Source organism: Aethalodelphis obliquidens, unplaced genomic scaffold, assembly GCF_003676395.1.
Source record: "Aethalodelphis obliquidens isolate GAN/ISIS:26980383/991018 unplaced genomic scaffold, ASM367639v1 scaffold62, whole genome shotgun sequence".
NCBI classification, from domain to species: Eukaryota; Metazoa; Chordata; class Mammalia; order Artiodactyla; family Delphinidae; genus Aethalodelphis; species Aethalodelphis obliquidens.
Genome location: NW_020838006.1, coordinates 6,730,510 through 6,874,688, shown reverse-complemented (window position 1 = coordinate 6,874,688; position 144,179 = coordinate 6,730,510).

The following is a 144,179-nucleotide window of genomic DNA, read 5'->3' as shown; positions in this document are numbered from 1 at the left end:
TAGAGACTGAGACCAAGTTAGAAACCTTCCAGCTTTCTTATCTTTCTCCTACACTCCCGACATCCCCAAATCTCACCTCTCCATGCTCATGTAATACCCAAATTATTTCCTGGAAAATTGCATAGCACCTGACTCATTGACAACAGAGTTTCCTTTCAGTAAGTTCTGATCTCATTTCTCTTTTCTTTCAAATTCTTTAGAGTTTCCATTGTTAACAAGAGCATGAAAAAAATCTCCGCCTTACATATATGTCTGGTCATTTGAAATTACTCCTTTTCCCCACTGTTCTACCTAACCTAGAATGGGTTCTTCTCTAAGCCCAGAACCTGCCATATACATTCTGCCCTCTTTCTTGTTGTATTAGTTTTCTATTTCTGCATCACGAATAACCAGGAATGGACTGGCCTAAAGCATCATTCACTGATTAGTTGACAATCCTGTAGTCAGAAGTCCAGGCAGCTCAGCCAGGCCAGGAACTCTGTTTAGAGTCTCAAGGGCAAATCCAGGTATTGGCAGGGCTGCACTCCCTTCAGGTGACTCTGGGCAAGAATCCACTTCCAAGTTTATTCAGGTGGTTGGCAGAATTCAATTTCTTGTTGTTGTAAGACTGAGATCCTTGGCCACCTCCATCTTCTATATGCCTACTTCTTCCGCTACATCTCTGTGACACCAGCCAGGAAAAAGCTCTCTGCTTTTAAGTTCTCATACGATTAGGTAATTCATGTTAATGCAGGATAATGGCCATATTTTAAAACACATAACCTTAGTTACATCTGTAAGGATACCTTTGCAATGTAACATAATGTATTCACAGGTTCTAGGGACTAGGGCATGAACATCTTTGCGGTGAGGGTGGGGTTTATTCTGCCATCAACACTCATGCAGTTAGATCTATGTGGCTGGCTCTTCCTCCTTTCTTGAACTACAGAACTTCTTTTCCCAAATCATGACAAATTTGAAGCCGTTTCAGATTTCTCAGGCAAGTATTTCTTCTTCCATTTCCAGTAAATGCTTCTTGTATAGAGAAAATAGTGCATTTAAGTTTTTCTAAGCCTTTATTTTCTTAAGTTCAAAAAAATGGATATGTTTGGTTAGGACCACATTTATCACTTTCTATCTACAGTTATACCGTAAAAATGGTCTTCCTCTATGATTTTAATTTATTCTCTTCCAAAATTTCCTCGTTTCCTGGTAATTTATTTGCTTTAGTGTGTGTGTGTGTGTGTGTGTGTGTGTGTATAATATTTGCTTTAGTATATATATTGAATTTTTAAGATAAGTCTATGAGATAAGTATCATTATTTCCATTTTACAGATGTGAAAATTGGTGGCTCAGAGAGGTTATGTGACTTGCTAAGGTCAAATAGCAAGTGATAAGTGAATCTCAAAGAAGAAGATACATCTGAGGTTACAGCTTATTCCATACACCGTCTTAACAAATTTTTCTTGCAGAGTATAAATCCTAACTGCAATTTCTGAATAAACAGTAACAATTTATTTACCTGAAACAATGTGACAATATTGAAAAATCAAAGAAGACATCATGAAAATCCTTTTTACTGAATGTATAAGACATGGAAGCAAAAATCAATGTCAGTTATAATTTGTAACAATTTCTTTAAAGAAGATTTAAAACTTTAGGTTTAAGATGGAGGATAGAGCACATATATATTCACCTCTAGTTCATATACAGATTCAAATGAAATCAAAGTTTGGAGCTTTCAAAAGGAATAAACCCACAGTGGGAAAGGGAACTGAATTCAGGAATAGGTGAGACAGTTCAAGAAAATTCTGGACTATAGACAGGGAATGGAATGGGAGAATGTTGACTGATGGAATAATGTAAGTATGAGGAAGCTGAAAAAAGAAGTCTTCTTCTAAAAGAAGTCCAAGAGAGTCTCTGGACCCATCATGGGATGTAGGACAGAGAGTGGGAGTGAGAAATAGGCTGGAAGATTATTTAATCAAAAGTGAATACGTAGAACAATATACCTCTCCTCCATTTGCACAGAGCGCAGGCAGCATAGTTTTTAACTCCCAAATAAAAAAAGAAGTCCCTTCTAAGTCCCCTTCGAGTCATGCTAAAACATCCTGCGTGTTTACTGGTAACCCTGCATTTATCCTTTTAATTCAGCCAGACTCTTGGTCTTCCTCTTGCACTCCTATTGCTGGAATCTGACAGAAACTCAGTTTCCAAAGGAGAAATGTGGTTTGCAAATTCTTAGCCTTTGCATCACAAAGCAGAGTACAGAAGGGTGGGTTCGAAGTTGAGAAAAAAATAGCTTTATAACCAGCACTTCTCCATGGGATGCATTCTCCTCTTCCACCTTGGTGCAGGATAGGACTCTACCATAATTAATTAGAATATCCCAAACCATGCATTATGACCTAATAACTTCAAATATTGATTCTAACTGAAAATGCCCTGGGGCCCTCTTTCACCCAGGATGGCTCTCCTTTGTACAGCTCCCAAAGTCCAGTATCACTATGCTTCTTTGGGTACAGGTTTTGGCCTAGTGCCTGCACAACTTCAGGGCAAGACTTCAACTAGGTCTCCCTCCCCTACTAAAGATGCCTCATCAGAGCTCTGCTGTCCTGCCTGGGAATAAACTTACTGCATACGACATGGCACATCCAAACAGCACTTTGCTGGACAGAGGGCATAAAAACCTATATTAAACATTCTGAAAAGCTGCACTGTTTAACAAGAAACAAATATGTTTCATTACATTCAGACAGATCCGTCATCATTCAATCAAAATTCTTTCCTTCCCTACTGCAAAGAGGGATCATTTCCTAAGTTTTCTGAAAGGCAATACTTGCCTTTATAAAAAGTATTTCCTTATAGGGTTTTTCTCTTTCCCCTCTTACTCATATTCAAGGACTTTTAGTTATAAAACTAGGAAACAAAGCTGAACAGAATAATGTAAAGAAGAGAAAACAAAAGAATACTGACAGATAATGAAAATTACTCATTTGTTAGAAGGGATCATTAAACACTTTCACTTCTGTTGGCTACAAAGAACCAAGGACTTACTCTTTTATCACATGGCTATTGTGGGCCTTGGGTATTTCTTTTTGGAGCCCATCCATCATTCCAACTGGCATAGGGCATGTATTATGGTCCATTCATTTCATTTTTAATGTGTTTTCCTTTTTAAAATTAGAAAATGGACCAAATAAAGCTGTGGCACAATGTTCTACATAAAGTACTGTCTTTTTAATTACATTAAGAAATTTCTTCCCAATCACATTAAAAAATGATTCAGTCAGCATCTTTTCCCTGGGAAATTTTTTCCCCCCAGCATCACTTTTTAATTCAGTTTAGATCAATGATCAGTTGTGTGTGTGTGTCTATATACACACACACACACACACACACACACAAAAGGATAACTAATAAAGCATTCCTCATAAGCCCAAATCATCCATTTTGTTATAGTGTTATCTTATTATTTATTAATCATTTTAAAAATAATTGTTTGTGGCCTTTATGATTGACTCTATTTGACAAGCACTAAAAGAATCATAGACTTTTTAAAACCTTGAGTTATGTAAGACCCCTCTCACCAACTGTCAATACTCTATTATTTTATTCTATGGATGAATAATATAGACCCTGCAAATATGGGTAACTTGTCCAAATTCAGGTAATAATAGTCCTGGGATAAAACCTCCAGTTTCCATAATTAGAGCCAGTGTTCTTTACAAGTATGCTACACTAAACCATACATTTCTCTCAGGCCACATCAGACAGCATCATAGACTAGTTCATACTGCTCTAGGATAATGTCCCTTCACTCTCAATTTATCAACCTAATGCGTATTTGGCGATGCAGACAATATCTGAATACCTAAAGCAATGTAAGGGATGAAAGAGAATGAATAATTGAAAGCCATGTATTTTGATATTCTGCTTTTGGCAGTTGTTCAAACATCTTCTCAAACAAAACTTGGTTCAGAGTTTCAAATGTATCTCACACCAAACTAGACTATGGTCACAAAATAATAAAAAAGGAAAGCAAACATTTATTGAGTGTACTTGGAGTTCTACCTGCTATACATATGCTGTTATTCTTTAACCTTATGAGGCAATTATTATTATAGCATTTTGCTAGGAAGAAAACTAACACTCAGATATGTTTATCTACATGTCGAAGATCACACAGCTTATAGCTACGAGCACTAAGGCTTCAACCAATGACCAAAGTGACAAAAATACCATGTACGTTATACTACATCATGCCTTCTCTCATTGACTTTAAAATATCCCAAGGCAAGTGTGGCAAAGCAAGGCAAGAGGGACAAAATGATCTAGACAATTTGAAAGTGTGAATGCCACACCTCTGGGCACTTAGAGTTGAGTTGGATGTTCTTCATAAGTGATTGCAAACATTTCTGTCCAGCAGGTTGGTTACACAATGTAATAGAAGGAGCCATGAACTTCAAGACATATCATCTCTACTCCTTATCTAGTTTAAATTCTACAAATATTGATTGAGAACCTATCATGTGCCGTAGATTAGGCTAAGGGGCTTGGGACAGAACAGTGAATAGCCAAAAATTATCCTCAACAAGGGATGCAGGAGTGGGCATGATATGTCTGAAAAACTTCTAATAGGTCAGGATGTCATGAGGTTGATAGATGCATGGGATAAGAAAAGGGTCTGGATATGATAGGTGGAGCAATATCATGAAAAATCATGCTAAGAAGTTTAGACTTTAATTTTGAGGAGTAAAGTCACAAAAAGATCATTCTCACCACAATGCCTGGGATGGCCTGGATGGAATAGTTTGGATGAAGGGAGACAGTCACAAAGTTATTAAATTAACCCATATCATAGAGGGGTAAGTGGGAGTAAATTAAGCTTGAGTGAGTGGAGATTGAGAAGATAAATCTGAGAAATACTTTCAGAGAATATTGTCAGAGGTTGATGAAAATAAGATGATTCAGAGGCAAAACTTGGGTTTGGGATTGAAAGTGTGGATGTATCGGGATAACAACTGCTATAGTCAAATAGAAGAGGCAAAATAAAGAAGACAGGAGTAGACATTAAGGTCAGTTTAGATATTTGAGTGCCACTGGGACATCTGAAGGAGATATTCACAAAGGACTTGGATAGAAGTTTCTGCAACATGGAGAAGCTACTGCTGAAGCCACAGCTGTTTTTTGTTTTTTTGTTTTTTATTTTGGCTGCACTGGGTCTTCGTTGAAGTGCGAGGGCTCTTCGTTGTGGCGTGCAGGCTCTCTAGTTGCAGCATGCGGGCTCTTTAGTTGTGGCGTGTGGGCTCTCTAGTCGGGGCACGCGGGCTTAGTTGCCCCGAGGCACGTGGGATCTTAGTTCCCTGACCAGGGATCGAACGCACTGGAAGGTGGATTCTTAACCACTGGACTGCCAGGAAAGTCCCCATAGCTGTTTCTTAATTGTTGGCATTCATTTGCTAATCAAAATCATGAATGTGCTTGAGATCATATATCATTTTACCTCTCTGAGTCTCTTTCTCAAAAGACATGGAGCTCAGTCTACACAATCCCTAAGATCCTCCTCCAACTCTAGGACTGAGTCATTTTATTAATGGCTGCAAAATATCATTCTTCTTTGAATTGTCTACTTTCTTACTATGAAAATCATTTATCTAGACTACTACTACATTTATTTTTATTTTTACTTTTTTTGCGGTATGCAGGCCTCTCACTGTTATGGCCTCTCCCGTTGCAGAGCACAGGCTCCGGACGCACAGGCTCAGCGGCCATGGCTCACGGGCCCAGCCGCTCCGCGGCATGTGGGATCTTCCCGGACCAGGGCAGGAACCCGTGTCCCCTGCATCGGCAGGCGGACTCTCAACCACTGCATCACCAGGGAAGCCCAGACTACTGTTACTTTGATTGTATATGTATATATATACAAGTATAACAAATGCATAGTTATTTACTTTGATAGAGATAATTCTTCTATAATAAGCCATATTTCATATTTTTCTTTAACAATAATATATCAGGTAATACTGAATTATTTTTAGCTCTACTGGATGTTATTTACTTTGTGAGGCATAAAAATACAAAATATATGAGACTTGGAAGCTGCTTAAAAGGGCACAAAAGCAGACAATATGAAACTAATACTAATTTTTCCAGGTAAGTGTTATGCCAGTAATTTGAGTCAAGTGCTGTTGGCACAGAGCAGAAATGCCTGGGATTATTAGACTAAACCTTGAGAGAGATGTCAAAGACCCCAGACCTTGAATAAAAAATGAAAGAAAGGGTGAAATACACTCAAAGTAGAGGAAAAACATGGAATTGTGGAAGACTGCAAGAAAGTGGTTTAAAGTTGTAATGGGAAGTTTTCATTAAGGCAAGATTAAGGAAAATGTGCCATCTTGGGTCCATTGGTAGGTCAGAGCTGGAAAGTGGATTTAGGAAGAGATCACCAACAGCTTTATGTTCCCTTGCTTTGACTGTGGTTTTAACCCCAGTTGGTGAAGCTACACTGGGCACCCAAATGAAAGAAGAGACTATGCTCAAAGTGCCTCATTGTTCTCTTAGATCAACTAAATACACAATCTCTGTCTTTCTGCATTCTGTAGCTTACTGGATACCATGGAACCCTAAATACCTCTGGTGACACAAGAAACAAGCCTGGGAACTGTTCTCCTACGTGATAGTGACAAAACATCCCATAGCGATGGTAATGAAAAATATTTTGTAACAAGTCATAAAATTCAATAGAAATTAGGGCCTCCCCGTCAAAATAACTTTTCTTTAAATATTCTACTAGATGTATTTTAAACAAATTCCTAACATGTGAAAAAGAATCATAAGAAAGTCAACTTAACTTGTTGATATAAATAATAGTTGTATTTGCCAAATTTTCTCCTGTAAAATACACAATTTTGAATGATTTTCCCGGACTCAACTCCGGCATAATTACTTCTAACTTATTTTCTCCAGATACGCATGGTGAACCAGTTGCTTCCATCCTTGGACAAAATTAATACTTCTGGATACCACCACTGGCTGTCTTGGACCTCTGTACTGTCATAGCTTACTAGGAGATACACATGTAGAGCAAAGTGGTTAATTTAAAAGGAAAGAGCCCTCCCCCTGAAGCCACATGTCTGCTTGAATCCCAAGCTCATAACATATAGTCAACTGAGGAAATGTAGGCACAAAACCCTCTTGGGTAAAGGACATGTATCCAAAAATTGCTATAATTATACCATTTACCAATGATTTACCCTTCATAGGGGTAAGCACCAGACAATATGGAGTGAAACACCATAACCTTTGATGCTTGCTTGAGTAAAGAGTATATACCTTAACTGTAAAATGAGTTTAGTAACAGAACGCTTAATCAATACTTGGGACTCTGGAATCTAGGAATGATATGGATGTGGAGAGGGAGTAAATTAAATTTGGATAAAGGACAGTTTTTCCAAATTAGTTGCAAGGTACAGAGGTGCTGTTTTACAGACTGCAGTTGCCAACAGCTTTCTGAATGGAGGAGCATTGGATTATCGGTTTCTGATGATGCCTGTGGAGCCTAACTCCTCCCCAGCTCCCCGGCAACAGCACTGATCTCAGGCCTCATTGCCTGCCCTGTGCTATTCTTAGCCTAATGTTAAGAATGCTAAGCTCATCAGAAGCTATGAGTATTTGAAATGCTGAGGTAGAGACTGACAACCCCTTCAACACTGGTGTATGAGGGACATTTATTTTAAGCCACTTTCCCTAAATACACTATGTGATAAACAGTCTGGTGCCTGCCAGATGCACCATCTGGGATTCATCTCTTTGTCTGTCCTTCCTTGGCTGTTTGGTTAGAACTCTTGTTCTACAATGTGCCTTGTGCCCCCAATTATAAATCTCCATTCCCAGCTCCTGCACTAGACTATGAGCTCCTTGAAGGCAGGGGCCATGCCCTCTTCCTGTTTGTATTATCCCACAGGACCTGGCGCAGTGGTTGAGAGTCCGCCTGCCGATGCAGGGGACGTGGGTTCGTGCCCCGGTCCGGGAAGATCCCACATGCCGCGAAGCGGCTGGGCCTGCGAACCATGGCCGCTGAGCCTGCGCGTCCGGAGCCTGTGCTCCGCAACGGGAGAGGCCACGGCAGTGAGAGGCCTGCATACTGCAAAAAAAAAAAAATAATAATAATAATAATAATGTTGGCTATAAGCAATCCAGCTTTTGTGAACCTGGAAGGCCGGTCTTTGAGGATCCAGGCTTTTTTATCAGTGTTGGTGGTTGAGGGGGATTCCACCATATTCAATTACCAAAAGCACTTGGGATAATAACTGACTTCTTCAAGGCCTGTTAGAGATTTACCCAACAACTCAGAAAATCCTCTGTCCTAGGGTTATCCTAAAATTATTACAGAAGAAAACAAAGGCAGACACTGAATCCAGAATAAAATTCATTTGAATTTTTTTAACATGAAAATCAAAATATAAAAGTAAAATGAAAAGTTACTCACACAGAAATACAAAAACATAAGTGAACGAAGTTACTAGGTGGTAACTTTCATTGGGACTTCAGGAAAAGTGTCCCAAAGAAGACATTAAGCTGATATCTGAATTAAAGAACAAGCCGAATGTGTGGGAAGGTCAGGAGAAAAAATATTTACAAGTAGTGAAACCGAGTGAGTCTACAAAGGCTCTAAAATGGGGACCATCTTGGCGAGTTTCCGGGACAAAAAAGGCTCATGCGACTGGAACGTGCTGGCAAGGAGATCAGAGGCACAAAATGGCTTGGAAAAAGAGGTGGGCCACGCCACAGAATCAGATCACATCAGATCCTCCAAACCCAGCTGCCCTCCACTTCCCTTACAGTGTATCTCAGGCTCCTCAATTTCCACAGCCTATGAAACCTGAGTCCTGGCATTCAACTTCACTGTCTGAAGTGTGACCATTACACATTTTGAGGAAAAAAAAAAAAAAAAAAACAATTTGGGAGCAGTGTGAAGGAATAACTAGAATGGGGACTCATCCCAGTGAAGAATGGAGAAAACTGAGCAGATCTTTCTCTAGAGCAGCCTGCAGAAGCTCTTGGATTTCTGAGTCCAGAATTCACATGGGTTAAGGAACAAGCAGAAGGTGTCCTGAGAAGAACAGTGGGCCACCTGCCTGCCCCACCAGTGCTGATCTGACAGAGCTTTAACAGACTGCACAAGATGTGGTTTCTCCCCCCGCAGATACTGCTTTACTGTTGGATGGAAATATATTTCACAAATATCATGATCCAAAGAGAAACTCCATCCCCGTGAATTCTAAATTCAATCTGAAGAGTCTCTTAGGATAAACAAAAGCCTCTCTGTTCCTTCTGACAAACCCATAACCAGGAAAATTGAAAGCCTACCTATACCCTTGGAAAATTAAATTCTGGTTTAGTTAATGTTCTTCTCGTGGGTGAAGTGGCTACTTAAGGAAAGATAATGACAGTGTTAGGATGTTTAACTGTCGCTTAGCTTAATCAGGATCTCTATAGCTCCTGCTGGAAAGGATGGGGGGGCGGGGGGGAAGGTGAGGGGAGGAGTGTTAAATTAGAAAGAGAATGAAATACTGCTATATCAACCCGAGAGAAAAACCTCCCTTGTAAGTGAGCAATACTCACAGACTTGAGGGAGGTGTTTATTAGCACCTGGGAGTCTATTTGCTGAATGGACCATGCACAGAGCAGACTGGATGGAGCTGCTATGTGGTGTCAGGTAAGTGGCAGGGCCCATCAGCAGGGCAGAATCCAGTCCAAAGCCTGCAAGACCAAGCCCGAATCTATAATCACGATCCCACACTTAACTACCGTTTTTCTAAGTAGAAGATCAGGTTTTTCTTAGTTTTTTCATTAAGCTGGAGAACATCCTGATGATATCTGTGTATGGCAGTTCTAGGATCTAGGCTAATCATGACAGTAACACAAAGCTCGCTGGGATGAAGCTTGTAGCCTGGGACTAAGGAAAGATTTTCCTTCCTAAGCTTCTGTAATTGACTAGTAAAGGTGTTAGACCTGGGAATATTAAGAACATTTTCCACTGCCAATGCTAAAAACTGGCTTCAACATTAGACATCATTGAACACTGTGTTCTTGCTCACCAATCAAATCTCCAGGGTCTAGCACAGTGCCTGACACAGAAGTAGGCACTTCGTCATCAACATCCATCAACTCATTTCCTCTTAAAGAACTTGTGTAGTGTGGGGAGAAGGGCAGTGGTGCACCCAGCAGAATTAGTCTTGGTCAGCGGGCTCACTATCCTGGAGAATCTCAAGCTTTGCATTTTTGTGGCCAGTACTGAAGTAGACTCAGGGGATTATCAAGGATTTGAGGTGCAAGGGAGTAGATGCTGACTGCACACTCTGTGAACAAACACACACACAAGCAAACCTCAAAAGAAGGCTCCATCTCTTGTTTACTTTGGGAGCAAAAGAACAGATTCTGAGCTACACAGAAACATGGTGAGTCTGAAGAGTGGACATGGTACCATAATGTGCATGCTGTTAGGAGAATTGCTTTTTTTACTGAAAAAGAAATATGAAGCTTGTTTTTATGTATGTAAAGGTTGATGTATCTCAATTTTTGGAACCAAGGCATAGCATACCATATAACGTGAGGATATCATCATTTATTTAGCTTTTATCCTATTAATAAGACATTTAGATTGTTTCTAAAATTTTTTGGCAATTATATACAGCACTGCATTGATATCCTTGCACAAATGCCTCGTGTACATGTGAAAAATTTCTCTTGGCTAGCTTCTTAGTAATAAAATTGCAGAGTATAAAATAATTTTGTTTTGTTGATACTACCATATAGCCTTTCAGAGTAGCTGGATCTAATAGAATTTTCTATGGGTACTTATATAAGTGAGAAACGTGTATCATGAGGTTTATGTAGATATCCTAGCAGTCTACTCTGCAGTGTTGGAAGGGCACTGGTTGTGAGGAGACAGTTTCTGATCTGGGGTTAAGAACCTTTCCAGGGGAATGGAAACACTGAACGAAGGAATGGACCTGATTCTGATGTAATTTAGTCTGGAACTTAGAATGACTATCACTATCTTCCATTCTGCTTTGTTTCATTCTCATAAATGAAAGGTTTGTTTTCATTTTCTCTTCCAGGTAGAATTCTTATTCACCAAAGCTGAGCCCTGAAGCATTCTATAATCTTCTCCACTGCCCCAAGATCAATAAGAATAAACATATGTACTTATTTATCTTTTTAAAATTGACCAAACACCCTTATTCTCTGTTGTCAATGTGAAATGATCATTGACTGTGTTAAAATTCATCGTGGATATGTTGATAAATATCATTTAAACAAAAACTAATTGCTGGTCATATTCCCCAGAAATTGCCACCCAAGACTATAAAGAGACATGTAAAGGGATATTTCTCATAGCACCATTAGCTGTAAGGAGTATGAGATAATTAGAAGAATGGGTGAGTTCAGCAGGCTTGATACATGGCATGGAAAACTCTGCAGCACTCAGAAATGATGAACTACAAGCATATAAAGCAATGTGAATACATTCTTAAAAATATAGTGTTATTTCAGAAAAGATAAGAAAGCACAATCTATAGCTTGATATTATTTATATAAAATTTTAGGCATAGATTTATGAACAACCCCAAATATTTTTCAAAGATGAATATATAAGGACAAATATCAGATATATTTTATTGTGTACTGGAGTGAAAAGGTAAAAAGACAAACAAGAATCATAGATGAAAGGGTTAAAACATTAAAATAAAATTAAATCAGTAAAACAGGGCTTGCCTGCCTTAGTGATAATGATGTTCCAGAAACAAAGGCACATGAATAATTCAATTCTATGTACCTGAGATCCTCAAATATTAACATAAAATAAAAGGAACGTGAAAATAAAGTAAAAGTAAAATAAAAGTCAAGTGAAAGAGAAGGAAATTAACTCAGTATGCATCTTAGGACAAACACTTGGTATGGGCTGGGAGTGTCATTTCAAATTAATTACCTATAATTTTTAAGGGCAGCAGTATGAGTTGACTATTCTTGCTTTCATACCCCACAATGCAGTCTTTCAGGAGATACTGTCAGCTCTGCCTCCAGGATATTTTCAGAATCTGATCACTTGTCACCATCTCCTCCCTTACTTCCATCACTTGTCATCTGGTCTCTTGTTTATAATTGCTTCCACTCTTGGCCCCCTTGTAGTCTCTTCTCCACAAAATTGATAGAAAAATCCATGTCAGATCACGTCACTCCTCGGCTCAGCACCCTCCAATGCATCACATCTCCCCCAGAATTAAATCTCAGCTCCTTAACTTGGCCTCCAAGGCCCTACATCATCCTGCCCCGTGCTAACTTTCTGACTTTGTCTCTGCCAAGTTGCCCCCTGCTCACCATGCTCAGTCTGCAGTGACCTCCTGGTTCTCCCTGAAACACACAAAGCCTGCCCCTGCCTCAGTGCACTTGCTGTTCCCTCTGCCACACACTCTTGCATTAGCTGGCTCACTCCCTTGCTTACTGTGATCACTTCTCAAATGCTACCTTATCACAGAAGACTCTCTTGTCTACCCAATCCAACACAGCACCCTTTGCTCTTTCCTTTCTTGCTTTTTTCAGTTCTTTTTAGTACTCGATAGCACCGAAATACTATGTTTTTTATCTGTTTCCCTTATCAGAGATGCAGGAGAGGTTACTGCTTTGTCTTCAGAACCTAGAACAATGGTAGGTTCAGGTTTTGTGCCATGTAACTATAGAAGAAGTGAATCACTGTGGCATTTGGACCTGAATAAATTTCAACGGATAATAACTGGACAAGATAAGAAAATAATTATAATAGTAATACAACATTTTTCCATGTCCTGGCTATTGTAAATAGAGCTGCAATTAACACTGGGGTTCATGTGCCTTTTTGAATTATGGTTTTCTCTGGGTATATGCCTCGTAATGGGATTGCTGGGTCATACGGTAGTTCTATTTTAAGTTTTTTAAGGAACCTCCATACTGTTCTCCATAGTGGCTGTATCAATTTACATTCCCACCAACAATGCATGAGGGTTCCCTTTTCTCCACACCGTCTCCAGCATTTATTGTTTGTAGATTTTTTGATGATGGCCATTCTGATCAGTGTGAGGTGATTGTAGTTTTGATTTGCACTTCTCTAATAACTAGTGATGTTGAGCATCTTTTCATGTGCCTCTTGGCCATCTGTATCTCTTCTTTGGAGAAATTTCTATTTAGGTCTTCTGCCCATTTTTTGATTTTGTTTGTTTTTTTGATACTGAGCTGCATGAGCTGTTTGTATATTTTGGAGATTAATCCTTTGTCAGTTGCTTCCTTTGCAAATATTTTCTCCCATTCTGAGGGTTGTCTTTTCATCTTGTTTATAGTTTCCTTTGCTGTGCAAAAGCGTCCATCAACAGAGGAATGGATAAAGAAGATGTGGTACACATATACAATGAAATATTACTCAGCCATAAAAAGGAACAAAATTGGGTCATTTGTAGAGACATGGATGGACCTAGAGACTGTCATACAGAGTGAAGTAAGCCAGAAAGAGAAAAACAAATATCATATATTAACACATATATGTGGAATCTGAAAAAATTGGTAGAGACAATCTTATTTACAAAGCAGAAATAGAGACACAGACATAGACAACAAACGTATGGATATCAAGGGGGAAGGGGGTTGTGGGATGAACTGGGAGATTGGGATTGCCATATATACACTATTGATACTACATATAAAATAGATAAGTAATGAGAAACTTCTGTATAGTACAGGGAACTCTACTCAGTGTTGACCTAAATGAGAAGGAAATCCAAAAGAGAGGGGATATATGTATATGTATAGCTGATTCACTTTGCCGTATAGTATAAACTAACACAATATTGTAAAGCAACTATACTCCAATAAAATTTTTTTTTAAATAATACATTTTCTAATACTCTGAAATTTAAGACATAACTTCATTTGATTAAAAAAAAAATCATGCCTCCTTTTTTCATCTTTCCAGTAAAGCAAATTGAGGCTAAGAGAACTTCAAGCCCTTCCTGTAAGTCTCCATCTAAGAAAAGCCAAGTTCATTCCTAGGACTGAAGTTGTTAGGCTCTTCATCTTTAACCCTTTTCATTGAATTGCTATTCTCCAAAGTATTTTCAAAGATTTCTCATCTCCCCTGCAGTTTGTTATTTAGTTCCAAATTAAGATTCTCTGAAAGGTTCATCTGTGGAAGTGGAAAATGTGTGAAATTCTAGGCATGTGGTCTCACTCTTAATGAAAGATTCGCTTAAACAAATATACCAATCAGTAATTATTTACACCTTCTTGATAGTTTTCAATTTGACAGGTTTAAAACAGGGGGAAAAGTTGATCAGAGGGGAAAAAAGCTACAAAGCCCAGCAGCATTTGAATGAAACACCTGCCCAAATATGGAGCCTGCTGCAAAACTATATAGCCTCGTGCAGAAGACATAAGACAGGTTTATCAATGGGGATAAATCCAGAACTTTCTTCAGGAGCTGGTTCCGTAGGGAAATTATCCCTTCATAAAAAAAATGTTTTAGTAAACAAACACATGGTGAAATAATTATGCCCCCTTACTCCAGAGAATACACTAATCTCAGGCTTTCTCCGTAAGGAGCAAGGAATTCATTTATGACAATATTTCATGTAGTTTATGCAGCAAAAAATAGATTGCATTCTTCCCCCTTTGGAACGTAAGGACAATCAGGCTAGTAGGAAGAACTCTTTGGAGTAACCTCTTAAATGTAAGCATGCTAAACTGTAGGTACTAATTTTCTCCAGCTTCTGTCAGAATGCCAGGTATGTGGTAATGAGGTTCCATGACATACAGCAAATACAGGATTCAAGCTAACTTTTCCTGCAAATTTTAAGGAAGGTTTAAAGTGGTGGATAAAAGCATACAAAAGCATACACCTTCATAGTGAAAAGATATCTGACATCTTCCAAAAACAAAAACAGGATTGACACCCAATTCTATTTTTCAAGTCTCAAAATGGCTTTTTTTCCTTGCTAGTGATCTAGCTTAGCAATTTAGATATACCGCTGCATTAGGTACTTACGAAATTGCATTTTACTTTCAGCTATGTGATTCCAGAGTGTATATCTTTTGAAATCATATTCCCAGGCTCTTTAATTAACCACTGCTTATTTCTAAAGTCTTTAGGTGGGCAGAGTAAGTGATATTTTCAAATGAACATTAAATTGGAAACAATATATGCGAATAACATAACTGTGGTTTCCAATTGCACAGCCCTAATACCTAAATTTTATGCCTGATCTTACTGTTATTCTCAGTCCTTGATAATCTGCCAATATTTAGTCCACACGACATACCTGAACCGAGGAGTTCAACAAAGATTTATCCAGGTTCCAGGACTGTTTCCATATCTCAGAGCACAGGGACCTTCCAAAATACCGTTCCCACTCAAAGCCTAAATGTCTGCATCTGTTAGATTATGGGACTATACAGGAATCCTCCTACCTTTTACCTCTGAATTGCTACAACTGGTCTTTGCTCAAAGATGGTATTTGGGGGTTTATGTCCTCTATTTTTCATAAGCTTTATGTTAATTCTGCACCTTCTCACCTTCCTCCCTTATTCTGGAAGCCATTCTCATGAAATTGCTTTCTTTTTTCTCCCACCATCCATCAAGGCCTGGGAGTGGGCTCAGGCAACCAGCTCCGCTTGTGGTTAGGAGTATGGACTCTGATTCAGATCACCAAGGGAAAATCCTGGCTCCCTTACTTCCTTGCTTGATGAACTTCTCTGTGACTCAGTTTCCTCATCTCTAAACTAATGATGATAAGTGTTTCAACTTACAGGGCTTTATGAGAAATAAGTGGAAGACGAATGACAAAGAACAGAGGAGAATACTTGCCATAGAATAATTGCTTGATAAAAGAAAAATGCTTTTAATCTATCCCGAATACTCTTAATTTGGAAGTCATTCCTTCTGATATTTATTAATCCTTTAGACTTTACTCCCCCAAAAGTAAAATATCTATTGCAATATCAAAGGAAGGAAGTTGCCTCAAATGTCATCAGTCCTACAAATAATTTCATATGTCCTATACTTTCATATTTGTCTGTATTTTCTGTTTCTATTCGGAAAAAAAATGTTTGCACCAATTTTCCCCTGCTCTCAGAATTGGAGACAGGTGGGCATTTTAGATACAGTCCAAATTTTGTTTATCTTCACTCTATGGAACTTTGCCCATAATACCATTTCAAGGGTATATTCCCTGTTCTTTCCACTAGGTTATAAACTCATCTAAAATAAATGCTAAGTTCTTCGACTTTTCTAATATCTGTCTCCAATGAGTTGGGCATCAATTATTCTTATGAGCTTTTCAAATTGGATTGTTGGAAAAGTTCAATGAAGTAGAACTGACTACTGCCAACATTACATTTAATGAGTATATATAGCTGCATACTTGAAACTTGTAACTTGACTTTTTTCTGGGAATTCTGACTGACTTATTCTCGTCCAAAGCTCCTTCTTCTTGCGTGAGCTATTCTGAGGCTCTATACATATCTGTTCTCTAACAAGTAATTCTGTCTATAGATATAATACATTGTTCAGGGAATAGCCAGCCATGTTAACAGCAAGCAAACCCAAATGAGAGTTGTATTTTTTTAATTGAGGCTGGATCTAGAATACCATCCAGGTTCAAACACTGGAGGAACCATTTTCAGCCACATGAGAGATGTGTAAGCAGAGGAGAGTGTGTTTCCAATAATCAATATTATTAAGCATCTATAATTTGCCAGATATAATATTAGTCACTCAGCTAGAATAAAGAATAAGACTGACAGATCTTTGCCTTTATGGAGGTTTCAGCAGAGGTAGGGAGACAAACATAATTGAGCATGACAATCATTTTTTTTAATGAAGTTAACTAATATTTATCAAGTGTCCACTATGTACAAGTCCCTGGCTTGGTATTTTGGATACAAAGACAATTAAGAAGCAATGCCTTTTGTTAAGGAATTAACCATTTAATGGAAGAGACAGACACAAAAATAGGCAAAGACAACGGCCAGCTTGAGACTACTACTCCCTAATATCCCCAGCTGCTCAGGATGTGCTACACACTCTGCTCAAGCTTTCCAGGAGGATTCTCATCTGTTGTGTTAGTTTGTCTTCTTGCTACTGAAGAGGAAGCTCACCAGATTCAAAGGCCAAGAAAGAAGATAGAGAAGTCTTCTCGTTTTCAGTAATTTTAATGCTGGCCTATGCCCACACTGTATCAGTATCAAAATTCTGTAATTCCCCAAAGAATCTCATTCATAAGGTTGAGTCAGATAGAATGCTTGAGCCAATCTTTCTTACTCATTCATACTGCTGTCGACCACAAAGAAGACATTTTAAAAATATAATTCTACTCATTGACGCTAAGGAGCTATCCTGATTTTGCAGTATGTACTAACACAATGCCTTGACTCATTTAAAAATAAAATAAAACAAAAATGTAGATATAAATAAAATCTTCTATATTTATTCTTAAAATTGTTTCATTCTTTTTAGACTATGTTTTTCTGAATAAATATTAATTGGGCTGGTTGTAGGTTTAAAACGAGATTTCAGTTCTAGTCCAGCTTTATTATATGTTAAGATTTTATACATTTGTAAATTAGTTAATGTATGAAGTTATGATGATAACATTTGGGCTACCTTCTATAAAGAGGTATCAAACAACTTTTGAAAATGTATGTAAAGCCCCAAGTTTACATCAACTTTGTAAGTTTTGTTCAAATAGAAGACTACAAGTAAGTCTATGTGATTGAAGGTGGTTTATTGAATATAACCTTCTGTAGATATGCCTTAACAATAGCTCATGTCTTCAAAACAAAACTGAACTGTGATTCAGCACAAAATCAGTGCTTAATAAATATTTATTGGTTGAATCAATCAGTCAATGAAGTAATAACTTTTACCATGTTCTCCCCACATTACTCAGAAAATTGTCTCTGAGTGCATTATGCATTTGTAAATTCAAATGCATGATATAAACATGCAAGAAATGCAAACTTGGTGGATTTTCTTGGGAGTGAATATCTTGATCCAAATAAAACTATGGAGTCTTAGCTCATTGACAGATCAATTATTAACCCCTGAATGAAACTGATAGATCAATGTTGGTCTATGAATCAAATTGAGTTTTTCAGTCAAGGCTTTTTAATCAGCTCAGTCTCATACCCAGGCCCCTCTTGGTCCCTTCTGATGCGCTAATGCTGGGCAGACTGGCAGTAGTCAAGCAATCGCAGGTGTCTATAAGTCTGTATTGAACTTTGTTTACTCAGCCCAGATGACTTAGAATCTCAATGCTTTTTCAGATGGCAGAATAACATGACCACATAGTCCTCTCCTGGCTATCAGTATACTGTCATGAAATAGCATATTAAAAGTTGAGGCAGGGGAGGAGTAAACTTTCATTAATTTTATTGAAGTCCACTGAGTGGAAAGCACTTGTTATGCGAAATCTACTAAATCTATGACAAACTCCCAGGAATTTATAATAAATTTCATTTTACAAATAAGGAAACCAAGATGCAAATTATTAAATAACATTTTCCCAAGGCCACAGAAGCTAATGAGTGGCAGATTCAGGATTTGAAACGTGAATGGTCTGCCTACCCAAACCCTCTCTCCATTTTTTTAAAAGTGGGATTGTTAAACTCTTTAATAAAATATGACATTCATAAGGAAAGTGCAAAAAAGAAATGTACAGCAGAGTAGATAATTGACAACATGAACATCCCTTTGTAACCACATTCCAGGTCAAAAAAGAGAATATTGCCAATAATCTGGAAGATACCCTCTATTCGTTTCCTCTCTAAATCATTGCCCTTTCTTTTCCCCCAAAGTTATAGGTTATCTTGACTTCCAACATCATAATTTATTTATGTATGCCTATGTAAATTATATTAAGGGGAATATACACACACACACACAAACACTCTCAGGTATGAAATGTATTTGTTTGTGTCTGACTTATTTCATATAATATTATAACTGTGAATTTGTGTATATTGTTACATGTATCTGTAGTTTATTCAGTTTCATTGTTGGATAATATTCCAATGCATAGATATACCACATTGATTTATCCATTACACTGTTGATGTGTATTTGGTAGTTCCCAGTTTTTAGCTACTAAAATCATGCTGCTCTGTTAAGTTTTGTACATAACTCTTGGAGTATATGAAAGTCTACGGTCTTGTCATTTCACCACAACTGTTTATGTTTAAGGAGGATCATCAAAAAATATATAGTTTTAAACTGTTACCTCACCTCGCCACACACACATAAAGCGATGCAGTAGATGTTATTAACTTCTAGCCACTTAGCAAAAACACAGCAAAAATAGATCTGTAGCCATCTCTTACCTTCTCGTCCCTCCATGAAAAGTATCCAGGAGGCCTTTTGATGTTTCTCCTTGCAATTAACCTCATGTTTTACGGCAGCCTAGAATTCTAAAAAAAATAGTGTTTTGTATAAACTTACAGGCTATTTAAATATAAATTATTATCACTACACAAGTCAAATTAAAAAGGATTTATATTCACTTTGACCCTGCTTCTCTTCAAGTGTGTCTCTGGGGTGGGTCATCTTTGATGCAGACATAGAGAACCTGACAATTAAAAGCTTGTTCCCCTATCAAGAAAATTATAAGTTTGAACTAAAAGTTCCTTAATGCTACCTTATTATTGACAATTATTGGGATCCTAATACTTAATATTACTGTAAATAACAGTAATAACATGAAAAAACACTTTCACTTATAAGGAAAACTCAGCTTTTATCACTGAACTGCACTTAACACAAAATGACTCTATATCCAACAAAGCGAATAACATGCTTCCGTAAGAACTAACTGAGTAAATCACCACTGGAATGCACAAGGTCAAATATTATTGATTCCTGGTTATCCATGTGGCAGAATCAATTTCTTCTGCCATATCTGGAAAAACTGGACGATATAATGGTTTCATCATTGAAGACATATAATATAGAAAATGATACTAGAAAGAACAACTCTGTTTTGGGCTTGTATGAATCCTGGGTCATCAAATAATTCATGTGTAGCTCAGTTTCTGAGTTGAAGTTAGCCACACAATGATGACCTCTAATGAGGTAAAGCAATTCCTTAGTTTAAAATTTTCTCAACCGGAGTTCCCCAAATAGTGTTTTACAACATGCTCCAAGAAAAAAAAATATCCAAGGATAAATAAATTGGTGAAATCGTGTGCATAGATCCCCTTGCAATTCTTTAACAAAATAAATAGTACGGGAAACCCTGAAGTAAAGATGCCAGGTTCACATCTGTGTTCAGCTGATCTATGAAGACATTAATTTGCACCAGGTTCTGGTAGCTGTAAGGGATAGCTATATAAAATGATGATATTCTCCCCTTCTTTCAATCCACCCTTGCCTCACTCAAAGACTTGAGCTTTTCTGTTCTATGGTTCAGGTTCTTGATAGCTCCAAGGGTCAGTTTCATCTTTATTTGTCCTGGGCTAGCCTGGAAGGGGGATTAACAAAGGCTCATTGGGAGGATAGAGGATGGACAAGTACTTAACTCTGTGGAAGAGCCTAAACTCACAGGAAGGGAGGCGCTGGTAAGGGCTACATTAAGGACCACTGACAATCGTAAGGCAGAATACAGAAAGCAGGCATTCCTGCAACCTACCCATAGGAGCAACAGTACCAAGCAAAAATGGTTTCAGGCCCCTTAAATACTGTATGACAGATTGAAGTCTGCCATTACCCAACTAGTAATGGCAGACTTCAATCTGTCATACAGTATTTAAGGGGCCTGAAACCATAAACAATAAAAGAATTTGGGACAGCCTTAAATAAAAAAATTTTAAAAATCTAGCTCTTGACAGAAGGGTGGTAAGCCAAACTGCTTAGTAACTATGGCAAGCTAAAGTCATGGGGACCTCTAGAAACTTTATTGGGTCACAGAAGTGTATGGGGTTCATGGGGTTCTGTAAAATCAACTAGAACAGAAATGACACCTTAAAAAAACCCTGAAATTAGATTTCCTGCCAGTTTTAGCAGGTGAGGGCTAAGCCGGGTTTAATTTGATCTGGGATGAACAGGAAGCAAAACACACATGATATCAGTGACCTTTCCCATAATATGTCTCAGGCACTTTTTCCCCTTATTACATATTCCTTGTTTTCACCACACTTACTTTCCTGTTTCATTGTATTTTTCTCCCCATTCTGAGGCTCCTCTCTTTCTTTTTAATTTATGGCGTAAGTGTTTGTTACAAATGCTTGGCTATACATGTGTTTTTGAAAAATATACAGTGTTGTTTTGAACATGTGTGTGCATGTTTTAATTTCATGTATATGTTATTGCACTATAAATCTTTCTTTATTCATAAGTTTTTACTCAAAAATATGCTTTTAAAAATCCATTCTTATTATGGTGTGTGCCTGTAATTTGTTTTTGACGGCTGCAGAGTATTCCATAGATGCATGTACCATATTTCATATTTCCACTACCCTAGGCAGTCTTCAACTCTCCTAATACCACAAATGACACAGTGAAGAAAATTCTTCTACATGTCCCCAGAAGGGCACATATTTGATCTTCTTTGGTGTGGATTTCAGATATTAGGACATAAGAGAACTTCAGGTTACTAAGTGCTCACAATGTCAGTAAGGGACTAATGTGAGAAGTCTATTAAAAGTTCCTCTGTCCTACCACACTATTCACATTCGTGTTAACTGATGTTTTATTATTGGCCAATCTGCTGTATCTTTTATTGTTCAACTATTGTTTCTCTGATTAACAGTGTGGGAGAGCATGTTTTTACATGTGTTCTTTCCATTTAGGTTTCCGCCCATCTAAATTGTCGGGTACAGTTTTGTGTGCAGGGGAGGTTGCAGGGGGAATGTGTGAGGATGTGGGCGTGTGTGTTTCAGTTTTCATGGTGACTTTCAAAACTCTGAATAATCAAGTGTCCTGTAAGTTTTCGTGTTTTATTTAAAACCTCATGTTCCACCCCAAGGTCCTAAACATACTCCTTAACATTTTTATTCTATTAGCTTTGTAATTTTAGTTCCCCATTTATGTTGTGTGAGGTAGGACTAAAACTACATTTTTCTTCCATCCATCTAAATTATATCTTGTTTACTCCTTTGTCTACTTGTCTGTATTTCTAGCTCTATCAGATATCATTTTCCATATGCGTTGTTTATGAGTTCTCTAATCTTTTCCATTGTTCTGTTTTTCTGCCGTCACATCAGTGTCACCCATTTTAAATACTTTGACTTAACAGAATGTCTTTAACTTTTAAATAATCCATTTCATTATTTTTTAAAGTTGCCTTAGCTTTGTATAAAAATGTATTCTTTCATACACATTTAAGAAAACATAGCCAAATTTCTAGTAAAACCCCTTCTGAAAACTGGAATTTAAATTGAGTTTGTAGATTCATTTAGTGAGAATTAATATTTTATAATCTTAAATCTCCTATAAGTGAATGAAGTATTATTTCTCCTTATTTAAGATTTTCTCCATGTGAATTCAAGGTATGTTAAAATTTGTTTCCTTATCATCTTGAGAATGCCAATAGGCAAATTCTTTAATTCACAGTTTTATACAGCAAATTATATTTTCATCTCTATTATTGACTTTTGATGGTATATAGAAATGCTATTGATTTTGTGATTTGATTTACTTGCACTCTCTGATTATACAATTTGTATGTGGCATCTGTTGAATCTTCTATGTAGGTAATCATATTTTCTGCTACAAATGAGAGTTTTTTAAATCTCTTCCTGTCTTATCTTGTTCTTTTAATTTGTTTGGTTTTTCTCCTGTCCTACTGCATTGGTTGGTACCTGCAAAACTGGAGCAGTAATAATAGTGAAAACAAAATTGTTAGCTTTTCATTGTTAAGGCAGATAACACCCAAAGGTTTAAGTGGAGTGAGAGACCTGCTGAAGCTTTTGATCTATAACTAAGTTTAGGAAGTTGCCTTCCACTTCTAGTTTTCTGATAATTTTTATCTTAGCAAATGATGATCAACATTAAATGCTTTTTCCAAGTCTATTAAGAAAAACTTTTTTTTTCTTTCAGTGTGGGTATTTTACATTTTTCCAAAAACATTTCATCTAGATTTTAAAATGATTAGCATATATTTATTCATAGTGATATTTTTACTAGTGTTTTTATTCTCTGTTCTTTTCTGTTTGCTCAGTCTTTCCAGAGGTATGCACATATTGTTCATATTTTTTAAAAAACAACATGTGGGATTGAGCTTTAAGAGTATGCCTCTTTGTTCTTTAAAAACATTTCCCTTAAAATCTATCTTGTTTCATATTTAAACTACTAACCCAAATTTTGCAGACATATTTTTCTGGTATAACTTTTTCTTTCTTCTATTCTCAAACTTTTCTGTACTTTTACTTTAAATATACATCTTGTGGACCAGCTTTTACTGGATCATTTAACATCCAATCTGAAACTCTTCATCTTTTGATCAGTGGGTTAATCCCACTTACATTTATTATAATTGATAAATCTGAATGTATTTTAGACACTCTATCTTGTTTTGTTTTCACTCACAAGAAGTTTTCATGGGTGTTTTTTTATTCTCCTGCTTGTCCTTCCATTGTCAAGAATGAATTCATTCTTCTTGTGATTCTGTATAAAGTATTTAAGAGCAGTAGTACATTTTATTTTACCATATAAATTTATTAAGATTATTATATCTTCCTTCTAAATAGAATTAGATGCTTGGAGCAATTCTTTCTGTTGTCATAATCCACTAGGAAATATTACTGGCACTCTGGGGTAAATGTATGGGTCTACTCTCAGATTCAGCTGGAGATCCAGGTTCCTGGACCTGTCAGGAACACTGGCTACACGGGCCCTGCCACCTCTCCTGGAGGGCATTAGATCTTATCATCTCAGATACCTGTCAACCACTCAGGGTTGCCAATGGGCCACTTGCTCTTTTAGCATACCCTCACCTCCATCTGCTTCATCTCTAATCACTGCCATACTGCTATCTGGAATTCTGGTTGCCTCAGCTATCCAGGACTGTTTTGTTGTTTCCTTGTGCTGAGAGGGTTAACCAGGACTCCCTTAGGGAAATGGACAGGGGTGGGTTAGCGGAAGTGCTCACCTAAAACTGAAACACTCCGCCTCTGTTACCCTGGTTGTTAATGGAGGTGCCCTTCCCCTTCTGAGAAGCAATCTCGTACACACTTGAACTTCAAACCTTCTGCTGCACCCAGGGTTTCTTCATAATTTTCATGTTAGTTTTTCACATCAAATGTTGAGTTCGGTCAAGGGCACGGGCAACTATTTCACCAACCTTCAAAAAGAGGAAACCTTTCAAGGTCCATATGCTCTTTATGCTTCATGAAATGTTTCACTAAAAATTTATGCCCAATAAAGGTTCATTAATTGGCTGACTTTTCTCCCTGGTCATAATCCACTAGATTCCCATTAAAACAACAATGTAAAAAAAGTGGCTAGACTATCTGTGTCTCCTATGAAAGTCATGGAAATTATACCTGGAGCACAGGGGTCTGGGAAGAATTCAGTGAGACAATATGTAAAACATAGTTATAGTTGCAGATATACAGTAAGAGACCAATGCAGTCATCATGCAATCCATGCATCTGTATCCCTTTTAGCACCTTATACCACATCATAAACAAGAAGGTATCTAATAAACATTTACTGAAAACAATTTTCCCTTCACTGTTTATGTCAAACCTATCCTTTATAGAAGCTCAAATAAATTGGATCTCTCTCTAACATCATATGTCGATTTTTAATCTCTTTGCCTGCACTACTATCCCAAAGAAAGAAACTATGTTGTTGATAATATTCCCACTCATTCCTTTCCTATTAAAAAAGAAAACATTTTTCCTTTAATTTGACAAATGAAAAATACTGACAACTCAGCCCTTGCTTACCTTTGTCTAGCTCACACTTCACCAAACATGATACCTTTAATATAAGTTAGGTCACACTTTTCTTCTATTAAAAGCATTTTTCCTACTTCCAGGGCCACTCGAGACTAAACTGTGTACTAGTTTCTGCTAAGATGCTGGATATTTTATATAGGTTGCCTTGGTCAAAGTAGACACTTGGTGGAATAATTACACTCAGGGTAGAATAAGACAGAGAATTCCAGATGTCCATTTACGGGCTATGGATAGAGTATAAACGGTAAACTGATGCAGAAGTGGATTTAGTCTCGTGGAGAGATGCATACTGTATATTAAATGAAAAAAGTTGGTTTCAGTCAAATTATTGAGAGTCATCCCATTTTCATTTTGTGTCTTAGTCAACTCAGGTTGCTAAACAAGAATATCATTGACTGGGTGGCTTAACCAACAAATATTTATTTCTACAGTTCCAGAGGTTGCTAAGTCTGTGATCAGGGTGCCAGCATAGTGGGGTTCTGGTGAGAGCTCTCTTCCTGGTTCCCTCACATGGCTGAGAGAGTGAGCACAAGTCCTTTCATTCCCTTATAAGGGCACCAGTACCACCAGGGGGGCTCCACCCTAATGACCTCACCCAAACCTAATTACCACCCCCAACTCCCCACCTTTAATTGCCATCACATTTGGGGAGTAAGGCTTCAAAATATGAATTCTTGGGAACACAAACGTTCAGTCCAATATAGCACTGTGGGTACATAACTGTGAAAGGATTTAATTGGACCACAGTACGGTAACAGAGCTGATAACTGAGTGGAAGTATGGATGATTTTAATTACCTTTTTTTCTTTTAATTTATATTTCAAATTTTTCACTGGGTTCACATGTATAACACTATAGTTATCTATTGCTGTATAACAAGCATTACAAAACTTAGTGACCTAAAACATTAATTATATATTACGGATGTTCCCAAATCTACAGGACAGCTGGGCAGTTCTGTTGATCTAGGCAGAGTAGGCTGTTCTTTTTTTTTAATGATTCAGATTTTTTTAAATTAATTTATTTATTTTTGGCTGCGTTGGGTCTTGGCTGCTACATGCGGGCTTTTCTCTAGTTGCGGCGAGCAGGGGCCACTCATTGCGGTGTGCAGGCTTCTCATTGTGGTGGCTTCTCTTGTTGCAGAGCATGGGCTCTAGGCACGCAGGCTTCAGTAGTTGTGGCTCATGGGCTCCAGAGCACAGGCTCAGCAGCCGTAGAGCACAGGCTTTGTTGCTCTACGGCATGTGGGATCTTCCTGGACCAGGGCTTGAACCCGTGTCTCCTGCATTGGCAGGTGGACTCCTAACCACTGTGCCACCAGGGAAGCCCAGAGTTGGCTGTTCTCGACTGGGCTCTAGCTGTCCACTGGCAGCTGACGTGATTGAGGCTGCGTGATCTCAGACAGCTTCACACATGTGAGTGATGTCTGAATGGGTACCAGATGTGTCTTGCCAACAACTCATCATTCAACAGGCTAGCTCAGGCTTGTTCACATGGCAGGGGGAGAGTTTTGAGAGGGAGACCTAGTCTCAAAACTGGTACAAAATTACTTCCCCTTCATTCTGTTGGTTAAAGCAAATCACAACCAGCCTGGCTTCAAGAGGTAGAGAAATAGATTCCACCTCTTTATGAGAGAAGTCAGCACACTTCAAAGGATCATGGATACAAGGAGGTATATAATGGTGGCCATTTCCACAAACAACCAGCCACAATTACCTACACAGTACAAACAGAAAATTATAAAAATGGTAAATAATTTGGTAGTCCCTAAATACTTACTAATGATGTGTTGATGGAGGGACTGAACATTGATACTATGCTTGTTTCACTAGGAAGCCCATCCTACTCTCATATAAAGCAAATACTTATGTGCTTCAGGCAATATTTGTGTGTGTTTGACATGCAAGTAGAGATAGCTCCATATTAGATTTTCTGAACTCTAACGACTCCTCCATTTTTGTCCCTTCTTGTCTGCTACCATCATCAGATATCAGCTAAGATACCAGCTCTAGATATCAGCTAAGATATCTAGAGGTTCACAAGCCTGGACTCACTCATTCTCTCTCTTGCCCTACCGTCCTGTTACTAATCACATAGATTCTTCCTTTGCAATTACTCCAATACCTATACTCTCACATTACTCCCCAATGACACTGCTTTGGCAGAAACCCATTTCACTTCTTCTCTTGAGCTACTGAAAGGCCCTCCTGACCTGACTCTCCAAGTCCAATACAGCCCATTCTAGTCCACCGCATTCTCCTCTGCCCTATTTGTTTTCCCAGGGAACAGTTCTGACCATGGAAACTTTTAATGTCTCCGTTGAAACCACTATCAGTAGTTTAAATTCCTTAGCATGGTCATGCCATTCCTATAGAGCTATTTTGGGAAGGTGAGAATATCATACGAATTACATTAATCTCAGTTATCCCCTGCAATTATTCCTCTTCAGTTTAAACCAGGCAAGCTTCACCACTGAGATAATGTCATGAGTATTTGAGAAATAAAAAAAATATTTAAAAATATTAAGCTGCCTCCATAAAGCCTTCCAGTGGCTTTCAAATGCTCTTAGAGTAACTCCAAACTATGTGGCTTGGGCTGATGAGGCCGACCTGACCTCCCACCATCTCCATCTCCTTTATCTCAGACACATTCTCCCTCCTGATCGCTGAACACATGCACCTGAGTCTTACTCTTTTTATGTTCCCCCCCTTCTGGAGCCGTTCTCCCTCAACTCTTCACTGGACTTTTTATTCTCACCATTTAGATCTCCTATAAAAAGCCCTCATCCTCTAGTATTCTCTTCTTAGAGAATCTATTATAATTGTATTTATTCGATGGATTGCCTGCAGTTTTCCATTCCCCAATTCTCACACCTCTCTCAGACACTTCAGAATTTTAACTTCCTAAGGAAAAGAACAATGGTCCCAGGAATTTACCATAATGCTAGTAGGTACTAAATACATAGTTGTTGAATGAATAAATTAATTAATACATTAGGGCCTCTGAAATTTATATAAATTGGCATTTTCTTCTACAGTAATAATAACTATGACACATATTTTGATTGTCCAAAAGTCGAAAGTAGGGAGCAAACCTCCAACCTAAATATGGAATTGGGAAGATGATTTCACCAACGAGAGGGAGGCTCTTTATTTTGAGGACATATTGAATCATCTTTAATCTGTTCAGGTCGCAGCTTTTGACATAAGCTGTATTCCAGGACCAGAGTTTCAAAGCCTACGTTCTTCACTGATACCCACCAAGAAAAATCCCTACAGATCAGTTCTCTTACCTGTATGTGGCCCTTCACATGCTATGGCAGGTGTGAGATCCAAGGGCAGCCCTTAGGGTATTAATTTCAATCATCAAACTCATTCTGCAAAGGTGGACTGTCCTGTCCAGACATATAGCAGAGCTGTGCAGAAATGAACTTGCATGGCTTGAAGACCCAGTCACGGTAATTAACCTTCACATCACACGTATGCCCATATATCCACATCCTTAATCATATCCCTTTATATTTTGTTCATCCTTAGTTCAAACAACATGAGACACAAAAGTAGAGCGTAGGTTCACCTGTGATCAGCCCAGCAAGCATTTTCGTTTGCCAGGCCTGCCATAACCAAATGTCACAGGCTGGTGGCTTAAGCAACAGACTTTTATTCCTCAATTCTGGAGCCGTAAGCCACCCAGCCAGCAGGTTTAGTTTCTTCTCACGTCTCTCCCCTTGCTTTCTTGCTGAGTCCTGGCATGGTCTTCCTCTTCTTATAAGGACACCAGCCAGGTTGGATTAAGACTCACATTAATCACCTCATTTTAATGCAATTTCCTCTTTAAAGGGCCTGTCTCCAAATAGAGTAACATCCTGAGGTCCTGGGGGTTAAAGTTCCAACACATGAATTTTGAGGGGCACTCAGTCCATAACAGTAGAGAAAGCAGTAATTTCCTCACCCAAGTGTGGAGAAGAGTATGCACTGTGTTGGTTCCATTCCTTGCTTGCCGGCATCCTGTCTTCATGTTGCCCCATACCCCGTGAAGCTGATCAAACAGAAGAACTCCCATGAATTTCAAAGGGGTCTCCCCCTTAGAAGATCTCTATAGGATGTGAGGAACACGGGGACAGGCTGGATTTATAGAGGACTTCAAACAAAAGCTGCATCACGCTCACAGCTGAGTACCTTTGGGCGGAACTCTCCCCAGTCCTTATTAGAAAAATCCTGACTTCTCTGGCTGAAACATCCCAAAGTCAGCCTGAAGTGGGGTCATTATTCACGGCCATGCTCAAGAGCCTTATTTGTGAGGCACCTCTCTGCGATTTTAATGAGGACCTTGCAGAGATGCTGCTTGTAATAGGCCAGCAGTAAACTCTGGTTCAAAATCTCAGAGAAACCCAGGGGATTCGGGCTGTCTGCACCCCAAATGTGGCAAAAGCTTTGACAGGCCCTCAGACACTCTGCTTTCAGGTGATGAGCCAGCCTCTGGAAGCACTGGACCATCAGAGACGCAGGCAGCTAAGGGAAGACTCTTCTGCAGTTTCAAACAGGCTGCCCCCTCTCTGGCATCACCACCAAGACAGTGTGTCACGAGTGTCAGCAAAGATGTCGTTACTCTGCCAGGAAAAGCAGAAGATATTTTATATTAAAACTTATTATCGCCATTATGGCTCACAGGCTGCCTGCCATACAATGTCAATTCAAAGGTCAGGTATACTTTGTCAGAAGAAAGTGTTTTCTAAATAAGTATTCTCTCAATTTAAAATCTAGAAAACAGGAAAATTAAATAGGCTTTGTTAAATGTTGGTATTAGAGGAGGTATTTTTACCTTTAGCCTTGCACTGAAATGAATAAATGTGCCGAATGTGTCATGGAGAAGAGGAGCTTTGGAAAATACACTTCTTTTTCAAACTCCAGATTAATCAAGAGAATTCTAGAACAAAGCTCTTCTAATGAGATGGATTTTTTCTTTGTTGATGTTATTGTTGCTTTGTTTTGTTTTATTCCCACTTTACCATGGACCAATATTTTAGTCAAATGGGATATAAAAGAATTATTCTAAAAATGAAAGAAAAAACAAAGATAAAAAATGTAAACCCTGGGCTTTCCTAGTGGCGCAGTGGTTGGGAGTCCGCCTGCCAATGCAGGGGACGCGAGTTTGTGCCCTGGTCCGGGAGGATTCCACATGCCACGGAGCGGCTGGGTCCATGAGCCACGGCCGCTGAGCCTGTGCGTCCGGAGCCTGTGCTCCGCAAAAGGAGAGGCCACAGCGGTGAGAGGCCCGCTTACTGCAAAAAAAAAAAAAAAAAAAAGTAAACCCATTTAGTTGTATTACTAGATTAAACAGAAATTAAATTACTTTGCCAACCAAAGGTTCCACCTGTTTACTCTCAATCTCTGTATCTATCTCCTTGTGTACTGGTGACAAATAGCACACATGGTTAGAAAAATATGAGTTATGATTTAAGAATAGATAACCTCAGTCCAACCAGGTGAATATTAGTGTTTCAAGAAAACATAATTAGACAACCACTATTAAAGTACCAAATGTACCATGCGTGCATACATAAACAATTCCAAAAATAATCCTCTTTAAAACACTCTTAGTTTTTTTTACAGCCTTTTGTATTGTATTGTTTTGTGTTTTTGTTTGTGCTTTCATGGCAAAAACATGTAAGATACCATTTTGGTTTCATTTAAAATTTTTAGTTATATTTTTAGTGATTTCACTGATTTCATTTTTGCTTTAAAAAACAAACAAGAGAGAGACCTTCAAGATGGCAGAGGAGTAAGACGTGGAGATCACTTTCCTCCCCACAAATACATCAGAAACACATCTACATGTGGAACAACTCCTACAGAACACCTACTGAATGCTGGCAGAAGACCTCAGAATTCCCAACGACATATATTTTCTTTTCCTTTTTCTCTTTTCATGAGTGTGTATGTGTATGCTTCTTTGTGTGATTTTGTCGGTATAGCTTTGCTTTTACCATTTGTCCTAGGGTCCTCTCTGTTTTTTTTTTTTCAGTATACTTTTTAGAGCTTATTATAATTGGTGGATTTGTTTTTTGGTTTGGTTTCTCTCTTCTTTCTTTTTTTTTTTCTTTCTTTTCTTGCTTGTTAATTTTTTTTATTTTTAATAATTTTTAAATTTTTTATTTTAATAACTTTATTTTATTTTTTTCTTCCTTTCTTTCATTTCTTCTGCCTTTTCTTCAAAACCATGGACTGACAGGGTCTTGGTGCTCCGACCAGGTGTCAGGCCTGTGCCTCTGAGGTGGGAGAGCTAAGTTCAGGACAAGGGTCCACCAGAGACCTCCCAGCTCCACGTAACATCAAATGGCAAAAGCTCTCCCAGAGATCTCCAGCTCAACGCTAAGACCCAGCTACACTCAAATACCAGCAAGCTACAGTACTGGGCACCCTATGCCAAACAACTAGCAAGACAGGAACACAAACCCACCATCGGAGACGTTTCCTAAAATCGCAATAAGGTCAGAGACACCCCAAAACACACCACCAGACGTGGTCCTGCCCACCAAAAAAACAATACCCAGCCTCATCCACCAGAAAACAGGCACCAGTCCCATCCACCAGGAAGCCTACACAACCCACTGAAACAACCTTACTCACTGGGAGCACACAACAAAAACAACGGGAACTATGACTCTGCAGCCTGCGAAAAGGAGACCCCAAAACACATTAAGTTAAGCAAAATGAGAAGACAGAGAAACACACAGCAGATGAAGGAGCAAGGTAAAAAGGCACCAGACCAAAGAAACGAAGAGGAAATAGGCAGTCTACCTGAAAAAGAATTAAGAGTAATGATAGTAAAGATGATCCAAAATCTTGGAAACAGAATGGAGAAAATACAGGAAACGTTGAACAAGGACCAAGAAAAATTAAGAGCAAACAAACAATGATGAACAACACAATAAATGAAATTAAATATTCTCTGGAAGGAACCCATAGCAGAATAACTGAGGCAGAAGAACAGATAAGTGACCTGGAAGATAAAATAGTGGAAATAACTACTGCAGAGCAGAATAAAGAAAAAAGAATGAAAACAAATGAGGACAGTCTCAGAGACCTCTGGGACATCATTAAATGCACCAACATGTGAATTATAGGGGTCCCAGAAGAAGAAGAGAAAAAGAAAGGGAATGAGAAAATATTTGAAGACATTATAGTTGAAAACTTCCCTAATATAGGAAAGGAAATAGTTAATAAAGTCCAGGAAGCTCAGAGAGTCCCATACAGGATAAATCCAAGGAGAAACATGCCAAGACACATATTAATCAAACTATCAAAAATTAAATACAAAGAAAAAATATTAAAAGTAGCAAGGGAAAAACAAAAACAACATAGAAGGGAATCCCCATAAGGTTAACAGCTGATCTTTCAGCAGACACTCTACAAGTCAGCAGGGAGTGGCAGGACATATTTCAAGTGATGAAAGGGAAAAACCTACAACCAGGATTACCTAGCAATGATCTCATTAAGATTCAACTGAGAAATTGAAACCTTTACACATAAGCAAAAGCTAAGAGAATTCAGCACCACCAAACCAGATTTACAACAAATGCTAAAGGAACTTCTATAGGCAGAAAACACAAGACAAGGAAAAGACCTACAAGAACAAACCAAAAACTACTAAGAAAATAGTAATAGGAACATACATATCGATAATTACCTTAAATGTAAATGGATTAAATGCTCCAACCAAAAGACATACAATGGCTGAATGGATACAAAAACAAGTCTCATGTATATGCTGTCTATAAGAGACCCACTTCAGACCTAGGGACACAAACAGAATGAAAGTGAGGGGATGGAAAAAGATACTCCATGCAAATGGAAATCAAAAGAAAGCTGCAGTAGCAATTCTCGTATCAGACAAAACAGACTTTAAAATAAACACTATTACAAGAGACAAACAAAGACACTACATAATGCTCAAGGAATCAATCCAAAAAGAAGATATAACAACTGTAAATCTTTATGCACCTAACACAGGAGCACCTCAATACATAAGGCAAATGCTAACAGCCATAAAAGGGGAAATCGATAGTAACACAATAATAGTGGGGGACCGTAACACCCACTTTCACCAATGGACACATCATCCAAAATGAAAATAAATAAGGAAACACAGCTTTAAATGATACATTAAACAAGATGGACTTCACTGATATTTATAGGACATTCCATCCAAATACAGCAGATTACAATTTCTTCCCAAGTGCACATGGAACATTCTCCAGGATAGATCATATCTTGGGTCACAAATCAAGCCTTTGGAAATTTAAGAAAATTTAAATCGTATCAAGTATCTTTTCTGACCACAACGCTCTGAGACTAGATACCAATTACAGGAAAAAAATCTGTAAAAAATACAAACACATGGAGGCTAAACAACACACTACTAAATAACCAAGAGATCACTGAAGAAATCAAAGAGGAAATCACAAAATACCTAGACAAAACTGACAATGAATACAAAATGATGCAAAACCTATGGAATGAAACAAAATCAGTTCTAAGAGCGAAGTTTATAGCAATACAATCCAACCTCAAGAAACAAGAAACGTCTCATCTAAACAACCTAACATTTCACCTAAAGCAATTAGAGAAAGAAAAAAAAAAAACCTCAAGTTAGCAGAAGGAAAGATATCATAAAGATCAGATCAAAAATAAATGGGGGCTTCCCTGGTGGCGCAGTGGTTGAGAGTCCGCCTGCCAATGCACGGGACACGGGTTCATGCCCCAGTCCGGGAAGATCCCACATGCCGCAGAGCTGCTAGGCCAGTGAGCCATGGCCACTGAGCCTGCGTGTCTGGAGGCTGTGCTCTGCAACAGGAGAGGCCACAACAGTGAGAGGCCTGCATACCGCAAAAATAAATAAATAAAAAAATGAAAAAGAAATGAAGAAAACAATAGCAAAGATCAATAAAACTAAAAGCTGGTTGTTTGAGAAGTTAAACAAAATTGATAGCCCATTAGCCAGACTCACCAAGAAAAAAAGGAAGAACACTCAAATCAACAGAATTAGAAATGAAAAAGGAGAAGAACTGACACTGTAGAAATACAAAGGTCCCTGAGAGATTACTACAAGCAACTATATGCCAATAAAATGGACAACCTGGAAGAAATGGACAAATTCTTAGAAATGCACAACCTGCCAAGACTGAATCAGGAAGAAATACAAAATATGAACAGACCAATCAAAAGCACTGAAATTGAAACTGTGATAAAAATCTTCCAACAAACAAAAGCCCAGGACCAGATGGCTTTACAGGCAATTCTATCAAACATTTAGAGAAGAGCTAACACCTATCCTTCTCAAACTCTTCCAAAATAGAGCAGAGGGAGGAACACTCCCAAACTCATTCTACGAGGCCACCATCACGCTGATACCAAAACCAGAGAAAGATGTTACCAAGAAAGAAAACTACAGGCCAATATCACTGATGAACAGAGAGGCAAAAATCCTCAACAAAATACTAGGAAACAGAATCCAACAGCACATTAAAAGGATCATACACCATGATCAAGTGGGGTTTATCCCAGGAATGCAAGGATTCTTCAATATATGCAAATCAATCAACATAATACACCATATTAACAAACTGAAAGAGAAAAACCATATGATGATCTCAATAGATGCACAAAAATCTTTTGACAAAATTCAACACCCATTTATAAAAAAAATGCTCCAGAAAGTAGAAGGAAATTGCCTCAACATAATAAAGGCCATATATGACAAAACCGCAGCCAACATCACCCTCAATGGTGAAAAACTGAAACCATTTCCACTAAGATCAGGAACAAGACAAGGTTGCCCACTCTCACCACTATGATTCAACATAGTTTGGGAAGTTTTGGCCACAGCAATCAGAGAAGAAAAAGAAATAAAAGGAATCCAAATAGGAAAAGAAGAAGTAAAGCTGTCACTGTTTGCAGATGACATCATACTGTACATAGAGAATCCTAAAAATGCTACCAGAAAACTACTAGAGCTAATCAATGAATCTGGTAAAGTAGCAGGATACAAAATTAATGCACAGAAATCTCTTGCATTCCTATACAATGATGATGAAAACTGTGAGAGTGAAATGAAGAAAACACTCCCATTTACCTTTGCAACAAAAAGAATAAAATATCTAGGAATAAACTTACTTAAGGAGACAAAAGACCTGTATGCAGAAAATTATAAGACACTGATGAAATAAATTAAAGATGATACAAATAGATGGAGAGATATACCATGTTCTTGGATTGGAAGAATCTACATTGTGAAAATGACTCTACTACCCAAAGCAATCTACAGATTCAATGCAATCCCTATCAAACTACCACTGGTATTTTTCACAGAACTAGAACAAAAAATTTCACAATTTGTATGGAAAGACGAAAGACCCTAAAAGCCAAAGCAATCTTGAGAACGAAAAACAGAGCTGGAGGAATCAGGCTCCCTGACTTCAGACTATATTACAAAGCTACAGTAATCAAGACAGTATGGTACTGGCACAAAAACAGAAATATAGATCAATGGAACAGGATAGAAAGCCCAGAGATAAACCCACGCACATATGGTCATCTTATCTTTGATAAATGAGGCAAGAATATACAGTGGAGAAAAGACAGCCTCTTCAATAAGTGATGCTGGCAAGACTGGACAGGTACATGTAAAAGAATGAAATTAGAACACTCCCTAACACCATACACAAAAGTAAACTTAAAATGGATTAAAGACCTAAATGTAAGGCCAGACACCATCAAACTCTTAGAGATAAACATAGGCAGAACACTGTATGACAAATATCACAGCAAGATCCTTTTTGACCCACCTCCTAGAGAAATGGAAATAAAAACAAAAATAAACAAATGGGACCTAATGAAACTTAAAATTTTGCACAGCAAAGGAAATCAGAAACAAGATGAAAAGACACCCGTCAGAATGGGAGAAAATATTTGCAAATGAAGCAAGTGACAAAGGATTAATCTCCAAAATTTGCAAGCAGCTCATACAGCTAAAAATCAAAAAAACAAACAACCTAATCCAAAAATGGGCAGAAGACCTAAATAGATATTTCTCCAAAGAAGATATACATGTTGCCAACAAACAAATGAAATGATGCTAAACATCATTAATCATTAGAGAAATGCAAATAAAAACTACAATGAGGTATCACCTCACACTGGTCAGAATGGCCATCATCAAAAAATCTACAAACAATAAATGCTGGAAAGGGCGTGGAGGAAAGGGAATCCCCTTGCACTATTGGTGGGAATGTTAATTGATGCAGCCACTACGGAGAACAGTATAGAGGTTTCTTAGAAAACTAAAAATAGAACTGCCATACCACCCAGCAAACCCACTACTGGACATATAACCTGAGAAAACCATAATTCATAAAGAGTCGTGTACCACAATATTCATTGCAGCTCTATTTTTTTTTTAACATCTTTATTGGGGTATAATTGCTTTACAATGGTGTGTTAGTTTCTGCTTTATAACAAAGTGAATCAGTTACACATATACATATGTTCCCATATCTCTTCCCTCTTGTGTCTCCCTCCTTCCCACCCTCCCTATTCCACCCCTCCAGGCGGTCACAAAGCACCGAGCCGATATTCCTGTGCCATGCAGTTGCTTCCCACTAACTATCTACCTTACGTTTGTTAGTGTATATATGTCCATGACTCTCTCTCGCCCTGTCACAGCTCATTGCAGCTCTATTTACAATAGCCAGGACATAGAAGTAACCTAAATGTCCATCAACAGATGAATGGATAAAGAAGATGTGGCACATATATTCAATGGAATATTACTCAGCCATAAAAAAGGAATGAAATTGAGTTATTTGTAGCAAGGTGGATGGACCTAGAGACTGTTATACAGAATGAAGTAAGCCAGAAAGAGAAAAACAAATACTGTATGTTAACACATATATATGAAATCTGAAAGAAAGAAAATGGTTCTGAAGAACCAAAGGCAGGATATGAATAAAGATGCAGATGTAGAGAATGGACTTTATAACATGGGGAGGGGGAAGGGCAAGCTGGCACAAAATGAGGGAGTGGCAAGGACATATATACACTACCAAATGTAAAATGGATAGCTAGAGGGAAGTAGCCACATAGCACAGGGAGATCAGCTCGGTGCTTTGTGACCACCTAGAGGGGTGGGATAGGGAGTGTGGGAGGGAGACACAAGAGGGAGGAGATATGGGGATATATGCATAAGCATAGCTGATTCACTTTGTTGTAAAGCAGAAACTAACACACCGTTGTAAAGCAATTATACTCCAATAAAGGTGTTAAAAAAAAAAAAGAAGATGTGGCACATATATAAAATGCAATATTACTCAGCCATAAAAAGAAACGAAATTGAGTTATTTGTAGTAAGGTGGATGGAACTAGAGTCTGTCATACAGAGTGAAGTATGTCAGAAAGAGAAAAACAAATACCATCTGCTAACACATATATATGGAATCTAAAAAAAAATAAAATAAAATGAATGGTTCTGAAGAACCTAGGGGCAGAACAGGAATAGAGACGCAAACGTAGAGAATGGACTTGAGGACATGGGGAGGGGGAAGGGTAAGCTGGGACGAAGTGAGACAGTGGCATGGACATATATACACTACCCAATGTAAAAGAGATTGCTAGTGGGAAGCTGCCGCATAGCACAGGGAGATTTGCTGGGTGCTTTGTGACCACCTAGAGGGGTGGGATAGGGAGGGTAGGAGGGAGACGCAAGAGGGAGGAGATATGGGGATATATGTATATGTATAGCTGATTCACTTTGTTATAAAGCAGAAACTAACACACCATTGTAAAGCAATTATACTACAATAAAGATGTTTAAACAAACAAACAAGAAACTCTTCAATCTGAATTCAGACACCTAAAAGGTCTTCATCTCTTGTGGTTTTTAAAGGCAATGATTGGCCTGCAAATTTGTTTAGATTATGTGATAGAAAATGAATGATTTTTTCTTACTTGCATAAAGTCGTATGAAAGAATAAGGTAATGGAAGCCTGCATGGATGGATGGATGGATGGATGGATGGATGCTGTGTCTAGACCTCCTAACTTCTCTGCAAATCAGAAACTGCTCCTTCAAATTTAGACCTTAGCATGGCTGAGTATTCTCTACAGATGATTTAGTTCTGACCTCAAATCCTGACTCATACTTAAACTTGGGGAGTGAGTTACAGGTCCCTCCACAACCCATGACCATCACAACAGTACAACACACTTTGCCCTCAGATGCTCTGAGACTGTGCCTATTTTCTGACATACCTAATAAAAAATGGACTGTGCTAAACTCTCATTGTTTTGAGTTCTGCAAAGTGCAAGACACGGTTTCCATAAGCTACATGGAATTGGAATAGATGAGGATACAGTGTACCATTTACTGTGAATGTTTATTTACAAGGTATAGATGTAGCACTGCATTTCCAGGATAAAGAGACTATGTGATGGTTATACAACAACAAAGCGTGTGGATCACATTACTGAGTGAATGATTCGAATCCCTCTGATCACATGAAATCCTGTGCATACACACCAGCACATCAATCCTGAAAAGCCACTGTAAAGTGAAAGGTACAAAACCAGATGAACGGCCTGAGTCCAGTGGAAGGCGTTTACTTTCTGCCTCATGTTCAAATGACAGAACAGAGCTTTCTGCCCAAATCGGTGCTTGGAAACTGATGGAGATGAGTAGCAACAGGGCTTCAGATATTTTTCCGTGTTTAGTTCTCTTCATTCCAACCCTCTGGAGCAGGGTTTTGCCTCAGGGGCTGTGGTTAAAATTTGAGCTCTATCTTTGCAATTGCTGCTCCACTAAAAGGAAAGTCAGAATGGAAAATTTTGAAGAACTGTCTCTGGCAAGAATCTAGAAAGGTCGTGTGACCTATTTTCTGTTTTTGTTCTGTAAGATGCCAGCAAAATGCCCCTCCATGCAGAGGGAAGTTCTTCCTTTTGCTCTCTGGGTATTGTAGTTCCTTTATAGGACTTCCTGGGGCAGGATGAACATCTCCAGGGGGTATGCAAGTGGGGCAGGGGCAATGGAGGCCAGAAATAAAGGATAAACATAGCTTATTGTCCTATCTCTGAAGCACCAACTGTATCCCTCAGTAAGGAAATGCAGATGTTATTTTATGTAAAAATAAATAGATATATTAAGAAGTAGAATGCAAACTGCACATACATTAAGATAAACATAGTAGGATTAAAACTTCCATCCTACATAAGTTACTTGTGCTTCTCCGTTTCCCCTAGAACCCTCAGGATGTGTCTTCATTTTTGCTCTGCGGGGAGGGGTATGTGCTGAAAGATCTGAGTATTCTGGCTCCAGAAAGGTTCACTTCAGCCCTGGTGAGATGATCGTGACTACACATAAAAGGCACAGTCCTCTCCAAACTAGGGTTTGTAAACTTTAATTCCTGAAGCGGTTTTATTTTTAACACAGTGCTTACTTGGACTCCCTGCCCCAGGATTCCGACCCCACTGTACACGCTACCAATACGATCCTGGACCTCATCTCTCTCCTTCGTCTACTTCATGCCCTGTGGATTTTCTTCAGGCATTTTTTCGTATCTGGTGCCTTAATCTTCTTGGGCTGCCATAACAAAACACCATAGGCTGGGTGGTTTAAACAACAGAAATGTATTTTTTCATAGTTATGGAGGCTGGAAATTCCAAGATCAAGGTGCCAGCTGATTCGGCTCTTAGGGAAAGTTCTCATCCTGCAAGAAGGCTTGCAGATGGTCACCATCTTGCTGTGTCCTCACATGGGGGAGGGGGAGAGAGAGAGAGAGAGAGAGAGAGAGAGAGAGAGAGGGAGGGAGAGAAAGAGAAAGAGAGAGCGAGAGGGAGCAAGAGAGAGGGTGTTCTTTCTATTCTTACAAGGCCACAATCCCAGTGGGTTAGGACTCCAGCCTTATAACCTAAATAACCTTAAATTTAACCTTAAATACCTCCTAAAGACCCTATCTCCAGGTACAGTCACATCAGTGGTTAGGGCTTCAACATATGAATTATATGGGGATCCAGTTCAGTCCATAGCATATCCAGAAAAGTGCACCCAAGACTCCTACTTATACTGAACAATCAGGACTAAAATTAGGGAACTTGCCATTGAGGGGCTGAGAGGTACTCCTCTTGGATATAAAGTGCACAGGGATGACCCCACAAACACATGTGCCAAGGATGCAGCAGAGGCCATGCTGGGAAGATCTCGCTCTTGTTCCCTAGAGTGAGGAAACTTAGAAGGAGCTCAGACATGACAACACCAGATGCTGCTGCAGACAAGAGCGAGGAGGACTAAGGCCAGAGCAAGTCAGGCTATAACAGTGATTTGCTACCGACCTCACAGACCATTCATTGCCCATGGAAAGATGTTCAGGATATATTAAGTGAAAAAATAAGGTGACAAACAGTATGTAGCATATGATCTCTCTTATGTAAATAGCATATAATAAGTATACTCACACTAACCAAACACATATATTCCCCCACCTGTGATAGAAAGATAAGATAGATAGATAGATAGATAAAACTTCTAGTAGGATATACTAGAAACTGTTGATCATGATTAAATTAGGAGGAAAAGGAATGACTGATGTGAAGACCAAGGCTTTTATTTTCCATTTCATATGCACATGTTCTGTTTAAATGGTCTTAGCATTTATTATTATTATTATTTTTTGCAGTACACGGGCCTCCCTCTCACCGTTGGGGCCTCTCCCGTTGCGGAGCACAGGCTCCGGATGCGCAGCATCAGCGGCCATGGCTCACGGGCCCAGCCGCTCCGCGGCATGTGGGATCTTCCCGGACCGGGGCGTGAACCCGTGTCCCCTGCATCGGCAGGCGGACTCTCAACCACTGCGCCACCAGGGAAGCCCAGCATTTTTTTTTTATTGGAGTAAAATTGCTTTACAATGTTGTGTTAGTTTCTGCTGTACAGTGAAGTGAATCAGCTATATGTATACCTATATCCCCTCCCTCTTGGACCTCCCTCCCTCCCACCCCCATCCCACCCATCTAGGTCATCACAGAGCACTGAGCTGAGCTCCCTGTACAGCAGCTTCCCACTAGCTATCTGTTTTACACATGGTAGTTTATTTATGTCAAACCTAATCTCTCAATTCATCCCACCCTCCCCTTCCCCCACTGTGCCCACTTGTCTGTTCTCTACGTCTACGTCTCTATTCCTGCCCTGCAAATAGGTTCATCTGTACCATTTTTCTAGAATCCACATATATGCATTAATATACAATATTTGTTTTTCTCTTTCAGGCTTACTTCACTTTGTATGACAGATGTTAGCTCCATCCACATCTCAACAAATGACCCAATTTCGTTCCTTTTATGGCTGAGTAATATTCCACTGTATATGTACACCACATCTTCTTTATCCATTCATCTATCATTGGATATTTAGGGTGTTTCCATGTCCTGGCTATTGTAAATAGTGCTGCAATGAACACTCGGGTACATGTGTCCTTTTGAATTATGGTTTTCTCCAGGTATATTTGCAAAACATGTATCTAATGCGTCCAGTATCTAGAATATTTAAAGAACACTTAAAACTCAACAACAGGACTTCCCTGGTGGTGCAGTGGTTAAGAATCTGCCTGACAATGCAGGGGATATGGGTTCAATCCCTGGTCCAGGAAGATCCCACATGCTGCAAAGCAACTAAGCCCGTGAGCCACAACTACTGAGCCTGCACTCTAGAGCCTGTGAGCCACAACTTCTGAGCCTACATGCCACAACTACTGAAGCCCGCATGCCTAGAGCCCGTGCACCACAACAAGAGAAGCCACTGCAACAAAGAGTAGCTTCCACTCACCACAACTAGAGAAAGCCCACATGCAGCAACAAAGACCCAATGCAGCTATAAATAAATAAATAAATAAATGGTCTTAGCATGTACATGTACTTAAAAATTATTTTTATTTTTTTGTTAATTTTTATTGGAGTATAGTTGCTTTACAATGTTGTGTTAGTTTCCACTGTACAGCAAAGTGAATCAGCTATACATATACATGTATCCCCTCTTTTTTGGATTTTCTTCCCATTTAGGTCACCACAGAGCACTAAGTAGAGTTCCCTGTGCTATTCAGTAGGTTCTCCTTAGTTCTATTTTATATATAGTATCAACAGTGTATATATGTCAATCCCAATCTCCCAATTCATCTCACCCCCCACTTTCCCCCTTGGTATCCATGTTTGTTCTCTACATCTGTGCCACTATTTCTGCTTTGCAAATAAGATCATCTATACCATTTTTCTAGGTTCCACATATATGCGTTAATATACGATATTGGTAAAGAAGATGTGGTACATATATACAATGGATTATTACTCAGCCATAAGAAGGAACGAAATTGGGTCATTTGTAGAGATGTGGATGGACCTGGAGACTGTCATACAGAGTGAAGTAATTCAGAAAATAATAATTTTTAATGTTGAATAAATAAGTAGTTCTCTTGGTAGTGGATTTAGAGATTTTTAAAATTTTACACCACACTAAGATTTTGTAATGTTAAAAATAATAACTGAGGGCTTCCCTAGTGGCACAGTGGTTGAGAGTCCGCCTGCCAATGCAGGGGACACGGGTTCGTGCCCCGGTCCGGGAAGATCCCACATGCTGTGGAGCGGCTGGGCCCGTGAGCCATGGCCGCTGGGCCTGCACGTCTGGAGCCTGTGCTCTGCAACAGGAGAGGCCACAACAGTGAGAGGCCCGCGTACAGCAAAAAATAAATAAAATTTTAAAAACTGAAAGAAGTTTAAAGCCCTTAAAAATATTATTTAACTTGAAGGTCCACCCAGGGAAATCACCAAGAACATGATAGAAGCCTACAAGAAAAACTGCCCCCCCAACCCTACAGTCCCCAAGCCCCCACCCCGTGCCACGAGGTCACCTGTGTGAAACAGCATGGGTGACAGATAAACCACAAGACCCAGAGTGAAACCTGGCGCTTGCGTCTTGCTTCCACCAATGACAGCAATATAAATGTACACATGGAACATTAATTTTCTCATTTGTAAAAGAGATACGGTATCTGCCTCACAAAGCTCTGTGAATGTAAATGATAAAATATATGCAAAAACATTTTACAAACCATAAAACAATCCATAAATGTTTTTTAAAAGGAGTGAGACTGCATTGGAACACCGACCTTTTAAGATTAATACTTTAGTAATTGAATTTATCTTCTTGGTAGTACTTGATATGGCCCTTCTTCACATTCAGTTTTCCTCTTTAACACGTGACAGTTTTAGGTTATCTTTTGAAAAGCCTACAGAGAAGAAACAAAGAATGGAAGGAAGGAAGGAAGGCACTCTGATATTCTTTCCAAAAAAGATGCTGTTTTTTGTTCTGGACAGAACAAAAAAGGGCCTAGTTTAGTCCCCTTGTATCAAATATTAATACAAGAAACACTGGCAGATTCTTTAGCAGTGTCTAACATGTACTGAACATCCAGTACAATTTTTTTTCAATGAATGGGTGCAATCAATTTCAGATGATAGGGACTTCCCTGGTGGCACAGTGGTTAAGAATCCTCCTGCCAATGCAGGGGACATGGGTTCGAGCCCTGGTCCGGGAAGATTCCACATGCCGTGGAGCAACTAAACCCGTGCGCCACAACTACTGAGCCTGCACTCTAGAGCTTGTGAGCCACACTACCAAGCCCCTGCGTGCCACAACTATTGAAGCCCACGTGCCTAGAGCCTGTGCTCCACAACAAAGACAAGCCACCGCTATGAGAACCCTGCACACCGTAATGAAGAGTAGCCCCTGCTCGCCGCAACTAGAGAAAGCCCGCATGCAGCAACAAAGACCCAATGCAGCCAAAAATAAATAAATAAATAATTTAAAATTTCAGATGATAATAATTTGACTAGCAAGAACTCCTTGTGCATGACATGAATTTTCCCAAGCTTGCCTTAATTATATAAGAGAGAAAATTCAGAACTGAAGTCAAGAGAAGTGAACTGGGCTCACGGCTGAGTCTCCCTTATTTTAGCTGCTCCAGTTGGGGTCAGGAGACTGTGGGTAAATTGACTGTAAGGTCTGGTACCTCTGAATAGAATGGACAATTAGCCATCAAAGCCGTTAGACAAGTAGTTCATGATAAACATCATAAAATCTTCCAAATAAAAATATTCTTTCTTCCTCCTCAATAGAGACAAAGAGGAATAGAATTGACAAAGTTATTAAAAGGTTTTCCTTTTTCCCCATTAAAAAAAGAAAACTGCTTTAAAATGTACTATTCTGTCAGATCTTCTCTCTCCTGTCTCTTTCTAACGTCATACAGAAATACTCTGTTCACTGAGGATCGTATATTTCATGTTTCCATTTTTTTTCTTAGTTCTTTAGTATGTTAAAAATGAAAAAAAGAAGAACAAGGAAAAATGTTCAAGCTACTTCCCTTTTCTTCATTTAAAAAAATTTTATGAAACATATCAACCATTAAAATATGAAAAAAGTAATAAAACAGACATCCACATATTCAACATAGAGTAACATTCTGCCTGATTTCTTTGTCAATCGTATGTTTTTAAGAAAAAAAAAACTGCAGATACAAACTACTATATATAAAATAGATAAAAAAACAAGGCCCTACTGTATAACACAGAGAACTATATTCAATATCTTATAATAAACCATAATGGAAAATAATATGAAAATGAATATATATATATATATATATCTGAATCACTTTGCTGTACACCAGAAACTAACACAACCTGTGAATCAACTATATTTCAATATAATAATAAAAGAAAAAAACTGACCAACATAGTTTCTGATTTTCCTTACCCTCTCAATTTTTCAATTTTCTATTTTATTAACTTGGGTCTCTTGTCTTTATTATCCTTTCATCTACCTAGTCTGGCTTTATTCCATTATTCACTTTCAAACTTGTTGATTAGTGACTTGGCTCATTAATTTATTATCTTCCAGATTTTTCCCTAGTACATGCATTTAGGGTTACAAATTTCCATAAAACTGTTTACATATTTGATATATCTTTTTTCATTGTGATTTTTCTCTAAAATTTTGTAACTTTTAATACGATTCCATCTTCAACCTACAAATTATTTAGCAAGAATAATTTTAAATACATAAGAGTTTTTGTTTTTGCTATTTTATTTTGATCTCTAATTTTAATCTACTCTATGAAAACAGAGTAGAAAATAGTTTTTATGGTGGTGATTAATGTATATTTATTTTCATATTTTTTCTTCCACATAAACTTGAAAAAAAGACAGGAATACCAAAGCCAAAGCAGCAATCAGAATACTCACAGAGATCTCTGACATTAACTAGTTGACCAAGGTGTCCCTAGAAAAGAAATACATGGGAAATCTACTAATTCTCACTTGATCTGTAAATACAGTAGAGTTCTAAGTCTAGTAAACAGATGTCTAACTTGAATAACCAGAACAGAATCATGGCCCCTCAATCAACTCCCTGACTTGAGCCAGTTTGCAGATCCAAATCCCCTTGAATTAAGAAGGAGTGAAGTCCACTTGAGGGAAGACCCTGGAACAACATCCAAAATGTATACTATTAATGTTTCTCTTAGCTTTCCCCCAAAGGGACCTAAGGCCATCTACCAGGGTGACTGTGCTATGGAGAAAGGCAATAAATCAGAACTTTTGGTGATTTCTAGACACTGTCCCTGAACTGACACTACTTCCGGGAGACCCAAAACATCACTGTGGTCCACCAATCGGAGTAAGAACATATGGAAGTCAGGCCATCAATGAAGTTTCAGCTCACATCCCAAACCCATTCTGTGTTTATTTCCCCACTTCCAGAATGCACAGTTCAAATAGACACACTCAGCAACTAACAGAATGCCCACATTGGTTCTCTGACTTGTGGAGTGAAGGCTATTATGACAGTGCGAGAGGCCAAGTGGAAACCACTAGAACTGTCTCTACAGGCAAATTAGTACCATATAGTGCAAAAGCAGTACCATATTCTTGGAGGGACTGCACAGATTAGTACCATCATCAAGGACTGGAAGATGCTGGAGTGGTGATTCCCAGTACATTCTCATTCAACTCACCCATTTGACCTGTGCAGAAAACATGTGGACCTTGGCCAAATTATGCTGAAATCTCATCTGTGCTACTTGGAAGTTGTGTGACTTTTGGTGATTTACATAATCTTGGAGGGTTTTTTTCTTCATCTGTAAAATGAAGCTAGTTATACCATCTCACATGGTTATTATGAAAATTGAATGAAATGTTAATCTACAGAGCTGTCATTCAATGAATGTTAATCAACTTTCTCCTTGAATATCCTGGTGGTTGAGGCATTTAGCATTCTCTGTTTCTTCTACTGTTTTTTCCTCTCTATTGTGCTCTTATTTATTTATCCCTTCACTCATCAAACATTTTTAACCACTATATGTCAAGCATCATGAAAGGCACCCAGAAGACAATAATGAACAAGCCACACTTAGTGTTTATAATCTTATCGTGTACAGTTAGCTAAGAAGGTAGCCACAGAAAATATAATTAAAGTGCTATGAATATGAGAGGAGTTGCAGAATGCTTTGGGAGCTTATAAATGGGTACCTAATTTGCTCTTAGGGCTTAGAGAAGATATCCTGGTAGATAGATAAGGCAAGAAGAACAAATAGCCTTTGGCAAGGAAAGGAACCAGGAAAGTCCAGGCAGATGAAACATCCATGAAGAGGCCCAGGGGATAATCTGGGGTGTTCAAGGGCCAAAGAGAAGGTTACTGTGTCTGAACCATAGTGATTGATGGGGAGGGATGGCCATGTCCAGCCTATGGAAGTTGGGCCGGACCAGATTAAGCCTTATCTTTCAAGCTTTTCTTAGGATTTTGGTCTATATTCTGGGGGAAAAAATGGAACATTAGTGAAATGAATGAAGTCAGAATTCTACTTGTTGCCTCAATACAAAACTAAAATGTTTTACAAAGTCAGGGTAAATTGCTTAGATGTTAATTAATTAATATATCTGTTTTCAGAATGTGAAGTCAAAATTCAGATCAGCTAAATACCATTCCCCCAAATCACACACATCTGCATTGTACAATTATGAACTGAACCAGAACTACTGAGGGTAATGGTAAAAGAGAACAAAAGTCCAAGTATGTTGCCTCATTTTTTCACACTCCCATGATACTTGTGCTGTCATCCCAGGACAAAAAAATAATCAGGCAAGTTCTGTCTGACCCAGAAAATCATGTAACTGACACATTGGGAGATAAATAAAATCATGGGGCTGCAGCTGCATTTATTAATGGTCTGCTTTGGAGAAAGAAGAAACAAAGGTCTCCTATTCTCAACAAATTCTGTATTCACTGCCTCTAAATCTTCCAGACATATATGCATGAGTGCAAGTCTGTGTACTCAAATGAATAATCAAAAATAAATGCAGACCCATAAGAGTATACATTTGTTCAATAAGAGCACACTATATCATATACACCAAGCCAGGTAAATTGTAGAGAACTGAAGACTTGAAGCCCGAAGATTTAATTTCCAACTTTAGCTTGGTCACTTTCTGTTTGTGTGACTATTTATGTGGAAATCACCTGCCTTTTTAATTTTATCAGTATCCTCTGAAAAATGGGTATAATCATATTTAAATTATTGTATATTTATAGAAACTTACAGCTAGAAAGGTACTACCTAAGAGATCATAAAATCACTCAATCTCAATCCCTCTCTGTATAAAGGTGAGGATAATGAGGCCAAGGAGAATGAAAGGATTCGTCTACAATATACAACTTTTTGACCTCAAGCTTTTCAGTAAGATAACATCACTGTTCTGGGGGCTTTACTTACATTATATCATCTAATCCTCATAATAACCCAGTAATATAAGTATGATGATCCTTATATTGTGGATTTAAAAAATGGATTATAAAGTTTAGGAAAATTGCCCCAAATTATATAGCTGGTAAACTGAGTTGGTAAATTGAGCTGTAACTGAACCCCGGTCTTTATTTATGCCTTTCCCCTTAAGCTCCAGGGCACCAGCTTGCCTGTTATGCATTCTTTCTTCATCTCTGCTTTTATGGCTGATTCTTTCTGCACACATATAAAAGTGTTTTGGAAGGACTTCTTGACTGTTCCAGGGCCCTGAACTCCCCTCAGGAACGTCTACGCCTTGGTACACACAGAATATGCTCACATCGAAGTCTTAAGTTTGAGCTAGCCAGCCTCTTGATCTCATTAAAATATAGAAAAAATCTCCAGAAAATAAACAAATAGGAGTTTGGTTCAAGTATGCATACAGAAAGTTCATGGATAATTTAGGAGAACAGAGGGTAAGGACTAAAATTATCACCTAGCTAGAATTTTTCTGACACTTCCATTTGTGTTTAACTGCCAGGAGTGTCCACATAGTTTGTACCACTTGAAGATTAATGAGAAAATGGTTGAGTTTAAAATGGCAAAAGGGTAGGGCTTCCCTGGTGGCGCAGTGGTTGAGAGTCCGCCTGCCGATGCAGGGGACACGGGTTTGTGCCCCGGTACGGGAAAATCCCACATGCCGCGGAGCGGCTGGGCCCGTGAGCCATGGCCGCTGAGCCTGCGCGTCCGGAGCCTGTGCTCCACAACGGGAGAGGCCACAACAGTGAGAGGCCCACGTACAGCAAAGAAAAAAACAAAAAAGTGGCGAAAGGCTAGTAGTGCCTGAAGCAGCCTCACCTAACATCTCACTGACAGATGATCATGAAGGTACATAAGCAGAGTAAAATTCACAAGAGTAAAAACCACAATCAGAAGACCGCCTATCGCCAAATAGTAGGAGGAGGCTTCCCTACTGGTGACAACTGAACAAGACTGAGGGGAAGAAAAATGGAAATGTAAACATACATTTGGCTTGAGAAATAACCTTAACCAGCTGAAATAAGGTGAGAAGACTTTCCTGAATCCGGTCTTCCTGAGTGGAAATGTGCATGCCTTAGCTCTATTAGGAAGAGTTTTTGCAAGTAACACCTGCAGGGCTTCACTGGTGGTCCAGTGGTAAAGAAAGAATTGGCCTTCCAATGCAGGGGACGTGTGTTCGACCCCTGGTTGGGGCATAAGATCCCACATGCCACGGGGCAGCTAAGCCCGCACACCACAACTATTGAGCTTGCGCACCTCAACGAGAGAGCCCGTATGCTGAGGGAGCCTGGTGTGCTGCAAACTACAGAGCCCACGTGCCCTGGAGCCGGCTCACCACAACTAGAGAAGAGAAAACCCGTGCGCCGCAACTAGACAGAAGCCCGAGCACTGCAACGAAAGATACCACATGCCGCAACTAAGACCCGACACAGCCGAAAAATGAAAGAAAATAATTTTTTTTTTTTTTAAAAAGAAGTAACACCTGCAAGGAAGTGAGGGAAATGGGTTTAGACTTGGGGAGAAGTTTAACTGTGATCTCATTATCAGCTCTGGAGCATGAACGGCTCTGCGGAGGGTCCTCACCTGGGGGCAGGGCCTTTACACCCCTACACTGATCAGTCACTGTACCATGGTTGTCCCCAGGAGGTGCACTTAACCTCTGATGGTGGTCCAGCGGCCTTCAGTGATGGATAATTCAGCTGTCAGTGCCTGAAACAGCTGGGAGAGTATGTGCCTCTGTCCTGAAGGGGTATCTGGTATTTGCACCAGAGCACTCACTGACAAAACACTTTCTTTTCCCACTTTTCACTTAATGCTCCCTGGCTCAGGCTGTACCAAATGGAAAAATTAGGAGGAAATATTATTTTTGAGGCTCAGTAGATGTTCCTCCCCCCTTTTCCCTTCTATCTACATGTATTCAGAGATCACGACTTCCTGAAAACAACAAATGATGGGATACTTTCAGAGACGCAGGAGCAGTGTGTTAAATCTTTGGAGGCACAAGCCCCGGGAACAAAGTATTTCATGAGTACGTGGAGTCTGGAAGATCACTAGAGACAAAACATAATGACTGCTATTTTTTTTTTAAAAATGCACCCCCCGGTCTAGAGTTTAGACAGTATAAAGATAGGAGAGAATTCTTCAAGTGCCCAGAGCCTTAGTAGAAAAAGCCTGCTAAACACTGGTAGCTGGACTAAAAATGAGGCACAGTAATACTCCCAAGCTATAGATCAGATGATGGAATAACCAACCAGAGTCGAAATCAAAAGTAGAGGAGCCATGGCCAATACACCTACCTGCATGTAGGAAACCATTATGTCTAGAAAGATTCACTCTCATTTTAAATAGGAAAAAAATGTATATGTATATGCATATATATATATAATATGAGTTATGCAGAGAAAAGACTGGAACACGTAATAGGGAATTCTGTCCTGAACACTAGAATAATATCTAATATTATCTCCTGTAGTATGAGAATAAATTTTATAAAGGAAACTGAAATGTACTTTGAATGGAATAAGTAGGTAGATAAATAAATAAAATAACAAAGACATTAGGAATCTCAAAAAATTTAAAATATAAAAAATTAACAAATACAGGCTAAGATTTTAAAAACAGCAATAATATACACAACAGGATGAGAAACCAATGTGGCTGGCATAAGGAACCCTTGCCATGAGACTAAGCTGACAATAAAAGAACTAAACTAGCACTACTTCAAAATCCTACTATGTTTCTCTAGTAAATTCACTTTTCCCTGTTCCAACATGACTACTGATATCTTCTCCTTGCCCCAGTGTACCCTCAACTATTGACTTGGCACCATTAATTAAAAGCCAAGTTATTTATTTAATAAGTGAAATTCGTAACATAGAAGTGTTATCTCTTCCCACCCACAAATCTATGAGTCTTCCTCATCATGGTGGTTGAGGACACGGCCTTTACTGTAGGCCATCTTGGCTTTAAGCCCCAGCTCCTCTCTTCAATAGCTGTGTGGGTAGAAAGGAGTGGCTTAACCGTTCTGCACCTCTATTTTGCCCTCATTATGTTCAGAACAGTGACAGACTCCATCTTCCAAAGTACTTGAGGGTATTACGTGAGTTAACGTTGTTCAAGTACTTGGAGCAATCCTTATCACATGGTAAGTGCTTAGTAAATGTTAGACATATGACTAACTCATGATTAAAATAAAAGAAGTGCTTCTACTCTTACACTGAGCTAACTTCTTGTGTGTTCAGATCTGTTTCAGCTATGCCATCAGGGAGATCACAAGGAAAGCCAAAATGTAAAGAAGCTATGGCAACATCCATACAGAAGATCCTTTATATATACATACATACAGATTGGGATTTGACTGGAATAAAGCGATATGATTTCTGTTACAATGTTAGATTGCTAAATAAACATCTTCCTTCCTTTATACCTCGTGTGCTTTTGTTCTTTTAGGGTTGGTTAAAAAAAAAACATAAGTATCTCATGTCTTGCCCTAAGATCTTACATTCTCCTAATATCTGATATTAAGGGTGTTCCATGATGAGAAAGTTCAAAACAAGTGTGGATCCAGATTTTATTGGGCCTCAAATTTATACACTTAAAAAAATATATATATGTATGTGTAGATATATATATACATATATATATATACAAACACATTTTAAGTATGTAATGAGTTACAGGACCTATGCAAGTGAGAAGCCCTGCAGCTTAAGCTCCATCAGCACCTCCTTTAATATCCTCAACAATCCTAAAATGAGGATGCTATTATCGCCCACATACCGATGAAGAAATACAAAGTAACTTGCTAGATGCTGAGTTGCATAGACACTGAGTGTCCTGGCTGGGATATTTCCCCAGTCTCCTGGCTCTGAGACCAGTGTCCTTTGTCTCCACATTCCAGCTTCCTCTATTCTTATAGGCAGAAGGGAAATGCGGGTCCTCAAGGTCACCTCCTTCTTTCAGCTGCCTCTTTCTCAACATCTACACATATCATGGGTTTTTCCCCAGTTTTTAAGGTTCTGCTGCTGCTACTAGAGGTCATGTGGGGAAGCCTGTCACACTCACTGGGTTATGAATCACTGGGGACCATGTCAAGTGTTGAAATACACAACCCCAGTGAGGGGTGATGATTGTTAGGCAATCATACAGTCCTCAGAGTCATAACAGGAGGTGTCCTCAGAGCTCCTAGATCACCCTCTGTCTCATCATCCCACTCATGTGGGCAAGGGTAATCAGAAGTTCTAAATATAGCCTTAGAAGCATGCATTGGGCATGTTAACACATGCTAACACATTACCACTTCCCTGTCAACACAGGGAAATCTCCCGCTGTACAAGAGGAAAGAAAGATCAGAGAAATTTTGATGCCTGAATAGCAGTGGTGGTAAGATGCTGGGGAGGCTGGAAGTAAGAGAATGTTTCTAAAAGACAAGTCCAGGGTCACAAAGGAACAAGAACAGGATCTCTAGTGAATGGATGCCAAGGATGGACTCACAATAACATTGCCATTGTTTTGGAGGAAGAAGCCATACATTCCTTAAGGAGCCATAAGCACAGTTGGGAAATCCTTCTTGAGACCCCATGACTGAGTACATCCAAAGGGTGGACACACTGGGTTAATCTGGGAAAATGACAGACCCTCTGCTTCTTCCAGCCAATGCGTGACTGCAATGGACTCGTCCAACATTCATTCATCATAATCCACAACATCATGGCAAATACCCGGTTGAGGAGAACATGACTTATTCTCAAGCTGCTATCTGATAGGAGAAATTTGAAAGGGCAGAATGGCTGATTTCAGAGACCATTTTATTCCAGAAACCTAAAGCCATTAATGATTTGCACTGCTCTTTGCTGTTCTTTTACATAAATGTAAATCCCTTAACAGAAGAAGAATGTCTATTCCTTAATGTGTACACAAATATAATTTTATGGAAGTAGCTCTTATGGGATTCAGAGCGATTCAAATCCTCTCTAATTCACTGATTGGCTGTGGGTTATAAGTTATTCAACTTCTCTGCTCCTTTGTTTTCTCACCTATATGATGAGCCTCATGTACCACTTGCTGCACAGCAAGATAAAGCTCTTCCCTCCATCTCACTGCAGGCCCATCCCACCTTCCATTTCCTTCAAGCCTCTCAAAAAGTCCTCATCATAAAGCTCTTAAGAAAGGTCATTGCAGCCTCTTCGTTTACACGTTTCTGATTAAAGAAAAATGCTCCAAATATTTAAATGCCTCATGAACCCCACAATGCCCCACCAGAGGGCACACATTTTAAAAGCATGTAGTGGCTGCATCTGAACCAACAAATAGTTACTGGGCACCTTCTCTGTGCTAGGTGGTATACTAGAAACTGTGGAGATGGATACAGTCATGACAGGCTGAAGGAGCAAAGAGGAATAAGTCATGCTGAGCCATACTGAAGTCTGAGGCAAAAGGAAAAATCAGTAATACAGAACCAGTCTTCGTTTAAAATCTTGATTTTTTAAAATCATTAACCTTTTGCATTGATTTTGATTTTTAAAAATATCGCATTCAAATAGCTTTTATCTTGATTACTGAGTTTCTTTTCCCCTTAGGTTTTGCACATTTGATCAAAGATGTTATGGAAAGAATTGTGTCCTCTCAAAATTTACATGTTGAAGCTCTCACCCCCAATGTGACTGTATTTGGAGATAGGGCTTTTAAGGAGGTAAATAAGGTTACATGAGGTCAAAGGGTAGGGCCCTCAATCAACAGGATTAGTGTCCTTATAAGAAGAGGATGAGACACCAGGAAAAAGACCATGTCATGTCACAGTGAGAAGGGGGCCATGTGTAAGCCAAGAAAATTGGCCTCAGGAGAAACCAACTCTTCAACTCTTTTGACATCTTGATCTTGGACTTGTAGCCTTCAGAACTGTGAGAAATAAGTTTCTGTTCTTTAAGCCTTACAGTCCGTGAGTGCTTTGTTATGGCAACCCTAGCACACTAATACAGAGGGTAAGGAGATATTTCATGATCAAAGTCATTTGAGTAGTCTTAAAGATTGAAAGAGTCTGGATAGTCAGCAGATAAAGGTAATTCCGAGAATTTTAAGCATGAAATAGAAATTGGGAAAGAGATCTTTTGGGCAGAGGCAATATCTTTGAGGGAAACATCAGATACCAAATTTATCAGCATATGGAATCAGGCAGACATCAGAGCTGAATTGACCTTTGACAGAAACTTACACTAGTGCCTGTTTTTGTAAGACATGTGAACTAAGAAACCTTTATGTTTTTAAATTGTTAAAAAAAAATCAAAGTAGAATATTTTTTGATGTGTGAAAGTTACATTAAATTCAAATTTATGCATCCATAAATGAAGTTTTATTGAAACACAGCCCTGCTCATTCGTTCAAGTATTGTCTGTGGCTGCTTTTATGCTACAACAGCAGAATCGAGTATTTGTGACAGAGACTATATGGCCCACAATGCCTAAAATATTTGCTGTCTGACCTTTTACAGAAAAAGAGTGTTATCCCCTGGACTAGATAATTTCCTTCCCACACTTACCCCTAACATAAACACATAGTTGTTTAAAAAAGAGAGAGAGAGAATGATAGAGAGTGGTTATGAAGGGAGGGAGGAAGAAGGAGAGAATAAGAAGATGTGGTACATATATACAATGGAATATTACTCAGCCATATAAAAGGATGAAATAATGCCATTTGCAGCAACATGGAAGGACCTAGAGATTATCATACTAAGTGAAGTAAGTCAGAAACAGAAAGACAAATATCATATGATGTGGAATCTACAGGTTGATACAAATGAACTAATTTATAAAACAGAAACAGACTCACAGCAAACAAACTTGTGGTTACCAAAGGGGAAAGGGGGTGGGGAAGGGATAAATTAGGAGTTTGGGATTAGCAGATGCAAACTAGTATATATAGGATGGGTAACCAACAAGGTCCTACTGTAGAGTACAGGGAACTATATTCAATATCCTATAATAAACCATAATAGAAAAGAATTTGAAAAGAATATACATATATATGTGTGTATATATACATATATATATATATATAATTGAATCACTTTGCTGTACACCAAAAACTAACATAACATTGTAAATCAACTATAATTCAATAAAAAAATTTTTTTTAAAGATGTGTATCTCTTTAATTTCCCCAACACCCCATAAGAATAAGGGTAAGAGCCCTTAATTTAGCATTGACAAAAGTGAGTCTGGTGCCATGCTGTTCTGACAGCTTGTCATATTACAGACCCAAGAGCACCACTGTAAAAGCTGCTGTGGTCAGCCATCAACTCTGATACAGCTCTTTTCTAAACCAAACACGAGACACATGCTCACTTTGTTACAATGCAGAGCTCATTATACAAAGCACACTTAGTATAACTGTCTTAGACAAAATGCCTCATTTGCCCACTGTAATGGAAGATTTGGCATAGCTGTGTTCATTAAATCTCCATGTCCCCCATTGACATCCCACAGCTGAAATCACCCATAAGCAAATTTATAGGAGAATCATTAAGAGTGAATGAGTTCTCACTTTGGAGGGATTTTTTAGATAAATGAAAGCATGGCTAGGTCCAAATTTGAAGTGGTAACAAACCTTGTGTCTAAGTAGAACCATTTTGCTAAGAGAATAAACATGACACACATCAATGATGTGATTCTCTTAGAGCATCATTTGCATAACTCACAGGTCCCCAATCAAGTAGTGAAAGCGTTACTTTGTAGACGTTCAAGGCAATTGCTTTTCTCCACATCCCCACATTGGATGGATCAAGGTGGCTTCTGCTCAGCCTTGACTGAGACCAACTTAACCACACCAGTCTTTGCCAGTTTTATTTCCATGGAGCACACCAGCACATGCATTTTCTGAAATGCGTTCTTAAAAGAATCATTAGTTTCTCTAAAGAAAACATAAGGTTTGGAAAGAGTAAAGGCAATAGAATCAGAAAAACCTAGTGTGGGCTTCCCTGGTAGCAAAGTAGTTAAGAATTCGCCTGCCAATGCAGGGGACATGGGTTCAAGCCCTGGTCTGGGAAGTTCCCACACACCGTAGAGCAACTAAGCCCGTGTGTCACAACTACCTAGTCTGCGCTCTAGAGCCTGCAAGCCACAACTACTGAAGCCCGCATGCCACAACTACTGAAGCCCACGTGCCACAACTACTGAAGCCTGTGCGTCTAAAGCCCATGCTCCACAACAAGAGAAGCCACTGCAATGAGAAGCCCACACACCGCAACAAAGAGTAGCCCCCGCTCGCCACAACTAGAGAAAGCCCACGCACAGCAACGAAGACCGAATGCAGCCAAAAATAATAAATAAATTAAAAAAAAAAAAGAGAGAAAGAAAAACCTGGTGTAACCCTGTTTGACCATGTACTAGCTTTGAGATTTATGGCAAGTTACCTAATATTTTGGGGACTGCTTCCCCATAAATAAAATAAAGGTTGAAAATAGCAGCCTCTTCAATTTGCTGTGAGGAGTAAATGAAATAATGTAAGTAATCCTTTTAGCTTAGTGCCTGACACATCACTAAATTCCCATGTTAGTTTTCTTTGACACAGTTTTGGAAATTTTAGGCACCAAAATAAAAACTGATGTCCCCTGGATCTGACTGTGTATTCTAGAAATACAGAACAAATTCTCTTTTAGAAAATATCCTTCTGTGCTCAGCAATTTAAACATTTTTAGTATTTTGAAATGGAGAAGACATGAAAGAATTCATATTATTTTAGACACATGCACAGATATTATACTGTTAAAAAGTAGAAGAAAAGAAATGTGGAGTGTTTACAACGTGTTGGTTTGGGCTCAATTCTCTGAGTGATAGAATGTTTTTTAAGGCTTTTTGTAAGTTTAAAGAAGAGAATTCAAAGTTGGATAACTAGGCACATTCCCTCCATTTTCAGAAGCCGTAAGCCCCTCCAAAGAGAAACACACACACACACACACACACACACACACACACACACACACACACACATATTTTACCTGTGGAAGAGGAAATTAAACAACAGTGTGTGGTCTGGACAGTCTGCCATTGGGCGAGAAGCTGTTTTGGGGTTGGTTTCTTTTCAAGCAGCCCACCCCAAACCTCTCTAGTTCATTTCTCCATGATACCAGGGAGATCCCACCAGCTGTGATGTCCATACTCAGATTCTCTTCCTGCAGCCTGGTCAATTCTTCTCCTGTAGGATTTAGAGGGGAATGAAGAGTAGGACTAGTCTGACTAGTCTCAGCATGGGTGCACACCTTTCCACACACAAGAGTGAGCCAGCAGACCATCAGAGGCCACATCCCTTTACAGTTGGAAGGAAACTGAGACAGCAACAAATTCAGCACTGGATCCTATGAAGAAAGTCCATTCCCTCTCCCAAGACCAATTCACATGGGTATAAAAATCCTACATTTGGCACACAATTTTAAGTAGTGTCCACCTGTAAACACACCCCCGCCACACCCCAACACATGGCTCATGGATCTCAGATGAAGAATTCCCTCCACGGATAGTTTTTAACAAGAATGGAAGGAGAAATAAAATTTTCTTTGATCAACAGACTTCTCAAAATTTTTTATCAAGGACATAAAACCTGCTGGAAAATGTACTGTATTCTCAGCAACTATTTTTGCTTGGTTAATGTTTTCAGATAACCACGCAGATGAGTAATTTACTTCCAGGTAAAATCCATCATTTCCACATACAATGCATTGGTTAGCGTATCCAGGGCTTAGTGCTATCTTTTTGGCATACTGCATTTATAATAGCTTGAAAGATATTTCAAACATAATACATTTTTAACTCTAGGTAACTTAATGATTGCTTTATCCTGAAAAGATAAACTGAAAACAAAAAGAAATAAAAGTTCTGTAACATGGATGTGATATAATAATCCATGCATAGTGTAAATCAATGAACTCATTTTAATAGATACATGAGGCTAACTGTTACAAGTGCATTTGTTTTAAATAAATTTTTGAAATTTCAAAAATAAGAAAAAGATTTAAATATTAAGTGTAATTTTTCTGATATGAAGTTTTCTGTGGGTATTAAAATTTCATGGTTATGAAAAAATATGGAAAATAGTATGAAAAAGGAGTATGTCAAGTGCGTGTACAGAATGATTACCAAGATAAAATGAAACATCATGCGAAAATGAAGAAAGACTAGAAAAAATTATCCTAAAAATTTTTATGTGTTATGGAATGCAAAACAGGAAGCTATTTTTGTATTATTTTCTATCTGCCAATTTTCCTGTGACATTTTGCCACTTACAAAATGAAACAAAGATGCTTTAAAGAATAACCAGGTTGGGCAGGGATACTAAATTTTTTTCTACACATCAAGTCAAACAACAGCTACCAACCACTTACTCTGTCCCAGGTCCTAGAGTAAGTATGTTTAAATGCTTTGACTCCTTAATTTTCAAAAAACTTATTTAGAGAATATTTGTAGATGAGGAAACAGACTCTCAGTCTGTTACACAAACCTAGTAAGAGAGAGATTTGGCAAAGATACATGCTTCTTTTTAATCCACCATATTTTTCAAGTTTTTGAAACCTAACACTATACTACTTGGCGGTCAAGACCAATGGGTTACCTCAGTGCAGCTGTATTACCTATAGAGCAACACTGATGGTGGTCAGTGTGTGTGTGGGGGGGGAAGGGTGGAGGACAGTGGTTGAGACCACTGAAGCCTTATCCTTGTTTGTTTCCTCTAACATCATTCACTAACTCAAGATACCTTAACATCTGAAAGCAAAATTGGTACACAGAAGAACAAACCTGATTCCACATTGGATCTCTTCTGTTAGCTCTAACCCTTGTGCTTTGTTGCCTGTGCTTAGTCATGATGGCTCTGCACCTCTGTAAAAGAACCCTGCCTGTAGCCTGAAATATACATGATAACCCATTTCAAGGCTCTGACTTCCAGGCTTGACCTTTAAAGTTAAAACACCTTCCCATTCATAGAGAGATAAAAAGTTGCAAAACAGAAAATAACAATTGTCTAATCGACAGGAATATTGTGACCAGACTTACATGGACAGCTGCAAGAACAAAGAATTCCAACACCCAGAAGTTTGCAACAACCTGCCACATCCCTTCCCCTCTCAGTATAAAAGAAGCCTGAATTCTAACTGGGGTAAGATGGTTCTTTGGGACACTAGTCTACCATCTTCTTGGTCTGCTGGCTTTCCAAAGAAGGTCACCGTTCTTTGCCCCAACACCTCATTTTTCCATTTATTGGCCTGTCATGCTGAAGAGCAGTATAAGCTTGAACTCAGTAACAAAACCACAATTCCAAAAGATCACGCAAAAGTTGATGTTAGAGTGAGAATGTAATGCATGTCTCAGTGGAATCTTTTTGTATGTTTTTCCTTTCTGTTCCCTGGGATGGGAAGAGGGAGAACAGTAAAAAAAAAAAAACCTCAATTGCATTGAGCCACATGCATGTACCAGGAAGGGTAAAGATTTCAATATTTAGATGGGTTTGTACAGGAACTAAATAGTTTCACAATTATTTGATAACTTCTGCAGGGGAATTCTAAAAAGTCCTTTCTGAAGAAAGGTCTGCATAATACTATGACTATAACCACATTTACATAACACAATATAAAATGTGTACCTTTATTCCTAAATCAACATATTTACAGCTTAATTGCGAGGAAGTGGCACACCCAGATGGCATTCTTACTCACTTATTTAAAGGCCAAAACATATGTGTAATGGACAGTGAGCATGAGAGTAGGTAATCTTATTTAAAGGGGGGAAAATATCAAAATCTTAAAATCTTCATCATTCATCTCATCCTTTATTTGTCCCTAGGGTTTTCACTTTCTCTCTTGGCATTTTCCACAGCAGAGTATTTCGAGACCAGGATTTGGAGAATTTAAAAGGCTTTTGTGCAAAATGAAGCAGGCACCATCCTGTGTCTATCCTTCATGCCTTACTCTTTGTAGGACTAAAAAAATATGGAGAAAGCTTAAAATATCTGACGTTCAACAGTGATGCTACCTAGATCTGTCCTGTGCTTCCTGAGGGAGGAGAAAAGAAAAAAAGAAAAGCACAGGAACAAAAGCATCAGTGAGTATTTTGCCATAGGATAGCTATTTAATTGAAAACTATAGCCTATTTTTGTGAATCCCATGGATAACTGACACACAAACTTGCCCAGCCTCATTCTTTTCTCATCATAGTGACCCACTGAAGCATCATTGTCTGGCTAGAACATTTGTACCCACCACTTCCATTTATATCTGAGAAACTGTGTCTCTTCCTACAGCTTCCCCATTTAAATAAATAGCACATGTGAATTGTTTTCTATTATTGTATATTTCACTCTGGAGGTCCTCACGCTTCACCTTTGGGTCCCCACTGGCAGAGTTCTCTGTCTGGCCTTGTTGACTTTTCCATATGTCATCAGCATTAATCACTTTACCATTGATTTTAGGGTGGTTCTGGCTGCAAGCTCTTAATATCTGCTTCCCCTCCTGGCCCCTAATTTACTTTGCAGCTACAATGTTGAGCTGTATGTATCATGTGGGCCAATGGCACATCTAGGAATTGCCATCATGGATGAAAATATAAAAGGTCCAAAGCCAGCAGACCTTTTCCTCAGGATCTAAAGGTTTTTTTAAATAACTTCTGTCTTCTAGGTTCAGGTTCTTTCCATGACTTGAATCAGAGTTATTTTGAGGACTGGTGTGAAAAGAGATGCAGTAGATATTTTCTGAGTTTACTTCTAGACTGCTTTGCAGATAGAGCAAGATAATGTGATATGACCTTACTTTCCTACAAAATTATTGATGACACACTCAGAGAAGAAACTATGTGTAGGGGTCCTATGAGTCTAATTCTATGTTCATATTAAACACTTAGTTCAGAGCCTCAGGGAGCTACCGTACCAATCACTGAAAGAATAAATCATTCAAAAGTCATTTCTACCTACCTTAAACAGTTGTTTCTTGATCTTATTTGTCTGTTTCAATAAGGCTCTTCAGCATTTGGCCTGAATGGTATGTAGGGTGTTCAATCCATCTGCATTTATACTGGTGCTCTAACTAAAATCTCCATCCCAAAGATTTTCCATGTAACATGTGTCCATCAGGATGTTCTGCCAAATGAACAAACACAAAAATAAAAGAATTTATTGGGCAAATATGTTGAATGCTCTTTCTCTTGGAGATTAATAGGAACATTATCATATTAAAATGTGTAATACACATAATAAATCTTTACATAACATCTATAATTCCCTATAGAACTAGTGTTTAATGAAACATCTGTTCATTATCACTACATATCATTTTAGGGCCAAAATCAAAGGCCCTTTCTTTGCTCTTAGAGTCATCAAACTACAGTGACAATTATCAAGAGGCCTCCAGGGTTTCACAGCCCATTCATTTTTGTATCACTGCACAGTGTTCAGCATGCAGTTTTACTTAGAGTCAGTGATCACTTAATATTCAATGATTACACGAATAAATGCATTCGGCACTGACTAGAGCTTAGAAATACATATTTTCTGTGAGAGAAATGCCTTTAGTTATAGGACTCATCACACTGGACTTTTGTATCTGTTTAAAAAAACAACCAATTGCCAGGAAAAAAAGCAGTTCAAGAGCATGCCATCATTTATTCAAATCATCTACCATCTCTTTTGTCCATAAACCACACTAAAGTCTAAACTATGTTTCCAAGAGTTTGTGCATCTTCTCCCAAATGCTTGTATCCTAGCTGAGTACTTGGATCTGTCTTATTTTTAGAGCTGCAGAGTTATAAAACCTCCGAGTGGGAAGGAGCACTTTACAGTCAAGACAGACCAATGGCTTCATCTTCTACATGAGGTAACAGTCTCAGATGGTTCACAGCATTTGCCCAAGGTCAACACGGGAGAAATTTTCGAAGACGTGCTTTGTACTTTTCCCTGTGTATCCAACAGTCCCTAGTACACTTAATAAGAAATTTGACACATTAATTCATTACATTTATACCAATACCTTCTTACGAGCTACTTTTTCAATAGATTAACCTCAGAAGTCTATTATCTTAAGACAACAGAAAGGAAAATTCTCCTCACTAATTAATTAGACTACTGTGTAATTTACTAAGAAATGATATACAGCAGGTCTAGTTTGCAAAAGAAAATCAGATAAAGTGATGAGAGGGTGTCTATGAGAGCTTGTGAGACTAAAGGTGAAAGTGTCCCAGAGTTTATGACAAAAATTTCCTCAGCTCTATGTGACCTCACTTCATCGAAAGTTCCACTATGTATTGCTTAAAAAGGACACACCTGACACTTGAAGTATGAATTGAAAGAATTAGAAAATGTAAAGATGAGAAAGAATTAGAAAATGTAAAGATGAAATGTAGTTTCAATATTAGTATCAGACAGAGTAAACTTTGAATAAATTTATTATGTGAAACAAGAGTAGTTATTTACTTTTATAAAAGATAGAATGCACGGTGATTATGTAACAGTTTGAAAACAGTTTATAAGGAAAAAATTGAAAAATGGGAGAAATGGACAAACTTATAATTATGGTAGCTTTTAACAAAAATCTCAATCTTGCAAACATTTTAAAATGAAGTAAATATAGAGCTTTTTATAATTAGGTGAGTAATAGTAATCATTCAATGGTTAAATAGGCTTTCTACATGCAGAGCAAAAAATTATCTTGTAATTTGCTTAGAACATGGACATAAACTAATTGCATAAGAGACCACAGGAACATCTCAATACATTCCAAGAACCAGAAAATGTGAAGGCCATTTTCTCTGTAACAAAGCAGTTAAGACTAGGAATGAACAGCAAAATTTTAACCAAAAAGTTACAGGAAAAAAAGAGAGACAACTTCGAAGACTTTTAATTTTATTCTCAGAATGTTAGTTAAAAAGATTCATGTATTTACAAAGCCAAGGCAGATAGTTGAAAATAACCTGTTGTCCGAAATATGTACAAGGAAAAGAAAAATCTGAGAGCTGACTTTAAAGTGAGGCAGTAGACTTGATACTGCAGAAAACTTCATCGCTGGAACTGAAGACAAACAAGGCAGAATCCTAAAATTTGACGGAGAAAGCTAAAGAATGAGAATTAGAGAAGAGGTAACAGTTAGGAAGGACAGATGACAGATCCAAATGATCCAGTCCAGATAGGTTAAATTCCTTAGCATCCATTTCCAATGAAAACCCTTTGATAATGCGAACAGAGTTCCCCTTCCAAAAATGAGGAATACTCTATTGAAATTGACATCCAGTTCAAGTTAAAAGGCAGCATGCTGAAAGCCTTACAAGTAACTCAGGAATAACACTGAAATGTTTGACTTCAAAAGTATATTTCGGATTATTCAAAATGTTTGGGGAATTAAGGAGAAGGTCAATATGTGCTCCAAAATACCATGCTAATTTTATGCACAAGAACGTCTTCTGTGTCTTTAAATTCCTACAGTCCCACGAGTGAGAGACTAAATATACAAGACCTAAGTGCTTCCAGCCCCGTCACTGCTAGGCTCCAGTTTGTGTAGAGGTAAGATCATGGGGATGGGCTCAATGAACCTGAATTTCCTTCCAGGTGTCATTGTCAATAAGTCTGAGACAATGGCTATAGATATAAGTATCTACCCGGGATGAAACATTGACTCTGACCATGCCATTTCCTGTTTTTCTCTAATAATATAATGTTTACTGAGTGCTTGTTATGTGCCAGATATCATTCTCATGATTTAATTCTCACAACAATCCTTTGAACTATTACGGCTCTCCCTTTTTTTTTTTTTTAAGATAGGAAATGAGGCTCAAAGGAGTTAAATACTTTGGCAGAGGTCAGACAGCCAGAAAGTGTCAAAGATGTGTCTCTAACTGCTCTGAGCCACTGAGCCACCCTGCCGCTCTATGGTATTGTTTCTCAGGATTATTTTGCCTCTCTCTGTCACCATGCTCCCTACTAGCTCTCTTTGCATGAGACCTTGTATCCCTGTCATCCTGGTTTTCTGGAGTTTTCTTCTAGAATGATTTAAGACTGGATCTGAGAGCTACACCTGCTTGAGTAAATGGACACATGCACCCACTCCTGGTAATTCTTTTACAACTTGGCCCTCTCCCAAAGGGGTTGGTGTTTTGCTCTAGAAGTGAAAAAAAAAAGAGCTCAGAGTTTCCCAAATTGTATTTTGCAGATCACCAAGTAATATGAACTTCAAATTGACATTTTATGAAAATAACACAGCTCCATGTTTTATAAAGTATATGTAAAAATTCTGGATTATATAATATTTAACCAATTTCTTTAATAAGACAATTCCCAAAAGTTTTACTATGCTAATGTATACTACACTGGATTTCTTAGGTGTTTTCTACAATATAAACTTTTACTTATTATCCATAAACTTTGGGAAGTGCTAAATTATACAATTATTTATTTATTCAAATAATCATGTTATCAGAATCTTCATGAACATGGATAATATTATGCTTAACTGGGAAATTTGGACTCTGGACATAATATCACAGAAATAAATCGTTAGAGAAATGGAACTCCTCTTCTGTTTCAGTTGTGTCAGGAGATGAACTATATATAAACAGCTAATCTCCATCTTTATATTTAGAAGCAAGGAGAAGCTTTTTAGAGCCACTGAGTTCAGTCCTAAATATGTGTTTCATCCTTTCTGACACAAACTGTTTATAACAAAAGAACTCCAGCTTGCACACGAAGAGGCAGTATAAGCTCCATCATCACGGTTAAATCCCTGAGGCGTGGGTGAATCTGACTCAGGTGTGCATGTCAGCTTCTTAATTCCATTTCAAAATGTGCCTTCTCATCAGAGCTAGAAAGCAACCTCTGTTTATCTGTGGAATCAAGCAAGGTTAGGGTCCTTCCATTTATGCTGGATAGCAGTGTTTCTTTCTTCTTTAGAGCGCAGAGCTATTTCTCATAATACTGGATGTCCAATACCACAGGACACGTCATTCTTGGTTCATTAGTAACGCCTGAGTAATCCTGATGATCAAACTTCTGAGAGCAGTCCGCAATACGTCACATTGCCACTGACAGATCACAATGAAGAGTGGGAAAATAAGGGGCCAGCAAAAGCCTTTAAGTAACTGTGCATTTTTCCAAAAGGGATTATATACAATGAAAAAGATAAATGTGTGTATATATAAATATACATATTATATATATACAGATATAAAATAGGTATTATATATGTACATATACATATACAAACATATATTACATATATTAAAGGAAATGACAGATCGAAACTTTTGGATGCAATCTAATATATTTTATTCTTAAATGTTAGAGTTAGATCCATAGATAAGCAATTAAACTAAATGTGCTTTTTTTTCCCTCTTGGACACTCTTGAACACTCTCCCCTCCCTTGGGTCCCCACAGGGATTCCTTTTTGGTAAGTAGCACAAAATACAACAACGTAACTAACTCACAGATTCCATACAGGTGATTTGGTGAAAAACGAAAAGACCAGAAAGACCACTGAGTTTTTACTTCTTGGTAATTTTACCAAACTCTAGGACAGTTTTCTACCATTTCATAATTTATATAATTTTATGTTTTTATAGGTCATAAAAGTTATCATTTATTTGAGGTTCCTTATCTGTGCTCCTTGTATCTGTTTCATTAGTTTCAAGTCTTTTATCTCTCGCTCTCCTTTGGAGATTCCTAGAACATCACACTCTGCTGGTTTCCTTACTGGCTCTTTACTTAACCAGGCTCCAAACACTGTAGTGCTTTGGCACTTAGTCCTGGGCGTTCTGTTCTGATGTGTTAGATTGCAAAAGTAGCCTCAATTCTTCGTAGTTCCGTCAAGAGCTGGAATCTACTGGGTTTTAAGCCCAGGCCTCAAGAAGCACTGTGTATTTCCATCCTCTTTTTTGAGATCCCTGCACCATCACCAAATGAACAAGCTCAGTGTAGCCTGGAGGATAAGAATGATGGAGCAGAGATGACCCACCAGCCTTAAACTGATCTAGCAGCCATCTGTGGAAGCACAGGCAACACCCAGCTGAGATCGGGTGGGCCTAACTCAGATAAGAACAGCCCTAGTTGATCCTGGCACAAACTGCAAACTCCAGAATTGTGAGCTCAATAATTGCCAGTTGTTCTAACTCACTTTGGGGTGACTCAGTAAGCAACAATGGCTAATACATACACGTTCATTTCCCTCTACCATCATCTGTCACAGGCTGTTAGTATTGTTTTGTTTGTTGTTTACTTATGTATTGGTTGTTTCCTTGCCAATGTAGGATGGTTGCTTTATTTGCCTTATTCTCTGATGCATCCAAAACACTTTCTGACTGAACTGGCACATTGATGGGGCTCAGTGAATAGTTGTTGAAGAAATGAACACATGATTAGAGGAATAAGTGTTAATAAATAAACGTTCCAAAAGCACCTAGATAAAAACGAATACTTTTATCAGTTATATTAGGGATAACTTTTATGCTCCCTAGTGCTCCCTAGAAATCCTCAGTAACTTTTTTTTTTTTTTTTTTTTTGCGGTACGTGGGCCTCTCACTGCTGTGGCCTCTCCCACCGCAGAGCACAGGCTCCAGATGCGCAGGCTCAGCGGCCATGGCCCACGGGCCCAGCCGCTCCGCGGCATGTGGGATCCTCCCAGACCGGGGCACGAACCCGCGTCCCCCGCACCGGCAGGCGGACTCTCAACCACTGCGCCACCAGGGAAGCCCCTCAGTAACTTTTATGTATATTGTTAAAGTATATTTCCTATTATTGTTTTAAATTACTTTCCTATCACTGCTACCTACTTTACCTATTTTTCCATGTTTCTAACCTTATAAATTATAGATGTTCATTATATTTAAATAGCTTTGATGAAGACTTCATAATGTAAAAGAAATTCAGTCACAATGATATATCCACTTTTATATGTTTATTTTAATTGCTTTATTCCACTAAATATATAATAATCATAATGTGGTATTAAGACGTGAATAAAAATGAAAACCTCCACTAGATATACGAGAGAAAATAATATTCAACACAGATGTCCAACACAGTCTCAGAGCCTTATAAGTTGCTAAAGTTGGTCTGTAATTGGTTCTGACCTTCCTGGTGGCCTTACGTGCCCCATTCTTCTTATAAAGAAGATGAATTGGGGGAAATGTTCCCATGGTGGTATCATCCCTGCAACCTCAGTCCTACATTTCACTTATCTCATGCCCACGATTTTGGAGAGAGGTGATGCCATTTTGCCTACTACCTGGCAGTAAATCTGCTTCCCACTCCTATGTGACAGGTGGCTCCCAGACAGGTAGGCTGGTGGAGCCGGGCTTCCTTTCATGCTGTCAAGGAGCAGCGGCATCCTGCTGGTTGAAGGCCACAGCCTCCCCGTCACATTGAAATTCTCTCCTTTTAATTCCCCTAGCCACAGATCTTTCAGGGATTTGCTCTTGTTGTGAACAAGGCTGTTGCAGTTGGCGGAGCTCTGCTGTGGTATGCTTATCCCAGGGAAATGGATCTCCATCTGTGTGAGGCATCTGCCATCTGACTTGTCTTAGACCAAACACCCAGACTTCCCTTAGGGAAAGCAGGAAAGAAGCCCAGAGTTAACCTCAGTCTTACATGGCCCCTGAGTCTACAGTTGTCCTTCAATCCAGTGATTATCAAACTTTAATGTGTCTACAAATAACCTGGGATTCTTGTTAAAATGCAGATTCTAATTCATAAGTTCAGATGCTGGCCTGAGATTCTGCATTTGGAACAAGCTTCCGGGTGACGCTGATACTGCTGGTCTAAGGATGAGGACACTTTTGAGTAGCAACGCTTTAATCAGCACTTTAGGCTAGTTTGTCTCCTATCTCTGGGCTCCCAAGACACCCTAGCTGTAATTACATCAGCGGACTTGGTAGTGTTTTCCTGGAATTCCAACTAGCTATACATATCACTTGAAACTGGGCTAACTCATTGCCCTAAGCATCTGTACCTTAAGTGCTAAAAAATATACATTGAGCTAAATTGACGAAGAGGCACAGAAACAAAATGCAATGCTATGTACTTAACAATTAGTAAATCAATAAACTGACCAACAAAGAATGGCCATCATTAAATACTCTACAAATAACAAGTCCTGGAGAGGATATAGAGAAAAGGGAACCCTCTCTACGCTGTTGGTGGGAATGTAAGTTGGTAAAGCCACTATGGAGAACAGTACGGAGGTTCCTTAAAAAATTAAAAATAGAATTACCATATGATCCAGCAATCCCACCCCTGGGCATATACCCAGACAAAACTCTAATTCAAAAACATACATGCGGGGCTTCCCTGGTGGCACAGTGGTTGAGACTCTGCCTGCTAATGCAGGGGACACGGGTTCGAGCCCTGGTCTGGGAGGATCCCACATGCCGCGGAGCAACTAGGCCCGTAAGCCACAGCTACTGAGCCTGCGCATCTGGAGCCTGTGCTCCGCAACAAGAGAGGCCGCGATAGTGAGAGGCCCATGCACCGCGATGAAGAGTGGCCCCCGCTTGCCACAACTAGAGAAAGCCCTCGCACAGAAACGAAGACCCAACACAGCAAAAATAAATAAATAAACTCCTACCTCCAACATCTTAAAAAAAAAAAAAAAAATAGCCAAGGCATGGAAACAACCTAAATGTCCACTGACAGATGAATGGATAAAGAAGATGTGGTACCTATATACAATGGAATATTAAAGTAATTAAATAAAATAATTAAAAGACTATAAAAGAATTAATATAATATAAATATAAATTATATATAAAATGTATATCACAGACATAGAGAACAGACTGGTGGTTGCCAAAGGGGAGAGGGTTGGGGGAGGGATGGAGTGGCAGGTTGGGGTTAGCAGATGTAAGCTTTTATATATAGAATGGGTAAATAACAAGGTCCTACTGTATATCACAGAGAACTATATTCAGTATCCTATGATAAACCATAATGGAAAAGAATATAAAAAAAAGAATGCATATATATGTATAACTGAATCACTTTGCTGCACAAAAATTAACATAACATTGTAAATCAACTATACTTCAGTAAAAAAAAAATAGATTGCCCAACAGATCAATCCTTATCCCTGTTTTATTTCATTCCTGATTTAGTATTTTGTGCTTGTCAGAGCTTCCAGTAAGGGAATTAAAACAAAGAGCAAGAATTAATTCCATTAAATTCAATTCATTTCAACTTAAAAACCAATTATTTAACTTGGAGCTTTGGAGATACCAAGAAGAACAGGCGCAATGTATTTCAAGGGCTTTACAACACCACTAGGTGAAGAGATGGTGATGGGAATAGGAGGACAGGTAGAAGATACGCTCACAGACTATACTGCAAAATAGAGGAGCAGCATGTGGTAAGCGCTGCTGGATAGGCAAGATGGGAAAGAACTTCAGGGTCCTGCTACTCCAAATGTAGTCCATGTATCAGCAGTATCAATCACTGGGGAACTTGTAAGGAATAGCAATTCTTGGACCCCACCCCAGAACTACTCAATCACAGTCTGAGGGTAGGCCAGGAATCTGTTTTAATGAGTCACCTAGGTGACTGTGATGCACAGTAAAGTTTGAGAACCACTGGGATAAAATATGCTAAGTGCTATTGATAACCGAGGAAATGGAAGTGAAAGAGTATTAGAGTAATTCTAACCAACAGAAATATAATACGAGCCATATGTGTAACTTTATTTATTTATTTATTGGAGTAGAGTTGGTCTACAATGTTGTGTTAGTTTCAGGTGTACAGCACAGTGATTCAGTTGTGCATATATATGTGTATATATATATATTATTTTTCAGATTCTTTTCCCTTACAGGTTATTACAAGATATTAAGTATGATTCCCCATGCTATACAGTATATTCTTGGTTATCTATCCTATATATAGTAGTACGTACATGTTAATCTCAAACACCTAATTTATCCCTCCTCCTTTCCCCTTAGGTAACCATAAGTTTGTTTTCTATGTCTGTGGGTCTATTTCTGTTTTGTAAAAAAGTTCATTTGTATCTTTAAATTTCCTATTACCACATTAAAATGTTAAAAAGACACAAAGTGGGCTTCCCTGGTGGCGCAGTGGTTGAGAGTCCGCCTGCCCATGCAGGGGACACGGGTTCATGCCCCGGTCCGGGAAGATCCCACATGCCGCAGAGCGGCTGGGCCCGTGAGCCATGGCCGCTGAGCCTGCGCGTCCGGAGCCTGTGCTCCGCAACGGGAGAGGCCACAGCAGTGAGAGGCCCGCGTACCATAAAAAAAAAAAAAGACACAAAGTGTAATTAATTATAATAATATAGTTTATTTAGCCCCAAATAGCCAAACTATTATTAACATGTAATCAGTATAAAATTGTTAATGAGGAACTTCAAATTCACGGGGTTTTTTGGTAATAAACCTTTGAAATCCTGTGTGCATTTTACACTTTCAGAACATCTGAAATCAAACTAGTCACATTTCAAGTGTACTAGGGCCATGTGACTTGCAGCTACTATATTGGACAGGGCAGCTTTAGATGTTACTATTTCAAGTGTAGTCCCTGGACCAGCAGCATCAGAATCACCTAGGATCTGAATCAGAATCTGCACTTTTAACAAAATCTCCAGGTAATTTGTATGCACTGCCTTTGAAGGTGCTGAAGTCCATGTAAGGAAAGCATTTCTTATCTTCCTGCCTGGCAAAGACTGCTGAACCCTTCTAGTCTGAGCTCTGGGACCATGCTGACACAGAGGAGGTGGCAATATTGAAGAGGGAAGGGTGGCATTCCAGCTGGTACAATGGTACAATCACAAACTGTTTAAGGAATCCCTAGGAATTGAAAACACCTGAATTCCCACATGTTGACCTATGCAACCTACCTCCCCTCCTTCCCACCTATTTGCTTGAGATTACATGAAAATGTAACCATTCTATTGAGTACTAAGTGTTTTTGAACAGAAAAATTCATAACATAGAAGTTCCTGGGAAGAGATGGTCTTGGATAGGAAAGAATAAGGCAGAGTTCTGGAAAGGTCAATGAAAAAAGGAATCAGTTATGCAGCTGCCTACAGAAAGGACAGAGCGCATAGTGAAAATGAATGAATTAATCAAAATAAGTGAAAGAAGCTATCTCAGCTCCTAGATTTTTGGAGGAAGGAAAAAAGAAAGCAGTACTGCCAGACCCCAGAGCATGTTGACTAAGAAGTGATGACCTAAAAGGGACAAGATGAGAATCTGCAGGCAACTTCTTTCTTCTTTATCTTGAGCAAAACTTGTAGGATACAGCTCTACTTCTCTGTATTTAGGGGGCCTTTGCTAAAGGACAGTCAAAGCCTTCATGTGTTGGGTGTAGTTCTAAGACAATGCGTTAGCATCTCTAAGCAGTCCTATTATTGGTAGCAAATGAGGCAGTGAAAGCAGAAGGGGTTATTCCTGAGGGATGGGTCGCAAAAGCAAGGCGTTTTAGGATTTATGAATAAAAGCACATTTCAGCTCTTCTTTTTATGCCCAGACGAGGTTCTCTGGGAAATGTTAGCAGAGTGTTATGGAAGCGTGCTTCTTGGAAGCTGGATGCATATAAACCTAGCACTAAAGGGCTGAGCACAAAGACACGAGTTCAGCTACAGATGCATCTCTGTGAATAGCTCAGTTCAGAACAGACACATTTCGGGGAATTAGTAAATGCAAGTTTTTGCTTTTTACTGTTTGTTCAAACTACAGGTAGCAAAACCCTTTTAAAACCCCTATGCATGGTTTTAAAGTCAACCCAGGCATATATTAAAAAGTTTTGTTGTTGTTCCAGGCAATGCCTTTTTAGGAAACAAGTGATTCCTGTTATTATTGCCTAACACATTCCCAAATCTCCAGCTCTCATTTATGCATCAGAAGGTAAATTGAATTATTTCTCATTTTTCTCCCTTAAAGGGCCCAAAGTTATATGCAACTAAACTGTATAGAACAAAATTTCCTATACATGCTGGTCGTGCCGGGAAAAAAAAAAAAGTGATGAGAAATCAGAAACACAAAGCAATTTCAATTATATCCACTGAGGCCAATTTTGGCCTCAGACAAGCAGGCATATTTATTGGTCATGTAAAAGTCACCATGTTTAGAATGCAGACCTGTGATTCCTCACCACATAATCTCACCAAGACTCTCCATGAGCAAAATGGATAAAAACCTCTCTGAAAGACCTACTGGCCAAATGCCTATGGGGCTTGGAGGCTGGGGTTTATTTAGCCTGTATTTAGCCCTGGGAGCACCCAGAAAATCAGCTAGATCCAGAACACCTAAAGTCTTTCTTTATAAGGACAGAGTTAACTGGGACTCTGGTCCAGGCTGTTAAACATTCCTGGCCAGCTCACCCACGCCCCACACCCTTGCTGTGTCCATGGATGCAGGCTTCAAACACCAGCTGTCACTTTTTTTTTTTTTAATTTATTTATTTTTGGCTGCACTGGGTCTCTGTTGCTGCGCGCGGGTTTTCTCTAGTTGCGGTGAGACGGGGCTACTCTTCACCGCGGTGCGCGGGCTTCTCATTGCGGTGGCTTCTCTTGTTGCGAAGCACCAGCTCTAGGCACGCAGGCTTCAGTAGTTGTGGCGTGTGGGCTCAGCAGTTGTGGCTCGCGGGCTCTAGAGAGCAGGCTCAGTAGTTGTGGCGCATGGGCTCAGCTGCTTCGCAGCATGTGGGATCTTCCTGGACCAGGGATCCAACCCATGTTCCCTGCATTGGCAGGCAGACTCTCAACCACTGCGCCACCAGGGAAGTCCCCCAGCTGTCCCTTTAGACTCTGACTCAGAATGTCTCCTCACACACAGACACACAGCAATACACACAGGTCCCGACTACCTGAAGGGACTCAAGCTTGCCGTGCTGGCTCCACGCCTCTGTTGCAAGTCTGGGTTTGTCATTCTTTCTAACTCCCCTACTCCCAGTGAGACTTGCATTTTCTTGTGCATGATTTCAGACTGAGCTATATTTTCTAGACCCTGCACTTCCTTTTGTCATTAAGAGACTATATGTTGTAAAAAGTGGCATATAGTCCTAGTTGACAAGAAATTCCCTTCCTAAAGAGATGAAGTAAAAATTACAGAATAATAGAACTCAGTGGTTAAAAGACACAGTTGGGTCTAATGTAAGAATCCCCATAAACTCCCAACCATCCAACTGATAAATGAATCTTCTACACAGCTCGCTGGAAGGATCAGTATAAATCAGTATGTGCAGCAGTACATTATTCTCAAAGGACTTGGCCTTCAGTAAATGGGGAAACATTCTCCCAAAAGGCCAAAAGCATTGAGTGGAGGGAGATCTCCCCCTAGAGTGATGTGTAGCAATCACAGAAGATGCCTTTTCAAGCTGTAACCCTCCTTCACAGTTCTACAATAGGCCCAGGGTGAGGTTAAGCAGGAGTTCTTTCAAGCAGATGGTCTGAAACAAAATGTCTTTCTGGTCTCTCTGTTCTAGGGAGAATGAATCACATCCTGCAAGTGTGTTCTGAGTTTCTGGGGGTCTGTCTCTGTGGGATTAGTATGACAAGATGAGAGTGGGTACCAGCAGCAGAAGCCTCTATAGCAGCATGGAGAAGATGGAGACCAGGCACCAACTTGGAATCAGAGGATGTGAGATGCAGGCTTGCATCTGCTGGCTGACTTGGGGGTCATCTCCTACGCCCCTGAGTCTCAATGTCCCCACCCATAGAGGCGGTATGTGACCCCCTCCAAGTCAGTAGTATGAATTGCAGTAGAGAGTACCTATCAAAACACTAAAACAGCTGTAAAGCACGAGATAAGGAGTCGTGATGGCTATACACAGAACTATTCTTTGATATTGGTGGTGGCCAATGGCAACCTGGTCCTCTTCTCCCAGGGCAAAGCACTGAGATCCAGGCATCAGGGAATGAAGCTCTAATGCTTAGGAAGCTTCCCCTGCCGGGTGAGGACGCAGGTCGTGAGCTCAGGAGGTCCATCTTGATTCTGTGATCACCATCCAGAACATCCAACAGCCCAAAGGGGTCATCACACTGATGTGCACAAGTGAGGAAAAAGGGAGCTCAGAGGGAAATGGAGAGGAGTCAGCCCAAACTTGGGCCCATGACAGAAAGCAGCCAACCTAATGGTAAAGTAGCAGCATTTTCTTACTGATGGGTAAATTCATGAAGAGAGACACAGGTAGACTTAGGTAGGGTCTGTAGGTGCAAACAGGTTTTTCAAAAGGCAGATTCTCAAATGTAAAATATAACATTACATTTAATGAAAAAGTATAATCTAAACTCATAAATCATTTGTAACAAACACAAAAGCGAAAAGAAAGAAAGATGATGTTAGTATCAGACGATGTACGTACATTTTTATCCTACATCTCTATTAAAACTTGGAAAGGAGAGTATTACTGTCTCCATTTTACAGATGAGGAAACTGAGACACAGGGAGACTGGACCACGTGGGAAGCAGAAAGAGGACTCAAACAGAAGGCTGCCTCTGGAGCATATGTTGTCCTAACAGCACCATCATTGGCATCAGCCCACTGTTGTCCTCACGATGCAGGGCACAGCGAAATAAGTACCAGACAGAGCATAAATAGCACATGAAGACAGTAAGAATTGGAGAGATTCATTATTTCTGGACTTAGAGAAGATTTTATAGACATGATGGTATTCAAGCAGGGTGTGGAAGAGGGCAGACACTTGACTGAGTGGCTAGCTAGAGATTCAGCAAGATGAGGACTGTTCTTTGATTCAGGACTTGAGGAATTATTCAAATGTCTCAGAGCCAGTGAGATGGGGAATACTGCACAGGGATTGTTCAGGGCTGCCTTTTCCACAGACAGTGCTCCAACCCAGCAAGCTCTCTCCACAGAAAAAGGGGAAGCTGGCATCCTCAGGTAGAGCTCAGACCTCAGGATCCAGGCATCTGACTAGAGAGGGCCTGGGAGGAAGATGTCAGCCTGGCCAATCCTCAGTCCCTGCCTCCAGGGAAGCAACACAGACCTGCCTCAATTCCACCAGAGGGCTTCCAAGCAGATTGGGCTATGAAGGCCAAGGGCCCCTGCCTCGCATCCCTCCAGCCCACAGAACGTGAAGTTGTCAGCATTATCACAGCAGGGCCCCTGTGGTCAAGAAGTTCCTTTGCAGAAAGTGCATCATGTTGCTTGCAGGAATTTTCTGTCTAATAGCTAGGCTGTTGTTTAATGGGAACCATGCTGTAATAAACATGCATTAGCTCCATTAAATGATGGCCAGAGATGGAAAAAGCCCTACAGGGCTTCCCTGGTGGCGCAGTGGTTGAGAGTCCGCCTGCCGATGCAGGGGACACGGGTTCGTGCCCAGGTCCGGGAAGATCCCACATGCCGCGGAGCGGCTGGGCCCATGAGCCACGGCCACTGAGCCTGCACGTCCAGAGCCTGTGCTCCGCAACGGGAGAGGCCACAACAGTGAGAGGCCTGCGTACTGCAAAAAAAAAAAAAAAAAAAGCCCTACAGATGTGGCTGTCAATTTTGTTCATGCTACACAATGAACCTACCTAATGTTGATGCTAAAAGCACTTTAATAGGTAAACTGTGCCCCTCATTTTTTAACTCCCCCCCAACCCAACAAATTGTTTGCTTCTCTAAATGTTTCTACAGACATCAGAACAGTATAGATCTATTATTTCAGTCAAATCTCAATTGTTCACTGCAATAATGACTGTGCGTCACAAAATACACCAAAATCCAACCTAGTTTTGAAAATTCAGTTTAGTTTAGAAATAAGATTTTTCAAACTACATGTTTGAAATTCATCCGCTTCTTCCCTTTATTTATTTTATAAAGTTGCCACAAATTAGGCCTGAGATAGAGTGGAGGGGAGGCAAAATCCTGTAATTGGGGAAGCTTGAAAAACTTGACTGAGTGATCTTGGGCACGTTAGTTAAACTCCCTGGGTGGAAGTCCCTCCATCTGTCAAGTATGAAAAACAGAATAATATACTGTGTCTTAGACCAAGGATTTTTCTAGGAAAAAAATAAGATAGTGCTTCTAAACATGTGCTGCTGCTTTTTTTTTAGAAATTTGAAATTTGGTATTTTATTTTATTTTTCTAAGCGCATGTATTTATTTTAAATTTATTTATTTATTTATGTATTTTTTTTATTTTTGGCTGTGTCAGGTCTTCGTTGTGGCATGTGGGATCTTTCGTTGTGGCATGTGGTCTCTCTAGTTGTGGTGCGTGGGCTCTGTAGTTTGCAGCAAATGGGCTTTCTAGTTGAGGCGCGTGAACTCAGTAGTTGGAGGCACATGGGCTTATTTGCCCCTCAGCATGTGGCATCTTACTTTCCTGACCAGGGATTGAGCCCACGTCCCCTGCATTGGAAGGCAGATTCTTTACCACTGGACCACCAGTGAAGTCCCAACATGTGCTTCTTAAACTGTAAAGCATCACAAGGATGTAAAACATGATGCATAGGAGAAAAGCACACAAACTGTAAAGACATGTTGCAAGCAGAGTATATATTAAAAAACAATGAGGAACAGTAAGGATTGCTATTAAGCAGAGCAGATGAGCTATGCGTGTTTATCTACTTTTTCTGCAATAAACTCTAATGAAATAATAGCAGAGGAATTTAACAGGGCCTTCCAACAAAGGCAAAGGAAAAAGGAGAAACAGCAATGGTAAAGAAAAGATTTGACAAAGTTTGAGGAAGTTGGAAAGCAAATGGACGACTGGTAGTAGAGTTAACAAAGTAAAGGAAGCTGTACGTAAAGTGCCTGCAGAAGGGAACCCACTGGGAAAGGGCAGCACGACCTTTAGTCCTGAGAAAGGTGTAGGACATGGAGGACCAAGGTCACAGGGAGGGTCTGAGTGAGGCATGCATCTGAACACAGTTGAAATCTGCCAAGTAAACACTGAGGTTTTCACCCACCCCACATCCCATGTGAAGAGAAGCTTCCTCACTGCAAGAATAAAATAGCTCTATAGAAAATATCTCCAGACAATGATAAGTGATAATTCTCCAGTAAAAAGCTTTCTCTGCTACAAATCACCGTACAATGAAACTACAAAGTTTATGTCATGTGCCTGGACACAGAGCTTTGAATGAGCATTTTCATGCCTCCTTTTTAAAAATAAAATGGGTAGCCAAAGAACACCAACAACTAAATAAAATTTTCAACATAAAAAACAGAACAGAAACCAAAACAAACAAAAAAGTAGAAACCTAAAAGACACAGGGAAAATGTAGAGAGCAACAATTAGATAAATAAAAATAAAACAGATTTAAAAGAAAGACTATTATATCCCAGGAGAAATAAGAGAAGATATCATGAGAGCAGAATGCTTTAAAATAAGTAATTTTTTTAAAACTCATAGATGTTGAAAATCTTACATCAGGAACCTTTTTAAAAGATAGAAAGCTTTGAATCTCAACAGTTTAAGGTCACTTCCAAATAGCAAAAATAAAAAATGAGAGAGATTGAAAAGAAGAGATATGATAAGAAAATTAAAAGATAAATAAAGAGAATAGAAATAGAATAATCAGAAGGGAGGAAATTATAAACGAAATAAGTATTATTACATTAGTAAAGAAATAATGCAAGAAAAATTTCCAGTATTGAAGGACAGGAATCATCAGAAAAAGAAAGAACTGAGATTCCAAGACAAAAAAAAAAAAAAAAGCACAAAATACACACACACACACACACACACACACACACCAGTGCATAACATAGGGACGTGTCAGAGCAGTGAGCATAAAGAGAACCTCCTACAAGCTTTTAAAGCTGAAAAGAGAGATCACATGTAATAGAACAGGATCCGGAATGGCACAGGACTTTTCAACAGCACCACAGAAAACTAAAAAGGAATGAAGCATCATTGTCTAAATTATGATTTTCAACTTAGAATTCTTACTCAGCCAAACTGCTCAACAATGTAAGAGAAAGGAAACTCAAAACAAACAACAACAATCCTTTTTAAAATAAATTACTGGAGGCTATGGGCTACCAGAAATGAGTGTGCAAGCTTAGAAAGACATGGATGCAAGGTATCCAACAGGATTGTGGTGAAAGGAAACCAGTCTCTCCTGGAAGGAAAGGAAAAAGATGATCTCTGGGGACATGTGATAAGACTCAGAGCTCATCTGAAGAGTCAATGTTGATAGATCTACCGAACATTTGAGAAGAAATCTGTAAGAAAAATGTAGCTAATTCAGTGAATGAAGTAATTAGGTAAATATTAAGTCTAAGAAAAAATGTTAAATTATAAAAAGAAGAAAAAAGAATCACTCAATCGGCAGAAGACATCATTTATATAGAAATAATGAACACTGTGATGGGGAGAATGAGAGGGGAGGAATCAGAGCAAGGATACGTGTAGGCAAAATAAATTCATATGAACCATCACAGGAAGGTGATGAGCTTGATCAATAAAAAAGCCCAATATAATCACAGTTTTTAGAAATATGGAGATATGGATCAGGAAAGAAATCAAGAAGAGTTTACAATGTATTCCACTGTGGAGAAGGATTGAAGAGTGGAGGAAGATTTTGCAAGTTAAGTGGCATTTGATCTTAATTAATAACTACTTATATAATCTGATAAAGAAAAATAATTGAACTGTTTCATCAGGATTAGGTTTGATTTGTGACTGACCCAGTAATTGGGATCCTGGACAATTAACTTCACTGTGGTTCAATGCTCTTATCTATGAAATGGAGATGACAATAACACCTGCCTCCAAGAGTTGTGATGGAGGTTGTCTATGAAAATATGTAAAAAGCATAGCAAGAGGCCTGGCACTCTGTAAATGCTCAAACAAAAAAAACTTAACAACATTTTACCCCCCGCCCCTTCCTCCTCTTCCTTCTTTTTTACCTGAACTAAGAGCTTTAATTGAACAAAACAAGGTTAATCAGGCTTACAGGTGCGTAGCCCTGGACCTTACCTCCGTCTACCCCTCAGAAGCTGTTTGGAAAATAACTATTTTCATCCTGGAAGCTTCCCTGTGTACTGGGTCTATTTAATGCAATAAAAAGAAACAGTGACAGAGTAAGAGACTGAAAGAAAACATTAAGACACCAAATATCTTCTACAGGTTATAAATTATCTCATAAGGAAAGTAATTTTCCAAAGGTCAGTGCTGCAACATATATTCTGTCAACAAATTCTGCAATACAAAAGTTACATTAAATGCTACAGTATCTATTTCTTAAAAGAAATACACAAAAATGACTAAAAAGACTAAAGAGACCACTTAACACTTAATAACGCTGTTTTTGTATGGAGGCCACAATAGTATATGGACTCACTGTCCTTGTTCCAAAGTACAAGGGTGCTTCTTAGTGCAGGAAGGAATGAAACGGAAGATTCCAAGGAAATGCTTTAGACTGTTATAATGAGAGAAGTTAAGAACATGTTTATGCTGCCCACACTCTAGTCTCTTTGTGTATATTTAGGCTCAGTTTAAGCAGTGTCAGCCTCCTAACGCTGCCTGGCAAAGACCCACTCCAACCCCTGAAGGAGGCCCAGGGGAAGGCTTCTCACTGTCATAGGATTCCTGATCAGGATCCTATTTTACACAGAATGACAGCATGAGACTAGCACAGGTCCCCGGAGAACGGTGCTATGTTTATCTCTACCACAAACACAGTACCTCTTCTTTGCAGCTCACACAACACATCATTTGTGATTTCTCTTCTCTTCCAACCCACTGATGTTAACCCTGATATGGGAGGCAAAGGCCTGAAGTTAATGGTTCTATATAACCCCCGATCCCTAAATGCTGTCAAGTGAAAGCTAATACTTGATGACAAAACTGATCCTTTGTCCACTGCTGCTTCCATGTGCCACGTTTAGGGCCTCTCTTTAACAAGCCCTTGTGCTAATAAAAATTCCTGCTTGATGTCGGAAGAAACTGCTGCTGTCACCGTGCCAGCCTAGAGAGAGCTTCTTCTGAAACTTATAAAGCATTCAGAACTAACTTCTTTTTGAAGCTTTGGAAAGTTCCAGAAACTTTCTTTGGAATACAAGTCCACAGTCCCCTGAATCTCCTGACTTCCTCTGTGAAGTCTGTAGCACCATCATCCCACAGGGAAGGAGGGTACTTGGGTTATTTTTAGCCTTGTTCAAAGCAAAAAGTTTTAGGACCCTGGAGAGAGACTCAAGTTTCTAGGAGCAGTTAGTCTATTTTGCAGAATTATTCAGAATATGATTCAAAGAAGTGGCCAAAAGTGGAGGTCATTTTCAAAACAACAACAAAGCTCTCTCCCCACACAAACTGTGGTATATATGCACAAATGCGTATGCCATGTTATAGATATTCTACTGTGCATACTGACTAATGTTTGTCATTTCTTGAGCATCTACTGTGTACTAGGCTTCTTGCTCTAATCCTCATGACAACTCAGTAAGGTTGTTGCATTATTAACACTCCTGTTTTCTGAGACAGGCTGGTATGCTTAAGGCCATGAGGCTTATATATGGCAGCACATATTCAAACTGTCAGGCCTGGATTACACATGTCTTTTCATTCTGATGCTTTGATATCTTGGAGCCTTGCTGACCTGGAGAGACTGCCTTCTGAGGACTAGACAATTTCCAGAGCTAGTAAAGGACTGGCCTACAAGTGGCTTACCAGCCCTGACGCTTCCCCATGTGACCCCTGCATAGCGTGGCATGCCCCCTCCTCTTGGGAACTGTGAGTAACAAACCGTCTTTTCAATGGCAATCATCTTCTGATCTGTTGGCCTCACCATTCTGAAATAATAATAAAACCTACATTTAAAAACGAACCCTGGGGCTTCCCTGGTGGCGCAGTGGTTGAGAGTCCACCTGCCAATGCAGGGGACACGGGTTTGTGCCCCGGTCCGGGAAGATCCCACATGCTGCGGAGCGGCTGGGCCCGTGAGCCATGGCCGCTGAGTCTGTGCGTCCGGAGCCTGTGCTCCGCAACAGGAGAGGCCACAACAGTGAGAGGCCCGCGTACCGCAAAAAAAAAAAAATAATAATAATAATAATAAAAACGAACCCTGACTCCAAAGTTCAGTATTTGCTCCTGTCACTGGTTTTTCTACAGGATTATTATGTGCTAAGCACTCTACCCATCAGGGCCTGGACCAGAGTGAGGCAAGCAAGGCACCTAGGGGACCAAACGTCAGGAGGCATCACACTCAGGTCCACACAAGTGCTCACCCTGCATGACACGACACGACATGACACGACCCTGAGAGGGAATGACTTGTCTTCCTTTAATCTCAGCCCTGATGCCCATGTCCTAGGGTGACAGAGACGAAAGAGCCAGATTTTGCCCTCCATCTTCTCAAGAAGACAAGCAAGGAAACTAACCATTATAAAACAGTGTACTGGCTCCTGTGCTAGGGATTTGCACTGGTGCTGTGGGAACCCCAAGGAGGGACTCCTGACCCATAGGTGGGTGGGAGGGAGCAGCACGCTAAGGTAGGGTTCTTAGCGAAGGAGCCCTTTGAATGGCCACTCCAGGCATGGCTCCCAACAACGTTAAAGCTGGGGGTGCAGAAGTGCCAACACACATGTAAAGAAAGTGTTCTTTATTAGCAGTGGAATTTTTATTTCCAAAATCCATAAAAAAATTTAATTAAATTACCCCCCATCTCCCTCTGTGATCTTTCAAACTTTTTAAAAGGTTAATTCTTTTACAAAGCAATATTTCATTTTGACTTTGAAGGGTATCAAAACTGTCCTGGTTTGGATGATAAATTAAATGATTTTCCCATCTATGAATGATTTCAAGAACACCGAAGAACAGAATAGCATAGCAGAGCATAGCAGAGCACAGAATACTTCTATTAGAAATTCTGAAAGTCTTAGGTGTCATTTCATCAACCCTTTCAACTGGCAAATGTGGATATTAAGGTCCCGGGAGCTTAAATAATTGATATACCATCTTTAATTGAAGAGTTTAGAATTTAATGAAGATTTCTTGACTGCAAATTGTCCCATGCTTGAAAACCTTCCCATAAAACCTCTGAACTATTTGTGTTCTTTCAAGTCCATGGACACCTTACCACAACTTCACCGATGTTAAAGACAAAGATGAAATACCCATACTCCGTAGCCAACAGCGAATTTTAAATCATGATTAAGATCAGAAGCAGATTCAACAGTAAAAGAAAAAAAAGTCTCCCTATTTCTTATATTAAAATGAGAAAATGTTCATGTATAAAAACCATTTGTTATCCTTTTCTTTCTTTTCCCATCTTTTCCTCCTTCCCTCTTTGTATCTAAATTTTTTAAGAAGCCACCCAATCTCTTTCTGATATTTCCCTTTAACTAGCAGAGACCTATAGGATCTATTTGTCATGGGTCCACGACTTAAGCGTTGAATTACTCTGCTGAAGTCCTAGCCAGCTGGAAATGTCTCTCGCCTGATTTTGAAGATAGACACCACAAGCTTTCAACACATCAACAATTAGCATTGAATTTCTCCCAGCTGCAACTCAGAGGACCCCTCAGATGGCATGAAAGAAATTAGACTGTCAGATTGCTGTCTGCCTGGGTCAAGCTGACCTCCAAATGGTCAAATCGCTAAAGACAGAATGCCAAAAGTTAAGCAAACAACACAGAGCACTGGAAACTATAATAAACAGATTGAGAGCTAACACAAAGCCTGAGATTGAGAGTTAATGTGAAATTTGTGGCCGGCTGTCTTCACATCACTCAGTCATCAGGGTAATTCTCAGCAGCACCACACACCTGTCAAGTATGTTTGAGTTCTGGTCCTGTACTATTTCTTAGTGAACGTAGGAAACATCTACACTGGCCAGAAGATACAATTGAAGTGGAGGAAAAAATATAAGTGCCGGGTTTTGAGGTGGAAGAGACTCTGGGGAAGGGACAACAGTGATTAGATAAATTCATAAATTATGTTATGTGGACCAAAATGCACGCAAACTTCTCCTGTGGATGGTGTGATCCAAGTTCAAACAGTCATACTAAGAGGGGCTGGAGGAAAACAGATCAAGAGGGATAATCAGAGGGCTGGATCATAAAGCAAGGGAATATGATCTCCATCCACCCTTAGCAGCTAGGTCTGTGAGCAACGAACACACATTCACGCTAAGTAGTTGTTTGGGCTGAATGTCTGTGTCTCCCACAAAATTCACATACTGAAACCCTAAATCCCAATGTGATGCTATTTGGAAATGGAGCCTTTGGGAGGTAACTGGGTTGAGGATGTAGCAAGAAGGCAGCCACCTGCAAGCCAGGAAGAGAGCCCTTACCAGAAATGGAATCATCTAGCACCTTGACCCTGGACTTCCAAGCCTCCAGAACTGCAAGAAAATAAATTTCCATTGTTTAAGTCACCCCATGTGTGATATTTTGCTACGGCAGCCTGAGCAGACTAATACAGATTTTGGTATCAAGAAGTGGATACTGTTGTAACAAATAGCTAAAAGTGTGGAAGTGACTTAGGAACTGGTAATGGGTAGAGGCTGGCAGTGTTTTGAGGTCTGTGCTAGAAATATGGAAGCTAAAGGCAATTCTGGTGAAAGCTTAGATGGAAATGGGGAACATGTTATTGGAAACTGGAAGAAAGGAGATCCTTGTTATAAAGTAGTAAAGGACGTGGCTAAAATGTGTTCTAGTGTTTTGTGGAAGATAGAATTTGTGAGTGACGAAATCAGGTATTTAGCAGAGGAGCTTTCTAGGCAAAGTACTGAAGGTGTGGCCTGGGTCTCCCTTACTGCTTATAGTAAAATGCAAAAGGAGAGGGATGAAGATAGAATAGTTAAGGGAAAATGAACCAGAATGTGCAGATATTGCAAAATTATTAGCTTATCCATACTGCAAAAAAATGAGAAAGTCTGTTCTGAAGAGAACACTAAGAGGATGACTGAACAACCGTTTGAAAAAGAGATCATGGGTACCATTCATGAACTTAAGCCACCATCTCAGCAGAAGCCAGGAATAGAGATGGGATTATACAAGTGAAACACTAGCACCTGGTAATAAAGGGGACAGAAAAAAAAAAGAAATTGTCAAAATTAATTGATCCTACAGGACTGAACCATACAGCTACTCAGCTGTGAATGTGTGCCATGCTTTGAGAAAAGAAAAGAATGATCCTGAAGGGGATTCAGAGATGACCAGGACTGCCTCCCCTGTACTGTGTGCTGTCCAGAGCCCTGGGGACAGGGGTGCTCCATCCTTGGGAGCTTACTGCCACCTGGCAGAGCCTTGAGGAATGGACTATCAACCCCAGGGGATCTGAAGATGGGACCATGGGTCTAGAAGATGGAACTGCCACGCCGGTGGGTCAGAGCATTGAACCAATGAGGATTATTCTGGAGCCTTACGATGAGGTGGAATCTGCCTTGCTAGGTTTTGGATCGTCTTGGGACCTGTCACCCTTTACTTCTTTCCTATTTCTCCCATGGGATGGGAATGTCTAACCTATTCCTGTACCATTATTGTATTTTGGAAGCGCATGACTTGTCTTCTTTGACAGATTCACAGCTGGAGGGGAACTCTGCCTCAGGATGAATTATACCTTCAGTCTCACTTATGTCTAATTTAGATTATATTTAGATGAGATTTTGGACTTCAGACTTTAGAGTTGATGCTGGAAAAAGTGAAAACTTTGGGGACTGCTGAGGTGGAATTAATATATTTTGCATGAGAGAAAGCCATAAATTTGGAGAAGGGGGCTAGGGGTGGAATGTTTTGGACTGAATATTTGTTCTCCCCCACAGATACATATATTGAAGACTAATCTCCAGTGTGATGGTATTTGGATATGCAGCCTTTGGGTGGAAATTAGGGTTTGGTTAGTCATGAGGGTGGGACTTATGATGTCATTAATGGCCTTATAAGAAGGGGAGGAGAGAGAGAGAGCTATTTCTCTCTCCCTCCATGTGCCTGCAGAGAGGAAAGTCCATGTGAGGACATAGCGAGAAGGCAACCATATGCAAGCCAGGAAGAGAGCTAAACCCAAAATCCATTAGTTGACATCTTGATCTTGGACTTTCCAGCCTCCAGAACTGTAAAAGAATTAAAATCTGTTGTTTAAGGCACCCAGTCTGTGGTATTTTGGCATGACAGCCTGAGAAGACTAAGACAGTAGGCATGACTTTTTGTGAACTCAGCTTTGAAGAAAGTAGGACACCCATGATAATTCTTGGCATCCTGCAAGAGCAATGAGGCCAAAATGGAAGCAAGGGGGTTTCTGGAAGGAAGATCTACACTTGATAGAAAGGATCTATAGAAACTGGATGAGGGAGGGGAGACCTTCAAGATGGCAGAGGAGTAAAACATGGAGATCACCTTCCTCACCACAAATACATCAGAAATACACCTACATGTGGAATAACTCCTACAGAACACCTACTGAGCACTGGGAGAAGACCTCAGACTTCCCAAAAGGCAAGAAACTCCCCACGTACACGGGTAGGGCAAAAGAAAAAAGAATAAACAGAGACAAAAGAATAGGAACGGGACCTGCACCAGTGGGAGGGAGCTGTGAAGGAGGGAAAGTTTCCACACACTAGGAAGCCCCTTCACTGACAGACGGGGGGCGGAGGGGGTGCTGAGGGGAAGCTTTAGAGACACGGAGGAGAGCGCAGCAACAGAGGTGCAGAGAGCAAAGTGGAGAGATTCCCTCACAGAGGACTGGTGCCGACCAGCACTCACCAGCCCGAGAGGCTTGTCTGCTCACCTGCTAGGGCGGGCGGGGGCTGGGAGCTGAGGCTCAGGCTTCGGTTGGATCGCAGGGAGAGAACTGGGGTTGGCTGCGTGAACACAGCCTGAAGGGTGATAGTGCATCACAGCTAGCTGGGAGGGAGTCCAGGGAAAAGTCTGGAACTGCCTAAGAGGCAAGAGATAGTTGTTTCCAGGTGCATGAGGAGAGGGGATTCAGAGCACCGCCTAAACAAGCTCCAGAGACAGGCGCGAGCCTCGGCTTGATAGCCAGAGGACACCAGAGACAGGCATGAAATGCTAAGGCTGCTATTGCAGCCACCAAGAAGCCTGTGTGCAAGTACAGGTCACTATCCACACCGCCCTTCCGGGGAGCCCGTGCAACCCGCCACTGCCAGGGTCCCGTGATCCAGGGACAACTCCCCAGGGAGAACTCAGGGCGCGCCTCAAGCTAGTGCAACGTCACACCGGCCTCTGCCGCCGCAGGCTCTCCCGCATTCCGCACCCCTCCCTCCCGCCGGCCTAAGTGAGCCAGAGCCCCCTAATCAGCTGCTCCTTTAACCCCATCCTGTCTGAGCGAAGAACAGACGCCTTCAGGCGACCTACACGCAAAACGGGGCCAAATCCAAAGCTGAACCCCAGGAGCTGTGCGAACAAAGAAGAGAAAGGGAAATTTCTCCCAGCAGCCTCAGGAGCAGCGGATTATATGTCCACAATCAACTTGATATACCCTGCATCTGTGGAATACCTGAATAGACAACGAATCATCCCAAAATTGAGGCAGTGGAGTTTGTGTGATTTTGTCTGTATAGCTTTGCTTTGACTATTTGTCCTAGGGTTCTGTCTGCCCTTTTTTTTTTTTTAGTATAGTTTTTAGTGCTTGTTATCACCGGTGGATTTTTTTTTTTGGTTTGGTTGTTCTCTTCTTTTTTTTAAATTACTTTATAATTTTTTTATTTTTAATAATTTTTTAATAATTTTTTTTCCTCTTTCTTTCTTTCCTTCTCTCTCTCTCTCTCTCTCTCACTTTCTTTCTTCCTTCCTTCTCCCTTTTCTTCACAGCTGTGTGGCTGGCAGGGTCTTGGTGCTCCAGCCAGGTTTCAGGCCTGTGCCTCTGACGTGGGAGAGCCAAGTTCAGGACATTGGTCCACCAGAGACCTCCCAGCTCCATGTAATATCAAACAGTGAAAGCTCTCCCAGAGATCTCCATCTCAACGCTAAGACCAAGCTCCACTCAAAGACGAGCAAGCTATAGTGCTGGACACCCTATGCCAAACAACTAGAAAGACAGGAACACAACCCCTCTCTAAAGCAGAGAGGCTGCCTAAAATCATAATAAGGTCACAGACACCCCAAAATAAACCACCGGACATGGTCCTACCCACTAGAAAGACAAGATCCAACCTCATCCACTAGAACATAGGCAATAGTTCCCTCCTCCAGGATGCCTACACAACCCACTAAACGAACCTTAGCCACTTGGGGCAGACACCAAAAACAACGGTAACTACAAACCCGCAGCCTGTGAAAAGGAAACACCAAACAGAGTAAGTTAAGCAAAATGAGAAGACATAGAAACACACAGATGAAAGAGAAAGGTAAAAACCCACCAGAAGAAAAAAAAGAAGAGGAAATAGGCAGTCTACCTGAATAAGAATTCAAAGGTGATCCAAAATCTTGGAAATAGAATGGAGAAAATACAAGAAATGTTTAACAAGGACCTAGAAGAACTAAAGAGCAAACAAACAACGATGAACAACACAATAAATATTAAAAATTCTCTAACAAGGAATCAATAGCAGAATAACTGAGGCAGAAGAATGGATAAGTGACCTGGAAGATAAAATACTGGAAATAACTACCGCAGAGCAGAATAAAGAAAAAAGAATAAAAAGAATTGAGGACAGTCTCAGAGACCCCTGGGACAACATTAAATGCACCAACATTCGAATTATAGGGGCTTCAGAAGAAGAAGAGAAAAAGAAAGGGACTGAGAAAATATTTGAAGAGATTATAGCTGAAAACTTCCCTAATATAGGAAAGGAAATAGTCAAATCAAGTCCAAGAAGTGCAAAGAGTCTCATACAGGATAAATCCAAGGAGAAACATGCCAAGACACATATTAATCAAACTATCAAAAATTAAAAGCAAAGAAAAAATATTAAAAGCAGCAAGGGAAAAACAACAAATAACACACAAGGGAATCCCCATAACGTTAACAGCTGATCTTTCAGCAGAAACTCTGCAAGCCAGAAGGGAGTAGCAGGACATATTTAAAGTGATGAAAGGGAAAAACCTACAACCAACAGTACTCTATCAAGCAAGTATCTCATTAAGATTTGATGGAGAAATTAAAACCTTTATAGGCAAGCAAAAGCTAAGAGAATTCAGCACCACCAAACCAGCTTTACAACAAATCCTTAAGGCAATTTTCTAGGCAGGAAACACAAGAGAAGGAAGAGACCTACAAAAACAAACCCAAAACAATTAAGAAAATGGTAAAAGGAACACACATATCAATAGCTACCTTAAATATAAATGGATTAAATGCTCCAACCAAAAGACATTGAAAAGCTGAATGGATACAAAAACAAGACCCACATATATGCTGTCTATAAGAGACCCACTTCAGACCTAGGGACACACACAGAGTGAAAGTGAGGAGATGGAAAAAGACATTCCATGCAAATGGAAATCAAAAGAAAGCTGGAGTAGCAATACTCATATCAGACAAAATAGACTTTAAAATAAAGACTATTACAAGAGACAAAGATGGACACTACATAATGATCAAGGCATCAATCCAACAAGAAGATATAACAAATGTAAATATTTATGCATCTAACATAGGAGCACCTAAGCACATAAGGCAAATGCTAACAGCCATAAAAGGGGAAATCGACAGTAACACAATCATAGTAGGGGACTTTACCATCCCACTTTCACCAATGGACAGATCATCCAAAATGAAAATAAATACAGAAAACAAGCTTTAAATATACATTAAACAAGAGGGACTTAATTGATATTTACAGGACATTCCATCCAAAAACAACAGAATACACTTTCTTCTCAAGTGCTTCTGGAACATTCTCCAGGAGAGATCATATCTTGGGTCACGAATTAAGCCTTGATAAATTTAAGAAAATTGAAATCGTGTCAAGTATCTTTTCCAACCACTATGCTATGAGAGTAGATATCAATTACAGGAAAAAAATCTGTAAAATATACAAACACATGGAGGCTAAACAACACACTACTAAGTAACCAAGAGATCACTGAGGAAATCAAAAAATACCTAGACACAAATGACAATGAAAACACGATGACCCAAAACCTATGGGATGCAGCAAAAGCAGTTCTAAGAGGGATGTTTATAGCAATACAATCCTACCTCAAGAAACAAGAAACATCTCAAATAAACAACTAACCTTACACATAAAGCAATTAGAGAAGAACAAAAAAACCCCAAATTAGCAGAAGGAAAGAAATTATAAAGATCAGATCAGAAATAAATGAAAAAGAAATGAAGGAAACAATAGCAAAGATCAATACAACTAAAAGCTGGTTCTTTGAGAAGATAAACAAAATTGATAAACCATTAATTAGGCAGACTCATCAAGAAAAAAAGGGAGAAGCCTCAAATCAATAGAATTAGAAAAGAAAAAGAAGTAACAACTGACACTGCAGAAATACAAAGGATCATGAGAGATTACTACAAGCAACTCTATGCCAATAAAATGGACAACCTGGAAGAAATGGACAAATTCTTAGAAATGCACAACCTTCTAAGACTGAACCAAGAGAAAACAGAAAATATAAACAGAACAATCACAAGCACTGAAATTGAAACTGTGATTAAAAATCTTCCAACAAACAAAAGCCCAGAACCAGATGGCTTCACAGGCGAATTCTATCAAACATTTAGAGAAGAGCTAACACCTATCCTTCTAAAACTCTTCCAAAATATAGCAGAGGAACACTCCCAAACTCATTCTACGAGGACACCATCACTCTGATACTAAAACCAGACAAAGATGTCACAAAAAAAGAAAACTACAGACCAGTATCACTGATAAACATAGATGCAAAACTCCTCAACAAAGTACTAGCAAATAGAATCCAACAGCACATTAAAAGGATCATACACCATGATCAAGTGGGGTTTATCCCAGGAATGCAAGGATTCTTCAATATACACAAATCAATCAACGTGATACACCATATTAACAAATTGAAGGAGAAAATCCATATGATCATCTCAGTAGATGCAAAAAATCTTTCTACAAAATTTAACACCCATTTAGGATAAAAACCGTGCAGAACGTAGGCACACAGGGAACTTACCTCAACATAATAAAGGCCATATATGACAAACCCACAGCCAACATCATTCTCAATGGTGAAAACCTGAAACCATTTCCTCTAAAATCAGGAACAAGACATGGCTGTCCACTTTCACCACTATTATTCAACATAGTTTTTGAAGTTTTAGCCACAGCAATCAGAGAAGAAAAAGAAATAAAAGGAATCCAAATCAGAAAAGAAAAAGTAAAGCTGTCACTGTTTGCATATGACACGATATTATACATACAGAATCCTAAAGATGCTACCAGAAAACTACTAGAGCTAACCAATGAATTTGGTAAAGTAGCAGGATACAAAATTAATGCACAGAAATCTCTTGCATTCCTATACACTAATGATGAAAAATCTGAAAGAGAAATTAAGGAAACACTCTCATTCACCACTGCAACAAAAGGAATAAACTACCTAGGAATAAACCTACCTAAGGAGACAAAAACCTGTATGCAAAAAACTACAAGACACTGATGAAAGAAATTAAAGATGATAAAAACAGAAGGAGAGATATACCATGTTCTTAGATTGGAAGTATCAACATTGTGAAAATGACTATACTACTCAAAGCAATCTACAGATTCAATGCAATCCCTATCAAACTACCAATGGCATTTTTCACAGAACTAGAATAGCCAAAGCAATCTTAAGAAAGAAAAGCAGAGCTGGAAGAATCAGGCTCCCTGACTTCAGACTATACTACAAAGCTACAGTACGGTACTGGCACAAAAACAGAAATATAGATCAATAGCACAGGATAAATAGCCCAGAGATAAACCCATACACATAAGGTCACCTTATTTTTGATAAAGGAGGCAAGAATATACAACGGAGAAAAGACAGCATCTTCAATAAGTGGTGCTTTGAAAACTAGACAGCTACATGTAAAAGAATGAAATTAGAACACTCCCAAACACCATACACAAAAATAAACTCCAAATGGATTAAAGACCAAAACATAAGGCCAGACACTATGAAACTCTTAGAGGAAAACACAGGCAGAACACTGTAAAACATATATCACAGCAAGATCCTTTTTGACAACCTCCTAGAGAAATGGAAATAAAAACAAAAATAAACAAATGGAACTTAAAAGCTTTTGCACAGCAAAGGAAAACTTAAACAAGACTAAAAGACAACCCTCAGAATGGGAGAAAATATTTGCAAATGAAGCAACTGACAAAGGATTAATCTCCAAAATTTACAAGCAGCTCATGCAGCTCAGTATCAAAAAAACAAACAACCCAATCCAAAAATGGGCAGAAGACCTAAATAGACATTTCTCCAAAGAAGATATACAGATTGCCAACAAACACATGAAAGAATGCTCAACATCACTAATCATTAGAGAAATGCAAATCAAAACTACAATGAGGTATCATCTCACACTGGTCAGAATGGCCATCATCAAAAAATCTACAAACAATAAATGCTGGAGAGGGTGTGGAGAAAAAAGAACCCTCTTGCACTGTCGGTGGGAATATAAATTGATACAGGCACTATGGAGAACAGTATGGAGGTTCCTTAAAAATCTAAAAATAGAACTACCATACAACTCAGCAATCCCACTACTCAGCATATACCCTGAGAAAACCATAATTCAAAGAGACATGTACCACAATGTTCACTGCAGCACTATTTACAATAGCCAGGACATGGAGGCAACCTGTGTCCACTGACGAATGGATAAAGAAGATGTGCCAGGGGCTTCCCTGGTGGCGCAATGGTTGAGAGTCCGCCTGCCGATGCAGGGGACACGGGTTTGTGCCCCGGTCCGGGAGGATCCCACATGCCGCGGAGCGGCTGGGCCCGTGAGCCATGGCCGCTGAGCCTGCGCGCCCGGAGCCTGTGCTCCGCAACGGGAGAGGCCACAACAGTGAGAGGCCCGCGTACTGCAAAAAAAAAAAAAAAGAAGATGCGCCACATATATACAATGGAATATTACTCAGCCATAAAAAGAAATGAAATTGAGTTATTTGTATTGAGATGGATGGACCTAGAACCTGTCATAAAGAGTGAAATAAGTCAGAAAGAGAAAAACAAATACCGTATCCTAACACATATATATGGAATCTAAAAAAAAAAAAAGTTTCTGAAGAACCTAGGGGCAGGACAGGAATAAAGACACAGACACAGAGAATGGACTTGAGGACATGGAGAGGGGGAAGGGTAAGCTGGGACGAAGTGAGAGAGTGCCATGGACATATATACACTACCAAATGTAAAACAGATAGCTAGAGGGAAGCAGCCACATAGCACAGGGAGATTAGCTCATTGCTTTATGACCACCTAGAGGGGTGGGATAGGGAGGGTGGGAGGGAGACGCGAGAGGGAGGAGGTATGTATATGTATCACTTTGCTATAAAGCAGAAACTAACACATCATTTTAAAGCAATTATACTCCAATAAAGATGTAAAAAAAAAAAAAAAGAAACTGGATGAGGTCAAGGAGGTCTAGATCCTGTATAGGGCTAGCTTACAGTTTCCTTGGGAATTTTTGGCAAAAATCTGATGTTGGAGCCTAAGAAGTATGTCCATTGGGTTAGTGAGACAGGCAGTGTGCAGTCAACGTAGGAAGGAGGATGAAATCCTTGAGATGAATGTTTCTCTTTCTAGGCCTGTCAGGCATAGAAAAACCATGGACTAGTCTGTGTCCAGAATTCATTTATGCTACAGAATGAGAGCAACTAACATTGCTTTTATTTTGTTTCCTTTGCCCTGATAAGGCCTAGATGGAGAGAATCCTGCACCATCTTAGACCACAGAGGTACAATGACTTTTCAGGCGGTTTACTGTATGGATCATATTCAAGAATGTGAAATGACTCAAAATGAAATTTCAGGAAATGAGACTTGAAAACAGAAATGCTAAAGTGAAGTACGAGGATCATATAAGAATAAATTCATCATGACACTTAGAGTCTTACCAGACCATGGTCAGAAGGTCAGGGGTTATTGCCCAGGGGGTCACACTATGGTACACCCCATTTGTACCCCACTTACCTCTTCTCAGGTGTAAACTTGGAGAGTAAGCTCCTGCAGAGGAGGGATGGATTGACCAGTCTGACGGTGCTGGGAAAGGCGTTTCTTCCACACGCCCGCTGGCTGGCTGGGGTCTAGTCTTCCATTTGGTCTCTGAAGTCTGCTCCCCAGCCCATGAACTGTATCATTAACCCAGATGTCCATGCCTTGTTAGGATCCGTGGACTCGCCACACTCTGGCCCCTCAGTCTGTGTACAACAGCTCTGCAGAAGGTCAGCTGCTCATCCTCAGCTCTTAGCTACAGCCAGGTGTCCACAATTTTCAACACCCAGCTCAAAAGTGGATTGTAATGGGCAAGATGGCGGTGCCCGTGCGGAGGCGCACAGCCTGCCGGGCCTGGTGACCACCCTGGGCCTGGACTCCAGGAGCCTGGCGGCCAGACCTGGATGACCCGCTGACCCTTCGCTGGCAGCTGGGGCCGCGCTACGCGGCTCCTGGCGCCCGCCTCCAGGGTGGCGTCTTTACGGCCACCGCGGGAACAGCCGCGGAAGCCGCAGGCTGAGGGGTGCGAATGGTGCCTGAGCCTGGGGGCCAAGCGGGAGGCACTGCGGGTGCGGCAGCTGGGCGAGGAGCAGAAGCGTCAACCGGGAAGCAGTTCATGGAAGAGCGCATGGCCAAAGTGGCCCAGAGCGGTGAGAACCGGCAGCGGCGGCAGCAAGAGCGGAAGGAGAAGTACCACGTGGACCCGAGCAATGCCCGCCTCCGGAAGCTGCCGCAGGACTGGGACCTGTAGCATCGCAAGCGCCTCAAGGAGAAGAAACAGGCACGAGCTGCCGCAGTCGCCGCTTCGGCAGCCCAGGACCCAGCAGGCTCTGCAACACCCAGCTCCTGAGCTGAGTTCTCACCCAAAAAAACCTGCTGCCTGATAGCCCCAAACCCCTCCCCCCACGCCGCCCAAAAAAAAAAAAAAAAAAAAGGGCTCTAATTGCCACAACCTCGGCATCTCTGCCTCCTTTCCCGTAACTCTCATAAGTGAGTGCCTTCTTGTTCTACCCCCATTCAGTATCAGCATGTGTGTCAAATAGACAGGCTGGGAGTACTTTTTCCTGGGATATTCTAATAGGTAAGATCACATCTGCCTTTATGTTTGCTGTTCTTTGACTGGAGTGTGTTAAGACCTGTGTTTGAATTTGTGTGATATTCAGCCTGATTCATCTTATTCTGACTGCACTGAATAATTGTTTAGAAGATCTAACTTACTGCAGCCTGAGACTGAGACTGCCAGACAGAAATCACTGGCTTTATATATTAGACAAATACAAATGATTCTGTGGGTAAATATTTTTGTACGTCTGGCTAAATGCATGAGGAAAAGCAGTGACCTACTTAATTGTGCCTTCAGTGCAGTGTTATGCATTAAAGACCCCTGCACTGAGTGCAGTGTTGTTTCCCAGCATCCCTCCATTAAAAAAAAAAAAATTCTGATAAATATATTTTCTGCCCTAATTTCAAACCCATGAAGCTCATAAAAATAGCTTTTATTTATTTAAGAAATAAAAAGCATGAACATAGCCCAAAATAATAAAATGCAGAGAAGTATTAACTCACTGTGTGTCTCTGCATCCCTCCCTACTCATTGCCCCATCCGCAGAGACAGCTTTCACCTCTTCTGCTCAGAGATGTTGTGACCGTTCATGCTTATTTATTCTTTAATTTGTCCATTTTAGGACACTATATATTAACTTCCTGCTCAATAGTAAATTCAACATTCTTATAACCATTCAATCTTGTCTTTCTTGTTCCCCCATCTCCTAATTTTTATGGTTCTATAAATATTTTAGCTTCCATTTCAGCTGTCTTTATAAAAATTTTAAAATACATCCAAACTTATTTTTCTTTTCATCAGTGTGAGCATCATATCTGGTACAACATATTATAAGATGATGCTATTGGTGGACCCCTCTTCCTCTTGCCCTACCAGATTCTGACAGCTTCCATGTTACTTTGTCATTGCCAAGGCAGCTGACACTTCTCCCCTGTACCTTACTTATGCATGCTGGGCTTAGTTGGTTGATTTACTCCAGTATTTGAAAACCATTAAAGACCCCTGCACTGAGTCATAGGCCTGTACAATCAGGTGAATTCTTCTACTTTAAAGCTATGTGACACTGGATACAATCCAAGAATTTCTAGACCTCCACTATGCCATATGGTAGCCTCTATCCCTATGTGGCTCTCTGAATTTAAATTAAAATTAAAGGCAAATAAAATTTAGAATTCAGTCACACTAACCATATTTCAGGTGTACAATAGCTGTGATGTATTGTACAATGTACAGTGTGGCTAGTGGCTACCACTTCAGACAGTGCATATATGGAAATTTTCCATCATCATGGAAATCTCTATTTCTGCCTTGCTAGACTATGGGTTCTCAATAGGTGAGGTGAGGAAGATCAACTAGATGATTTCCAAACTGCTTCCAGACTCTAAATTTCCACGGTTCTGTAACTGAATGCAACTTTTTCCAGAGTTGTTGGGGAAACCCTCCCCAAAGCCAAGATTGGTTTTTAAAAAGCGCAGAAAAAAGTGGCAGGGAAAATAAAGAGGTGTTTCAGGGAGAGAGGGCTCAAGACAGAGGGAAAGAAGGCTCAAGACAGAAGGAAAGGAATATAATCCCATCAGAGATCTGCTTCAGAATAACAGAGTGGGGGATTTACCAAGTATTCAGGCTTAGATTACATGCTGCCTTTCTATCACTGTTATGTGTGTTCATGACACTCGTTCAAGGTTAGTCTAGCATATGCCATGTGATGTCTCATTTTCCCTTTTCAAGCCTTTCCTCCCCACTTAGCCATTTTTACTTGATTTTATATTCAGACTTGTGTCCGTTAAAACAAAGGAGAACCACGTAGAACTGAGAAGACTGAGACTTAGTGCCATCAAAGTTAGAAATGAGGATGATTTGCTTCTTGTCAGTTTCATGACACTAATCATTTTGGTGGCAGCAGCACTGTAAGCAAAGAACTGATGTGTGCAAATAAATTTTACTCATAGGAACAAATTAAAGGAGATCATGTGTGTAATTTGCCTGTTTCCGTGCCAAGTACCTGGAGATGCTTGGTAATTAGCTATGTAGATTTATAACCAGAGGACCAATGTCTCAGAGCAAAAAGGATATCTCGAATCCCTTGTGTCGAGAGGCAACCGCATCCTGGTGCAGTGCTTCCCCTGGGAACTACTGGCTTTCAGTACTGTGGGAAGGCAGATGGGGCTGGGGCTGTGGGTAGGAAGGAAGAGATGGAGAAAGAGAAGGAGTTCAAATGATATCATAGAAGGACCTAAAATAGAGAAGGGAGAAGATTATTGAAGCAAATGAGTAAATGCTAGCTTTTCCACTATTGTAAAAATAGGCAGAATATCATTGGCACACCAGCAGTATGCAGATGGCAGACACTCTTAAGTGGGTCTTTAAAAGGATTAAAGTTTCTGCTTCTATGATGTCTTGCTGCCACTCTATCCCTCCTATGCACCTAGCACAGTGCCTGGGACATATTAAGTGGTCGGTAAATGAGGAATGGAGTTGGTACCATTGCATTGGTCCTATGGCATTCACAGAGTTTCATGGCAGCACGGAAGCGTTCTGGCAATTGGGGAGTTCTGTAACCTTAGCATCAGACCTCACTGTGATGTCACTCTAAGGATACGTACAGGTCTCAGCTCCTGCAGGGTCTTCGAGCTTCCTTCTCAGTGAAATGAAGATCATATTACATGTCAGCACCACAGATTTGCTTTTTGGTTTTGCTTTTTTTTTTAGCAATGCACACAAATCTCTGAGATCCTATACTAAGAAATTATTAAAATCATATCAATGTATTTATGAAATATTTCATCTCCAAGGCCTCAGCCTTGATAAGTAGAAGATGGTTAAAGGCAGTGAGGGTAATTTATTTGAAAAAGAGAAGTCAGACTGATAGACTAAATGATGTTCAAGGGCCTTAACCATGTTATACATTTTACATCATTTTCCACTTGTCCTTCCTCATATCCAAACCCTACCTTCTCTGCCAGGCCCTGGTCCTTCGAGGTCTGAGCCCTTACATCACCAAGGTTCCCTTACCCTCTGGGTTCTGATTGGGTTCCCCAATGGGCTGTCCTAGCAGGAGTCTGGGACAGAGAGAGGTCAAGGTACTTATCCCCTAGCTGTCTCCTCACCTCAGTGTCTCAGTTGTATTAGGAACCCAGTACCTCTAGAATGGCCTTACGTCAGGGGGTCTCAAGTTTTCAGCTTCAGCTCTCACCAGCCTCTGTTTCCTCTCCTTGCCCTTTCAGGCCTCTGAGTGGTAAATGGTTTTCTACTTTCACTAATCCCTGGGAGCTTCAGCATCACTTGTACAACCCAACCTCATCTCTGTAGTCACTTAATTATGTTCTCTTTGAAATTCCAACTTTCTGTTTTATTCTAAGGCCCTGTGGGATTTTTGAAGGGCTCAGGATGTAAAGAGGTCCACAGCCCACTTTTGTTTGTTCTCAGGGCTCAGAGTGAATGGTGAAAAATATTCTCTACCAGAGGTGGAGATGGACGGAAGAGAAGTCACATGTATGCAGAGGTGTTTCTACCTTGAGTGTGTAATAGGGTTGGGGGTCAGAGCAGTTCAATTCAGCATCAAAACAGAGAGCATCAGTGTAATGACCTGGTGAATCTAGTTTTAACCTTGAATCCAGGTCTAGTAAATTTTTTTGACCTGGTTTTTGAGCCGGGTCCCAATCTTGCTCCACAGGATAAGGCCACCCTTTCTCTGCATACCTCTGTGAACCTGCAGATACCCTGCTGCTATTTCCCATTACAATGCTCAATCCACCCAATATTTGAGGCCAAGGATACCTCCTACTGCCACTTCCCTAGGGTCCTGGCTGGTTGCTGAGCTGTCTGCTACTGGCCTTCTTCCAAAACATCCAGGGTCATCCTCACACTGCAAAGTACACCTGTGCCTACTCACACATGTAAACTTTAGAAAAACAACTCCTCCAGATTCAACCAGGTCACAAGGTGTCCTGACTGGTCTCCCAAAAGATGCACGAAGCTTCTTATTCTTTCTGATTTAATCTTTTTTTACATCTGCCACGACAGAAGCTGTCATTGATGGATTCCAGACGGGTTTGTGATATTTTTACTGGAATTTAAGACACAGAGGTCTATCCAATGACTGTCCCCAAAAAGCAGTGAGAGAAGCTGTTTGAGCCTGAAGGTAAAGGCAAACTTACATCCAAGAAAAGATTTCTTCTTACAGTTGCAAATGCAAACATCCAAAAGAAATGGGAACAGACAAGAGCCCTCTGCAAGCAGCTGTTATGTAACATTTGCTGACCAAAATCTGATTCCGTCTCCCATTCAAATACTGCAGTTTAAAGGAAGGTTAAATGAACATCTATATTCAGAACTCTCTAGAGAGTTTGGGACATTTTAATACTGAGTAGAATTTAATGACTCTTTAGATACTAATAATGTCATTTGCTGCTGTTTATTGTTCTGTGGATAAAATGTTTCCTGGGAAATGGATCTTGAAAGTAGGACCAATAAGGACTTGGCTTCTCAAATGAAACAGACAACATCTGTGCCTCCTGGAAAATAACTGCTTGTATAGTCTTAGTTGTCATATGGTAGCATATAAGGGCCTAAAATGAGACAAAGCAGAGAATATAGACTCTTGGAATGCAGTCTCCTGACCTCAGGAGGGAGTCTCCTCGAACATCATATGGGAACATTTCTGAAATGGGAACACTGAAAGGAAATGAGTGAGTGAGTGAGCGCATTGGTCAGAGTAAGAAGGAGGATGGCGCTTTGTGGAGCCCTAGTGCAGCTACTGTTCCATTTTCATGTTGGGGAATTTCATGTGCTTTTCCTCATTCAATTCTCACAAGGACTGCATGTGCTAGGAATAATGCAGTTTAACAAGAAAAAAAAGAAAGAAAGAAATTAAGACTCAGATTATAAATAAATTGCCCAATTTCACACCATTAGTGTTAGATGTAGAGTTTAAAATGTGGTCCATTGTCTCCGGTAGATTACATGATCAACCTCAATTCTGCATCCTCTCTGTAGCTACATCTTTTGCCATTGACCGCTGCAGTGCTCTGTGGAGAGCAGGGCATGCGTCTTTTGGGTTCTACTATACAGCTCTGTGTGGCCAATAGAACTCTTAAAGTGATGATCTGTCAGTTCTGACTCTGACCTCAACCAGGCCTTATGTCTTTATACTTGTGCTCTGAAGCCTCTGTCACCATGAAGAAAAGAACAGGCCTGGGCTGCCCACTGGACCCAGAAGAAGGATGAGAGACATGTGAGCAGACAGAGGCTCCCTAACCAAGTCCAGCCTAGATGTCTAGACGGCCACAGACATGTGAGTCTATCCAAGATCATACAAGCCTAGAGCAGTTTTACTCCACAGTCAGATTTATCATTGCATGTCATTGCAGTTTATGGCGGTTCATAATGGACAAAGAGCTAACTTATGCATTGTTTTGGAGTTAGACTACTGGTTTTCAAGAGTTTATCAATGAAGCCCATTAATCAGGTCAATGTTTACTAAGAAGCCTAAAGTGTGGGACTTCGCCGGCTGTCCAGTGGCTAAGACCCTGCACTCCCAATGCAGGGGGCCCAAGTTCGATCCCTGGTCAGGGAACTAGATCCCTCATGCTGCCACTAAAGGTCCCCGTGTGCCACAACAAAGATCCCACACATGGCAGTGAAGATCCTGCATGCCACGACTAAGACCCAGCGCAGCCAAATAAATATATATTTAAAAAAAAAAAGAAGCCTGAAGTAGGAAGCAGATACAAGTGAGCAGATTGTTATGATTTTCACAAAGGTGGCTTTATTCCTAGCCACCCATGAAATGTGCTCTAACCTAGGTCCTTCCATCCATGTGGATACAACGAACGGCGTGAGGAACCCTCAGCACAGGAGGTGACTGAGAATGTATCATTTTTTGCTCATATCCTAGGAGTGAAAGCTCATTCTCAGGATTATCTGACGCTATGTTAGCAAGTCTCTGATAGGCACTCTGCCCCAGGTAACTTTACTGCAAAAGTTCAAATTCCAACCATATTGACCCTGCTTTTTTTGAGCCATATTGGTGAGACCCATCTAGGCTTGGGACATATTTACAATTGCTTTTGTGAATTTAGTAGCTTGATGGCTCAGATGAAGGCATTTTCATAGCTTCTACAATCTCTCATCTTAAAGAAAACCAATACATTTGCCCATGAGAGAAAGAATGTATTCAGTAGAATTATAAAGATCATGGACATCAGAGCTGAGAATGAGCCCTAAAACTGCCCCAAGCTGTGTGACTTTGGGCAAAGCATTTACCAATTCTAGACCTTGATTATTCTCATCAGTAAAATGGAGGTAAAAATACCGTACCTTATCTCACATGAGATAACATGAGGAAAGTAATGAACACAGAGTAAAGGCCCAGTGAGTGTAGCAAAAAGGGAAGAAAACAATAGAGCTAACTCAGCGTAGGCCAGTGAGGGTGTTCCCACAGTCTGCAGCCTAGGCTCTTCCATGAGCTGCCATTAGAGCAAAAAGTCAGTGAGGTTTTGCTCTGAGAATTGTTTATTCATGCTGAATCTCAACAGACCTCTCTCTGTCACTCATGTCTATGCCACTTCCCCAAAGAGACAACTCTGCTTAGAATGTGTGAGCTCAATTAACTGTGGTTCAGCGTATTTAGGAGGGGTGAGCATGCTACTTTAATTTACACGTATATAAATTAAATATATTTATATATTATATATAATTATATATTTATCTTTATTATAGATAATATATTAAATATGTTTATATATTGTATATTTAATTTTTATATTTATATTAAATATTATATATCATATATCTGCACTTCACAAGTTAAAATTATATTTTGATTATCTTGAAGTTCTAGATTTTTTGTGGCAATGAATCTATGAATTGTTTCAAATAAGAATAAAAATATCTGCATAAGCTCTCTTACTTGTATGTTCCCTCCCTTTCTGTCTCTCTCTCTCTCATAACCATACATTAAAGTGTGACTGGGAATCTAAAATTAAGCTGACATCAAATTCCACTACAGGTTACAAGGCAAAAACGTTTCTATGCACATAATGCTTTCCATTTAAAGGTAGAAGCTGAGATACAGTTTAATAACTGAGAAATTGATGGAATTCGCTGTCCAGCACTGGCTCACATCACACGCCCGGCTGGCTTCTTCATTATCCCTGGCCCTTCACACCAGGGAAGCAGTTAGACTTATGAGGAAGAAGCGAAAGAGTTTAGTGAAGAACAAAGGTGAAAAGAACTAATAAATTCATTTCATTTGGTAGATTTCCAGCCAGTTGGTCCCCTTTAATGGGTAGAGGGAAGTGAGAAGAAAGCCAGGCTGAGTGACTCATCAGATCCCACGATGTGGGAGAATTAGATTTAAGTGAAAAAGGATGTTTCCTAGGAAACTACATGATCAGCTGGTAAAACATCAAACAAGTGCAATTTCTTCACAACAACCATGACAAAATTGATCTACCTCAGCCAGCTTTAGCAGTAGGGGGGAGGTTTAGCTGCCTTTTGTGTTTTCTTAGTTACTATCATCAAATTGTCTAGTATGTGACAGCTTCAGTTGCTGTGTTTCTGACCTTTCATAAGGATAGCCACGGCATTTGCTGTTAAGTAACTGGAAAACAGTTTTTCTTTTTTTCCTATTTCCTGTCTCTCCCCCCACATCCCCCTAAACGCTTGGAACACACATCTCTTCATCACCCCTTTCTAACTTTGATAGAAGCTCCTAATGCTGTCCTCGCAGCAAACCACAAGATTCAGTCATTAGAACCACTAAGAATATCCTCCCAGCTTTAGTCATCCAGGGGTCTAAATTAACTTACTCTCTTTAACCATGACAGTGAAGGATCTGTAATTCACACTAATAGGGCAAGGGAGGTCAGTCTGGATTAGAAAATGGTCCGCAAATACGTGGAAACTCTTTTAAAAAATAGAGTTCATTACCACAGGCACATAGGGTGTTTAGCTCAAATACGTTAACACTATAGTCTAATCTATATCTTTAGCTTAAAAAAGGTTTATAATTAGCGGGCTAATTGGTCAGAGAGCAGAGCTTTGTCATTCAACGCAGTTAATTACTCATTAAATTCTAGAGGTTTTCGGGAGTCACAAATTTGAATCCTGTGTTTTGGAGGAGGGAGCCGCTGGCCCCTCTCACAGCCTCAGGACAGCTGGAAGCCACACCTGGATGGGGCTTTGAGGGTCTCTGCCTCTTGAATGACAACTCTTGTTGTATTAACAGCAGCAGTTAAAACTGAACCCACTTGTTGGGTCAACTAATATTTACTTAGTGTCTAGTGTACATCGGACAGTGTTCAGACTGTTAGTACTAAGACAGAGAAGACTGCCCCTCCCCAAAATTACCCTCTAGTAGAAGGAAGGAGACAAGATCAAAATTCAACAAACAAAAAAATTCAAAAAACACGTTAATTTCAGATACTGGTAATTTCTACAAAGAAAATAAATAAGGGTGATCTGATGGAGTGACTGGAGTAGGGAGGTACTTTGCATCTGTGCTTCTCCAATTGTCTGTGGTCTGTGTTGAGGTATATGTTATTCTTACACCCACTGCCTAACCCATTATGGGCCAAAACTTTTGTAAAATACAATATAAGTAACTTACCAAAAATTAAATCCAATTTTTGTAATTATTAGATTCAATAGACATAAAATTACTCCATCAAATTGCCATAACATTTTCTGAATGTTTATTCTCAATGACTGTTCTTTTCTAATCACAGACCACTAACAAATGAATTGCAGAGGCCCCTGTCCTCAGACCACACTTTGAGAGTAACTTACACATGGGATAGTCAGGGAAACCTGTGGAGGTCCAAACACTTTGTCTCGTATTGGAAATTAGTCACCTACTATATAGTACATAGTAGGCTCTTAATAAATGTTATTTGATTAGCAGTGGTTTAGTTAGGACTGTAATATTTCAAATCATTTAACATTCTAAATTGTCTTTTGGATCTAACTGGATTTACAGGCATCTCCAATTTTAATATTGTTTCTTAGGCAAAAATATGTTTACAATTCCAACTAACCATCTTCAAAACAACTTCTCTACCGCAATTTCACTTAATGCAGCTACTACATATTGAGTGCTTCACCCTGCACCAGGTATTACGGTAAGCATTTTACATATATAATGTCATTTGAATTTCAAATAACCCTAAAAGCAGAAATTATTATTGTCCTTTCATATGTTAGGCAACAAAAATTTTTACATATGTGCCTAGAGGTGTCATTTTCCATTTACATTTTTTAAGCTCTTGGATTATGTAATTGTATTACAAAGATGAAAATTGGACTCAATTCTGCCAGTGATTAAGTTCATTGAAATTCCGTTAGCTATCAGTGAAATAGCGTCGTGGAGAGTCTATAGAATGGGAAGAAGCCATTTCTGCTCTCTTCCCTTTTCGGAGATGATGGAAGACCCAGGAGGAAGTTCAAGCTCAGACACTGGGCAGATGCTACAGAGGTTTTACCTGGAGCTTAGGAGGTGGCAGTTAGACCAGGTGCATTGATCCTGGGAAGGCCCTCCTCTGGTTTTATTTACTCATTTATATATTCCCTTTATTGCCACAATTCTTCTTTTCTCCACCCCACCCTGGTGTGTTCTAATGTGTTCAACATGTATCCTTTTATTTGTGTATGTTCTTTTTTTTTCATCTTTATTGGAGTATAATTGTTTTACAATGTTGTGTTAGTTTCTGCTGTACAACAAAGTGAATCAGCTATATGTATACATATATCCCCTCCCTCTTGAGCCTCCCTCCCGCCCTCCCTATCACATCCCTCTAGGTCATCACAAAGCATCGATCTGATCTCCCTGTGCTATGCAGCAGTTTCCCACTAGCCATCCATTTTACATTTGGTAGTGTATGTATGTCAGTGCTACTCTCTCACTTCATCCCAGCTTCCTCATCACCCCCGTGTCCTCAAGTCCGTTCTCCAGGTCTGCGTCTTTATTCCTGCCCTGCCACTAGGTTCATCAGTACCATTTTTTTAGATTCCATATATATGCGTTAGCATATGGTATTTGTTTTTCTCTTTCTGACTTACTTCATTCTGTATGACAGACTCTAGATCCATCCACCTCACTACAAATAACTCAATTTCGTTCCTTCTTACGGCTGAGTAATAGTCCATTGTATATATGGGCCACAACTTCTTCATCCATTCATCTGTTGATGGACACTTAGGTTGCTTCCACGTCCTGGCTATTGTAAATAGTGATGAATGAACATTGTGGTACATGATTCTTTTTTTAATTATGGTTTTCTCAGGGTATATGCCCAGTAGTGGGATTGCTGGGTCATATGGTAGTTCTATTTTTATTTATTTATTTATTTTTTTACATGTTTATTGAAGTATAATTGCTTTACAATGGTGTGTTAGTTTCTGCTTTATAACAAAGTTAATCAGTTATACATATACATATGTTCCCATATCTCTTCCCTCTTGCGTCTCCCTCCCTCCCACCCTCCCTATCCCACCCCTCTAGGTGGTCACAAAGCACTGAGCTGATCTCCCTGTGCTACGCGGCTGCTTCCCACTAGCTATCTATTTTACGTTTGGTAGTGTATATATGTCCATGCCACTCTCTCACTTTGTCACAGCTTACCCTTCCCCCTCCCCATATCCTCAAGTCCATTCTCTAGTAGGTCTGTGTCTTTATTCCTGTCTTACCCCTAGGTTCTTCATGACATTTTTTTTTCTTAAATTCCATATATATGTGTTAGCATACGGTAGTTGTCTTTCTCTTTCTGACTTACTTCACTCTGTATGACAGACTCTAGGTCCATCCACCTCATTACAAATAGCTCAATTTCGTTTCTTTTTATGGCTGAGTAATATTCCGTTGTATATATGTGCCACATCTTCTTTATCCATTCATCTGATGATGGACACTTAGGTTGTCTCCATCTCCTGGCTATTGTAAACAGAGCTGCAGTGAACATTTTGGTACATGACTCTTTTTTGAATTATGGTCTTCTCAGGGTGTATGCCCAGTAGTGGGATTGCTGAGTCATATGGTAGTTCTACTTTTAGTTTTTTAAGGCACCTCCATACTGTTCTCCATAGTGGCTATATCAATTTACATTCCCACCAACAGTGCAGGAGGGTTCCCTTTTCTCCACACCATCTCCAGCATTTACTGTTTGTAGATTTTTTTTTTTTTTTTTTTTTTTTTGCGGTACGCGGGCCTCTCACTGTTGCGGAGCACAGGCTCCGGACGTGCAGGCTCAGCGGCCATGGCTCACGGGCCCAGCCGCTCCGCGACATGTGGGATCTTCCCGGACCGGAGCACGAACCCATGTCCCCCACATCGGCAGGTGGACTCTCAACCACTGCGCCACCAGGGAAGCCCTGTTTGTAGATTTTTTGATGCTGGCCATTCTAACTGATGTGAGGTTTTGATTTGCATTTCTCTAATGATTAGTGATGTTGAGCATCTTTTCATGTGCCTCTTGGCCATCTGTATGTCTTCTTTGGAGAAATGTCTATTTAGGTCTTCCGCCCATGTTTTGAATGGATTGTTTGGTTTTTTTGGTATTGAGATGTATGAGCTGCTTGTATATTTTGGAGATTAATCTTTTGTCAGTTGCTTCATTTGCAAATATTTTCTCCCATTCTGAGGGTTGTCTTTTCGTCTTGTTTATGGTTTCCTTTGCTGTGCAAAAGCTTTTAAGTTTCATTAGGTCCCATTTGTTTTTGTTTTTATTTCCATTACTCTAGGAGGTGTGTCAAAAAGGATCTTGCTGTGATGTATGTCATAGGGTGTTCTGCCTATGTTTCCTCTAAGAGCTTTATAGTGTTTGGCCTTACATTTAAGTCTTTAATCCATTTTCAGTTTATTGTTTTGTATGGTGTTAGGGAGTGTTCTAATTTAATTCTTTTACATCTTGCTGTCCAGTTTTCCCAGCCCTACTTATTGAAGAGGCTGTCTTTTCTCCATTGTATATTCTTGCCTCCTTTATCAAAAATAAGGTGACCACATGTGTGTGGGTTTATCTCTGGGCTTTCTATCCTGTTCAACTGATCTGTATTTCTGTTTTTGTGCCAGTACCATACTGTCTTGATTACTGTAGCTTTGTAGTATAGTCTGAAGTCAGGGAGCCTAATTCCTCCAGCTCCATTTTTCTTTCTCAAGATTGCTTTGGCTATTCGGGGTCTTTTGCGTGTAAAATTTCTTGTTCTAATTTTGTCAAAAATGCCATTGGTAATCTGATAGGTATTGTATTGAATCTGTAGATTGCTTTGGGTAATATATTTTTGTGTATGTTCTTAGTTCAATCAATGGCATTGGCCTATATATATTTCTTATCTTTTTTGTTTTGTTCTCTCATCATCCTCTTTTAAAATCAAACAACGTTGCTCTGTGTGCAGCTAATATCTTACTCTAACTGCTGTGGATTCCTCCCATTTTCTTTAACAAACATCACAGAAACGGACACCTAGGTCCATTTTCATAGGAGCAAAAAGAGCTGGATCAGGTTGAACATTTATGCTTCCATGGATATGGGTAAGTACCAGTGGATTGTTCCCCAGAATGACCATGGAACAGCCCCACTCCCTCCAGTGGAGATCCACATTTCTTGATCTCTCTCAACCTCCTCTATAACTATTGACCTTGGACCTCACTTTTCCATCATCCCAACAATATCTTTCTCTTTTGTCCTACGTTGTGTCCCTTTTTCTCATACCCCATATCTTCCTTTAACTTATTTCCTTGATGGAACACAGAGTTCAGTAACGTCCTGAAAAAGATACAGGGGAGATACACGTTTTGAGAACTTGCTTGTGTGAAAATATCCTTTTTTTTTTTTTTTTTACTTCATTCATAGTTTGGATGGTTTTACAAGTCTGTTGAACATTTTATTTATCACTAAAAATTTGGAGGCCATTGCTTCCAGTGCTGCTGGTGAGAATTTTCAGGTCATTAGAGTCCCACTTCTACATGTATTACTATTTCATTCTTTCTTCGGAATTTCAAGATTTTTAATTTGTCTCTGGTGTTCTGGAGAGCAAATATCTATCAGGATGATGTTACTTAGAATATGTGACTTCCATTTGTTAGGCAATTTGTTTTCTTTAAATGTTCATTTTTCTTTGGATTTTATTTTTGTTTCAGGATATAATGACCTCTGCATTTTCAGAGGATACTTACTATTTTTATTTATTTCCAATTTTATTGAGAAATAATTGACATACATCACTGTATAAGTTTAAGGTGTGTAACATGATGCTTTGATTTACAAATATTGTGAAAATATTACCACAATAAGTTCGGCTAATATCTATCATCTCATACAGATACAACAAAAAGAAAAAAGAAAAAAAATATTCTCCTTGTGATGAAAACTCTTAGGATTTACTCTCAACAACTTTCGTAAATATCATACATCAGTATTAACTATAGTCATGTTGTACGTTACAGACATACTTTGTTTATTGTGCTTCACTTTATTACACTTCTCTGATAATTGTGTTTTTTACAAACTGAATGTTTGAGGCAACCCTGCATTGATCAAGTCTATCAATGCTATTTTTCCAATAGCATTTGCTCACTTCATGTCTCTGTGTCACATTTTGGTAATTCTTACAGTATTTCAAATTTTCCAATATTATTATTATATTTGTTATGGTGATCTGTGATCAGTGATCTTTATTTTACTACTGTCGTGTGCTAAAGGCTCAGGTGATGGTTAGCGTTTTTTAGCAATAAAGTATTTTTAATTAAGGTATGCACATTTCTTTTAGACATAATGCTATGGCATACTTAGAATATAGCATAGTGTAAACATAATTTTTATATGTACTGGGAAATCAAAAAAATTGTGTGACTCGATTTACTGAGGTATTTGCTTTATTGTGGTGGTCTAGAACTGAACCCACAATATCTCCAAGGTGTGTCTGTACATTCCTAGTACTTATTTATCTTATAACTAGAAGATCGTACCTTTGGACCACCTTCCTCCAATTCTTCGTCCCCCTACCCTCAATCTCTGGTAACCAAAAATCTGATTTCTTTTTCTATGAGTTTGTTTTGTTTTTGTTTCAGATTCCACATATGAAATCATACAATATTTGTTTTTCTATGTCTGACTTATTTCAATTAGCATAATGCCTTAAAGGTCCATCCAGGTTGTCTCAAATATCATGATTGTCTTATTTTTCATGGCCGAATAATATTCCATTTTGCATATGTATATATTACAACTTCTTATCCACCGATGAACATTTAGGTTGTTTCCATGTCTTGGCCCTCATAAATAATGCTGCTACGAATATGAGGGGGCACAGATATCTTTCTGAGTTAGCGTTTTCATTTCCTTTTGGATATATGCTCAGAAGTGGAATTGCTGGATCATGTGGTAGTTCTAGTTTTTATTTTTTGAGGATCCTTCATACTGTTTTGAATAATGACTATACCAACTTACATTCCCACCAACAGTACACAAAAGTATTTTTAAAGTTTCCTTCTGCCTTCTGCATTATCTCTAATTCTTCTTTCTTATTTTCATTGTTTGTTTTGGCCTCTGACTGGGATTCTGGGCTTTCCTCAACTGCGTGGTGGTCCTTGCTTTAGTGTTGACCTTGCAAGAACTTGCTTGGCCACCCGTGTGTGAGGATATGGCTTTCCATGTGTAGATTTACTGGGTGGTAGTTTGGCTCCCCCGATTTGGGGGGGACTCCACAACTTTCTATAATTCTGTTTTCTTGGACTTATTAGTTTCTCCAGAGGGAAATCCTCTCTTGACAGGGAGTATAAGTTGGTTTCCAGCATTTTTTGACTATCATTTCAACTCCATGATTTCATTCTATGCTTTTACACTCAAGTGAGTGTTGGATTCCCCAAGACCAAAGTCCCTCTGCCTCCAACTTTCCAGCCAATAAGCCTCCAGCCTTCTGCTGAGATAGGGAAGTGGATGCCCAGGTGAGCACAGTCAGGGAAGGGATCTGGGTGCCTAACTGGTTTTATAAAGACTTTCATTCAGTCCTCCTGCTGTTAGTCCACCTGCTCCCCAACTTTTGGATGTTCTTGAAAACTCCAATCACAAGGGTCTGTGTCTGTATGCAGTAGGGGAGGCTCTGTACTATGGATAGACTGGCCTCTAGGCTTCTACACTGTCAAGTTAGGGTTCAGCTTCCCCAGGTCTGTTAAGTCCATGATTGCTCCTCTATCTCCTCTCCAGATTCCTGAATTTTATGGCTCTCGTTTCCTCTCCCTTATTCTTTATCATAAATTATTTCTATTTTATTTTATCCCTTTCCTATCATTCTGTAAGATTTCAGAAAGGTATCAAAAATAAATACTCATTTCAATCCACTTCTACCATTTAGCAAGAAAAAGAACTACATTTGTTGCTTTGTTCTGTTTTATTAACAGATTTTACAACACATTCTTGATATAGTACAAGGTTGATTTGCCTGTACCTCCTTTGCCATAGAGTTTTTATTAGTGAAAAAAGAAAAGGCGGTGATGAAAAATATATTCTCTTCTCTAAAACTGTTGATTTTGTACCCCCAAAAGGTATGTTTAAGTCCAAACCCCTAGTAATTCAGGATGTGACCTTATTGGGAAATAGCGTTGTTACATATGTAACTAGATGAAATGAGGTGTTGGAATAAGGTAGTCCCTAATGTAATAGGACTGTGACTTTATAAGAAGATGGCCATGTGAAGACAGAGATACAGAAGAATGCTGTGAAGATGCAGTCAGAGATTGGAATGGTACAGCTACAAGTCAAGGGATACCAAAGATTGCCAGTCATCATCAGAAGCAAGGAAAGAGGCATGGATCCAATTTCACCTCAGAGCTCTCAGAAGGAACCAACCTTGCCCAATATCTTAATTTCATACTTCTAGCATCCAGAACTGTGAGGTGATACATTTCTGTTATTATAAGCCATCCAATTTGTAGTAACTTGTTATGACAGGCTTAAGAAACGAATACAGATTTTGGTGCCAAGGAGTAGGGTGGTGCTGTAACAAATACCTAAAAATGTGGAAGTGGCTTTGAAATACAGTAATAGGTAGAGGCTGGAGGAATTTTGAGGGGCATGATAGGAAAAGCCTACAGTGCCTCGAAGAGATTGTTGATAGATATATGGGCATTAAATATGGTCTTGGTGAGGTCTCAGATGGAAATTAGGAAAATGTTATTGGATGCTGGAGGAGAGAGAATCCTTCTTGTCTTTCTGGTGACAGAGAATGTGACTGAATTTTGCTCTGCTGTTTTATGAAAAACAAGTGATGAACTTAGAAACTTAGCCGAAGAGATTTCCAAGCAAAGAGTGGAAGAAGTGGGCTGGTTTCTCCTTGCTGCTTATAATAAGTGAAAGAAAAGAGATAAATCAAAGAAGAACTGCTAAGCAGAAAGGAACAAGTGCTTAATGATTTGGAATACCCAGACAGCATGCTCTGGGAACAGGGTCAAAATTGTGGCTGGACAACCATTTCCTAGAGATATTAGGTATGTGACTCATTGATCCAATCAATCTCCAATCAACCATCTCAGCAGTAACTAGGAATAAAGATGTGGTTCTCCGAGAAGATCTGTAGGGACCCCTTGTCTTATTTTGTAATCCCCTCAATATCCAAAGAAGACCAAGAAGGTTTTGAGAATTTTATACTAGCAGAAATACTGCATGCCTAGACTGAGAAGGACGAAGATGAGATGAAATGAAGGAAGAATGACTTTTAGGACAGAGCCACAGATTCAGAGACCTGGACCAAGGGGACCTCCTAGTCTCCAGAGGGCAGGGCAACCCAGAACCAACGGGGGTGGGGCCACTCCAGCAAAGCCAGAGGACAGAGCATCAAGTCACAGAGAAGTATTCTCAGGTCTTGGAACCTAATGGAATTTGCCCTGCTGAGCTGCAAACTTGCTTTAGACCTGTGATGCCTTTTTTCCTTTGAATTTCTCCCTTTTGGAATGGGATTGTCTGTCCTACACAAGTCCACCATTATGTCTTGGAAGCGGACATCTTGTTTTCTGAATGCCATTTGAAGGAGGCAGAGATTGGAATGACGCACCTATAAGAGAAGGAAGACCAAGGATTGGGAGACATCAACAAAAGACAGAAGAAAGGCGTGGAGTAGTATCTTCCTGAGATCTCTCAGAAAAAAAAGCAACCCTACTGACACTTTGATTTTTGTTGTTGTTGTTATAAAACATTTATTGTAACCTTGATAAAGTTTCAGTTGTAAAACTAAGTGATCTGAAAAGTATCTTGCAGAGACGATTCTCTTGAGGAAGATGCAATATTTCATGGTTAGCTAGGCTAATTTAATGGTCTGATTAAACAACAAAATCATCTTCTAGTTACAGAGACACAGGGCCAAATCTGAGCCTTAAACCAAGAAGTACAGTCTGAGATCACAGGCTGCTAAAATCACCACATGCGATTCTTATAAGGGCAGAGATGCCTGTAGAATCTTCCTAACTAGTCCACATATATAGGCTGCCATATATTTCCCCAATGAAAATATATTTCTAATTATTTATAGTAACTAGAAAATATTCTATTGAGGATGCTATAGCTATAGGTGAAGCATTTTTAGTACCCCATCCTTAGAGAATACATAAGTGATTAGAGAACTTCAAATATTAACTGCCATTAAAGTATAATTTAGAAGTTCTAGCTTCCAGAATTTTGAGACAGTCCATTTCTGCCGTTTCAAGGCACATAGTTTGTGGTACTTTTCAATGGCAGCCCTAGGAAATGCCCACATTCCATCTACTTATATCAGTTAGCAGGAAAATAAACTACAGTTTTATTTCAATTGATTTTAGAACATATCCTTATATATAGTTGAAAGTCAGTGTGCCTGTACTTTCTTCTCCATAGGCAATTTCTTATAAATGGAAAAGAAAATGTGATAAAAAATACATTCTCATCTTCTTTAAAAGAGTACTCATTAAGGATATAATATTTTTTACTCCTAATTCACAATAAAATTAAAATGGCTATAAGCATTAATTCAAATGTCATAGAATTAATAAATATATTATTAAATATATATATATATATATATACTTCAAAAGAGAAAAGCCAAGTAAGACTAATTGATATATAGTAGAAATAAGAAATTTTATAGAATACTTTATAAAATTTTATAAAATAGAAAAAAATTTTATAAAATAGCATAAACATTTTCCTTGTTTTGTATTGAATGTGTTTTCATTTTTATAATATTTCTCTGATTTAAATTGATAGGAAAATAACACTTAGGAGGGGTTCAGCTACACAGGTAATTTGATCAAAATGCTGTGAAGAAAGATTTTTAGAACATGCTTTCATAATGTTTTGCTAGTAAATATAAAAATCATTTTCTAATTGTTATAATATCCTGTGTGTTCTTCCCCTCAGCTTCTTTCCCCTGCTGTCTCTCTTAACACTTAGGCATAATTTTCACAAGGTTACCCATTCTAAGTGTGCCAATAAATGTAATTATATTTATTTCAGAAGGCAGGGTTAAATTTATGGAAGTAAAAACAACACGATTTTTTATTTATAACCACGGTAAATTTTAATAGTGAGTTTACTCTAGCAGTGCATAATGTGATGGCTGAGGTACTTAGCACGATTATGATTCAGTGTAAACCCTGGGGAATTCCTCAAGAACCCTCTCCCCTCCAGTGTTTCTGTTTGTAGTTTAGGAAAATTGCGCTGAATTAGAAATCAAAGGATTTGGGCAAGTTCTCAGCCAGGAAGCAGTGCCTCCCCTGAGCATCTATTGTTCCTGAAACTGACCTTCCTCACGGTGCTTCCTGGATTGTTCTGCATTCACCCACTTCTTCCTCAGTGTTCCCACTGCAATTAGCGCCTTAAGCTCAGAGCTTGGTTTATTTTTTCGTGGCAATGGTGCCTAGCAAGGTGCTCATTAGCTCTCTGTTAAACGAGTGAGTGAGAAAAGGAAACGTGAGATTATTGAACAACGCCATGACTTGTTTCCTCAATGGGAAAGGAGCACCTTAGAGCTGCCAATTCAGCTGTATTGCTTTATATATGTTTATATATTGTGGATGAAAAAATGTTGCCTGCCATATCAGCAAACAAAGGATGTTGTGGCCATCAAGCCATCAGCCACTACCGCTGCCCCAGTGGTGCATCCTGAGAGGACCCAGGCTGGGAAAGCACAGGATATTGGGCCCAGATACCTAAGGTGCATATCAAAGGATTTCAAAGAGCCCAGACTCTTGCATCTTCCCATACATAGAAAAGCGCTAAATTCCTTAACTTGAGATGTCTGGTTTTCTTTAATGAATAGTAAACTTTTGATTTTCCAACTACTTGGTTTTTGTTGCAAAAATTCCCCATATATCCTGGCTCCTCTCTTACTTCTTCGGAGGAGTCCCTCAGAGCTATCTGAGAGGCTGTCTTCTGGGCTTAAGTCTTCAGTTTTGTCAACCAAATAAAACATAATTCTCAACTTTTAGGTTTTACATGTTTTTTCAGTCAACAATATGTTTTAGATGCCATAGGGCAAAAGGGACTGTTCTATTCACCTGGCTTGCCCCGTTCTCATAAGAACTTGCTATTTCCATCACTTTCTTGACATACAGAAGGCACAGATTGATTCTCATTGATCTCGGTATCTCCAGCCCCAATTGATTCTCATTGATCTCGGTATCTCATTGATCTCGGTATCTCGGTATCTCCAGCTCCAACTTGATAAATGAATAACAGAATAAATGAATGTCTAGAAGAAATAGATGCTCTTGATGTGCCACTCACATCCCCTTTACTTGGTGAGTGTACCTGCCCCCCACCTGTGTTGGCTACGAATAGGCCACAGCTGGCCTTTTCTCCAGGTGCATGTGCTTGGCATCTATGAGCCACCCTGCCAAAGAGGCAGTCATCTCTCAGGGATAACCTGAATTTAATGAATGACTGACCTGTCTCAAAATGGGGACAAATCTACAGTGTAAATCACGTTCTGGAACTCCAATGGGATCAACTAGAAGCTGGTTTCCAGCTGAGACCACATCCTTGCTGAGGTCTCCCCCTGCCCCTTCTCCTTTCTTTACTCCCCTAATCCTGAAAGACCCACCCAAAGAATCACTTGCACAAAAGTATCTGCCCTGGGGCTTCCCTGGTGGCACAGTGGTTGCGAGTCCACCTGCCGAATGAGGGGACACGGGTTCGTGCCTGGTCCTGGAAGATCTCACATGCCGTGGAGCGGCTGGGCCCGTGAGCCATGGCCGCTGAGCCTGCGCGTCCGGAGCCTGTGCTCCACTATGGGAGAGGCCACAACAGTGAGAGGTCCACGTACCGCAAAAAAAAAAAAAAAAATCTGCCCTGGAACTAATCTAAGACACCATTTCCATGCTGGGTTTTTTTTTTCTTTTTATTAAACTTTTAAAACAGTTTTTGAATAACTGTAGCGTAGACAAAGAATGTTGCCTGCCATTTCAGTAAACAAAGGATGTTGTGGCCAGCACCACCATCCCAAGACCTTGTACCCTGAGGGGAATTCAGAATGGAGAAACATAGGATACTGGCCCTAGATAATTAAGATGACTATCAAAGGGATGATTTCAATAAGCCCAGACTCATGCATCTTCCCATACAGAGAAAAGCACTGAAATCATGAACTTGAGATACGTGGGGTTTTTTTGTGATTTGCCGTAATCTTTTGATATTTGACTATGTGTTGTTTTTTTTGTTTGTTTGTTTTTTTTACAAACTCCTATATATCCTGGCTTCTCCCTTACCTCTATGGGAACACTCAGAGCTATCTGAGAGGCTGCCATCCCAGGCTATAGTCCTTAGTAATGTCCCAAATAAAACAAAATTCTCAACTTTCAGCTCGTACGTTTTTTTTCCAGTCAACAGTAGACTGCAGTTGTAAGAAATAATACAGAGAGGAGTTTGCAGGACAGCGTGAAGAGCTCCTCATGCCCTCTCCCCAGTGAAACTGATGACAAATATTAAAAAAAAAGAAATTAAGTCTTCTGAAATGGTCCTATGGGTATACAGCAAATAAACAATCAAGAAAATCTGCTCAAACTCTGTAAGAACTGTGTGAGTCTGTGGTATTGGAAACAAAACCTGCTCCCTCCTTTCCTCCTCCCAACTCAGTAGGACAGAAACTCCACTTAGGGCTGTGCAGGGCTGCATGCCACAGGCCTGCAAGCCCTGTACTTGCCCACCCTCAAAAGTAAAGAAAGAGCCCTGAGGCAGCAACAGAGACATCAATTGTTTAATGGATGGGGGATCTTACACATCTGAAGCAAGGTCCTGGAGCAACACCCCACACGGTGTGGCAGACAGTGGGCAGGACCTGGCAGTAGTCTTGGCTCCCAGGGCAAGAGGGAGATTACCACTTACAGGAGGGAACTGACATCAGGTTGGCTCATCCACTACCAGGGAAACCAGCAGAGGGGCATGCCTCTGACTGTCCCTTTGATAAACTACCATGGTGGAGACAGTTTTGATTTTAAGATGAGAACAATCACTAGCTGGGACGGGGCAAGTATCTAGGCATTTACTGACTAGGCTTTAAGACTAAGAGGGAAGATCAGTCAGGTGAGTAGGGACTGGTCCAGCAGGGGATGTACAGAGAGCAAGAGAAGGGCCATCTTGGGTGACCTGATCACACAGACTGGTATGGCCAAAAGTGCAGGGACCCTTCCCCCCAGCTCCCAGTCAGAGGGCTACCTCCTTGGGAACGGTAGAATGCCAGCAGTTCTCAGCCTGCCCCAGCTACCTGTTGAGGTTAAGTTCTAGGTGAGTACAGCCCAGAGGTAGGGGCATCCTTCTTCTCCCCAGTGCCCCCTCAGGAGATGGAGCTCCGTCTTAGGTCTGGCATAGCTGGGAATACCCGGGGCCCTGACTGCCCCTTCTCCATCTCATAGGTTAGAGGAGCCACCCCAAAAGAGACAAGCTGAGGAGACCGGGGCTGCTGACCCCCCATCCATGGAGTCTTAGCTCCTACAGCAGGGTTGTTACCTAGACATCAATGTACCGTTTTCCCCACCCCAGCAGGAGAGCTCTGGGTCAGAGATATTTCCTGAAGGAAGAAGCAGGCCATAGACCAGAATTCTATATACCTCCCCAAAGAAACTGAGTTCATTTGCAACAGAGCATGGAGAAGGTCAAGCCTAAAAATGGTCTTTAAAACAGTAGAATTTATGTTGAAAGACAACTGGGAGAAGATGTATAAATTCACTGGTGATGTAGGCTGAACTGTAGGCCAGCTAGTTTGTCAGTGAGAAACAGGGCAAGAGACCAGGAAGAGCTCTCCTGGCATTAGAAGAATCTCAAACACTATCCAGGGCTGGGGTGGGAGTTCCTGTCTTACACATGGTCTCTGCTGACACCAGGTGCATTTGGCCTTATTACCAAAACTGTTTCTTTTTGCCCATCAACTCATCTAGATATAATGACTCAGGTTAAAATCCGATAAAGGGCAAGAAAACATTAAGCTTTTGCATAATCCTTTAGCACTGCTTACTTGCAGGGAGCTGCTGATTTAAAGAGTGTGGAGAAAATATCTTTGGAGCTATTTTCACAGCATTCCAATTGATTCATTGCTTCTGCCACATTAAGCTACAGTGCTATTGGCTTCAAAATCAACTCATCTACCTTTTATGTCTATCCCCATCAGGTTTTTTTATTAAGATGCTTTTGCAGGTTAATAAAGTGTTTACATTTAAATTGTTATATCTGTCAATCAAATGTAGTCTCCAGTCAATCATATATCTAGCTTAAGATGGAGGAAGGGCAAAAAGCAGTTAAAATGACTTGGCTGACACAATGTATATGAAATCTATTCAGGGAACAGGTTAAAAATGTATTCGTTAACTTGATTAGGTTTGGAACAGAAAGTTTGTCCTCTTAAACCAGCCACTGGATGACTTCGATGACTCCACCATTTTTCCTTCTGCCCTTTAGGACTTATGTAAACATACACTAAGACATCTCTCCCACTCAGGTCAGTGTAGTTTTGACTGCAAATATCAATGTATCTGTATTGTGAAGCAACCATATTATACTAACACTTTTAACATCAAAAGCATTTATTATGTGAATATGCAATATGTAATTTTAAAAATTACCAGGTGAATACAACCATGTTAAAAATGTTTTGCTTATCAGGATTGTCTATGCCATGCTCACCTTTTAGTAATGTGTGACTTAAGTAAATTATATCAGTTCTCTGAGTCTCATTTTCTTTATGTACAAAAGAGAGTGTGGCTTTTCTGCTTCTATCCCTCCAGTCAACATCCATTACACAATCACCAGTGTGATTTTTGTAAATATACATCAGGTCATCTCACCCAAACGATTTAAAATCCTCCAGGAACTCCTCCCTCATCACCACTAAAATGAAGTACAGATTCCCTAGATTGATCTTAGAATACCACGTGATCTGTAATGTGCCATTTTCATGCCCCATCTTCTTCACACATGCACATATATGTCACATTTTAATCCAGTTATAATAATCAGAGTTTGCTAACGTGACTTTTCCCTCTCTGTATGTGAACACTTGCAAATAAACCATCCTTCTCAATATGTCACCGGAAAAATCTCTTTCTCATCTTTCCTCTCCAAACCCTACATACCCTGTGTTTCAATGCTTTCTTGAACATACTCGTATATACTTCCATTTTGACATATGTCATTTTAGGTAGGCTATCTATTATACTCCCCCATTAAATTCTCAGTGCCTTTTAGGGCAAAAACAATGTTCCATCCATTTGGATTGAACATGATGTCAGCAATAGTAGATTATTCATTATGTTGTGTGAAAATTTTATGATTAAGAAATAGCTATCATAAGTTACATCCTAACCACTGAGATAAACATCTCAAAAAAATAAAAACAAAAATTTTTAAAAACCATATTTGGCCTAAAAAAAAGTAAAGGAGATAGAATAATTTCTAAAAAAGTAAGTAAGCAAATAAATACTTAGTTAACCCAAAGGAAGACAACAATGGAGCAGAAAAAAGAAAAGAAAAAAAAAAGAGCGGCTAATAGAACGCAAAGGACATGATGGTAGATTTAACTCCAACCATACAATAATTACATTAAATATAAATAGTCTGAACATTCAATTCAATACAAAAATTTTCAGAATGAATAAAAAGACTCAACTATATGCTGTTTACAAGACACACTTCAAATATAAAGGCATAGACTGACTGAAAATAAAAGCATGGAAACTGATATACATGCAAACTTTAAGCATAAAAGGAAGCAGATGTAGCTATATTGATATCAAACAAAGTAGACTTCAAGACAAGGAATACAACCAGGGATAAAGAAGATTATCTCATAATGATGAGAGAATCATTCTATAAGAAAATTCATTTTGCAGATGAGAAAACTCAAGCTCAGAAAGGATGAGCAATATAAACAGGAAGTGGAAGAGTTAGATATGAAAACTGTCTGCACGAATCCACTGTGCTATGATGCCTACCATGACTGAGCATGCCAATAAATGAAGCAATCAATGGATAAACATAATCTCTAGGGTCCTTTTCATCTCCCAATCTTGGGAGTTCATTTTCTTTTCTGTCTCTTTCCAAAGCACCCCTGCCATAGGATCCCCACTGTCAATGGGTCTTTGAAAGAAGGGACAGTTCTCAAATCCCACATATATGCAGATAATCGCAATTGGTCTGCAGTAATTTATGATTTGTTGATTTAATGATTCCTTTCTCACAATTCTGATGTCCTCATAACTGCAGGAGAATTGTAAGAGTTGTAATATCTATTTTCAGAAAGAGCTAAGCTTCAGACATTCTGTAGTTATTAATTTCAAATATGTTAGCGTTTATTGGTTGGATGAAAGATTTGCCATTACTCGAGATGCTACAGAAAGATGTATTTGCTCTAACACCGGCCTGAACAGGACAAGTAAGTCGTCAAGAGAAACAAGATGAGGATTTTTATTTGTAAAGTTACTCTGACTCTTGTATCTTGGAGCAGTATGTCAGTATTAATTAATTTAAGCTCAGAATAAGAATGCATTGCAGCATTTAGAGGTGTCTAAGACTGCTGAAAACTTTGATAAAGTTTCTCAAACGTCTATCACTAAAATGCTATTTTTGAGTATCCTTGGAAGTATGCAGCCTTTCCAACCTCTTCATATATATATATATATATATATATATATATATATATTTTTTTTTTTTTTTTTTGTGGTACGTGGGCCTCTCACTGTTGTGGCCTCTCCCGTTGAGGAGCATAGGCTCCGGACGCACAGGCTCAGAAGCCATGGCTCATGGGCCTAGCTGCTCCACGGCATGTGGGATCTTCCTGGGCCAGGGCACGAACCCGTGTCCCCTGCATCAGCAGGCGGACTCTTAACCACTGTGCCACCAGGGAAGCCCCTCTTTATATTTTTGATGTTCAACTTCACTATCATAAATTTTACTTTAAGGCTTAAAGTTTCAAAACTGTGTAATCAAGTCCCTCAGCCCTAGAATCCTGGACTTTCTGTTGTTGCCATTTGAGATTCATAGGGGGAGACAATATGACATTGTGCTGAAGTGGCTTGACCTTTGAACCAGAGAGAACTCAGGTTTATTCCTAATTATGTCAGTGTTAATGTGCCTTCTGATAGCCATTAACTCCTCTAAATATGTTCCCTTCCCTGTGAAATGGTGATTAGAATACTTACATCAAAGTAGGTGAGACATTTTATCTAGAGTACGTAGCATACTATTTAACACAAAGATATCACTTAACACATGGTATTTTGAAACCCAGAAGCAGAATGAAGTACTTTATAATCACTTGCTGGAGGTTTCTGGTGTCAAGATGCCCCTGGACATGACAGTCTGGGCTATATCATGGTGGTGAGGTTGGTCACTTCTCATTTGAAGTGAACCTTCCCAGCTTCTGTGGAAATGTTCATGCTGCCCACTGAACTGAGAAAATACTGCTTTGGAAAATGGATGAATCAACAGGAAACAGAACAGTTTGAGGTTTGCTTTTAGGAAGAAAGTTACAAGGAATCTCAAACTTTATCTCTAATTACTCCCAGTCACTGACAGACATAACGTGGGAGAACTTGGACGTTCTGTAAGTGGAAAAAAAAATTAGATCTCAGAAACTTAAAAAACATCATAATCCATTCTAGAAGTACACAAAATTAGCTACTGTTCCATTCATTCTGCAACATTAGAAACAGTGAAACATTTTCATCATACTAGGGGATAAGAAACTGGGAAAGACCATAAGGGGTACCTTGGCCATGCCGTATCCCTATGCCCATGTTCTTCTTACCCCCTACACAAAATTCTGTATTCCACATCTTTAATGGCTGGTTACGCACTTTCTTGCTACCCACTTGTGCAATATGCAGCTTTAACTGACTGGAATTATTTTTTTCTTGACAATTGTGTTATCGATGATAGTTTTTCTTTTGTTCTTCCTAACAACTTTGTTGATACCTCTTTTCTCTCTCCCTCCTCCTCTCTCCCACTCTTTCCCTCTCTCTACCTCTCTCTCTTTCTCTTCTGCTGCACAACTCTCTTCTCATCTCCTCCTCTCTTATCTATCAGAGAGGTTTGGATAGATAAGAGAGGTTATAAAAGTGGCTGCTAATTCCTCTAATTCCTCCCCTTCCTGCATCTACATACTTCTGCCGTCACGTAGTGGAGTCAGTTCTCCACCATTTAGGACTGGTCTTGTGACTGTGACTCCTGAGACAGTAGAAACCTGATATAAGCAGAGATTTTAAAAGTGCTTCTGTGACTACTGTTTACAGGAAAACTAGTATTACTCTGCCTCCAAAATCAAACAAAAGTTTATAAAAAAGAATCTATAGACCAGTTCCCCTCAGAAATGTAGACAGAAATCTTTAACCAAATATTAGCAAGCAGAATTCAGAAATACATAAAAAGGATTGCACACCATTACTGTGTGAGGTGAATTTTGGCGATAAGACTGTTTCAAAATTCATTCAATGTAATCACCGTATTAATACACTAAAGAAGAAAAATCACATGATCCTGTAAGTTGATATAGAAAAAGCATCTATGTGATGAAAGATTAACACTAATTCATAATAAAAACTCTCAGAAAATGAGGAATAGAGGAGAATGTTCTCAACTTGATAAGGAACATGTATGAATAATATAATATGTTTAATGGTGAAAGACTGATTGTTTTCCCTTTAAAACTGGGAACAAGACAAGAATGTCTGCTCTCACCACATTTATACAACCTAGTTTTAGACGTTTTAGCCAGTGTAATAATGCAAGAAAAGGAAATGAAAGACAAAGGAGAAAGAAAGGAATAAAACTGTACTTATTTGCATATAACATGATTATATACATAGAAAACTCCCAAAAATCTACCCACAAAAAAGTCTTCTAGAACTAATAAGTGAGTTCAGTGAGTTCAGCAAGGTCACAGGGTAGAAGATAAATATTCAGAAATAAATTATATTTCTATATATTAGCAATGAACAATTGGACTCAAATTAAAAACACAATACAATTTATAATTGCTCAGAAAATGAATTACTTCAGTGTAAATCTAACAAAACATGTACTTGTATGCTTAAAACTATAAAATGCTGATCAAAGAAGTTCTAAACAAATGAAGAATCATACAGTGTTTATAGATTCAAAGACTCAACAAAGATGTTAATTTTCTACAAATTATTATAGTCAACAAAATTACAATAAAAATTGCAGCAAGATTTTTTTATAGAAAAATAAATATTGTTTTTAAATATATATGGAAAGGCAAAAGAAATAGAATAATTAAAACAATTCTGAAAAGAGTAATAAAAATAGAGGAATAAGTCTACCTGGCTTCCAGACTTATTATATAACATAGCTACAGTAATAAAGACTGTGGTATTGGCAGAGAGATAGACACATATATCAATGTAATAAAATAGGGAACTCAGAAATAGCCCAACACAAGTACAGCCAACAGCTTTTCTAAAAAAGAGGTGCAAAATTAATTCAGTGTAGGAAGGATAATCTCTTCAACAAATGATGCAACTGGATATCCACAGACCAAAAATAAAACCTTGACCCAAATCCCACAACTGATACAAAACTTAACTCAAAATAGATCATACATATAAACATAAAACCACACTTTTAGTAGGAAACAATCCAGAAAGAAACATAAAATAGAATCTTCAAAACTTAGCCCTTGGTAAAGAGTTCTTATACATTATACCAAAAGAATGATATTTTAAAAAAACTTTTTATTGGAGCATAATTGTTTTACAACGTTGTGTTAGTTTCTGTTGTACAGTGAAGTGAAACAACTATATGTATATGTATATGCCCTCCCTCTTGGACCTCCCTCCCACCCTACCCCCCCAATCCCACCCATCTAGGTATTCTTTTAAGTTGATAAACTTGACATCATCAAAATTAAAAACTTTTGCTCTATAAAAGACCCTGTGAAGAAGATGAAAAGATAAGCTTCATACTGGGAGAACACATTTGCAAACCATGTAACTGACAATGACTAGTATATAGACTACATAAAGAACTCTCAAAACTCAACAGGTTTAAAAAAATCCAAATAGAATATTGACAAAAGACATGAAGAGAGGGACTTCCGTGGTGGCTCAGTGGTTAAGAATCTGCCTGCCAATGCAAGGGACACGGGTTCAAGCCCTGGTCCGGGAAGATCCCACATGCCGCGCCACAACTACTGAGCCCACGTGCCACAACTACTGAAGTCCACGTGCCTAGAGCCCATGCTCCGCAACAAGAGAAGCCACCGCAACGAAAAGCCCACGAACTGCAACGAAGAGTAGCCCCCACTCGCGGCAACTAGAGAAAGCCCGTGCTCAGCAATGAAGACCCTACGCAGCCAAAAATAAATAAGTAAAAATAAATAAATAAATATATATATATATAAAAAAAGACATAAAGAGACATTTCACCAAAGAAGATATGCAAATGGAAAATAAGCCCATGAAAAGACGTTCAGCCCCATTAACCATTAGGAAAATGCAAATTAATACCAAAATAACATATCACTACGGACCTCTCAGACAACACTAAATGCTGTTGAGGATGTGGGGAAACTGGATCACTTATCCATTGTTGGGTGGAATGTAAAATGGTACACTGATGCTGGAAGACATTTTGAAATATTCTTTAAAAATTAAACATGCAAATATCATATGACTTGGCAATTACACTCCTTAGCAAATATCCCAGAGAAATGAGAACTATGTCCACATAAAACCTGTGCACAAAAGTTTACAGCAGCATTATTCAAAATATGCCAAATCTGGAAGCAACCTAGAGGTCTTTCAGCGGGTAAATAGTTAAAATGCAATATCACGAATACTACCCAACAGTAAAAAGGAAATATCTATTGCTACATGCAACAACCTGGATGAATCTCAAGCAGAGTTTTAAACTCTGTGATTCCATTTATGTAACATTCTTGAAATGACAAAATGATAGAAATGGAAAACAAACCAATGATTGTCACGAGTTAAGGAAGAAGTGGGGGCAGGAGAGCAGTAAGATGTGGCTCCGAAAGGGCAATAAGAGTGATCCTTGTGGTAATGAAGTCCTGTCTTGATTGTGTCAAAGTTGTTATCCTGGTTGTGATATTGTATTACAGTTTTTCAAGATGTTATCTTTGCGGGGGTGGGGGGAAACTTGTCCATTGAGACTTGCCCTCTCTTGCTGCTCCTGGTACCTTAGTTCTCTCATCAGGGGAAGTATCCTGGACTAACCTGCTGAATAAAGAATGACATAGGCTGCAGTCACCTCTGTCAACCTGGACAGAAGCTGACCAACTGCCAGATATAAGAGCGAAGCTATCCTATGCAGCCACTAGCTCACCTGCCGGGCGATGACAAATGCCTGAGGGATCCCGGTAAAGATCAGTCAAGCCAACCTAGTCCTGGAAAACCACCCAACTGATCCACAGAATACTGAGCTAAATAAACGCTGGTTGTTTGAAGCTCCAACATTTTGCTATAGTTTTTTATGCTACGTAAAGTATCTAGTATAGAGGTTAAGCAGATTCCCTGGTTTGCCACAGTCTTTTCCAACCAGCCTCCCTCTGGGCTGCATGCCCAGGACTACAGGGAATGGCTCCTGTGTCCAGAAAACTGTGAAACCTCTTGCTGTCTGGGGACAACAGGTCTGATAGCATCATCCTCCTTGGATTCTGGTCACACATGTCTTCTGCCTGTGTCACTCTTAGCTCCCTGCCAGAGGGACAGTCTCTGTTGTCTCCTTTAATTGGAGTTAATTTTTAGGACACTCGTTCCTTTCCCTGAATGCATTCTGAGTCTGAGAAAAACAAAAACCCTCCATCCCTTCTCATTTGGCTCAAAGTCCCCTGTGACCTTGTCTCAGCATCTCTTCACTTTTGGGAAAGTAGAAACAAATTCACGTTGAGACATTGCTTCTCTTTACCATCTACTTTTGAGCAGGATGATGTTGTTACGAAATCATGGCTTTGAAATCAGAGCAGGTTCTATTCAGATATTGGCCCCACCACTTGTTGTGCTGGGCAAGTCACTTAATCTCTTTGAGATCTATTTGTTCATCTGTCAATTTTAAGGGCAATTGTGTAATACAACATATAAGAAAGAATCTGAAGCTTCACATGATTTATGGTAGGTGCTTAAGAAACGTGAATTCCCTTCCTCAGAACTTTATCTCTCAGTCATGTGCCTATTTAACCACCAAAGATGGAACTACTTAAAACCTCTTTAAGTAGTTAAGGTCTTGGAAACCCTCTCACTGCATTCTCTGTGAGGGTGTTTCTCTTATGGAGGCATTTCATAGTGATATTAGGATCCATCTACGAGAGATGAGATTATCAGTAATGACCACGGAAGGTCTTTACCCAGAGAAGAGGGGAGCACAGAACATCAGAGCCCCTTTTGCCCAACCCACCATTATTAACTCGGAGAGAATGGCTACAAGAGCTTGGCCAGAGACACAAATGCTCTTTAATTTAAATTAAAATTGGACAGCGGTGAGAGGCCTGCATACTGCTAAAAAAAAAAAAAAAAAAAAAATTGGAAAGAGTTGCCTTGCTTACTCTAGTATGCTCCCTCCTGAATAAAGAGGAAAGTGAAGTTGTATCACTGCCTATCACTGCCCCTTGCTAGCAGTAGCTGTGCCCCCATCAGGCCCAGTGACCTGAGCCCTTGCTGTTGAAATGAGATGACAAAAGGGACACAAATCAGTGACTTTTCCTGAAGGTGTGCAGGAAAGGCAAGACCTGCGTTCATCTTCTGGGTGACAGGAAATGCAAATTAAAAATTAGAGCTGGCACATTCTCCACCACCACACAGGTCAACGCTGCAATCACCAGCAAAAAACAGAACTTCTATTAATATAAAAGGGCAACAGAGACGGTCTAATCTCCGTTTAAATTGTATTTGCTGTCTTAGTTTTAGGTTCTTCTAGAAACAATTACTGAGACCACTATTGTGCAAAATTCTACTTAGGACGTGAAGGTAACACTGGTAGGGAGATGAGGAAATGAAGGGAAAGGAAACCCATAAAGGGCGCCATCAGCTACTACAGTGAGCAAGGGAAGCTTAATCACTTCAAAAACATTGTATAATTATTGTGGCCAGGACGCGAGGGAGTTATGGTATTTATACCCATACCTAGAAGCCAATCCCTATAGCAAATCCATCAATAAATCCTCTTGTCTCCATCTTAAAAATACATCCAAAATCTAGCCTCTCCCCTTGTTATCACGCTGGTCCTAGCCACCAGCGTCTCTTGCCTGGATTACTGCAATAGTTTGTTTTTTTGTTTCTTTGTTTGTTTTTAATCTGGTTTCTCTGCTTATCTGTCACCCTACCATTTAATTTTCAAAAGTATCCAGAGCATTCTTTCTCAGATTTAAGCCAGATCGTGTCACTCTTCTGCTGAACCCCCTCCTATAATTCCCAGAGCCTTCAGAGTCATGGCCAAGATCTTTTTTTTTAATTTATTTATTATTTATACAGCAGGTTCTTATTAGTTATTTATTTTATACACATTAGTGTATGTATGTCAATCCCAATCTCCCAATTCATCCCAACTCCCCCCCTCCATTTTACCCCTTGGTGTCCATACGTTTGTTCTCTACATCTGTCTCCATTTCTGTCTTGCAAACCGGTTCATCTGTACCCTTTTTCTAGATCTTAATGATGCTGCAAGGCCCGGCTTGATCTGGCAGCTTTGCCTCTATAAACTCTTCCCCACCCTTTTTCCCATCATCCCCCTCTAGCCACACCCACTTCCTTGCTGGTCCAAGACTCCTGGATCAAGAACACTCTCCCCTCATTTTCTGTTCACTTGTTTTCTCTGCCTACAATACCTTTTCCCTCACAGTCACACGACTTTCTCTTTTTCTTCTGATTTCTCGTATGTCTTTTAACAAAGAGGCCTTCCTAAGACCACTCAATACGGAATAATGCTCCCAGCCACATCCTTAGTACTCTGGATCCTTCTTTGACTCCTTTATCCTTCTTCCTGTTACTTATTAGCTTCTAGCACACCACATATTTAACTACTTTGTTTATCAGACTTCCTGCATTAGAAATAGGGCAGTAACTGTCTCTTTCAGGTTCAGTATTGATCCCTAGCTTTTAGAAATTAGGTGCTTAATAAATATTTGTTGAGTGGATGGATAAACATAAAATACTCTCTCTAAATATAAAATATCATAAAAATTTCTGGTTACATTGCAAGACCCCGAGAAATGGAGTGTTACCCCTTTCCTCGCATTCACAGTTCTTGGCCCAGTGTAGAAGCTTAATAAGTGTTGGTATTAGGGTTAGAATCAGCAATTGATAAAGTCACCCTGAGCTGAGCTAAACCATTTCTCCAAATGGCTTGGTTCAGTAGTAAGAACATGCAGGGAGGTAAATGGATTATGCTTCCTACTGTGTATTTGCTTTGACAATATGGGGCAACGTGAAGCGGTGTTTATTTTTCTAAATTAACATAAGTAAAGGATACCCTCTGAATGATGATAGTGAGTGTCAAAGTGTTAGGCAGCTTCCATTTGGCTGAATTGTTCTTATCAGTTTTAAATATTGTTCCTATTCTTGCTTTAGTCATAATGTGACTCCTTTTCTAGTCCTGAGCTCTCTCTCAGGAATAGGTCAGTGCATCAAGGATACAGCAGATAATTTCTTGTTTTGGGTAAAAAACACTGACCTGGGCAACTCTCCAAGTGAAGTCAGCCATAACTATGATTTGCTTTTTTTATTTTAAAGGTGTTTTTTTTTTTGATGTGGACCATTTGAATTTTGAATTTGTTACGATATTACTTCTGTTCTATGTTTTGGTTTTTTTTTTTTTTTTGGTCGCGAGGCATGTGGGATCTTAGTTCCCAGCCAGGGATCAAACCCGCAGCCACTGCAGTGGAAGGTGAAGTCTTAACCACTGGACCTCCAGGGAAGTCCCTATGATTTGCTTTAAATCTGTAACCTTTCTTTCTCCAAGAGCAATTTTGGGCAGAAGATAACACCACAGCACATTTCCATTGGGCAGCCCCCCAGCTTCCAAAAAAAGGAGCTGGGGTGTTTATTCCGTTATTCAGCTTTTCAACCGCCTAATATGAAAAATCAACTTTCCTCAAACCAGAGAGCCGGCTTTTCAGATGCAATGTTATTGTTTTCTCTCTTGAGAGAAGGAACTAGATTGTCAACTTAACTAAGCATCAGATGTTTATTACTAGATCATAAAGGAAAAGTGTATTAGGAATCTGTGCTTTGGCATTAGGCTGCTATAAAATAACTCTAATTAGGGTTGTGAAAAATGATGCTTTGGGGAAAAAGTATTTGGTCTATAGTAGCTTCCCAAAAGGTCAACCCCAGTGCTTTCATTTAGACTCTGAAACCAAAACTACTGCCTTTACTGTTGATGGAAAAACAAAAAAGTGTGATGTAGAGAAAACACCTCTGTGCTGGGAGTCAGAAAGTCTGAATCCTGTTGCAGCCTCAGCACTAAGGAAGCCACACATCTCCGCAGGAGGGCGAGGACCAGCTTCGGACTGACTTTAGTTCTAACTCTATAAACCTGAGAAATAGAGTCAGGCCTCTGTGCTCCAGACATATTTGAGATTCCTCTTGCAGGGACTTAAATATCATGCAATACATCCTAATCTGCCTGTGATCTGATCACCTGCAGCTGTGGTGCGGCCATCGGAAGGAAGAGATTTTGTCTTATTCATCTTTGTATCACCACTACTTCGCTTAATGAAGAATTTAGCAGATAATAGATGCTTATTAAACAGTTGCAATTTTTTAACTGTGTAGTTGGCAGAATGCAACATACATTTTCAGAAGTGATCTCATTTGGTTATCACCATAACCCTGAAACAGGAGTGTCATTGTACTCTTTCTGCAGATGACGTAAGAGGCTAATGTTACCTTCTTAAAATCTGACAACCAATAAGTGGTGTCTCATTAGTAGAAGTCACACTCAGTCTTCTGCCTCCAAGTCTATTATTCTTCCCATGGTTGCAGAGGCCCACGGGCAGGCTGAGACTCAGGCCTGGAGAAGGGCTGAACCCGCTAAGGAATGATCACAGCCCTGTGTCCAAGTCCCCATGCAGCACCTGACCCTGCCATCTCCCACAGCATCTGCAAGCCCTGGCTGAGAGTTCTAATCCCTCCGTTGTTAGTTCTGCCTGCAGAACTGACCTGCATGGAGTTCAGAACAAGAACTGTCGGACTGAAAGAGACCGCACTATGCTCACGACGTAATCTCCCCTTCCAGACTGGATGGAGATGCAGGACCTCAGTTCTCACACACACTGTGTTGACTAGCACAGACTTTTCTTTATTGTTTCCAGAGCACATGAGGGATGTTATCTCCGGAATCCTTTTCATACACTCATCAAACTCTTCTTCTTGTCCCTGGGTTTTGGCCAGTTGCAGGAGGACTGTGACAGCCACCGGCTGACTGAGGCTGAGGATGAACACTTCCTCATGCTTGGGCTGACCTCTCTCTGTGTGTTTGGGCTTCTCACAGGTTTGTCTGCACCATCCCACAAACAAGCCCTATTCTTTGTCTGAGGAGGTGTTTTTGGGGCGACCATGGGCCTCCTCATCACTTTTGGTCCATCCACTAGACTTTGGGCGTGTACCTAAAACTCAAGCTACCTTGGGATGAGGGCTTCTTAGCCTGAGACTCCAGGCCTCGGTGTGAGGAGGAGAAGCAGCTACAGGTTCAGGGCCTCCAGCCTATGGGTCAAGGAAGCTCCCTAAAGCCAGCTTTATGGTGTCCCTTCCCCTAGGGGCTGTACTGAGTAGTCCCAAGGTCTCAACTCGGACTTGCAGGCAGGGCTTCCCGCTCTTGCATGTGTACACACCACTGCATGTGCTTTCGCATGTGTCTTGCAATATGTGTAGACTCTCCCTGGGCACAGTGGGACTCAAGGGAGTGTGCTGGTTATTGTGTGTTCGGCTCCAGAGCTCCCTGCCCTGGAATCTGCAGGAGCTGGCTCTACCTCTGCAGTGTGCTCGTCTAGCCCAGCTGTAGCAGACCTACCCCTGACTCAGGCCTTCTTAGGCCTGGAAGCTTCTCTGTGGTGTGTTACCAAGACAACATGGCACCCTAGCAACTTTACAGCCAGCTCCATGATGGGATAACATCCTTGCTTGTGTGCTGGTGTGACTCAGCACATAATTCAGCAAAGACGCTTGATGTTCATGAAGATGAACTACCTTCCTCTTTAGTCTTGTTCAAGGAGACATTGATTCCCAGGATAATGCCAGTGTCCTTCTATCACTACACCCACCTATGAGACAGACCTTTGGAGACACCACTTCCAGACAGACCTAATGCAATGGCTGTTGACCCTGGGCATTCCTGCCATCCTCAGACAGTGTGAAATAAGGGTGGATGGGGAGTTTGGTGCCCTCACTAGGGAGGAGAAAGTGCAAAGAAACAGCCACCCTCAGAAACACGACCTCAGGTATAGAACATTGCCTTGCCTCATCCCCTTTGTCTGAACAAGCTAGGGCATTTACGGGGCATTCAACAAACATTAGAGCTCACCTCATGGTATATGATGATATGTCAATGACAGAGAGCAATGCAAACCACCATGGAAGCTCAAGTGGAGAAGAAACTGGATCAGTGCAGGCTCGGGAGGGAGTCAGGACCAGCAGGAAGCACCTGCCAAGACAGTGACATGAGAACTGAGTCCTAAAGCCTGAGTAGAGTGTTCAGGAGGAGAAGGGCATTTTACACATGGAGGGTGGTACAGTTTACTAAGCTCCTGCTATATTCTGGGTCACCCAACAATTCCTGTGCAAAAAGTCAAATAATAGATTGCACTTTGTACAGTATGGTGTGAGAAGTGTCACTTCCCTTGCTACAGATTCGGTTTCCCCATTTGGCTGGCAGAACAACTGCCCTCCTTATCCTTCTGGTTTAGTGGGATGCCCTAGAAGGCCCTGAGATGGTGACTCTCATCAAAAGATTTATGGAGAGGGTGCACTTAGGTAAAATATGTGAAGAAGTAAAGGTAGCACAATGGGGCAGGGGTAGGATGTGGTCTCCATGGAAGATGCACTTCAGCCTGATCCCGTTGGGCGCTCTGGAGTACAAACTACTGCAGAGTCAGGCTCACATGGAGGCAAAGGGGCTGGCATTTTGCACCCTACGTCAGTCAATCACTGATCAAGTTCTGACTCAAGGAGGAAGTATCTTATAAAGTAAGGTAGCACCTTTTAGAGCAAAGGTAATACTTTAGAGAAAGGAGCGCTCGTGGGATGCTAACAGTTGGTCTCAGTAGCTATAGAAAGGGGGTTCCTGCTGGCGAAGCGGATGTGGATGGGGCACTGACAGCATTCATGAACACTTTCTACCCCAGGAAGACACAGAAAAGAGTGGGAGGTGTCCAGTTGCCCCATTAAATCAGCCAGACTCACTCATCTACACACCTGCATCTTGCCTGCTAGGAGAGGAGTGGAAACATTAGCCCAATTGGAAACAATGGTCAAAACTTGCATCTTGGGCTTCCCTGGTGGCGCAGTGGTTGGGAGTCCGCCTGCCGATGCAGGGGACACGGGTTCGTGCCCTGGTCTGGGAGGATCCCGCGTGGCGCGGAGCGGCTAGGCCCGTGAGCCATGGCCGCTAAGCCTGCGCGTCTGGAGCCTGTGCTCCGTGACGGGAGAGGCCACAACAGTGAGAGAGAGGCCCGCATACAGCAAAAAAAAAAAAAAACCAAAAAACTTGCATCTTGGCAGTCTATTTTCTTTCTATTCTTTTTCTCCTGTTCCTGTCAATGTTTTGCCTTTTTGATCCCAAGCTTGGTTCTCATTTCTGAAGCAAATCTAAGTTTACTCCTCCAGGCAATGGCCGGGCTGGTTCCTCAAGCTTCCAGGGCCCCATGGGTAGAGACTGGCTGCCTCAACCTCAGGCCCTCAGAACCTCATCCCCTGTCCTGGCTACTAATCATGGGTTCCCTCTGCATTCTTTCTCCCAGGCAGAAGAGACAGACCAGATGACTCACCTGAAAGTTTACAAGTAGAATTTCTTAGAAAATTCTTTGCTGTCATGCCTGTAAATTAGTATTTTTACAGTCTTTTATTTCGTGGACACCAAAACTGAAAGTATTGTTTTTACATGAAAAAGTAAAACTACTTTTAGCTCGCAGAGGGAACAGGATGATATATGCTGCAGTTGTCAACTGTCTTTTAAAGTGTATGTAGCACACTGGAACTCATAAATATTTAAAAGAACTAAATAATTATCTAAAGCTCCCCAGTCTGTTTTTTAAAAATGATAATTTCCACAGGGAGCAAGGGAGCATTTGTTCTTTGTCAACTGTCCAGACAGAATTATCATCTTTGAAAACTTGTCCCTCCTGTTTGTTGCTATTTTTGTCATTTTTGACTCACTACCCAGGCCCCCTTATTCGTCTCCCCACTGGTTTCAATGCCACAAATTTGGCATGTGTGCAAAATACTTCCATCACTGCCTCTCCAGGTAGAGGCTCTGACCATCCTGGGAACCTGCTTGAGACCAGTCATAAACAGAGGTCAAGAGATACACTGAGTATAGGCTGCCTCTTCCTGAATTGTCAGGGGGTCTCCTGGGCAAGGAAGCGTGATAGATAATGACTCAGCCATCTGGGACATTCTTAGAACATGTCTATAGAATAAGAGGTTTTCCTGAATGGGAAAGAATAAGAATACAGTAAAACAGAAATAGCAGAGAAACTGTAATTCTATCTTGGCCATTCACTAATTGTGTAACTTTAACGTACTTATTACAAAGCAAGCCTTTATAATAGTTATCTTGCAGGTTTATTGTGAGAATTAACATAATGCGTTAAGAATTAGGTAAAAAAACAGCGCCCAGTACCAGACACCTATTGGAAGCTCAATAATTGGGAATGATTATAATTTAATCTTATTATTATCCACTCTTTTAAGTAATGTAACATTTAAAATTATTTCAGGAAGAAATTCTTTTAAATATACCTTACATAGTGTTACCATCCTCAGTACAGTGAATATTTTTTTTAAACGCTGCATTTCCTTGATGTCAACATTATTAACATGAGTTACAATTTAGGTCTGGTATGACCCTCAGGCTTACTGAAATATGTAGAGATGATTGTCCTACACTAACTGTTGTTGGACTGCAACGCATACTATTTTGGTCTGTATCTATGTTTCCTGTCTTCTCTATTTCCATGTTATTTCTCAGGCATGTGTTTGCTTGTAGCAAACTCTCCTCTTGAATTTCTGCTTCCAAGCTGATATGCATTTATAAAACAGATCTCCAAGCTTGGCAGAATTGCAAATATTCAGGGTTTCTGTTCTTGGGAATAGGGAAGACAATATATCATATAAGTACTACCAATAAAAACACCTAGAAAAAATTGGATGAACTCTAAAGAATGCATAGCAGGACTCTGAAGAATATAAGGGAAATATCGAGGGACCTAAAGTGAAGAAGAATCTGAAATCAGACAAAAGTAGGCACTGAGGTTTCAGCTATTTTGGGGGTAACTGGAATCCTAATAACTGAGAATTAGAGTTTTAACATCCAGATATGGTTAGGAGAAAAGGACAGGCAAATACTAATATCCCCATATAAGCCTGGGATGCTAAAAATGCCTCATCGTCCTGTGGTATATGATAGACTAGGATTTTTTTAATGGCGCCTCAGACATAAAGGAAAGGAAAAAAATCCATTTTGCTGTGAATTCTGAAAAAGGGAAAAGAAAAAATACTCTAAGAATTTATAAACATAATTCTCTGCTCATAAGGGTTTAAGTTTGAAATTTGCAATGTCTGCATAGTCCAAGAAACCCAAGGTAATACATTTAGACAAAAGGTGGTTCTAGGTTGGTAATACTTCAGGAGGGTCAGGCAAAGGCAGTTACCTTAGCCTGGATTCCTTAGAAAGCAGAGCGTGTGGCAAAGGACCTATAGGCTACTATTGTTTTAGGGTCAGTGAGAGAAAAGGGAGTCAGGCTGGGAGCAAAGCAAAGCTGCCAATCTGAGGATGGGCTGTGGGGTCAGCCCCTGAGAAGTGTGATTGCTTTCTTGATGCCTCGGGGACTGTCCTGTAAGTAACGAGATAACTACATCTCGCCAATCTTTCCAGAAGAAGCAAGGGGATGGCTCCATTTCCTGGCTTCGATATTTCATCTGTCAAACATGTGCCCCATGAGGCATTAACGATCCCAACGTCCCAGCGCTTGCTGAGCCAGGTTTTTAAGGTTCCAAACCCTGACATCAAAAGGGAAGCCCTGGGCAAGAGGCAAAAGGCAACGGGTGTGATCATGAGGCCAAGTGATGTGGGTTGTGTCTACACGAGGTCAGTAGGAGCCCAGGGAGAGCTGATGACCATAGTAACAGTGAGAATAACAGGCGGTTTAGGCTGAGAGGCTCTGAAGTGGAGCCTAAATAGGGTCTTATATGCCAGGCTATGCATAATCACCACAGATGAAATCCCTTTGACAATGCACTTGCAATATAAAATTACAAAACACACAAAGAAGCAAAACATCATAAGCAAAGCAGAATAAAACCCAAGAAAATTTATATGGCAAATAATCAGAGGCATGTCTAAAATCACTACATATCAATATATATATATACAATGGAATACTACGCAGCCATAAAAAAGAATGAAATAATGCCATTTGCAGCAACATGGATGGAGCTGGAGATGATCATACTAAGTGCAGTAAGTTAGACAGAGAAAGACAAATACCATATGATATCGCTTATATGTGGAATCTAAAATATGACCCCAATGGACATATCTACAAAACAGAAATAGACTCACAGACATAGAGAACAGACTTGTGGTTGGCAAGCGGGAGGGGGAGTCGGGGAGGGACGGATTGGGAGTATGGAATTAGCAGATGCAAAATAGTATATAAAGGATGGATAAACAACACAGTCCTACTGTATAGCACAGGGAACTATATTCAATATCCTATAACAAACCATAATGGAAAATAATATGAAAAAGAATATAGATATACCTATAACTGAATCACTTTACTGTACAGCAGAAGTTAACACAACATTGTAAATCAACTATACTTCAATAAAATAAAATTTTTAAAAATCACTATATATGGTGAAGGGAAGAGAAACAATCCTAAAATCAAACTTCCAAATACTTTATGTATGTACTACCCCCTCCATCTTAATGTACTCCTTTTGTCCTTAACTGTGGGCTGGGCTTTGTGACTTGCTTCAAAAAAGCACAGGGTGGAAAGGGGTGGAAAAGTAACTTTACAGTGGAGAAACATGGCAAGCATCTCCTTGGTCATTTGATCAAAGTTAACATCATCATTGGTAAGTCAGGTCAGTAGGATGTACTCGTGATGTGATGAGAATGGCTCTCTAACTCAGTTATCCCCCTCCCCAAAGCCCAGAACCCCTATTCCACCTTGAGAAAACCATCAGACAAACCCAAAATAAGGAATATTCTAAAAATATAAATATAAAATAACTAGTAGTCTTCAAAACTGTCATAGTGATCAAAAGCTGTCACTAGTCTAGAGGAGCCCAAGGAAATATAATGACTAAGTACAGTGTGGTCTCCTGAATGGGATCCTGGAACAGCAGATGGATACTGAGTAGAAAACTTGTGAAACTCAAATGAAGTGTGGAGTTTACTTAACAGTAATATACCAACTTTGATTCCTTAGTCGTGACAAATATACTATGAGTGGAAAAATATCACAATACATGGCATTGGGTAGTGTCTTCAGAAGATAATTGATTAATAATGGGCTTAAATTAGCCCTAGGATAAAGGCTGGACTCACCATAACAAAGCTTGAAAGAAGTCTGGAAATGAATATACTGCCCCAGAACAAAGTTCAACAGTATTTAAAGGAATACAGTAAATTCCAGCACCCCCAAAAATATGAAATTTAGAATGGCCAGAACTCAGTAACAAACTACCGGGCACAAAAAAGCAGCAATATATGCCCATACCTAGGGCAAAACTTCAGTCAGTAGAAACAGACCCAGAAATGACTGAGAGTATAGAAGCAGAATATAAGTACTAATAAAACAACTATTACAGATCAGCATGATATGTTCAAGAAGATAAGAAGAGCATAAAATAATGAGTAAAGATTAGATGAAATGAACTAATTCATGGAAAAGTGTAATTTATTAAAGTGAATACAAAAGCTGATGAAAAATATAATAGTCTTCTGATTAGTAAAGAAAATTAATCTGTGATTTAAAAAAAAAAGCTTCCCACAAAATATGCCCGGTACTGGTGATTTCACTAGTTAATTTTACTAAATATATAAGGAAGAAGCAAAAACCAATCTAATGGATGCACTTCCAGTAGAGAGACAAGTAAGAAATATTTTTCAGATATATGTATGAGGTCTTCATGAACTTGATTACCAAAGCTTTCAAAGGCATTAACGAAAAGAAAAATTTTCTTTTGTAAACATAGATTCAAAGAATACTAAAAACATTAGCTACTGGTAGCCAAAAAAATTGTATATTAACTTATATCTATATCCTTATTCATATTTATATCTTATCTGGGGATACATCATGACCACTTTAAAAATATTTCAGGGACGAAAGTTTGGTTTAGCATCCAAAAATATGTCAAGGTAAGTTTCCATATTAGCAAAATAAATGAAAAATATTATATGACTACTCAAGAGATGCAGAAAAAGTGTTACAAAAGTCAACATCCATTTATGATAGAAAGCTCTTAGGAAGCTAGAAATAGAAGGAAACTGATAAAGTATATTTTAAAAATGACAAATATGAAGAGAAACTTTAGATGTAATGGACATTATATAAAATATTTCTTTTAATATCAGAGGAAAAAAAAGGTTTCCATACCCACCCACACCATTTTTATTCATTTTTGGTCTACTGGACAAGTGAACAAAAAAGAAAGTGAAAGTATATGCAAGGTGTCTTATACACTTACAGTAATTAAGACATTGTATTATTAGCAGCAGGTAGGAAAATAGACCCTGTGAACAGAATGACAGTAGAGAAATAGACTTACATGTATATGACCATTTGATTTTTTTTTACATCTTTATTGGATTATAATTGCTTTACAATGTTGTGTTAGTTTCTGCTGTACAACAAAGTGCATATATCCCCTCTCTCTCGAGCCTCCCTCCCACCCTCCCCATCCCACCCCTCTAGGTCATCATAAAGCACCGAGCTGAGCTCCCTGTGCTATACAGCAGCTTCCCACTAGCTATCTATTTTACACATGGTAGTGTATATATGTCAATACGACTCTCTCAATTCATCCCAGCCTCCCCTTCCCACCCCTGTGTCCACAGTTCCATTCTCTACATCTGGTCTCTATTCCTGCCCTGCCACTAGGTTCATCAGTACCATTTTTTCTAGATTCCATGTATATGTGTTAATATACAGTATTTGTTTTTATCTTTCTGACTTACTTCACCCTGTATTACAGACTCTGGTCCATCCACATCACTACAAATGACTCGATTTCATTCCTTTTTTATGGCTGAGTAATATTCCATTGTATTTATGTACCACATCTTCTTTATCCATTCATCTGTCAATGGACATTTAGGTTGCTTCCATGTCCTGGCCATTGTAAATAGTGCTGCAATGAACATTGGGGTATATGCATCTTTTTGAATTATGGTTTTCTCAGGGTGTATGCCCAGTATATGACCACTTGATTTTTGACAGTGGCAGTATTCAAGAACAATGGAGGAAAGGACAGTTTTCAATAATGGTGCTTGGAAAATGGAATATCCATGTGGCTAGAAAAAGTCTTGGTCCCTATTTCATAACTCACAAATAATAAATTTCCAGTGGATTTTAGCTCTAAATGTAAAAAGTAAAAACTAAATTTGGGGGAATATAATACAGAACAATATATTCATAACATTGTATGTGAACAGAGTTTTAAATGAACCTAAAAAAGTCCAACCACAGGGAAAAATTGGACTACCTTTATCTGTCAACTTTTGTTCATCATGTTATTCCAGTAAAACAATTAAAAAATAAGCCACAGGAATTCCCTGGGGGTCCAGCGGTTAGGGCTTAATGCTTTAACTGCTGTGGCCTGGGTTCAAGCCCTGGTTAGAGAACTAAGATCCCACAAGCTGTGTGGCACGGCCAAAAAAAAAAAAAAAGTAAGCCACAAAGTGAAAAAATATATTTGCAGTATACATACACAAAAAAGGGCTCCTTTCAAGATATATAAGGAATACTTTCAAGTCAGTAAAAAAGCTTAACTTAAAATCAATTACAATCAATAAGACAATCTAATAAAAAATTACAAGAAATTTAAAAAGGTACTTCACCAAATGGGCAGTAACTATATGAACTTATATTAGTATCAGTAAAGTGGAAAATAAATCAATAATGAGATATCACTTCACGTTCACCAAAATGTCTAAAAATAAAAGTTTTGATAATTTAAATTTGATGAGAACGTGGACTAACGGCATCCTTTTCAATACTGAGAATTTGCTTCAAACATTTTGGAAAACATATTGGCATTATCAACTAAATTTGAACATGACATATAATCTGGCAATGTCTAGCGGAAATACACTAGTGCATGTAAGAATACTTATAGTGTTATTAATTATAATAGCCACAAACTAGTAACCAAATATACACTCATTCTAAATGATAAATCAATGGAACACTATACAACAATAAAAATGTTAAAACCACAAGTACATGTTAAAAGATAAATGAATCCAACGTTATGAGCCACATAACACAAACTTAAAAGATTATTTACAGGATCATTCTACTTATGGGAATTTAAAAATTGAAAAACTAATATGCAGTATTAGAAACCATGGTACTTGTAAACTTTGGAGAAGAGAGAGGAATGTTTGGGAGGGAATGTGAGGACAGCTTTCCGATTCTCCATATTCTATTCCTTGGACTATTTAGTTAATAATAATATACTGAACTTCATATACATTTTTATGCATTTTTCTCTGTATATTTCTATATTGATACAGTGTAATTTTTAAAAGGATGTTTGATACAGTTTAGAAACTGGAACTAGTGTAAATCCCCTTCTGTATGTTAGTGATGAATCAATTTATGGTGTAGAGCTGATATGGAATAATCTCCAGTCATTTAAACTATGGTGATACTGGAAATTCCCTGGCAGTCCAGTGGTTAGGACTCAGCTGTTTCATTGCCAAGGGCCCAGGTTCAATCCTTGGTAGGGGAACTAAGATGGCATCGCCAAAAAAACCCCAGAAAAACAAAAAACAGAAACAAAAAAAAAACACTGTGATATTAAGATAAGATATTGAGGTGGAACATAAGAAAAGATATAAAATATTTAGAATGTGATTCCTCACTCTCCCCGCAAAACATTTAAAATCATGACCCGTTTTCAAATTACTCTTGGTTAAATAAAGGTAACTTCCTTGACCACCTCAAGTAGCCTCACTGGTTCGAAAACTCAGGAATTCCCAGGGTGGAATTCCCAGGGTGGAATCTGAAACCAGCCCCATACACAGAGGGTAGGGAGGGACCTAAGAAAGAGGCCACTCCAGCTAAGTAGGCAGCATTTTTAACAAGCATAGGAACTCACTTAGGAGGCTGGGCTTGGGCAGCCCCAAGAGGAGTATGGGGTTCAGTCAACAACAAGTAACTCTCTCAAGGCTGTGTCCTCAAAAAACCACAAGAACTGGGGTGGGCCGAATATACCTTCCAAGGATGGAGGGAGGGGTGAGGACCCTCTGATGACCCAAGTCCCCTCTTGGGTCAACCAGTGGTCTTCTCCTCTCCATGATCTCCTCCAACAGCCTCTTCAGAAATTGCTTAGTTATGTAAGTCAGCTCAGAAATACATATTTTTCCTTGTTTTCAGTAAAGTGCTTATGGAATTAACTAATGACCTTTTTAGACAGAAAAGTTCCCCTTTCTTTATTTCACCTGGGAAAATGGTGTTTGTTGCAGAATAACTATATTTTGCAACTTTCTTGTGATTTAAGATACTTTAAAACCTTCATTTATGTATCTGATTTTATAACACTGGACAAAGCATAGCCCTAACAGAGGGAATGATCTAATGGTTGACTCTTGTAATATTATAGAAATAAACCTTTGCTCACAAACTGATTATCAGTATTTACTGCTCCAGTCCCATTTCGTTTCAGTGGAGATCTTGGATATTTTGCTTATATATACTATTAAGAGGAGAAAGCAAGTTGCAGAAAAATATATAATATAATCATATTTACAAAAATAAAATTATATAGATAGATCTACACTTTCATGTGTGTGAGTACAAACATGCAGTGCAATCCATCCAGATCCTGGTTTAGGCCAGTGGGCAGTACTACTTAGAGATTAGATGGAGGACGAAGGAGAGGTTAAGTAACGTTTATTCCCTGGGCTCCCTTCCTGTTGCTCTGTGATTTGGAAGAGCAGTGTTCCTCCACTACCAAAGGCTACATATAATAGCTCTCTTTTAATAACACCCTCCCCTTCAAGGTTACCCAATGACAGAGAACCTGTTATGATAAAAAAACCAATCTTGAGCCCCAAAGAGATTTAGAAAGATGTTATATTTGTAGAGCAACAGACAAGAAACTTCCCTCATCAATTTCCCATTGTTGTGTGATCACAGCCACTTCACAGCTATGATGATAGTGTTGAAGGAAAGATAGAAGTGGGCCACTGCATGCTCTCTATGAAATGTGCAATATAAAGAAACAAGAGTTTAGGGCTTCCCTGGTGGCGCAGTGGTTGAGAGTCTGCCTGCCGATGCAGGGGACACGGGTTCGTGCCCCGGTCCGGGAGGATCCCACATGCCGCAGAGCGGCTGGGCCGGTAGGCCATGGCCACTGGGCCTGCGCGTCCAGAGCCTGTGCTCTGCAACGGGAGAGGCCACAACAGTGAGAGGCCCACCTACCGCAAAAAAAAAAGAAAAGAAACAAGAGTTTAAATAGAGGCTGAAGGTGATTTCTGTGTTGACCTTAGTGAGAATTATTCAATGCAGATGAGTAAAGGTTTAGAAATGTTCTGTGGGTCATTTTTGAGAGATTATGGAAGACAGAGAGGAAAGGAGAGGATTAGTATGTGCATATTTGTAGGTAGCAATTGACCTGTGGTTCCCAAGAGTCAGGCTAACTTGAGTCTTTCCAAAGAGAAGGAAGGCAGAAAACATGAATCACTAAGGGAAGGCATTCCCTATAACTTTGAACCCCAACGTTTGCATTTCTGAGATCACAGAGCCACAGAATGAGAACAAACTGACAAGCAAAGGGATGGATGAAAAGAAAAACACAAGATCAGTGGGAAATGGAGCAAAATCTATATTTTCTTTCCTTTTCCCATGAATGTTCTGTCTCATATAAGGAGTGGATCTTAAAGTCAGACCTGTTTTACTTCTTAGTAAGGAGCAATGGTATATGTTTTGCTTCTTGTTTAAATTTTCTATGTTTATTAACGGCTTCCATGAGTGTTGCCCTGGGCCATTTGTTGCCAGGAGTCCTGGGGTGAGGGTCAGGGAGGCTGGTGAGGCAGGCCCACAGCTCCCGAGGGAATCTGCCAGAGACCCACTCTCTGTCCTGGTCTCCCAGCGGCTGCAGGTGGGTTGAGCAGTGGCTGAGGCGGTTATGCATCACTAACCATTTTTCTTGGTATTTCAGATTGATTTCAATGTTGTGTTACTCTAAATATTGCCTCCTAGCCCGAGGCTTCCCAGGGAGAATGGATCAAATTGCCTGTGAGGTTGCAGCATTCAGGGGGTTACGGCCTGCCAATCACTGAGCAATGAGAGATCCAGACGTTTCTTTGTGGGACTGCCAAGATCTGTCTTGGGATGCAGAGAGAAGAGAACCAGAAAGCCAAACTCTAATCCTTTCTCTAGAGAATTCTATCATGCTTTTCCTCTTCCATTATTCAAATACAAATTAAAAAAAAAATTAAATAACTTTTTCTCACATTTTAAAAGTATAGCATGTTGATCATAGAAAATTGAGAAAATCCAGGTTTATATGAGAAAATAACTATAGCCCATAAACCTAACACCCGGATTCACTGTTCATGTATTAACATATTTCTTTTCAGGTTTTTAATCTATTTACACATACATGTATTCATATTTATATTTAAACCTGCTACTATTTATCTGAGATATAAGCTAAGACTATTTAAAGAACCCAGGCTTTCTTTCTTCTCTGTTTTTATCTCATATGTACGTACGTGTGTGTGCTTCTGACTTATTCATGACTCTGTTATTTTATCCTTGTGAATTTTTAGCTGCCGCTGACACAGTTGCCTATTTATCACTTTTTTCTAGCTGCCCCAGACCTTGCTATTATTTATTTACTTAACTTCCAAAATTTTCTAAAAATCCTTACAGAAAACTATGTACTTTGAAAATAAAATCAACCCCACTTTTAAAACCTTCCTCCCTGACCTTCCTATTTGGTCTCAGTTCTGGCGGAATCATTCTCAGCTTGAGGTCATAAGCCTCCAGGTATCATTGCTATCAGTTCCGGTGGATCTCTGGTCCTTGTGCAGGAACTTGGAGCTGCCCATGACACCACCCCTTTGTGGTACTCACACACATCCTGACTAAGCTTCTTATAATTCCCTTACCCTGTTTCACGATCCAAATGACACTATCACTCACCTTATTACCAAATTAGAAATTCTGAGACATCTAAGACTCCCCTCTCACCTTTATTCTTAATATGCAATCCCAGATCGTCTAATTCTAACCCCTGAATCACTGTGAATTAATCTCTTCCTATCCTTCCCCTTGGATATCACTCTGGTTTAGACTCTGCTCATCCCTCTCCTAAATTACAACGGAAGTCTACTCCTTGGATGGCTTCCCTCTGGCCCAGCCCTCCTCTCTTGTAGCCTCCATATGGCTTCTTTCAAAACACAACTTGGCTCCAGGCTCATTGTCTCCGGAGCCTCTAACTCCACCATTTACAAATCCTCAACAACTCGCTCTCTCTTAGGCTTTCTTTCAACCTGCACCCCATAGGTGACTGAGAAGCAGACTAAAGTTAGAGTCCTTAACATGTGGTCTCCAGATCTGAAGTATCAGCATCACCTAGGAACTGCTAAGAGATGAAAATTTCCAGGCCCCAACCAACACCTTTGTTGGGTGTTTCTAGGTGCGACCTAGAAATTTACGTTTTAACAAAATCATTTATTAGCTTCCTACTCAAAACCTCCAGAGGATATTTATTGTTCATAGAATAAATCATAATTCCTGTACTTTTTTTACTCATAGCCTTCTGGAAACTGACTCCAAACATTTTTTTTTTCCAAAATGCTTTTTGTAGATCTCTGTCTTGGTGAAATGAGCCAATCTCTGCTCTCTAGAGTATTCCCACTCTCATCTTTTGTTTTTCCTCTATTGTGTTTGATTTATTAAGATTTAATTTATGTACAGTAAAATGCACCATCTGAGATGTGAAACTCAATGACATTTATACATGCATACACCTATGTCGCTATCACCCAGTTCAAGATGTAGAGCACTTCCATTATCCCAAAACGTTCTTTAATTCCCATTTCCAATTAATCCCCTCCACAGCTCAAGAGTGAATCACTTTGCTAACTTGTGTCCCCATAGATTAGCTTGCCTCATTTTGAATTTCATGCAGATGGACTCATACAGTTCATACCCTTTGTGTCTGGCTTCTTTTACTCATCATAATGCACTGGAGATTCATCAATGTTGTTGCGTGTCAGTAGTTTATTCATTTTTATCACTGAATAATATCCCACTGGGCAAATATACTACCATTTGTTTAGCCATTGTCCTGTTGATGGACATTTGGGCTGTTTCCAGTTTGTTTTTTTTTCTTCTAAAGCTTCATTAATTTTTTCAAAGGAGCCATCCCATCTGTTTTAATCTCTCCTTCCCACCACTCCTTTGCATATGTATCATTCTCAAGACCTCACCCAAACCCAGATATCTTTCCTGACCACAAGAAACCCCATCGCTACCTTCCTCCTTTTATCTCCTACTGCCAATAGACTTCTGCTGTCTAGAACTATTATATGCCGGAGTCACGTGCTGCTTTAAGCTATTTTTTCCTGAGGCAGAACTCCCCAAACTAGACAGAAAGCTAGAGCAAGGCAAAGACAGTGTCCTATGTTTCCTTGCAAGCACCATAGCCTCTAGCTTTACACCACAGGCAATATTTGTTAAACATATAAAATTTTAACTTCATATAACCTTCATAATAGCTCAATAGCATATGAATATTAACAAATTTCATCAACAGAAACGTAGTTAAGTAGGTACCTCCTATAAGCCCGGCGCTCATACCTGAATTCCATTACCAGCTTCACCGCTAACTATCTAGGTTTACTTGACAAGTTACACAGCTATTCAAAGTCTCAGCTGCAGTGCCTGTAAAGTGAGACTATTAGTTCTTATCAGTAGGTGGTTTATTTAAGGTATGGTGCTTTGCATAGTGCCAGGAACCCAGACATGCTTAATAAATATTAGTCATTATTATCTCATTTATTTTCATTAATATCATTCAGTTTTTAACCAACAAGGACCTACTGTATACCATAGGGAACACTGTTCAATATTCTGTAATAACCTAAATGGGAAAAGAATTTGAAAAAGAATAGATACATGTATATGCATGACGGAATCACTCTGCTGTACACCTGAAACTAACACAACACTGTTAATCAACCATACTCCAATATAAAATGAAAATTTAAAAAGTCATTCAATTTTATTTAATTCTGCGGGTTTGGCAGCATTCCCACCATCATTCTCTCTCCCCTTATGCCAATAGTACCACACGACGGCCAG